Source organism: Pelecanus crispus, chromosome 1 (genome assembly GCF_030463565.1).
Source record: "Pelecanus crispus isolate bPelCri1 chromosome 1, bPelCri1.pri, whole genome shotgun sequence".
NCBI lineage: Eukaryota > Metazoa > Chordata > Aves > Pelecaniformes > Pelecanidae > Pelecanus > Pelecanus crispus.
Genome location: NC_134643.1, coordinates 154,282,374 through 154,395,033, shown reverse-complemented (window position 1 = coordinate 154,395,033; position 112,660 = coordinate 154,282,374). Strand labels below are relative to the sequence as shown.

The 112,660-nt window shown below is 44.8% G+C and overlaps 1 protein-coding gene across 1 annotated transcript; it reads right to left on the bottom strand.

Annotated features, from left to right (window-relative positions):
* Positions 1 to 3,183: 3,183 nt before the first annotated feature.
* Positions 3,184 to 109,067, bottom strand: NPAS2 (neuronal PAS domain protein 2). Its single transcript, XM_075711943.1, has 21 exons — positions 108,733 to 109,067; positions 57,231 to 57,284; positions 51,800 to 51,948; positions 48,083 to 48,174; positions 44,707 to 44,796; positions 38,757 to 38,877; positions 37,637 to 37,750; positions 28,507 to 28,625; positions 26,016 to 26,098; positions 24,451 to 24,557; positions 23,101 to 23,248; positions 22,255 to 22,336; positions 21,427 to 21,568; positions 20,586 to 20,692; positions 20,313 to 20,405; positions 14,595 to 14,741; positions 8,366 to 8,560; positions 7,065 to 7,222; positions 6,397 to 6,489; positions 4,585 to 4,771; positions 3,184 to 3,375 (listed from the first exon to the last, which is right to left on the bottom strand). The coding sequence occupies exons 1-21, from the start codon at positions 109,065 to 109,067 to the stop codon at positions 3,184 to 3,186; spliced, it is 2,808 nt and encodes a 935-aa protein (XP_075568058.1).
* Positions 109,068 to 112,660: the final 3,593 nt, after the last annotated feature.

The following is a 112,660-nucleotide window of genomic DNA, read 5'->3' as shown; positions in this document are numbered from 1 at the left end:
TGTCTGGCCACCTGCCTGGAAAAATGACCCAAGCTGGGTGATAATGTTGGAACACGACAGATTTCGGCTGTAATGAACAACAGCCCAGCTCGACGAAGGGGGCTGGCATTGCATTGTGCAGGTAACAGGGAACAAGTGCGGTAATCTAAAACCAGAACAAGTGTACGGGGGAGAAATAAGACACAGCATGAAAAACTAGGTATTGACATAAATCTGTTCTTGAGAGTGTACCTTTCAAAATGATATAATAAGCCAGTTTATTGGAAGGCAACCCCACCCCATTTACAGCTTCTCTCTGTTAACAACTTACGGTACTGCTGGTTTTGGAAAGGTGTTTGCTCTGAGGCTGAGCTTGGTTTAGACATAGCCACCGGCACTCAGGAGAGATGTGGGTGTATTATAACTATCCCTGAGAGTAAAACATATTCTTAAAGGAATTTTCTCTTCCTGTGACTTCCATCATAGTAGTTGAGATCCATCAAGCACTGCTTCCACCGGTATTTCCTCTGAGGTGTTCACGTTCCTTCATTACCTCTTTCCTGCATGAACTTTTTGGCCTACAAAGAGACAAATTTCCCCTCCCCTTTCCCAGAATAAGCCCTTACAGGAGTGGGTGGCATTTATGAAGGTAGCCTCTAACTTAGCCAACTGGCCTTCGCTAAGGTTTGTCTATAGCTAATGGCAAGAGGTTCCTTCAGACATCACGTGAAAACACCTTAGGGCGTAGCTCTTTCATCTTCATCTGGTGGGGTCACCCTTGCTTCACTGAAGGCAAGAATTTAAAGACATGAGCAGGCTAACTCAGACTGGTACCTAAAGTTAGCGGTAAAAACACCTTAGAGACCAGCTCTGATCTCCAAACACTTTTTAGAGACCGGATACTTGATTCCCTCATTTTCCTTCAATGAAGCAAAACCAAAGGATTGTATGGACTGAAATACACAATCAGTCCTACCAGCCAGTCTTGCTGTGGAAGCAGCAGGGTCATTTTGCCAGTGGGTTTTCTCCAGCAGATTTTTAGCTTTTTTTTAGAAGGTTCTTCAGAACTCGGGGCAAATGAATCTTTTTTTTATTTTTCTGAAGGTTTACTTTTAGCCTTTCCACCTCTCAGCCCAATTATCTCCATTGTTCCTCCGTGGCATAGAAACCAGAGCTGAACACGTGGGCCCTGGTGACATGATCCCTGGTACTAAAGGGCGGGAAGGGCAGCATGGTCTGCGCTCTCTTAAAGCTAACGCTGGCTTGGGCGGCTGCAAGCTGCCCTGAGGGCCATCCCCTTTCAATCTTGCCGCGGTGAATGAAAACATCACTATGCTCAGTTATCCACCTCGTTCTCTGTTGGAGGTTGCTGCTTCTGCAGCAGAGTCAGCAGAGGGAAAGCAGACCTGTACCTTGGCTGCTCCATCCTGTAGCCAGTTTGAATTTAATGTGAAAAAGAGCCTGCACAAGGATGCCAAAGTGGAAACTAGACTGTCTACAGCGTGAGCATGGTAGCAATTCCGGGAGAGATGTGTCACAAAACTCGGGACAATGATGTCTGAAGCTGGACATGGGTCAAAGCCCTGGTATGTGCTGGGTCAAACCATTCTTTAAACCATCTGTTTTGTCCTAATCTAGAACTGTTTGGTTGGAAGTACAGAGCTGCCTGAGGTCTTTAAAGTTTCAACGGAGTTTAAAATGAGCCGTCTTGGCTAGCAGCTAATATAACTTCCTGAGCTATCTTTCTCATCTATGCCATGACAAAGATTCCATAGGATAAAACTTGGTTTTGCTACCTAGGTGCCAAACACCCCAACACCTTGCCAGGCTACGGCTAATATTAACAATCTCAAGTGAATCACATAGTTGAACAGCCACAGGAAAATGTGTGCAAGTCCTGCAATAAAGCCTTTTGGCTATTTTATTTTATTCTACAAATAAAGACAATTGTCCATCATTAAATGGAAAAAAATAATAGTTTGAGTTGTATATAGCATGAAACAGTAGTTCCCTTCACAAAAACATTTCTAATTCATTAGTTTATTACAAAATATCCACTCACAAAAAAGCACAAGCACAATCTTTATACTTGTGAAATGAGTTGATATTTCATATACAAAATAATTTCCACATAATTCCATATAATTTTATTTTATATAGAAATAGGTCATTATTACAACAGCTGTACAATACACTACTTTTTATTTAATAATTACATAAAATCTTTCTTAGAAACATATCAACAGAAAACATACAAAAAAAGCGAAAAGTGCATTTCTTTTTTTCCCCCCAAAGGAAAATTCAATCCTAAATGTTATAATGAAAGAGATATGTAATAGTCTGCAGCATCCCGAGCCAGTGGGCCAAAACACAGTGCATATTTCTCAGAGACTCGCAGTGGGTGAGTTATTTAGGTTGAAGAAGGATCCATGTTGTACTGTTGGAGAGTTGCATGATTGTGCTTACAATTTGAGTTCTCCTTTGCAATCACAATTCATATAGAAAACAGTCCAGTGTGGGTTGTGGCGGGTTTTTTGTTTGCTTTTTAGTAATGAAGAACAGTTAGGGTAAGCTGCATAATACTTTTCTGACTCTAAATCAAGGGTTATGAGCTGTAGACCATCTTCACCAATGACTGGGCTTTCTCCTCCATTGGATGTGCTAATTTGGCCACAAGAATAAGGAAACAAACTTCTCTTTACAGAAAGTGCCTAGGTTTTGTCCTCTGTGCAGTTGTGCAAAATAATAACAATAATCATAATAAAAATAATCTCTTGTTCTCTCCTCAATAGACCTTTGACGCAGTGCTTTTCATACACAAAAGAAGAACTGAAACAGTGAAGGCCAAGTACCTCATGAGTCTGTCGACAGTCTTTTGGAATTATCAGATAGCTTTCAGAGCAACACGCCAAGATTGAACGCCGCCTCCTGTGCACCCACTGATGATGGAGGCTGCACAGGATAGTGTTCCTTTTTATTTTGCTCTGTCAGTACATACTGTGCTCACAAGACAGCGCAAACTGAATCCGGCATGCCATAAATGCACTGTCTGTGGCAGTCCGCACTCTGTGGCGTACTTCTGTCATAGAGCTTTGAAAGAAATGCTTGTGCAAAAGCCAAAACAGTAAGTACAAAGTCATTCTCTTCTGCCCCATGTGCCCATTGGTTAAAGCTAATCGTGCATTGATTGTGCTGGTGGGACTCTTATCGCAGTGGCTGTGGTAAATTTGATGGTTCTGATAAGCTATTGCTTCTTCTTGAAGTTAGCTGTTGCTGCTGCTGCTGCTGCTGCTGCTGTTGTGTCTGATGATACCCCATATTTCCTTGCTGTGGCGAGTAAGGTGGCAGGAGCAAAGAATCGGGTTGCTCATTGTGCAAAGAACTTGGTGTTTGCACCTACAGATAAAATAAAATTCATCGTGGTGTTCGATTCTTTCACATGTTAAAGCTCTTCGTCCTCAACGTACAGGGTGCTTAAAAATACTACTAGTTTGCTGGCTTTTATTTCTGGGGCTGCTTGGCATGGGGTTAGCTTACCTAATGCTAGAAGGAATGGACATAAATTGCAACAAAGAACATTAGAATTAGGCATTGAGAAAGGTTTTCTAGTAGGAATGCACTGCCTAGGATTTGCAGGTTATCTTCAAAACCCTGTTCAGGAACAGGGTGGGCAAATGTGTCAGAAATTACACAGATGTATGATAGAAATGAAACAGAAATGAAACAGGGGATCCTAGTGTACCTCATGCTGTCTCTTCTAGCCCTTCCTTTTTGTGAGTTTGCAGTAGAGTGTGACCTTGCAGTGGTGAAATCGATGTGAATTTTGCAGCTGCTTTTATTGGGAACAGTATCTGCCATAGTTTTTTCATTAATTCCTAGCTATGATAAGGATTTCATTTCAATAACAAGAGTTTAATCATTTGAGGTTGGTGCTACTCTTTCAATGATGCCAGTGGATATGTGATCAGGTTTTATAGACTCAGTTCAGCTCCTTTTGAGTTAATACAGAGACACCTCATTTCCCCCCTTCCCGTTTACTTTAGTGTGTGTTGAATTAGGTCAAAAAAATAAGTATTTTTACATCTTCAGATCACCCGGTTCTTCCAGGCAATGTGCTCCAGTTTAGATTTTCTGCCTTGTGGAGTTGAGAAAATATGTTAATTTACTGAAGGGATCCAGATATCTGATCCAGATCTCATTTTATATTGATGCTGGTAATTAAAAATCATCTTTTGACTTGTAAACTAAGTAAATTTTATACTGAATAAAGAGGACAGAAACAGAATAAATCCTAAGGCAGCAATTTTCTCCATCTAGAAATACACTTTAAATATATCCAGGATAATCTGATTATGTTTCCAATGTACAGAATCAGTAATTTCCTTTTAAATATTCTGACTGTTCTCACTGCTCCCTCACTATACTGGAAGGGTACACGACACTGTATCAGTGTCTTGCACATTTCAGTATCTCTATCTCTAAAATGGCCATTTCTGCCATGTTCAGGCTCCCGCTGAAACCCGGGGCCCCGTTTGCACAGCCCCTTCGCCTTATTACTCCGCGTGTACATTTTATACATCGTGCTCTTTGTCCAACCCTACCAACCTGCAGGTAGCGTTGTTGCTGATGCTGTTGGTGCTGGAGTTGCATAGGTGGCAGAGAGGATGGCTGGGAAGGAGGTGTAGTGGCGAACCCTTGGTTTAACACTGCTTGTCCCATCAGAACGATTGGAGAGCTGCTGCTGGAAGTCTGCACTTCCAAACTTTGAAACATTTGTTGGGTTTGAGAATACCTGTGGAAGAAAGAAGCAAAACAATCAAGAACAAACTGTTGGAAGCAAAGGTCTTCTCCTAGGATAGGGATGGAAGTCCCTAGTCTTCATAAATAATTCCTAATAAAGGATCCCAGTGCACGGGACCTGCTAGTATGAACGATGGCACTGTTAGCAGCACTGTCTTGCCTTACTCTGTGCATGAGCTGGACTTGGAGGGCAGAATACATCTCACCTCAAAATCCAGACCACGTTTTAGATTCATTAAAGATTCAGGTTTATGCATGTCTTCTCTTCAGCCACAGCATTCACATCCCAGGCTCATTAAACCAAACGGCCTGTTTCTGCATTAATATGCTGATCTCTGAACTGCAGCGAGAGAGAAGTAAATACTCCTCCCATTCTGCTGCCTGTGCTCCCCTGCGACTGCCTGTGGGGTGGTAATCTCTTGCAAAAGACGGCTAGGGTTGATTACTTCTTAAGCTGCTCATACACATATTGCCAAGTATGGTCAGCAGTTCTCATCGCTGTGAGATACATTGTAGGAACAGAAGGCGGCTCCAGAAGTCCTCCAGAGCGAGAGATGGGACAGAAACAAAATACTCGGCTCCTCTTGCCAGTTTGCTTTTGCATAGCAAAACTTGAATATGTGTTGTTTTGCGGAAGGCTGTGGGCAAAACCACAATGGAGCAATTGCCAAGCCAGCCTAATTCTGTTTATCCTGTAATGGGTGATGAGATCATGGTGTGGTCTGTGTTCACTCAACAGCTGTTCAACATTAGGGGTTAGTCAGAAATGCTACGGTTTGGGTACTTGGACTAGGATGTGAGCTCCTAAAAAAGGGTCCCATGAGTCAGGAAGTCTACATGAACTGGGCAATGTATCTTTACAAATCAGGCCTCTTTTATTTAGATGCTTAAAAGCAGATCTAAAATGCTGTATATTTAAAGTTGACAAATTTAACTCAACGTAATCTTAAACAGCAATAGTGATGTTTAAAAAAAGAAGTACTGAATACCTGCATTCTTGAGGTAGCATACAGAATTACTTTTAATGTGCAAACAGTTGCTTATTATTTTAGCAGTCCACAATTAAATACAGTGACAAAAAACAGCTAAGAAAAAAAAAAGGCATATTCTGACTGATGTTTTCTGCTTCCTTCATCCAAGTTTTGAGGAGACAAAACAACTGAGCTGGTTTGTTCAGCAGCTTTTTGAAGAGCGCTCAGGTGCAGGGCCCTGTTGGTTCTTTCAGTTCTGCTGGTGTAGATTAGGCGTAGCTCCACCAGCATCTCACTGCCCAGAGAGCAGGGTCTTTCTTGGCGCCGGCCATTTCAACTGGGCCAGCACCGGCTTTCTCTCTCACATTTACCTTGGTGGGTCAGAATTTCCAGCAGTGAAGCAAGCATCACGTGAGGGAGAAAAATTCCCCCAGCCTTGGCTTGTTAAAACGCCACTGGCACATTGTGTTTCTCTCTGTCATCCTTCCTGATGTGACCAGGCAGGGTAAGGCTGAGCCTGGCACTGGAAGGCAGGCTCAGCACGGTAACACGTTCCCCATATTTCTAACTACTTCGTCCTCTGCCTAAAGAAGGCTACTTCCCCTGAAAAGCAACTTTGATGTTTTGTATTTGACAAGTCACATACTTAGCCTGGGATCCCGCCATGCTGAGGTCTGAAGGGTGTCTTGCATTACAGGACCCAGGCATCATGGGCTGAATAGGCTGGCTGAGCAACAGTCTGGCGCGTGGAAAAAAAGAAAAAGGTGACATTGCTGCAACAGAAGGGCCAGGCAAACCCCGCGTTTTGAAACCAGAAACGGGGCGCTTTCCTAGGCAGGGCAGAAGGCCGAGTGCCGGGGGAGCCGGCCCCAGCTCCTGGCTGTGGCGGGCGCACCCTGGGCGCTGCCAGGCGGAGGCCGGGGGCAGCGCGGCCTCGCTGAGGGGCTGGGGCGCCAGCATTTCGGGAGGGTGAAATTGCTTTTGCTCCTGCTGCTGGGAGCGGCTTGTGTTTCCGCTTTCTGACTACCAGAATGTCATTTTTTGCGGTTCACACGCCTAGCGGGATGCCAAGCTCCTGGCCCTCTTCCACCGCCCGCCCAGGGCAGCCTGAGGCGGGAGACATGCCACCACCCCGGGGGCCGGGAGGCCAGAGGGGGCCGCTCACGCTGAACGCGAACCCGAGCGCAGCTGGGTTCCTCATGCGCGGCGAAAGCCCGGGCCCGGCGGGCGGGCAGGCCTGGCTCCGCTCCGCTCCGCACCGCGCCGGGCCGTACCGCACCGCACCGCGCCGGGCCGGGCCGGGCCGGGCCGTACCTGAGCTGCTGGTCGTGGCTGCAGCCGGGGGCGGGCGGGCCGGCAGGGGGCGCCGCGGTGCCGCCGCCGGCGGGGGCTGCGGCGAAGGGCGGGGGCGCGGCGCGGGGGGAGCGGCCGCCGCCCGCCGCCAGCTCCGCGCTCCTCGCCGCCTTCGGGCCCTGCAAGAGAGGGAGGGAGAGAAGCCGAGCTGCAGCACGGCCGCCGCCCGCTGCGTGGAGGCAGCCTAGGGACGCGGGCCGTGGGCAGCGCGGCGGGGGCGCAGCCGCCGGTAACACCTGGCGGGGCCTCCAGCCGGCTGCTGGCGGGGGCGCCGGAAAGGACAGCGCGGCCCTGGCCGGCCGTGCCTTCCCGTACCGGCCGGCAAAGCCCCGGGGAGCCGGGCGCTGTGAAAGCAAAGCCGGCCCGGCCGTGCCGTCGAGCAGTTGAGGCGGCCGGCGACGCCCCACGAAGAGGCGAGCGAAGTTAGGTGTGACCAGCGCTGCCGTAAAAGCCCAAACGATGGGAATAAATCTTACTAAAGAACTAGGTGGAGGGTTTTTTTTGGGTTTTTTTTTTTTTTTCTATTTATTTCTATTTATAACACGGAGAGACTTTTTGGTTTAATAGCATCATTATAATACAGGTGTGTAGGAGGTTAAAAGCTGCCGCCGAGGGGTCTGAAGATAACGACGCAGCTATGTTTGCCGCACGCTCGGGTAGCAGAAATAGGAGCTGAGTTTTCTGCGAAGGTTGGTACAACAGGTGGGCGGAAGAGCAAAAACTGAAAATGCCGCTAAACCGGCAATAAGACAAAAAAAAAAACCCCTGTTTCAAACCTCCTAGCTTTTACAGATCTCAGTGACTACTAACTGAGGCTGAACTTGATTGCCCCGTGCAGGAATCTGTTACGCTCGCAACCTGGGGGTCTCGCGCCAATCTCAACGTATTCCAGCTGTGTGCCCCCCACAGCAGACGGGCTTTGTGCAGAAACTAGTGCAAGTTCCCAGTGTTGCCGGTCAGGTTTCTTTCAGCATCGGCTGAAGGACAGTAAATCATCCCCAGCTTTTGCATGCCTCCCCTGCTCAGTTTTCAAGCTGAAGCAGCTGGTCAAGTAACCCTCCTGGCTGAGATCTTAAAAAAGCGATTTAAGGTAAAGCAACTGCTACAGGGAGACACTTTACGTGGGCTGCCCTTACGCAGGAGAACAGGGAAGGAAAAGCAAAGGCCCGCTTACAGGACTGACATGATTTTACTTGCTTGTTTAGTAACAGCTCAGTGTCTTCTTTCCATAGAAACGCTTCTCTATTCAAAGAAGTGATTACCTGGCTCGATATCACACTTGCTTCTCTCAGTGCCTGCTGGTTTGCTGTTTGCGAAGATGCAATTTGCCCTTGAAGTTGAGGACTGGGGACAAGCTGCTGCTGAGAAATGGCCCCTGACCTCTGCTGTAGCTGTTGTGGCTCCGGCTGCGGAGTATTGCCAAAGCTCAGGGACACCGTCGGCTGCTGTAGGAACATCTGGAAAAGAAGGGGGAGACTTTATTTACAGAGCCCAGCTGTATTGGATAATGAAGGTGACAGAATTAAATCCAAAGATACATTCTAAAATAAAGTCATCACGTTTCTGGATTCAGTATGCCTTTACTGTTACTTGGAAATCACCTCTCTTTCCTACATTAACAGTTCCGCTCTTTCTAGTTTCTTGATTTCTTGTTCTGCAAGTGCACTCGCGAAATGCGTCCTGAGGGTACAAGTCCTCTCTCCATGGAGCAGGCACAGTCCTCGTCAGAGCAGTTCCCTGTGCATCACCATGTTCTGGGGCATCCTGACCAGAGACAAGAGAGTAACTCCGTGTCTTTTCAGCCTTTTCGTTTCCCCTTTCAACAAAACCGGCCTGCCTTTCAGACAGGGCTGCTTTTGAATTTGTCCCTGGAAATTCAACACCTTACATACAGTTGGGTTGTCGAATGTTTTTAATGAGGCCACAGTCAGGCCAGAGCTGTCCGTGTTGAATGGCCGTGTGGTTATCATTGAGAAGATGTGTAAACAGACAGTCGCTGTCATTTATCTGATTCCCCATCAGGTAATTGTCACCCGGCGTTCTTCCTAACCGTGCCAGACCTTTGACTTGTGCCAAAGAGCTAGCAGCTCCTCTGTCAGTGTTTCTGAAACCGATATACTCTCCATGCCTGCATTGCAAGATGAGGCTTTTGTCTTTAAAAGTTGTAGGGCTTGGGAATTTTTGCTTTTTTAGGGGCTATTTCTTTTATTATAGCTGTACAGAGGGAAAAGGCATCTTTTAAAACTATGAATTATTAATGCTACAAGCTATCTTTGCAATATTTCAACCCTAGCCTCTCGCCACCAAGGACTGTATGGAGGTACGCATCCCAGGTAGTTGAAGGCTTTTTTGGATCTGATTCTGATTGCACACCACTGCTACACGTGTGGAACTCCATTAATGTAAGTGGAGCTACTTAGGGTTTAAATGAAATCAGAATCACAATTATTCTCTTCATTATTCATCCATCAGTCTCATGCCTAGCAGCACATCTGAGGTACGCCCAGTAATTAGTACACCTTTCTGCAGCTTATTGCTATATTAACAATTCCCTAAACTATCATGTCCCCTCTAATTTTTCTTGGAAAAAACCCATACCTTTCTCCAAAGGACTAGAAAAATGCATTGCTTTTCTTTGCAGAAGTATGGGTTGATCCATCATATTTGTACTTATTTATGTAGCTTTTAAAACATAGTTTTTATTTAAATATGATAAATTTTTAATGAATTTCCGTGTGCCAAGATTTTACTCAGAAAAAAAGTACAGACAAAGCTTACATTAATCAGCTGAGAGAGGGGGGCAATTAATGAAAATGTTAATGAACCTAAAGCAACGGCTTGTTTCAGGTGCTGTAGGCTAACCACATCTCAAAGACGTCTGATAGAAATAAATGGGTCAAGTAACAGAGCTGGGCCTGCTCACAGCAGGTCTGAAACTAGCTCTGAGTGTTTTCTTTTAAAAACACTGCTCACTGAGTTTGGAGCCATTACATATCAGAAAGACAGATGGTCTTGCAACTTCTGCCAAGTAAATAGGTCTTATTATGAATAAATCAATACAGAAATTATGAAAATTCATTTTCTTGTTTATTTTCTGTATATAGAAGCTAAGCTTTGGACATGTTTGGTAAATTAACTCACTTGATTAGCTCTAGCAGTGAAACTGGTCGCCATTGATATAAAATTCGGTATAAAACATTTGATAAGAAATTCAGAACAGGTAAGGCAAGTGCTGTGTTTCAAAAATGTGATGGGGAGTGTAAGCCCACCGGTACTGGCCAGATCACCACAAATTAACACCTTTAGGAGGATTATTTTAAGCGTCCTCCCTGTACGTGGCGCACAGTGCCGGAGAAATCCTAAGTTCATCCAATGCAAAGCCAACATCTGTCGATGCGAATGTCAGGCAGGGTGTGAACTTGCTGCAGATGACTTACTATGCTGCCTGTGTGCATGCCTTACTTCCAGATGAAGGCCAGGGAGTTTATCCTTAGAAGAAAGCAGAGTAACCTACTTTGCAGTTACCAGAGTGTGCCACTGGGTAGGAACGTGCACGGTTAATGGTTGGCAGCTAACACGCTATAAATTTACAACCAGGTTTATCCCACTAAACCAGTTTTGTTTGTTCACGTGTTTGTACCCTGAGAGGGCTCTGAATGTTTCATACCTAGGGACCCTCTCTTGCATTATAATGGCAAAAGCAGCATTATTACCATCTGAACATAAATGTCCCGGAAAAAACAAGCTCAGGGCAGGAAGCGATAGTGCCATTTAACCCGTGTCCCCGCAGAACTGGAAGACTCAAGATGCCTCATCAAAACAAGAGTTGACCTGAGAGAAGATCGAAGCGTGGCCTTTCTACCTGCTAGTTAAGCCTAAAAGCAAGAACATGCTTCATTTGTACAAAACTTACTGGTGTTTTTTCATAATGTGCCTCTTTTGTGATAGTCCTGCCTGAATTCCCCTGAAACACTGAAATATGGCAGCTTTAAATAACAACAGAAAGCCCGTAATAAAGACTGAAATCTGTCCCAGTCTGAGCAAATCATAGTAGATAAATTAGCAGCCCCCTAACTGCACTGCTGCTAATGACATGTCTCGTGGCTGATTTTGCGGACTGCAAGGTCAGTGAAGCATCTTACAAATATTTTTTAATTGGCCAGCTTGTTAACATACACAGCAAAGCAGTGAGGGAGGGGAGGGACCCTCTGACACCGCTGCCCCCGCATTCCGAGATGGATGGTCCCTACAGCTAATGGATGAATCACATTGGCAAGACGTCGTGAGGAAAATGGCTCTTTGACTCTACCTGTCCTTTGGATAATCAGGGGATTATAGCCTTTGGGCTCATCATTACAGACATCAAGACTCTTTCTTTATGTAAAATACAGAAAGATGAGAAGCACAGCACTGGGAAGCTGAGATTCACTGACTTCGAAGGGAGCCTGGTTTGCAAATGATGGGTGGCTGTGGACGGTCTCGTTTGTAGTTCTTGCAGGCTGATCGGGCTGAGCCCTTCTGCCTTCCTCCCCATCCGCAATTCATTAGTTAGACTTCTCAAATCTGGAGCAGACACAGCATCCTTCAGACTTCTGAGGTTACTCTTGCTGCTCCTGTCCTTCATACTTTTCGTTTGTCAGGAAAAGCAGTAACAGGAATTTAAAGGAGTTTTGAACACTTTTGTTCAGGGCCCACAACCCTCTTTCTAGTTTCAGCTTTCATCGCACAACGCTCTTGGAAATAGTTTCTAATGCAAGACTACCGTGCTCAACATCTGTCCAGTTGGGAAAGCATTTCTTGGTGGATTGCCGTACTGCAGTTTTGAAGATCTCTGAAGGAAGCGGAAGGAAGGAAGATCTCTAAAGGAGGCTTAATTCTCCGCAGAGCTACCTGTACACTTCTGTGTGGAATGGAGTGAACCAGTGGGGAAGATATGCTAATAAATCAGCTAACGAGGGAAAACCGGAGAACACTTCCCCCTTTTCAGACAGCCTACAGCACTCCCCCATGCTTACAGCTCTTCTACGCAGAATATTAAAGAGACCAGAAATGTGCTTGATAGTAATGCTTGCCTGTTTGCTACCATGCTTTGTAGCTCTGATAATAGACACAGATCGATGTCTGCAGACACCCAGCTCTCTGAATGATGAAATCTGTGCAGCAAAGCACGTGGTTGGATTTCTGATTTAACAGTTTACTCCTCACTGCTTGCGAGTTACAGAAGTGCTGGATGCAAAAATGTGAGGCTTTCTTTTAAATTGCCCCTAGCCAAACAAGACAAAGCTAATTCCTGGTCTCACTCTATCCCTATAACAGCACAGTAATTTCTTTGGGGTTTTTTAACTTGGAGAAAGTGGGAATAGGAAAAGGCCCTGGCTATGAGTCAGTGTGACCGCTCACATCTCATCGCATTGTTAGATTGCTCTGAGGAGACTGAAAGGCACCCGAACTACAGAGGATGACCCTCCCCGTCCAGCATTGCCCCTTCAGGCAGATACGCAGCCCCTGCATTTCTGAGCTGCCCTCCAGTCCCCCCGCCTCTCAGTTCTGCATCTGCAGTAAGCTGGGAAATGGTCAGCACTAACATCAGAGAACTTGTACTGGTCTGAAAATATATTTCTCTTGGTCCAGCCTGGTACAGTCTTTGTGGGGGAGAGGATCACCCAAATGGTATAACTCAGAGCTGCAAACTGGTATGGGGTGGGCAGTACAGAACCACCCACCATTTACCCACTGGGCCTCCTCTTCTCTCTGCTTGAGCTCCCTATGAGCACATCTGAGAATCTGTCCCACGGTCTTTGGGTTATTAAATGCACCATAGTGCATATGGGAGACAGCTATGTAAAAATAAAATCCATTTCCTGCCTATAAGAATGTGCTCTGATCTTCTATTTTTGCCTGAATTATGCAAAAAAAAAAAAAAAAAAAAAGGATGAGTGTATGTAACTATTGAAGACTTCACCAGGAGGGAGTAATGGTTTTCACCCAATTAAAAAGAGAGGAAGTGAGAATATCACATCTCTTGATATTCATAATAACAATAATAGCTTTCAGACATACGACGTGATTCTGAACTGAAGGCCAGTTAATTGCAGAGAGATTTTCCCTTCCTGTTAATCAAAGTCAGTGCAGAACCAAGAGAAGAAATGCACTGAAGTTAAACCTGGTCTACCTATATGCTTATATTGCACCAGGAACAGAGGTTCCTGGTTTTGGGACCCACCATTGCTCTGCTGTCTTACAGCTGCACACATGCAGCAACTTAGGTGGCAAAGTTTCTGATTTGGCTTCACTGGTCCCTTAATTGCCTAAACATACAATGCCAGTTTGTTTTAATATGTGAAACTGCATTTCACAGATGCTGATGAAGGGTGAGAGTCTATTTCTGTGGAAGTTGGGAGCAAAATTCCTGCTGACTTCAGCAGGTCCCAGGTTTTCATCCTGTGCTTTGAGACATTTGTTTCTGTGACAGAGCTTGTCTTCTAAAAAAATCTTATTACTACAATACTCACAGTGGGTCCCCAATGCAACATTTCTAGAAAGGGCCACTTAACCTGGCATTTATAGTTAAATTATGAGGAACATAGCAGTAGTCACCCTGTGTTCAGAAAACTTCCATGAAACTGGATGATTTGTCAATTTGTCATTAAGTGAAACCTGCAATGTACTGAGCTGCACTTGCTGTTATTTCTGAGGTTTGGTAGACATAAGGCATGGTACAAAGCAGATACTGTACTTGATGAATTAAAAGCAGATACTGTACTTGGTAAATTAAAAGCAGATACTGTACTTAGTGAATTCTAGCTTTGTGTAGGAGGTATCAAAAGCAGAAGAAGAGTAGGCTCCCTCAGCTTCACCTTAAAGGCTTAAGCTGGTCCAGTGAGGAACAAATTCAGACACCTCCCAGGTGTGAACAAATGAACTTCAGCAGAGGTTTGGGTTTTTTTAATGTGACAAGGAAATTAATCTCTTGTGCTCTGTATCCAGGCTGGGGTAGGGTCAGGAAAATAGGGAGCGAATGAAAGAGATGGGCACTGCCTGAAGGAGGGCTCTGGGCTAAGGAAGAGCTGGACGGACAAGACACTGAGCACGAGTGGTGCCCACATGAAGCAAGCAGTGACTGGATGGAAGCTAACGCACTGGAGAGACATAATCATTGCCAAGTCTGAACTTGAACACTTTTCTATTACAGCTGCTCAGTCTGAAGACTCAGTAGATAAAGTTTAAAAATGCTACTGTAAATGACCCAAATTCTTCTCCTTCTCCCCCTAAGGTTGAGATATTTCTTCCTTCTTTTCTTCCAGAGAGCTCTTAAATCTTTCTTGACATAGGTTACTCAAGAGGCTTTCAGAGGGCAACATCTTCATTCAGATGAGCTGGTTTCCACATGTCCAGATTTCCTGGACCCTGGAGCTAATTTTAAGTTGCCAGCCCTATCAACGACCGCGCGAGAGAGGATGCTCTGCTCTGCCCCTGCCAGGAGTAATGCACCTGTACGCTGGAGTCCTGGACCAGGCAGAGCTGCTCCTGTATCTTCTGGAGCTCCTCCTGCTGCCACCGGATGTTGGCCTGCAGGATCCGGGTGCGCTGCTCTAGCTGGTCCTTGATGGTCTGGAACATGCTGAACTGTGCCGAGAACTGAAAAAAACGGGGAAAATCAGTCATTATCATACAAACAGGCCTCAATAGAACATTGTTCTGTAAGAAGGTATTGTTTTCTTGATTGTAAAGCACAGCCACAGGAATAAAAGACGTGTTTGTAATATAGTAACATCTAGGCAGAGATAAATCTTGTCTGTTTTCAATTTTGCACACATATATTAAATTGCCTCGGTTAGAGCGATCTGCTTACAACTGACCCTGTTCTGTTAGGGAATTATCAGAAGGACTGTTTTTGAGAGTATGCTACTTCAGAGTATCAAGAGCATCTTAACTGGATGGCAAATGAGTGCATTATTTTTATTAGCCTGTAGTCTGGAGCCCTTAGTGTGGCATAACTGTATATTCTGGGCATGGTTTACTAATGCTTTCCTTTTTCCGCACAGAAATAGCAGTGCTTCAATGGTTTATTCTGCTGATGACTTACTATAGCATCATGCAACAGCTGACCACAATAAACATTTTCTAGATTTCTACAGCTCAGTAGTAGTCAAGCTACAAGAAATACTCATTAAGTTATTTTTTTACATGACTAGCTCGGCTCAGTGGGAGAAAGGCTATTCTAAATAATAATATAAAATGGAGATCACTACTCAGGGTCAAGAAGTGCAACCTCCAGTAGCAGCAATACTTGGCACAAAGTGGAATCATTCAAGAGGCACGGAGGCGACCAACACAGCAATATATCCCTAGTTTTATTTGGTGTTTTCAGGTATGATTCAAAGTCCACCAAAGTTAATTATTACTTTAATAGGTTTTGGAATAGTTACTTTACATGAGCTCATATTCCAAAAGTTAAAAACAGTCTTTGGAAAAAAAAAACACTTCAGATTTGTATCAGCTAACTGCTTTGCCTTAAACCAGCTAAATATGTGAAATGCCTTCACATTCCCTCCAGCAAAGCTGAAATCTCCAAGTAAATGGCCTTTAGGTGAGAAAGGACAAGAACTTCAGAGGGTTTATTTCTATTTACCAGGCGGAGGGCGGCTTTCCCACACAATCTGGGAGGTCACTGCTCAAAGAGTGGTGGCAATGTGGAGGGGAGTTTCATGGCCAGCCCTGCTTGGGGGGAAGGAGGGCTGCTAAGGTGGCCCATGCAGTTGCTGCTGGCAGAGACCCTCAGAGCCCGCTTTGGTGGCAGAGGCATCTGCGAGTGCTTGCAGCTTGCACCGCCTGACCAAGGAGATAATGTGAGCACTTGGCCTCCGGCGCCGTGATCCACGGCGCTTTTCCCTTCAAACAGCAGCACTATCATCTGCAACCCGGTCCTCCCCCCGAGCAGAAGAATGGTGTCGAAGCTCCCAAAGGGAAGTTTGTGTTACCTCTAATTGGCATTAAAGGGGAGAAGTCAGAGCAGGGTCTCTCTTTTTTCCTAGTCCACGTATAAAGTATTAACCCAAGGAATGGACGAGTGGAAACCTCTGATGTTTGGGAACAAGGACAAGCGACAAAAAGGGGCGTCCGGTGCTGCTTATTCTAGTCTGAATGGGGACCTGAAGAGTCCCAGGTACCCTGATTTTAGGAGCGGAATGATGCTATGTAGCAACAGCTTGCCTAGATGAGATGCAGCTAATTCCTGCTTTAATTCCTTCTGTCTGTACAGAAGGATTTTTTAAAAAGCCAAGTCTCGCAACCTAATTCTCTCTATAAGATCTCTGTTAGTGAGGACTACTCTTAAGTCTTTCAAAGGATCCTCATGAGAAAGGAATTAAAAACAATTTTAGCCAAAAGCTTCATTTTAACTGCCTGGCTGGCTGATGGCAGACTTTCCATTAACGTGCAAACTCCTTGAAGACACTTTGGGAAAGGAACCTGATTTTCTTCAATTAATGAATGTAAGGAATTTTATAACAGATAATTTTATAATCATTTTATACTTCAACAAGAAACAAAAATCCATTTCCAGGCCTTAGTTTTGATTTTGAATTTGCTTTGCAAAGTTGCACACAAAAAATATATTGCTGTTGATTTTAAATTATTATTCCTTAATTTTTTTCCAGCGCCTTCTTATATTTAGCATATTCATCTAGTATTGTCTTTTTGTTCTCTTTTTCACGTGCTTTTTGTATTAATACACTTAACAACAACAATTAGCTGGTCTGCTAGAGTAAGAGCCATTACGGAAGAAGACAAGGAACTTTCTCTTTGGTTTTTTTCCCCTTTCCCACTCTAACCCCCAAATTTGTTGATAACTCTAGCCATGACCCCTGTGATTACAGAGCTTCTGTTGTTTTTGTACAATGAGACACTAACAGCAATTGACCTGCACCAGAGAGTATTCATGTCAAGATCATTAACCGCTCTACTAATTAGGGGAGAAATCAGTAATTGTATAATAAATTAAAAGAGCTTAACTCAAAATGTTACACAGAAAACACTGCACAGCTTTAACTCTGCCATTTGCATCAGATGAAGTTGCTGTTTGTCTCACTTGGGTATTTACAAACTTCCGTAAGAGCCTCAGAAAAGTGCATGTTCTATGCAGAAAAGTGCCAGCTTTCCACATACAGTCAAACATGGAAGACTAAACCTGTGAGATATCTACACTTGCAGAGGATCACCAGTTTAATTAAGGTTTGTTAACGCAGAAAAAAATCCCACAGCAATAATTTTAGTCTGGTATCTTAAAAAAAAAAAAAAAAAAAAAAAAAAAGGCTTTTGGGATTGTGTCAGCAGGCATTCAGGTAGGGATGGGCACAATCCACCAGGCTTGATGCACTGACGCTGACGGTCCAGGCAGGCTGTACAGCCCAGGGAGAGGGACCGGCACTTCTGGGCTGTGACTCTTCTCCGCCAGCATGGGCATCTGAAAGAGGCCAGCAGCTGGACCGTGCCCGAGGAAGGGTGTTTCTCTCCACCGGGTGCCAGTGCAGGGTGCCAGGGCTACTCCCTCTCTCTAGGTGCTGCAGGGCTGCATCCAAGGGAGGGAACCTACGGCCTCTGTGTCTGTTGGGATGGTCCCCCATTTCAGATGTGATGAACAAGAAGATGGACACCTCAGAGGCGTTCTGCTCCTACAGGTTTCATGACAATAGGTAGCTGGGTAAAGAAAAGAGACCCTCTTTGGTTTTTAAGCTCAGTTTCCTTTGGATCTTTCTCTTCTTCCTACCTTTCAACTTTCAATCCTTCTGGTCAACACTAGAGACATGCAATAGGGTTGTGAGACTCTCAAAAAATACCAGGTTGTTGTAATTTCATGAAAGATATAGCTGAGCAAAGGAGAGAGGGACCTGCTTGTTGCCCTCCTGCAGGGAAGGCTGGGTCCGTGCCTTGCAAGGCGCAGCCCCTGGGAAACCGTTTTGCAGCTCACCGAACAACTTGTTCGTTCTTTCTGTCTTCTGAATAACACCTGCGCAATCCCAAACGGATTATTAGTGCTAATTATTATTCAGTCATCAACATCCGCTGTGTTGTAGGGGATTTTAATTTATTACAATGAGGAAGGCAAACAAACAAATATTCTAATAGGGAGCACTTGGTTTAAACTAAACCATTTACATTCAGGCGACATCTAGTACTGTGCTGTCTGTTCATTCAGACAAGCAAGGCAGAAGCTAAAACCGCATTTCAGCGGAGACAAAACCATCGCAGCCTTTGTTTGAAATAAAACTAATCAAAGTTCAAGCAGATGGCGCCTGAGGCGGGAGCTAGCTCCTCACTGCAGATGCCGTCGTGGCTGCTTAAAACGTCCTTCGCCCCTGGCTGCTGCCCCGTAGCCAAATGTTAGCCGCAAGGACGCCCATCAGCGCCGGGGCCCTGGGTGGCCAGGCTCGGTGAACGGCCTTTCGGCTCCTGCCATCGGTCACCTTCAGCTGAGGGCGAGCGGCAGAAAGGCAGTGGGGAGCAACCTGTGCAGCTCCTTCTCATCGGCTGGCAGCGGGGCGCCCAGCCATGCTGTTTCTGAAAGTGATGAGCTTGTGTTCTGCCCCCAGACTGCTGCGAAATGGTCAACTAGGAAACAGAGGGAATGCTTGTGGGAAGCACGCGTACCTGGGTTTCATCCTCGCTCGCTTAGCGCTGCGGGCCCCTTGTCTTTTCAATAATGGATTATCTTGCTGCAGGCTGCCGTGTTTATTATTTTAAGGTGGGAAGTACAGAATAGTTTCATAATTTTCATAATTGTTTATGAAAATCGCCCAACTCTCTGAATATTTGCTACACTTCCCAGGAGTATATCGCTACGGGGTGTGAGCCTCGGCAACCTGAGCTGCAGCATCCCGGTGCTATTTCCCAGCTCCACATCAAGGGAAGCTCCATCTTGAGCTTCGCCAGGCGCATTGCTGTGACTTTGCTGCCAGTCGAGAAGGGGGCTGCCAGAGGGCTGCCTGTGTAGACAGACTTGAGTCAGCCCTCTTCCTTTCACCGAGATTTAGCCAGCCCAAAGAGGCTGAACCAGTGGCCGTGCGACTGGACGGCGCTCCGATTTGGCGGAGAAGAAATGGAGCTGGCGTGCCAGTAAGAGCACTGGGAAGGGTGAGGCAGCGGGGCTCTCAGTAAAGGACCAGAAAGCATCTTTTTGCAAAGAGCTTCGATGGAGAAGAAAGGGAGGTAGAAAAAAGTCAAACAAAACACACATGGGTTTATAATAAATAAACTAATTGATGTTTGGAAGTGCATTAATGAATAACGGAGAGAAATATCTGTAAAAGAAAATGAATGCTTGGAGCAGATAATTGATATGCTGTTTCTTCGCTGCATGCTGGTGTGGAGTCGTGAAAAGAATATTAAACATAGAAGATAAATGAGAATTTGTTATTTTAAAGCAGGGTTCCTCAGGACTTTATATGTTTTATATGCTACAGGAAGAAACTCTGGGATCTTGTGAGGGAGTACAGGGTAGCCATAGTAGAAGCAGCCTAGGTCCAGGACTACTCTGTCATTTCTAAAATCGGAGGATGATGGGGTGTATCATCACTGAACGACCACAGGAGAGAAACAGTGTGATGGGGTCACGGTACTCAAATTTACTCCTTCAAAATCCACTGTAGATGAAACACCGAGGTGGCTTTTTGGGCCGCCACCTGCTTTTGAGTTATGGGTTAATAGATTTCCCTGGAGGAATTTGTCTCCAGTGGCATCCTCACCATTACTGGCACACTCACAAAATGGATTTTGTTGAACTTGCATGTCCTGTACTTCTGGTTAGTTCTGCATCAGCACAGCCAAACAGGTGTTTTCAGGAGGACTGGGTGTCTTTGTTAGTTTTTTGGGTTTAATTCTCATTGTGACTTTGATTTTGATGGGACCTGATTCTGTAGAAGCAAAGCTGAAAACTCTTTTTCCATCTGTTTTTTGTTCTCCTGTGAAATAGATGTGTGTGCGCCCCTGAACCTACATGCACCTGGGCTTCTGCTCTGTATGTCTGTATGCAGATGTATGTTCAAACACACAAGTGTACAATTCAGATTACTTTCCCACAATATTTTAAGCGTTCGAGAGCTGGTGGGTTTGGGGATTTTAGCTACTAAAGAGGTAACCTAAAAGCCCCCAAAGAAGAAAATATCAGGAGATAGGAAAGTGACCTGTTCCACTTCCAAATTCCCAACTAACCTGTGCCAGAGGTGCAGGCTGATTTTGCAGAGTTGCTTGAGGAAGCAGCTGCTGTGGGAGAAGCTCACATGAAGGCTGAGAAGGCAGAGAAACCTGGGTTAAAAACAAAACAAAACAAAACAAAACTTTATGTATTGGTTTATATGGCTCCTTTAAATTTTAGGTTTCTTCTAATGCCATGGCTTCTGTGTAAGTAATTTTTAATGGCTAAGCTGCATATGTGGCACATGCTTTATACTGTCTGCCTATTTTGATGACTCTTTGTGAAGTTACCTGAAGAGCAGTAGGTTGACTGAGTCTATGCACGGATAAATCCTGCTGCGTGCTCGGTGTTCTTGGCAAGGGAGTGTTAGACTCTGCAATCAGCTTTGTTGGTGTAGCTGCAAGAAAAGTACTGGTGAGTTCTCACATGCTGGAAATCATCCCTGTTTGAAGTGGGAATTACAATGAGACCTGGCTAGAAATGATTATGGCCTGGCTAAATTCCAGCGGGAATCAAGGCTGTTCTTGTTGACTTCAGTAGCAGTAAAATTAAACTGATAAGGAGGGCCTGGGCAAAGATAAAAGTAAATGAGACAGATTATGATTCTGTGCTCCAATGAATGGAGCAAAAGGACCCAAGAGCTGTTCTAAAAGAGCTGGAACTCCCCTCATATGGGCCGAATAACTATAAAATTAGGTTAGTTCATTGGCTTTTCTTCCAGACCAGGGAGCAGAAGGCATGTATAAGGTGTTCCCAAGTCTTGGCTGGAGCATCCTGAATCCAGAAGAGAATCACCCACAGGCTGTTATTACTGATGTAAGTCTAGAGGTGCCTTGTATTGCTTATACTGATGCCATCAAATCTGGAGAGAGAAGTCCTCATTTTTGTAACAGATCGAAACAGCAGGCCTCATGGCTAGTCCCGCTACCCATTTTCCAGTGTATGGATGGTTGCACTAGAACCTTCCCTCTTGTACGTTACCATTTCAGATTATGTACTTCATTGTCAGTGACAAACACGTATCATCAGCACCTCATAAATAACTGTTAAGTTAGCAGCTGTGGTATATAGGCACACATTCTGTAACTTGGCTAAATTAAAAATAATGCAAAACCCAGGAATGCCACTCACATGCTGGGTCTGACTTGGGTGTGTGGGAAGATTTTGGTGAGCTCCTGGATGATACTGAGGGTGTCCGACTAGCGCTGAGGATTGAGGCACCAATATCAAGTGCATTAAAGTGCTGTTCAGGATCCAAGCTGGTGCCACTGTCCTAAAACAAACAAAAAAAAGGGAATAGCTATTGCATCTGTCAGGGTGAAAACAATTTGAAATGCATCTAGTAACGGTTGCACACCCAGTTCTTTGGCTGGCCTAACATGACCTGAGCAGAACTAATCCCCAGCAGGCTAGCAGAAGACCTGGGCACAGGTGTCAATATCCCTTCCAAACAGCAGCTAACTACTGCATTTTACAAAGAGCTATCACTGAGTTGGAAATAAATAGCAAGCTACTGCCATAGTAATTTTGTGCCTTCAGATGTTTTTCTGAATCTTTCTTTTGCATTCACTTAGATGTGACAGCAACTTCAACCTCTCTGAGACACTCTGCCGTGCACCAAGGAGGAGCTTTTCTTTCTTCCCTCAGCAGATCACTGAGATGTAGCCAAGAAGGCTGATTGCCAGAACATGTCCAAATGAATCTTTAAACTGTAGTACTTCACCAAGGAAAGGTGCCCCTGCCCATGTTCCACTTAATTTGTGGCTGTTACTGATCTCCAGGTTTATCCTTTCATGAGCTTACCCAATTTACTTTAAAATTATTCAAGTGAGCAATGAATTCTGAAGTTGTGGGCATCCACCCAGAAAGACAATGCTGGAGTCTTCACTGATGTCTTCACTGATAGGAACAAGCTGTGATTACTGCATATATTCATGAAAAAAGCTTTTCTCATTGTACCTTTAGTGCTGAGGACACAACCTCTGAGGACACTTCTTCCAAGCCCATCTCCTGTCTCCTCTCCACCCGAACATCTGCATAACTGAATGGAAAATATAATTCTGTGTATCAACATGGTATTGTTATATTTCATAAAATGTGCTGTAAGCAAGTGGAGGAACAAATTATTGTAACATCTTACAGGTTGAATGAACAGCTGAAAAATCATTTCAGTGAAATGCTATTGAATAACATTTGAGAGACTGTTTTCATTTTAAGGTTTTGCTCTGTTCCTGTCTTCTTGAAGTCAAAAAGTATGTTAAAGAAGTGTATATATAAGGGTCACGTTCACATCCTACAACTACTTTATAACTTCATTGGAAAGCTCCCACACATCTCTTTAAAGGCAACCTAAGGATTAGAGGAAGTGAATAGTTAAGGGATCTGTCTATTCCCCGTTTTTGCACAAAATGGAAAAATGCAACAGTTAATCTGCCCCTAAACTCCTGATTGACAAATCAAGCTTAGCATAAATCATAGAATCATAGAATGCTTTGGGTTGGAAGGGACCTTTAGAGGTCATCCAGCCCAACCCCCCTGCAGCGAGCAGGGACAGCTTTAACCAGATCAGGGTGCTCAGAGCCCCGTCCAACCTGGCCTTGAATGTCTCCAGGGGTGGGGCCCCCACCACCTCTCTGGGCTAGTCTGATCATTTTTTTATAATGAACGTATTTCCTTCAGAGAGTTCAGGCTTCATTTTTGTTACATAAAAGACATCATGTTTCTAAAAGAAAATGTTGACAGTCATGAGGACGTCCTTATCGTACTGTCCTTTATGTCCCCAACGGTTGATAGGAGTTTCCATACCTTACCACCATGTGTGTGCACACAATGAACTCTGGCTTGGAGTTCCACTGGTGGTAGGTGATATAGTAATGGGTCTGGAGCCAGATCCACTGCTGTCCTTTGGTCAGAAACCGGTAGCAGCACGACTTCCCCTTGCCAAACTGCATCACTGTCAGCAGAAAATACACACAGCTTGTAGCACAATTTCCGATGTGAAAATGACATGAAATGTGAAAAGAGTGACAAAAATATCTATGGCCCCATCGATTCCCAAGAGAGACAGGAATACAAGCACCTTTTGAGTGAGTGGTCCTGTCAGTTGTGTGATAGGGCAAATATTAAGATCGGTAGCTATCTTCTTCTGATGCTTTGAACTGTACATTCCTAGACAGTACAATTAACCTTAACTTTGGACACTAATGCATTAATGTCTGCTACAACTTAAACATAGATCTTACCCTGCTTTATGTGCTGATCACACACTGCTTAATTAGGCATCTGGGATTAATTTCTAAGAGTGATCATCTTAAGTTCTATAGCAGAAAAGTACAGGATAAAAATGCTTGAAAAGACGAGTATTCTCTGCAGAATAAAGTGAGTATAGGAGATAACATTGTGCAAAGACAAAAATAATTTGAAACTGAAAGAAAATTCCCAGACTGACAAGAATTCAAAGTGCAGTAAACTGGAGTGTGTTAAAGGTTTTCAAGATTCACCAACAAAATTAATCTCTGCTTTTTTCCCCCAGTGATTTCAAGGGGTTCCCAAATATGCACAGATTTAGCCTTTCTGTATTTCAATGTCAACATACAAAAACTAATGTTGATGGGATATTTTCAGGACACCCAGAGGTAGTAAGCTGAGATGTTCCAGCCAATTCTGTAAACAAATATTTGAAAAGCATTGCCTCATTTTCTTTACTTAGTGAAAGAGTTTTTCAATTAAATCTTAATAGACTATACTTAAATAATCACAGGTAATCCCAAATACACGGTGAACAACATTAGAGTAAATAATCCACCAGAATTTTAGAAAACAGGGTCTCCTCTGAGATTGCTTGAACTATTCCTGTATATTCTTTACTAGTAGAGCAGGTGTCTAATCTGGTGTATTTTATCCATTCAGTGAGTCTTGCTGACGGCTTCTGGGGATACAGAAGGTAAAATTGTATTTTTCAGAGCTTGATAAGTCTGGCCAGACACCGATCAGCTGCGGTGCCCCCAATCTGCTATAACTCTGCTAAGACATACAGGCGTGAGGCAAGGGTCAAATCTCACCTTCCAAGTTTAAACCAATTTTAACTGAAACTACATTTCACTGAAAAAAGGTGTCCCCGTGACTCCACAGGAGCCTGGGCTATGCGATACTTACAGTGTTCGTGGCACCTTGCTAGCAGCTCTAGGTCATCTATATGGTAATAGTCGTAGCCAGAAGTACCCAGCACTTCAAAAGGCAAGTATCCTATAATCGGCGGTGCTCTGCAGTTAGGCACAATATGAGTGAATTCATAAACCATGAAAGAAACAGCAGTTCTGCATGTTGACACGGATATGTAAAAAAGCCCAGATCTGCTCTCGCTCATCAGTGTACAGTCATCCAACCCAGGACTGGATGCTGACTTTCCCCCGCCTTGTGCCTGGGATGCCCGGCTGGGCACAGCACCTTCCCCCCAGGACAAGGCCATGACAACCCCATCTTCCCGGGGAAAATGTGGTTGTGGAAAGCAACTGTCCTGGTTTCGGCTGGGATAGAGTTAATTTTCTTCCTAGTAGCAGGCACAGTGCTGTGTTTTGGATTTAATAGGAGAAGAATGTTGATAACACGCTGATGTTTTAGTTGTTGCTGAGTACTGCTTATGCTAGTCAAGGACTTGTCAGCTTCCCATGCTCTGCCAGGTGCACAAGAAACTGGGAGGGGGCACAGCCAGAATAGTTGATCCAAACTGACCAAAGGGCTATTCCATACCATATGACGTCATGCTCAGTATATAAACTGGGGGGAGTTGGCCGGGGAGCAGCGATCGCTGCTCGGGAACTGTCTGGGTATCGGTCGGCAGGTGGTGAGCAATTGCATTGTGCATCACTGGCTTTGTATATTATTACTACTATTATTATTATATTGTTATTATTATTATTTTACTTTATTTTATTTCAATTATTAAACTGTTCTTATCTCAACCCAGGAGTGTTTCTCACTCTTACTCCTCCGATTCTCTCCCCCATCCCATCAGGGTAGGGGGAGTGAGCGAGCGGCTGCGTGGTGCTTAGCTGCTGGCTGGGGCTAAACCACGACAGCAACTCAGCTTCTTGGGGACCTTCACGCAAGAACCTGCTGTGAGGGAGCCATTGCCTGGCTGTTCCTTGGTCAGGGGCTCTGCTGTGGCTCCCACGGTCCCTGCATGGGGAAGAACACATGGCGAGGTGGTAGGAAGCCATTGTCTGCCAGGACTAGGGGTGTAGGAGGGGAGATCATTTGTGCCGCTTCCCTCTGGGTGTCTGCAGAGCTCGTCCATGGCGTGCTGAGGCAGTTGTTTTGTACCTTTGCCAGCACAGTTGCCTCAGGCCAGCACAGACTTTCTCTCCGTAACTCGGTGGGAATTGCACGCACACAATCAATTGCTGGATTTGGAAAGAATGATTTCCACAGCTGTATAATAATTAGATTATTTTGCCATGTGACAGACTTTGGTCCATTGATATTTTTAAAGCAAACAAGAACAAGCTAATCACAAATTTGGCCTGAGAAACAAAGTAGTTTTGTTTTAAAAGACTGATAAAAATAAATGGTAAAATAGTAAATATCATCTTTTGTAGGAATGTCAATGGTTGCCCTCCTGTTTAGATGTGAAATGTAACACTATTTGAGAGAATTGCACTTATGAAAATAGCAGTAGATAAGCACCGAACACAACCAGGAGTGCTTTTCTTGTCACCAACCTGTGATCCAGGAATAAAAATTTCCACTCCAGACTGTGTCTTGAGGTGAATTCCTCTAGAGGTTCTTCCACGATGCACATCTCCTGTATGGTGAAGAAAACCGACTTACTGAGAGTTGCGGCTTCAACCCCCTGCTTCATCTAGCTTTTTTTAGCTATAAATGCATGGTGCATAAGAGTAGAAAACAGAGGATTCATGTGTTTTCTGGAAATTTGAGAGAACAGTCTATTATATTTATCAATGCCAACATTTTTGCAGGAGTTGCGGTGAAGAACTTGTGATGCACATGGACTTGAGAACCGTGACTGTTCCTTGGGGTGCCAAAGTTTTTATGGCTTTGAAGCAGTGCCTGGGGTGTGAGAGCTGTGCTCCCCATGGCCCTGAGGAGCAATGCCCCTTCCCAACATCCAGCCTGTGCTTGGTCCCAGCTGGGTTTGCCACATCTTTCCTCACTCTCTTTGTGTTACTTAAGATACCCACTGCCCTTGCCTGGCTCTTTTGGATGCCTGTGCTCTGGGCACTCTGTGAGAAAGGGGGACACTCTCCTTCCTACTCAATATCTGGGGGCACTACGTGCTGCGGAGGGGGAAATGCTAATTCAGGCAGGCAGCCTGCTCGGGGCCCATCAGGCGGGTGAAAGGCAGTGGTTTTGCCTTGCGCTTCACTCCCATGGCAGCACCCTTGGCACCCCAGTGCCAGGTGGGAAGAAGCTGGCCCTTAAGACTCACAGCAGCCCTTGGCGCTCATGAGAATGATAATTAATAAGTGAATTACAGGAGGCAGGGCACAGGGCTGTCTGTGAGGTGGGACTTCCTTGGCCCAGAGGCATGGCGATCGGGACGTAGTTGGTGGTGACTTCTTGTTGGGAGGAGGTGGGAAGGGAAGGAAGGATGGCATGGCGGCGCATGTCCATGCGTGGGCTGGGGCTGGCTGCGTGCCCCATGGCCGGCTCCCAGCCTGCTCACAGCTCCCCTCCGCCGACCTCTCCGCTCCCAATGGCGGTTTTCAGGGGCAACTCCAGCTCCACGAGCTGTCAGCCTGGAGACCCCTGGATGGGACTTGCCAGCGTCAGCACTCAGGATTTGGTGGCATCCAGGGTTACCGTGTCTCCCATGTCTCTCCTGCAGGTGGGTCTCCATTGTCACTGGTAAGGACAGCCTGACTGCTGGCCCCCAATGCTGCTGTCCCCCTGCTCCCTGGTGCCACATCCCCCTGTGCAAGTGACACCCTCTTATCATCTCCTTTTCTCTCTCTGCTGTGACTCTCAGGGAGAGAAATCTTTCAGGCCGCCAATGTTTTAAAACCTCTTGGGACCAAAGGACAAGCTGAGGAGCACTGCCATCAAGCATTTCTTTGATACATATCAATACTCACAAATTTGATTAAAGTTGCTGACTGTACAGCAGCAGAAGGCTTCACGCATACCTTAAATTTCTCTCTCCCCTCCTCCAGTTTACACTAAAATCCATGCTGATGCCAAGAACATACCCTACAATTCAAGGTGCAACATGCAAACATTGCTGGGTGCAACAAAAATGCTGATTCTGCCTTGCTTAGCCAGTCAGATAAATATTTTTGCCTTCATTTTAGAGGAGAAAGTCAAGACTGGGGGTTAAATGAGTCACCCAGGTGAACCGAAGAGATCGGTGGTCAGGGTTTCCTGGCAGCTAACACCTTCTCTCCCCCAGCACTGGGCAGCTCATTGCCATGTGCAACCCATTTTGTTTCCCTGTTTATTTTGAGATGTTAGCTACCCAGAGACAAGGGAATTTGCTTTCAGGGTTCCCAGAAAACCTTAACTCCAGCCTCTACCGCTAATATGATTACTGTGGTTAAGATTTATGGGAAGCGTCCTCACTCACTTACCCAGAAGGGACTCTACTTGCCTGCTGGGGCTGTGAATTGGTCAAGAGTGCCCTGCAGGTCCCTGGGCAGTAATGGAGCCAGGCCAAGGGAGCAGTGATTTCACATGGGCTAGGTCTCAATTAGGCTTTTTAATCTCTTAACCTCTGAGGACGGGACGCCTGATGCAGTAGCTCGCATTTGTTAATTAGGGAGCCACAGTGCCACACACAAGGTTGAGTGGTCTACCCTTATTTCCAGAAGCAACTATCTTACTACCAGGATTTGGGAGGAGGAAAACTAGCAGCAGTCACCCGAAGACACCAATCAGCACAAATGAAAGCATTGGTGGCCATTTGTACACTGTCCCATTGCAGAAACAGAAAGCAGCAAGGAAGGACCCAATTTCAAAGTGACTTTGCAATTCCTAATGCAATGAGGGTTTCCATTTCCCATGCAAGAGGGGCAGAAGTCACACCACTTCCGCAGATCCCGGCTCACCCTGATAATCCTCTTCACTGGAATTTTACGCATGAAATGTGATATCTGTAATCCATTCAATTAGCAAAATTAAGAACTTTGTGTGTCACCTCATCTGAAAGTGTTTCGAGAAGTTCTGAGATGAATGGGATCCAGCGTACCCACTTACCTTTAAAAACTGAGGCGTTGCCAAACGAACAGTCGCAACAAAGCAGACCTGCTTTCCCGGGGATGTTCTGTAAGCCCTTGGGACAGCCTCATCAAAGCCATTGCAAGTGGAGTTAGGCACTAGGTAGGGAAAAAACAGGGACCCAGAGTCATGCCTCATACAAGATTTGCACACTTGAAGCATACTAATACTAATTTTATTCAGAGAGGTGCTCTAAAAGCTTTTAAAGCTGATATGCATATATTTAAATCCAAGTCAGTCATGTTAGGCAGAAGAAGATCAGAGCTTAACTTCAAGTATGAATCTTATAGGTTAATCCTGATAAAAATAAGGCCAAACGTTATTACGGAGCATAAACCATAAAACCCCACGCATCCAATTGCTCTTTTTCACCCCTCACAAGAAAAAAATATACGCTGCAGCATGCCTAGCGTGCTAACTTCCATGAGGCAGTGAAAAAAAGCATTGGCAAGGGAGGTAGCTGAAGAGAGTTCGTCAAGTGGCAAAACACCGGGGCCCACAGCCAGCAAGGCTTCATCGAGCTAGCAAGAGGCTGCTTGTGATTCGGGGCTGCTGAAGTGTGCCTTCCCCTTCTGCATCTAAGGAGAACCATCCCCAGCGTGCTCAAGTTCTCCTTGTTTTAAAGAAGAGCAAAGAGGACCCCGTGTACGGCACCGGCTTCCAGAGCTGGGCATTTCTGATGAGTCTGCAGATGGCCTGCTGTCTCCTGAAACACTGGGCAGAAGGAAAAACTGGATGCGATGTGGCTACAGATTTTGCGTACGGCTTTTTATCTGTGTCTTTCATGATTGCACGGCTCTTGTGTTGCTTTGAGGGCCCACTAGCACCTCCTGCCACAGAGATGCATTGCCAAAAGAACGTGTTGCCTTAAGCTAGGCCACAGTCCCATGTAGAATGACATAATGCAAATTTTTCATCCAAATTCGAGCTGTTTAGAGATGGTAATTCTGTTCCCACAGCAGTGAAAGAAAACTCTGTGCTAAGCTGTAGTGGGAACTGGGCTGGCTTCATGGGCTTTTGCCCTGCCCAGCCAACTGTCTCCCATGGGGGCAGAGAAGGTCCCATCTAGCAGCCAGAGTTCCCCAATATGAGTTAATCTAATGCTAATAGGCATTAATGCTAATAAGAAACTATCTTTTCTTACTATTAGGCCCGTATATCCAACTTTATAAAGTTTCCTATGGTTTGTCTCTTCTGCATAGGACAAAGCAAGGATAACCATGTCCATTCCTGTGAAAATGAAGAGTTTGGCATCTATCCGGGGAGGATATAACTAGCAATTTTTATTCATGGATGCTTCTGCTCTGGGCTTTAGATCACTAGCATAAACTGTAGAGATGGAAGAAGTCTCAACTTATCACATGTGCTTTTGGAACCCAGTTCAACCTATTAAAAGCTGTAGAATAACGACACATAGCTGATAACAAGGATAACAGGATATGAGACAGAAAAATAAGTACGGTGAGGAGAATTCACACCTGTGATTAACTGGCTTAGGCCACTGTGTGCATACTATATATGGTGCCAAAAAGAAGAAGAAAGATTCCTCATCTGAGAAGGCAACACAGATGTGAACATCCACATAGATTACAGCCCTCTCTTGCAGTTAAGTCTGGAGGGCATGGCTGGCTGGATATTAAGATAAAAAATATGGGCAGAATTCTCCTCCTTTCACCAGCAAAGCACACTTGCTCTGGGGACTTCCTAGGAATATGTATTCCTGTTCTGCTCCTGGGGTTATGTGCATATACGAGGGCTTCTATGGGATTATTAATACCAGAGGTGGAAAAAAAAGAAGAGTGAGTTAGGAGCTACAGGAAACAGGAGAAGCCTGAGTAAAGAGTTATTGGTTCTTCTGTGATATGATTATTTTGTGCAAGTCTGTCAATTTGTGTAGTCAGTCCTGCTTAAAAATTAATGGTATCGCTATAAACCCACATTAAGGGCATTGTAAAAAGTTACTTCCAAGCTTATTACGTAATATGTTGTCACATTTGAAGTCAATGGTCCCATTTCTCTCTGTAATAGCCAAGTTCAGTAGCAAATGTTTGCAGACTGGGCTCTAAGACATGAAAATAAGACAAGCACATTCTGAAGCACAGGTATAAGTTAACCTAGTTAGTGAACCCATTGGCTTGCAAATGACACCAGTTGCAGAAGAAAGTGGAGACCGAGTTGCACCAAAGAGAGCGGATGGCTTTTTTATGTCAGCTGTTTGATGTAAACAGCCATGAGCCTGAGACGTATTCCCAGAAGAGAGCAGAACACATCCCTGAATGTGGCATTTACAAAGTAGGATTATATTTCCAAGAGGTAAGTGCAATACTAAAAGGGTAATAATTATTGTATAGGACAGCTGTGTAGTAAATTTGGGATTTCATCACAATATTTGGGAATGCTGAACTTGGCAGCAGTGAATGAATAAGTCCAAGGAGATGGGATAGGGCTGGCCTGGCTGAAAGTCATCCAGTCTTTGAACAGCTACTGTGCCATCTCCACGCTCAGCTGCCCTTCACAAAGGCCAAAGCACTCGATGCAGGCAGGTAGCCACCACCTTGAAATGTACATCTTGATCTGAAAATAACGACGACAAGAACTGAAAGAAAAAAATCCCACATTTGTTTCTGAATTACTTTCCTGCCTGACTTACTTTGTTGGTATCTGTTCTTTCCACAGCTCTATCTGCACGGCCTGTTTTGCTCTGCTCTTGCAGCTGGTCAGCAGATTTCAACTTTTTTTGTTGATAAATTTTGAAGTGTAGTTAAAAAAAAAGATCATTACATGAATTAAAAAAAAAAAATCCTGGTATAATCCTTTTAAGCATGCCTTCTGAAAAATCATACTTTATAATTCCCCAAGTCTCTTTAAAAGAAACACACGACACGCTGAAGTAGCAAAGTTCAGTAGCGAACTTTCTGAGACCACCACAGAAAAACAGTGGAATGGAAAATACAGCATGAAGTCTGAGGCTATGATGATATTAACATTTAAAAGTCAAATACAGGTCTGGAAGCGCTTTTGTCAGAAGGCGCCTGATGAAAATGTTAAGCTGGCTATAAACAGGTGGGCTCGGCTAAATGAGGGCATGTGTGCTTCACAATTAAATGATCTAGACAAAATATCCTGGGAATTAGAAGGTCGTGGGACAAAGCTAAATACACAAGCAGAAAGGTGAAACAGTTGTCTCATATATATCAGTTAGCTGATGCTCCTTAGCGTGAATTTTAATAGTTTTTGCGGTTACCCATGATCAGACCTGCTGCTCCTAGAGCTACTACAAAATTATTTTGTAGAAGTAATAAATTACCTGCAAATATCGTATAAGAAGATAGAAAGAAACTGATTTGCCTATATAGTTTTTGTTGTTGTTGTTTTGTTCTGTTTTTTTAAAAAAAGACCAGGACACTAAGGACAAGATGTTAAAAATAAGTGATATGCATAAGGAAACAAGGCCTTAACTACCATAGACAAAAAGATTTTTATCCTTAGGGATACAAATCATGCCACATGAAATGAATGAAAATATGTTTAAAAAAACCCAGATGCCACATTGTTCAGTTAATAATAGTACAGCAGTCAGTTACTCGGTCATTTTAACTTAGATTGTTTAAAACATATTCTTCCTATAACAGCAAACCTCTCATTTATGCCATTTGAAAGAAGAAATCCCTCCTGCCTATTTTGTCAGTAGATGTTAATGTTTAAAGAACCAGTCTTAGTGACTGTCAAACAAACCGAACAGTGATTTCAAAAAATACAAGCCAAACAGACCAGAATAAAATCAAGATTGTTTCATACAAATAAGTTCAGACCACAGATAAACAGAATACTCAGCAATTAATATATATAATGAAGAAATCTAAAGTGCTAGTGGCAAGCTGGACTGTGCTCAGTAGCTTTGGATGAGTAACAGTGACGGTGTCCACACATCACTTATCTACTTCGATCTCCTCTCTCCTCTTTCCTCCTCCTGTTTCTCCCCTTGCCATCCTCTGCTCATATGAATCCCAAGTAAATTCTTTAGGACAGGAATGGTGCCTTTTTTCTTAACCGCCCATAGAGAGCCCGGCATAAGTGCTGCACATTGCTAGCTGCAGCTTCTACGATATTGTTAATAGTAAATAATAATATGCGGCTGTCGGTTCTGATCAAAATATTCATTTCAGTTTGAGTTATTCTTGTTATCTGATGTTTCTGCATATGCCTATGGAGGCTCAAGATCAATGTATCTTCTGTATAAATCTGTTTATTTCTTTTGAAAAGGAATTCAGATTGAATTAATTGTTCTGGGAGTGAAAAGATTTTTTTTTTCTCCCCAGTGTAATAATTTTCTTGATGGTTATTCTTATCTCTAAGAGATGTACCAGCTAACAGTAGAGTATCTGCTATTATTAGCATCCAGTAACCAGATACTTCCTGACTTTCCATGTAATTGGGAACAGAAATGCATAATTTTGAATTCCACTATAATATTTATTTTTATTACTTGATCAGGAACTCTTGTCACATAACGTAAGGAGGTTATCTCCTCCTTTAAGAGGAAAACTTCAGGCATTTTGGATGAAAGGATGGGTCTGCCACTTTAAAGATGCTGGTAGTCCTTTTTTATATTGGTGAACACTTTGAAAGGCAGGACTCTGGCTTTGTCCCTTTCAGGAGTTTTTAAGCAAGTATGTCACCTCAGAAAGAGGATACCAAAGCTAATATTTGGTTATATAATTATAAGAGATCTTTTTCTGTTTACAAATGTACAAACAATTTTCACAGGAGGGATAAATCCAGCCCGCCTTATCTTTTCTTATCAGAGTGAGCTGTTAAGCAGCTTTGTAAAATAATTTATTCTCACTTAATTTGACATTTTATACCAGGAGCTAAGCATTTCCTTGGATTTTTTTGAGGGTTATCTTTATTACTTGCCTCCCGCATCAGCCCTCAGGCAAAACTGGACGGGAGCGACTGCATTATTCATTGGTGATGCTGACATGACTCTGCCCCTTATCAGGCACTACTGGTCAACAGGCACAGTGATGGCACTCGGCTCCCTCAGATGTTTGCATATGTTCATCTCTCGTGTTAAAATCTGGACTACAGGACCAGAACCTGAAATATATAAAATATTGGAAAGTGTTCCTATTTGCAAATTGAAAAAAAGCCCACCTTTTGCTCTGAGAGCAAGTAGGCATTTCTCATCGATGCGAAGAGGGAACTCCACCTTCCTCTTCCGAGTGGCCCACGGGCCGCCTCCCCTCCTCTCAAGGGACTGCTGAGCCTTTACGTCAGGTTACAGTCCTGCTTTTCTCATTGAAGCTTAATTAATGATGATTATATAATCCTCCCAAATGGAAAATCAAATCTCTTGTATTTGATTTAGCGCAGGCAGTGACTCATGCAGTCACTCCGCACAGCTCACATTGCTGTTCCGCTGGTCGGCCGCTCTCGCTTGGGCACAGCTAATTCGAGGGCGGTTCGCTCGTGTGCAGGCGACTCGTGTCACATCCCTGGTGTAGATACAACTTCAGAAATGTCCTTGCAGTGGGGATTACAGAGTATGGCCTCCCGCACACCATCCCCAGGATCAGCCCAAGCGTGGACCCTCCTGCTAACCCTGGCACTGGGCTGTGCAGCTCCTCTAGCCTCCAGCTATAGCTGAGCCCAGGAGCTCTAGGGACGGTGATCTTCTGAAAGACTGAACACACGCCGTGAGCTATGTGAACTTTCCCGGGCAATATCTGGGACTTGCACATGCATCTCCCTGCCCCTTCATGGATGGGGGGAAAGGTGCCAGTGACTGCTCCTCTGGGAGAGTAGCATGGGTTCAATGTAGGCTGTGTGCAATCTGGTTCCCTAATGGCAATCCTGGTGACAAGTCACCTTGGTAGATATCAGGTATTTGTTCTGCTTTAGCAGAAAAAAATTCTTTTTGGCATCTCAGTACAATGGCCTTTAAAGCCCCAGAGCTCCCACTAAAGTTAGGGAGAGCAGCTAAGCCCCTCACTGGCTTTCTAAGCCTCAGTCCTTCAAATTAATCCATTCAAACCCATCCCTATATGATGTTCTCAGCCATAAGTCACAATGTGATTAACGGAGAAGGTACAAGGGAGGAGGGAGGGGTCAAGGTCATTGGGACCCCAGTATGCATGACCCCCTTCCCCTAAGCACCACCATTATATGAGCAGTGAGCAAGGTTAAGTGAGAAGGAAAGGTGAAAGATTCGTTAGGACTGTCACTGCCACGACCCTGCATTAATGAGAATGGAATAGTTAAGTATTCTGATGGGATCCTGATGGGATACTGGCTGCCCAGGGACAAAAAAGCCTCCCCAGCCACAGAGGCTCTGGCATCCCTGCGGCAGGTATGTGCAGGCAGGGCAGACTCAGAGCACGCTCAGCAAACCTTTGGAAACAAAGTTAGGATTTGGTATCGGGCGGCTAAAAAGGAACGACAGAGATTTGTATTTAGAGAAGAACATCCTGTATCAGTCTCCCATGTGTAAAAACATGCTCACACTTCCACTGCTGTGAAAAGCTATAGAGAAAAGCATTCTTGAATACATTCATAAGGAACGTCTCCTGCTAATTAAGCTTAATTTGCAATTTCTGTCTTTCTCCCCCCACAGTATGCTCAGCTAACTTTTTTCTTATCTTTAGCTTAGCCTCCTTCCTCCACAAACACCTCCAAAAAGCAGGATTTGGGGCCAGCTGATCCTACGCACGTAGGATGAGCGCTGCTCTGAGTGATACGGTTCTCCCCCACCACCCTTCCCACCGCTGTCTTTCTCCCCACTTGGCCTCATACCTGGAGAGGGGCTGGCTGAAGAACGGGTATTTATTTAATGGGAGGAAGAAGAGAGCAATTGCCGGCAGGGCCGGCAGGTGACAGCCCCAGGGTGCGTGGGCTGGGGGGACGGTGCCCAATAACAGGGCGCTCTGGGGCGTGGGGGGCCACGCAGAGGCAGGAATCTGGCCCACCCCTGCACCCATCAGATGCTCAAAGGCGTCCGTGCCACAAGTCCCTGTGCCAAAGCACAGCTGCTTGCCCCCAGCCCCGGGGCTGGAATGCTGCGTTCGTACGGTGCTTGCTGGAGCTGACGTCCCCCGTGCCTTGCTCAGGGTGCAGCCGGCTGACGCAAGAAGCCCGGTGGAGCTAACGACAGCCGCTTCGGAGGTTTGCACCCTCCTCCGGCTGCTCGCTCTGTCCTTGGCCCAAGGTTGTCAGCTCCCAAGCAAACCGTTTGCTGCTGCTACATCGCGAGTCCGGTGCACTTGCTTCCACCTTGGCTGGGGGGTGGTTTTGTGGCTGGATTAGGAGCCAGGCTGGGTGAGGAGGGGGGGGGGGCAGGCAGAGGGGGACGGCAGGGTTACCCCCAGCCAAGGGGGAGCAGTGCTGGGGACGCTTGCATCTTGCACTGGTGAAGCAAGTATTTCCACCAGGCTCTGCACTGAACCGGGGAAACTGGGCAAGATGGGCAAGCTGCCATCCTGCGATGGGGAGAGGGGAAGGGGGCCAGGAGGCACCATCTCACAGAGTGGGGGCGAGGGCCGTCCCTCCCTATCCACCGGAGGGTCAGACTGCAGCAGAGACGGGAAGAAATTGGAAGAGACAAAATAAAGTGGAAGATTTAGAAAAAGGTGGCACAAAACCCCCAAATATTGAAGCAGAAAGCACACGTCCTATTTGAAAACTATAATCTGGGGTCTTTGGAAAATGATTTGGTGTCTTTTGAAATCAGTATGTTCCCACTTAGTTTATATGCATTAAGGTAGGGAAGATATCTGTAATGCAAGTTTTTTATCTTTCTTCTGAGAAATAGCCACTGATACAAATGCTGGGCTATGAAATCCTAATGGGTAAGAGGGCACTGTTAAAGTCATGCTAAAATAAAAGGCTGAAAATCCTTGAAGAAAATGGATCAGAAATTCCCCTGGTAGAAATGTATCCTTATGAGTCAGCACCTGAAATCCGGTTTCTGCTCTAGAAAACAGAACAGCTTGGTGCGCGCGTCTGTCAGGCAGCCGCATTTCGCTTCATTCAAACTAGAAAGCATACAGGCGGTTACATTTTTTTATACAAATAAAGCCTCAAATCAGATGGCACCAAACAAGAAATACGTATCTCCATCCTGCCTGTAGGTTTCTATTCTAGTCATGTGGAGCAAGAGCAGAAAGTTAAATGGGGACAGGGACATTTTTTTTCGCAGTGTGGCGTGCGGTTTTTGGAAAGCACGGTGGGGAATTTTTTGCTGAGCATGACCTATTTGGAACAATACCAGCAACTTTGGAAATGCCACTCTGGAGTTCAATCAGGCAAGTAACTAAAGCAAACTTGGGCAGGCAGGAGAAAGGAAAGTAATAAAAGAGTATTTCATTTCTGACACTAATGGCCATGCAGCAATCTGTTTGTTAGGGAACGGGCGAGGTGGAAATCTGCTCTTCATCCCTTGAAAGATGGTTTCCCTAGACTGACTGTGGTGCATTAGCGACTACACTGACTGTATTTCTTTCCTTTTTTTTTGGAGAGGATTGGGTTCTGCAGTGCTGGAGAGGAACGTAAAATGGCAGCTGGAGAGGGAGGCGGGTGGAAGTGTCCTCAGCCACTCCGATGGCAGCAGCAGGGGACTCCGCACCGCAGCGTGGGGCGGTGGGTGCAGGCACTTGAGTACGTGGCGCTGCCGCCTTTCCCCCAGATTTTCCGGAAAATGGTGAGAGGGCAGATTTGGCAGATTATCCGTTCGGGCACAGAATTTGTGTTTAATGTAAGCCAGCAGATAAGGTAGCAAGCTTATTATTCAGCTAATAGGTACAGTCTTAGCACGCAGTATTAGTGAGCACAAACAAGCCCTCCTCCGAACCTGTCATTTGCAAACTTACCCAGAGTCCAGGATCACTGCTAACAAGTGAAGGGCAGTAACAAAAGCAACTAACACAATTTCATTCTCCATGGGTATTCGTCCAGCCTTTGCAAATCAGCTGCGAGATCCACGTGAAGCAAAATTTACCCCATAATGTTAAAAATAGTCCTTTCAGTTAAAAGCCCATCTTGTTCAATGGAGCAATACTTATATTTTATTTTACACAGCTAAAGTAACATTTATACAACAATTAAAGCTTACCATTGCTGTAAGACCGAAAATTTCCTACAAATTTTATGTATTCATACGTTGGAAATTCCTTTGGGTTCAAACTTCCTCTCAGAAGATGACAATAAAACTCTAGTTCATTGTCAGCTGGATTGTTAAAAGAAGAAGAAGAAGAAATAAATAGACTATTTAAGCTAAACACAACCAACGCTGTCTTCCGACCCCAATCTTGCAACCGGCAGCCCGAGAGCAGCTTGTCACCGCTCAGAGTCCTACACACCGATGTGCTATAGCTTGCAGGATGAGAGCCTCTGCAAGGAAGCGCCTTGCAGGGGTGCAGCCCGCTCAGCGCTGTGCACAGGTCTGCCTGCAGCTCAGGGACAGCCTTCGAGAGTAACTCGCTCTTCTCTTACACCACCTTCATCACAGGAGTTAACGCTGCCATAACATCGGTGCAGCGAAGGCGAGAATTGCATCCTTTGTTTATAGCTTTTTTTTTTTTTTCCTATTTAGGCTTTTCACGACTCACAGCTGTTCTACATCTTGTGTTGGAAAACTATGCCTAATTACCTCAAAATATCTATTAAATTAACTTTGGCGTATTAGCTATCAGCTGCAGGTTTTGTATATACAGTAGATTAAGCAGCTGTACGTCTTACATTTGTGTTTTCTGGTTTCCTATACCTTACTTCCTAGACTGAGGCAAGTAAAAGGGTTTTTACGGAAAACAAAATTCCATTTGAAAAAGAATTACAATGATTTTACAGATACTTTTCAGCTATAATGCAAACCAAAGGTGTGCAACATTAACATATCTCTGAACAGCATCTTACTTGAACAGGCTGAAATATCAATTAAGATGTGATTTGTCTCAGGCGAACTCTCAGTTTCCATCGGCTAACCTATTTTCCTTAGCTGTCTCAAAAGATATGATATTTAATAATTAACATAAGTAGTCTTAGCCTAGTAAAATAAAGGCAATGAGTTTCATTTAAAAATAGTACCAAAGGGTCATTCCAGGTGGCAAGATCTTTTTAAAAGGCTATGAACCTAAGTTTTATATTGCACATCACATAAAAACACTCTTTATGAGAGAAAATTTTTATCCTGCCCATGCTTTTTCATTTACTGGGAAAGATAAAATAAAACTTACTTTTTAGGTAATCCGATGAGGCAGAATCTGTCATAAGCATACAAGAAGATAACATCTTATAAATTTCTGAATGTTCTTGTTCTGGGAGGAAATTTAACAAGTTCTGATCCAAGACATCACACTGCAAAGAAAAAGAACCTTTGAGAAAAATAGAAATATCACGACGAGCAACGCTTGCAGAGATGTGCGGCAATACAGATACAAAGCCTGCGGCGGTCGACAGGAGTTTTCCCACTGATTTCCAGGGACTCCCAACAAAGCCGGAACCAGGGGGAACTGCTGGGCAAACTGAGTAGCCACTTCTCCATGGGCCAATTCTCAACTTAATTCTCAGCACTCAGCGATGGTCCTGTAATGTTTCTCAGAGACTGTCAGATGCATTGGGTATGCCCATACAATTAAATGATGGGACCTGTGAGTGAGCTGGAAAATGGGCGCCTGGCTCCCCATACTGCTCGCCAGCTCCGTGCACGGGGCTGTTGTGGATCATTGCAGCTTGCTCTCTCCTTGGCAAACCCCAGCTAGCGGGAGCAGTGGGGCTGGGAGTCACCCTGAGCCACCAAACCCAAAAGCCGGGTCAGTCCTGGACCCAGCCCCTCCCTGGAGGGACCCCCTCAGCTCCTGGGAGGTGCCCTCAGGGCAGCAGCCATTGGTCCCCCCTTCCTGCATCCTGGCAGGTGGGAGCAAGGAGAAAGGGATGCCCCAGCCTGGACATCGCTTTTCAGCAGCAGGAATTAGTCTCCAGGGAGCGGGACTTCATGGTGCCACCGGCACAAAGCCTCTGGCCAGCCATGGGCTGAATGCCTGGGTGTCTCCAGCCCCATGGTCAGCCGGAACGAACCTGAAATCCATCTGAAATCTAGGTACTGAGATTTGGGAACGGAAAGAGAGGATGGATTTGTGCAAAAGGCCATGACTGGGCCAGGGTGGAGAAGACAAGAAGAGTCTGTCGCAGGGTTGCCAAGAGGAAGGTGTCGCTGTGTTCAGCGTGGTGACCAACCTAACGCTAGAAGAGCGTATCCGAGAGGAAGTCGTGAGGTGAAGTGACCCTCTAATGGCATTGACTTACATCCATCCCACTTGAGACTACCTCGGGCTGAGCTGGCACGCTGACACAGCTCCGTGTGTCGTCAGAGCAGCTGCTATCAGGCTGTACAGTCGTGTTGAAAATGTGTTAGCCCTGTATGAGACTGGCAAGTTATTAATCATCATCATTTATTTATGTATTTACTTAAGATTATGCTTTGATTTCCCTCTGCTTTCCACCCATGCCTGCTGTTCTGTGTGGAATTCCTTTTTAGAGTAGTGAAACGCATTGAGTATACTTTGAAAATCAGAGTGCTATGCTTTATACACTTACCTTGATGCGATAATATATTACTTTAGATTATTTGATTATAAGTATTACATGTGCTTATTACTTGAATATTCCTTTTGTGACGAATACTTGGAAATTATTTTTGTGACTTTAGTATATACCTTATTAATATGCATCCTACTGATACTGCGTGTAATTCAGTTTTTATAGATATATGTATATAAACATTATATTTATATTTACACAAAATATAGTACATTGTTCATGTAATTTTGGGCATATGAAGAAAGAGCACCTGACAGGAAACTGCAGTGGTACGGTTTCTTTTCAAGGCTTGTGGTACAATCTCAGAAAAGTAATTTTTCCTTCTCATTCCTTTTCTACCTGTAAATGTTAGATAATGATACTTATCCACCAGTTTCACATAAGTCTCATGGGGGTTAATTAATCTCCCATCCACTCAGCAGTAGCTGCAGGAGGACTAGATGTGAGCTGTCACCGCTCCTCAAACACATTACTGCTTCTTCAGTGACCTGAGGATGTACCGTACCACCTTTTGTCTCCATATTGTGACCAAGCTCTGCTTCAAAACCTATTATCAGTTTTGCAGCATCGTTTCCATTTAAGGGGATAGCTGCAGACGCCTGCGACTCTGTGTATGGTAGGAGTTGCAAGCCTTTTGTCCCACACACCCCTCAGAGCAACCTCCTGCCCTGAGCACCAGCTATTCATTGATTTGCAAGTCCTGGCATTCATAGTTTTTGCCGCCATCATGTACCATATCCAGAATTCAATGTTTGGTTTGCATCTTTTCTGTTAGGGAATGTCAATTTTTTTTAAATGAGTATGAAAAAAATAATAAGGTATCTACTTCTTACTGTGTTCCACAACTCTTGCCTCCTGCAGAGGTTAGGCACACCTGCAAAGCAGCACACGGAACACAGTTTCTGTATCTTGTACATATCAAGACTCCAGCAATGTTCTTGAATCAATATGTCAATCAAGAATATATTGACAGGTCAAATAGAGAGAAGGAAGCAAATATTCCACGGTCTCGCTGGAGCTGTAGGAAGTACCAGGCAAGCTATTCAGAGATAATTCTGCACCAGACCCAAAGAGCAGACATCTGGTGCCATGGGAAAAAGGTAACCAGAGAGATGGACAAAATTTGATCACCGCAGACAAAAATGTATCGGTTGGAGGGGAACATTTGCAGCTTTGTCTAATTATTCTAATTATTCTACAGCGGGCAGTTCTGCCCCGCTGGCAGACACAGCCACAAAGCATCACTGAATGAAACAGGCAAAGTGGATAAAAGATAAATTACAGTGACTGTGGGTAGAGTGGTTAGATGAACTACGTTAATGCATATTTATGCTGCTGAGCTTGGAATCTACTCTGCACCTTGGAATCTGTGGATCTCGCTAACAGAAACTTCTGAGTATTTACCCTGATAGCTGTGGCAGGAAAAGAAGGAACAGCTTTGCATACATGGATCCCAGTCTGTTCTAAAAACAATGCGCAGAAAATTCACCCCAAGTTCTGCAATCATGTGATGTATAGCTTAAATATCTTGTGCAGTTTCAACAAAACAGCTATACTCCAAAATGGAGCTCCTTCCTCGCCTTTTCATTGCTTTTTAGGGGAGCGAGGAGGAAATATCATGAGCTATCGCTGCTGCAGGGAAAAAAAGCAGTGGAATGAGCAACATGGTCAGTACAGGAATGGGAAGGCGAAGGGCTGCAAATGAGAGAGGCTTCTTTTGCAGTAACCAAAAAAAAAAAAATATCAAGGTAGCTCTGCTCTTGTGCGCTGGGATTTGGGCCCTATATCAGTCTGTATATCCTGCGGTGATGCCCATTGCTACCCTGTAACAGCAACACAGCATGCAAAACTTTTGTATGCTATACGGTGCTACGTGCTGGATTTTTCCACCCTGACATTTAACTAAAGCACCCAACGCAGCAGAGCAGCTGCCTGAGCTTCACCTGGGAGTCCCCGGGGAGAAAGACCCCCTGCCAGGAGAAGCTCAGCCCTGCCAGGGGCCCCCTGCCTTTGCACAGCCCCCTCCCCGCTGCCCCTCAAGGAGCCTCGCGTGGGCAGGCACCGAGCGCAGACCCCTCAGCTACGGGACTAAAGCTGGGCGAGATGGACATGTTCATCAGTTCTCATGAACCCTCCCCATCCATGAGCAGGTGCAGCACCTTCTGCCTGAGCCCGTGGGCACGCCACATCCGTGAGGAAGCTGCATCTCCTCCCGTAGGTTGGAAATAATCACCCTGCCACTTGCGTTTAACTGCTTCATTCGGCAACGCAGGCAAGAAGGGACAGGGAGGACCCTCCTCCAGAGACCTGCGTAGTCTTGGGGTTGTAGCGTACCATCTGACTGGCAAATGCCAGGAGTTGTGACCAGACTTCCAGGAGTTCGCTTCAACTATAGTCAGTCTTACCGTGTGAGCTAAACCTCGCTTTACATCAGCTGACCCTAGGAGTAGCCTCCAGATCTTGTAATAACAAACAATTTAGAATTACAACAGAGGGAGTTTGTGTTTGAAAATGCTCCGTGGAACTTAGGGAAGCTGTATTAAAGAGAATTGGATATATTTGTTCTCAGCACCAGAGTCTTTCATGATTTTAATGAAAGAAAATACATCAGATTTCTTGATAGGGGCCCTCAGAGAGCCCTGCTCTGCATTCTGCCCAGTTTTGCTTCCCTTTCAGTGCTCAAAGCAGATTTGCAGAGTCCTTTTTTTCCCTGCAACCACAGAGGAGAAAGAATTGGTATTTTGTCCTTCAAACAGTGACTGAATTTAGCTTACAAACAGATCCCGGAGGTAAACAAAATAAACCACATAGATTTTCCAGATAGCACTCTGATCAGTTTTAAAATTTAAAAAGACATATGGCAGCATGGGACTAAAATGCCCAGTGTGCACCTAACTGCACACTCAGCTGGGCCCCTGCCTATGGCTGTAGCGATTTGCCGACCTCGGGCAGGCAGAAGTCTTTATTGCTTGCTCAGTTGCAGTCTCTGGGATGCACCCAGTCACTCTGCACGCGTGGGACAGTTGTTAACCATTATTGCTCCATCAGCTCTGAGAAGGTCTGCGGGAACTCCTGCACCACCTCCAGCCCTGGCAGGTTGGTCCCTGGCTTTGGCTGCTACGTGCTGCTTCTGGGCGAATAAAAAATAATGGCCATCCTTGTCCTTCTTTTGGGCAAAGATTATCACACAAGGCATGACTTTGGGAGGGAAAATCAATTTAGTCTCCGGTGATCCAACTGAGGAATTATGAACCTGAACCCATCCACGTTCAGCCAGGGCTTAAGGTTTTAGGCACCAGGTCTGAAATATGTCTTCCTGAAGAGCAATGCTTTCCCACAGCAGATCTACTGCTTCCACTAAGAATCAGTATTTGGAAGGGATAGCAATAAAACCCCCAAACCATGAAAGACAAAAGAAATTCCATGGAAATCAGTAAGTGTATGAAGACCCAGCAGATTGCATGCAGGACAGGGCTTTCTCTGCCTTTGAAGTGAAGGCAAATGTCAGAAAATAGTCAACTGCTGGTTTTCTCAACTGTTGAGGATTAAAGAAAGCTGAAATAGATAGATTCAGTTCAATCTTTTGTTGCATAGCAATATTCTTGCATTTACCAGGAGCTGCCGCCTTTCATCAAGTTTCTTTCGTCTCAGAAGAAAATAATTTTCGTTCATATTACAGCAAAGTAGTGTGTGTGAAATACATTTGTCTGGGTGGAAAACATAACGTATTTGGCGAAAAAGTAAACGAGAGAAAAAGAATTGTAATTTTCCTAAGAACATGGAGGGGGGGGGGGGGGTGGTACAATACTGATTTGGCAGCTGTTTTTTTCTCCTGGGCATGTATTTATTTGCGACCAAGCTACTAAAAATGAGCGTGAGGATTAATCCTTAATTATTGTGCCATTTCTCCTAGAGCAGCCTTAGCAACAGGAGCAGGGTTTGGGCAGTCCCTCTCCCCTGCTCCTCCAGCCCAAGCCAGCACACGCAGGAGCATCTCCCACAGCAAGACCCAGCAGCCCGCAGATAAAACAAGCCCTGTGTGTCGGACCCGCGCGCCGAGCATCGCCTCCACCAGCACCTCCCGGGAGCGGGGTGCGCTCCCCTTGGGAAAGCACAGCTTGAGCTGCGGGGACTGCTCGGCAGCAGCCCCCGGCTAACTCTGAATTCAATGGGGGTTTTGTCCTTTACCTCCCTGGGAGCAGAATAAGACCCTTAACAAGCTCCTCGTCAGGCTGCCAGTGGCAATGGTGCTATTCTCCGCTAGCTTAGAAATCAGAGATGGAAAAGATCAGGCAGGTCACCCTGTCCCTCCCCTGGCCAGTGTACTCCCGCAGAGCTTTTTCCATTCAAGCCCAAGTACCTCATAGCAACAAAACCCTGAAGGGTATGAATCAGACGGAGAGAGAGCAGAGCTGATCAACAGCAGCGGCCAGCATAATGCAGGGACAAAACCCCTCACTGCATTTTCAGGAAAACACCCCCTCCACCTCCCCCCCACCCCCTCACCCTCTCCCAGCTTTTATGTCTGCTTCTGAAAATGCAGATCCTACGACGCATAGTAGAAAAGCCAATGCCAGGATTACTTACCGGTAAATGCCCTAGAAGAGGTGTAATGCTGTCAGACACGTAGATGATGCTTCCACCTGTGGTTACTGCTATAATGAAGCCATCTAATGCCTAAGGAAAACGGAGAAGTGGAGAGCGCTTTAATAGGAACGAGGGGTGTAAACAGGGCGTCTCATCGCGTGTTGATCAAAACAGTTTGACTTCAGCACCATATTGTTATCGAGTTGTAGGAACGTTATCTCAAGTTGCAGAACAGCAATTCTCTGATTTTACAGTCTGATTTAGCTTTTACAACACTCTTTGTAGTCTAGTAAAACCTACTGTTGAAGCAACAAGGGGCTCACAGGAACATTTCATGTCTCAGTTTTTAAATTAATCACACGTTTTAATAATGCAAAATGACTAAGACTGGATCCCTTGGAAGTTATTAAAATGAGTGTCTGAGCTCTGTGTAAATATCAAAGGACGATGAAAGGATGCAGTCCTATCTCAAAATGGTACTTCTCCGCAAACCCCATAAATCTCAGTTTGTATTAATGTAACGTTGTATATTACTGGGCTTTCATGTAAGTAAAAGCAATGCAAATGATCAAATAATCCTTAGTCTGAGATTTAATTGAGTGATTTATTTTAAAGGTCATGGTATTAGATTACTCATTCCAAGAGAAATTCACCCTTCTGCAGTGTTTCTTCCTCACTTCGGTCCCACCTTGCGGTAAGCCCCTTCACTCCTAGGACTGAAGGGGAATGTCAGCCTTATCCCCATCCTCTGCACAAGAGCAATTTCACCTTCAAAATTAGTTTCTTCTTTAGTCTGAGCTGCAAAGTTTTGAGCTAAATCTTGTTCAAAGTTAAATCTAGGTAGCTTTCCAGATCTGAAGCAACATTTCACCTACTCTGAGCAGAACCCCTCCAAAAATTAAGTCAACAGCAGGTGCTCAGGGACCGGATTAAAACCTTCCTGTTGTAACAGAGGAGTCACTGGTAAAGCTCCCCACGCCTTCAAGTGGAGCAGGTCTGGGTCCCTCCTGTCAGTTCACTGGTGATCGGGAGTCGGTGTTGCCTGCAGTGTTTGAGCAGTACGGGCACTGCAAGCGTGACTGAATCCGAGCTGAGTTTGACTATACACCAGGGGCGATACCTGGTCAGGAGACAGGTGCACTGCAAACAGCCTGATCATGGTGACACGGCGTTACAAAACCTTGCTGCAAACCCAGGCATGCCTCCAAGCCAGACTAGCAGTTGATCCTGTAAGCCCCAGCACATCCTTCCCCCCCTGCTGACTTCAATAAGGGAAAGAATTCTGAGAACACTGGAAAATGCTAATTGTTTTTCAAAAAAAAAAAGGAAAACACAAAGCCTTGAATAAAGACACAAACATATGTTCCTTTTTCCAGAGAATGCTGAGCACCCACAACTATTTAAGTCAATGGGAATCTGCTGGTGCTACAGTCCTTTGAAAAGCAGGTCAATAACTTATACCCCAGTAGAAGAGGGTGTGTTTAGCATCTCTGAAAACCCTCCAGCTGCTATAGTTAGCTTAATTTTGTTAATCTAAGTGCAGAGAATATGTTTTTCTTTAGCGTGGTACATTCAAGCTGTTTTCTAAAAAGCGTGATAGCTGTTAACCCGTAGAAGAGAGCAGTGGTTTTACAAGGCAGCTGGATTGTGCATGTTACTATGGTGAAGGTTGTTGTTTTTTTTTTTAAATCAAGTCTTTATTTCATATCCAATGCAAATTATACAAAGTGACTCACATCAGAATTTTGTGGTAAAATCAAGTTAATGTATGCATACATAATTCTATTTTTATTTACTCACAATTGGTCCTTCCAACATTAAGAGGGCATACCCCTCTTCAAAGATTTCACTACTGCAGTGGTCCTAGATGGACAAACAGAGCCTAATACCCACTCCTATGTAATTCGATGACAGCCTTTTCAATGGGGTAAGAAAAGGTTGTTTTCAGGAAAGCTGATGTATTACCGCAGTCAATTATGCTCTGATTCTTTTGAATCAGTGCTCGAAAAAACCCTTCCCATCTTTTAATAAGAGGACGGGAAAAACTTCAAGCGGTCTTGTCCAAATGTTAATAAAATAAGATTAGTAGAAAGGCAAAAAAGAAGAGAATGATGAGCAGCTGGCTCAACAGGACATCCCAATACCCAATGTTATCTTGAAGGGCATGGAAAATCACAGTAGCAAGAAGGTGATTTATAAGCTGGGAAACTAAAAGCAATTGTTTTAATCTAAAATTGTGTGGCATACAAGTGGAATCAACAAAGGCCCAGCCAGTCAAGACAACTGCCAATTTATTGCTATCCGAGGAAAATATTTCAGTGCAGATGGAAGGAGTTATGTACGTTAAGTTCCCGCACGCTGAGGTGGGAACCGGGGGTTGTGAGTGCAACGTGAGCAAAGCGTCTCTTCACGCTGAACCAGGGGAGTCTCATCACAAGGAACTGCAATGGCCGAGGGACCGCCAGCCCCTGGGGGCCAGCAACGTGCTGCAGCTTCGTGCCACCCCTTGGTGGGTCAGGCTGCTCCCCAGCATCCCTCCCTGCCTGTGGCCAGAGCCTGGATCACACCCCATGTTCACGTCATTTGCGGGAGAAGGAAAAGCTTGTTCGCAAAGGACACTTGCGGGGCCATGCAACCTCCACGTGTTTAGTACGGTAGAAGATCCTTGCTAAAGAAGGTTCTAGCTGTTACTGAGAGAGAAAAATACATTTTAGCAGCTCATTTGCATTTCATCTCGAACCTACATAAATGCCATTGAGTCACCTCCCTTCAAATCCCAGCTAGCATTAAAAGCACCTATGGTATAATTTAAAGGTAATTTAAAAACTATTATTGCAAAATAACCCTGCTCCTGCTAGAATAAAAAGTGTTTGATAAAGGCCTTGAAAATCATTAGAGTGGAAGTATTAACTGTATCAAACCAAGAGGAGCTGTCAGGTTTTATCTGCTTGTGCAGCACCTAGCACTAGCGGGACACGACACTGTTGCTTTTTTAGGTGCTAGTCTTGCATAAATATTAAGTAATAATAACGCCTTCCAAGAACAGGAGAAAAACTGCCACGTGCCCTTTTCCTCACCTCTGTTTGTAAAAATAAAATGTAACCTGTGATTTGAATCTCTCCCCTGGATTGCATTCCTTGGGAGTCCCTGCGCAGCTTTGCAGGCTGCGGCAGCACGGTGCAACGGCACCGTCGAGAGTGAAAGGCAACATGCGGGGACTCTAGTCCCTTATCCCAGTGACAGCTCTGCTTGACAGTCAAACACAGCAGTGCCTGAAACCTCCTCTTTTGGAACTGCAGATGACATTTTATTCTAGGCGCATGGGCATTTCTGCGACTGCTAGACAAAATCAGGAAAAGTATACATGCATGCTCACCTCCAACATCAGCTGGGTGAATTCTTCGTTGCTGAGAAATGAAGGCTTCCAGTCCTGCTGAATTTCAGAAATCTCTGTCTGTGCCGAGACTTCTAGACAAATAAAACATTTCATTTTTTTAAATTCAAAAAAACTTGTATCTTTGCAAGCCTGTATGTGAGTTGCTATGAAAATACAGAAATCACCTTTATATTCAAAAATTGCAGTTTTCAAGCACGGGTTTTGCATACAGTGACAACAAAGCCTATCTAATCTGGGCCTGATCCTGCAATGTTTTCCTCATTTTTTACTCAGCTCAGCTTGAATTGACTTCAGTGGGAGCCTGTATTCACATAGCCATTGGCCTCAATCAGCCTTACTTAGGTATCGATCAAAAGATAAAACCACTTTGCATGAAATTAAAATCAAGGCAAGGATTAGCGTGTGTCAAATTGATATTTATAATTTACAGCTTCAAAATCAGGATGCCAGAGAGCTAGGCTTCAGCCTACAGCTTCTGTGCCAAATAGGGAGCAGCAAGAAAATCCCTTCATAGAATCATAGAATCATAGAATCATCTAGGTTGGAAAAGACCTTTAAGATCATCCAGTCCAACCATTAACCTACACTACCAAGCCCACTCTAGACTAATCAAGGGTAGACCAGACTAAACCATATCCCGAAGTGCCACATCTACCCGTTTTTTTAAACGCCTCCAGGGATGGTGACTCCACCACCTCTCTGGGCAGCCTGTTCCAATGCTTGACCACCCTTTCCGTAAAGAAATTTTTCCTAATTTCCAGTCTAAACCTCCCCTGGCGCAGCTTGAGCCCATTTCCTCTCGTCCTATCGCTAGCTACTTGGGAGAAGAGACCAACACCCACCTCACTACAACCTCCTTTCAGGTAGTTGTAGAGAGCGATAAGGTCTCCCCTCAGCCTCCTCTTTTCCAGGCTAAACAACCCCAGTTCCCTCAGCCGCTCCTCATAAGACTTGTTCTCCAGACCCTTCACCAGCTTCGTTGCCCGCCTCTGAACACGCTCCAGCACCCCAAACAGCAAGAGGTATTGCTCTGTTCTCCAAAATGCGAACCATGAGTGTTTGCACCAGCCTTGCGCTGGAGCACTGGCGTCCTATCCCAAATCCTGTCTGGAGGGGAGGGTCTCCTGCGCTGTCAGCCCATGAGACGCCAGGTGGGTTTTGCCCCAGTGTTGCCCAGCAGCAGCCTGAGGACTCTTGCTCCCCAACAGCTTTCCATGGAGGGGTGCAGGCACGCCGGGGTAACAAGTCACAGCTTTGCAGTGAAACCGGGCACCGTACCAGGGGTAGCTGGATGCACCGTGGTGAGCTGTCCCCTTCCAAAAACAGCCACCCATGTTAGCTCTACCCTAGTAATGCGTTAATAAACTTGTCAGACAGTGTTATAGGGGTCAGATCTTATAATTTAGAGAGACTTGTGCCGGTTTTGTTCACGGCTCGCTCTGCTTGTCTAAAAGTGCTCCCTCATTCAGCACTAGTAGTGAGGGGATGCTGAGCGCAGCCTGTCTTCTCCTTTTGGCGCTGCCCGATAATTAATCCTATTGATTAACACTTCCAGAGCTGCCTATTCGGAGCACACAGGCAAACTGGGCAGTGAAATGCAAATGGCTAAATGATATTAAAGACAGGAAATTTATACCAGTGCCTGTGCACGTTGTCACCTAGAAAGAAATCAAAGCCTCCGTTCAGGCTTTATTAGTGGAGATGCAGTCGTCTGCTCCTACCAGCTCGTTCGACTCGCTGTCTGCACTGCTGGGGGCTGTCGCTGGTAGCATGGCAGCTCTCCGTGGCCCCCATGGTCTTAGAGAGATTTCAAAAACGCAGTAAGGAAAAAGAGAGATCATCCCCAATCAGATTTTTATTATATAATCTCAGAATATAGGATACTTTCGGCAGATCCCTAGCTTGGAAAAGCTGAGACACACAAAACAGCGACTGTTTGAAGAATTACTTGAGATTTGGGAGATTCTCTGGATTATGAAGGCGGTGGCTGTTTATGAAGCAAAAAAAGCTGAAAAATGACCTCCTCCTCCATTATAACAAAAATCTTGGTTTAGCCTACTAAATGGAAGGGAAATACAACTGAATAAACCAGATTCAAAGTATGCTGAAGATAATCAACATTTTTAAATGCTGATGCTTTGTATTATATTGTGTGACTACTAATCTAGTTTAAAAATAGATAACATTCGCTTTTTTTAGCAAGTGCACAAAACCCAGTCACAGTTTGACCCAACTGCTGTGGAATGATTTGGGACTGTTAGCTTTCTTTCACCTAGTTGTTCTTCCAGAAATGAAGTGCCTTTTGGAGTAAATTATTTGGGCTATCAGCTACACTTGTCTACACTTATTTAAATCCCATGTGATTGTTCTTTGCTTGGTTTTATAATTGAGCATATTCACATCCTCCTTTACTCTGCCTTGGGCAGCTAAAAAAAAAAAAAAAAGATATGTTATTACTGTCATTTTTAATAGGTATATACAATTATTAAACTTTGAGATGTCCTAGTCATGCCCTCCTGTATGAAATCATCTTGTCTGCAGCAAAAATTCATTTAAGGAGAAACTGCGCTCTAACAACAGAACCACTATAATTATTTCCTCAGTAAGTTTGACATTTGCGATTCCATTATGTTGGGAGTCATGATATAAGAGTTTTTACAGTCTTTTCCGTTTCACCCAGAGCTCTCCAGGGAGCAAGGACAGGAGGTGCTGGATGAGCGAAGGCGAGCCTGGTGATGCGGTGCATCAGCTCAGTAGAGCCCCTTCTGCTTTGTGGGACCAGGGACGTTCCCCAGAGTCACCCACTGAAGCCTATTCCTCACAGGGGCAGAGCAGGAGAGCCCCATTTTAAACCAGTGCCCTGATTTATAAGGGAGAAACATTTCAACTGTCCGCTGCTGGCCCATGTCCATGCATCAGGGAACCCTCAGTCCATGTTCCTTTCATCGACTGGGAACTAGACCAACCAGACTAGATCAGGAGGGTCAGAAATCTCCTCTGCCCTCTGTGAGGGCACATGTCTGAGAGACTTAACTGTCACTGCTGCGTGCATTTTAAAAAACAAACTGCTGGCTTTCCAAGGCCAAACTTCACTATTGCACCAGCATGCTGTGGAAACGTGACGTAGCTTCTGCTTGTGCAAACTGGGTGAATCACGTCAGCTATCTGTGGATGCAATTTGCTGAAATCGACTTCAAAAACTGGGGCCTTTTCTGGTCTGAGTTTTCTGCTCACTGTGGAAAATTGAGTTCTACACAGTCCACTGAGGAGCAGGGGGGCTGAACAGATTGCTTCCCAGCATTTTTCTGCAGAGAAGCTGGGGTGAATGCTTTGTTCTTCTGCTCAGAACACTGCAAATTTCAAGGAAGGGAATCTTCCCTCTGGCCCCAGATCTCTCTTGTTCAAAGCATCCATCTTCTTCACATGTGCTGCAGGGCACTGCTGCCTGCCTTCCCTTGGTTCCTGACATTTGCCCCCTTCTCTAGCAGGTTGAGAGTCACCCTCAACTAAAGAGCAGCCAAGGAGGTAGATTTGGGCAGCACAGTGCCTGCAAATGATTGTTTTTTATGAGATAGAAAAAAAAATACTTTATGTTGGCACTTTTAGGCCCCTGGAGCCATTCTGATAATCGCTGAAGGAAACAGGATATTGTAGTAACTATCTGGCAAGTGTATGAAGAGCTGCAGTAAGTCTTACCATTGTGTTTCTGCAGAAAGCCAATGACTTTTTCCAGCACAGTAGTTTTGTCCATTTTGCGAGTGTTGCCTGGAAGCATGGAGCTGAGCTCTTTGATGAGAACATTGAACTGATCGCGCCTCTTCTTCTCAGACTTGTTACGTGAAGCCCTGTAGACAGGGGAAAAAAAAAAAAGGATGAGCAGACCAAGAGGGAAAAATCATCATGTACCTCCTCTTTGGAGTGTATACACATGGAAATTAGCTTGCTGTGTGCCTCAGAATGTGCAGATTGACACTGGCCTCCAACAAAGCTGCAGAGACAAGTAGGATGTGACTGTTCCTACCTCCTCCTCTTGTCTTTGTGCCCTCTTTAGAGTCCAGCGGGGAGGTGGAGGCTCTGCTCACCCTTCTGTGCTGCCTCTGGACACTCTGGTTGAGCCTATCAGGTCGGCATTAAGCCTGTAGATGAAGGAGCTCTGTCCATCTCCTAGGCATGCACAGGATGTTGAAAGTTCATGCAGCCTCTGAGGAGGCACTCAGAGCAAGAAGAAATAGAAATACTGTGACAACAGTAAAACCATCCATAAAGGAGAGAAGAGTGGGGACTGGTAAAACTATGGGTCATGCCCATCTGTTCAGTCTTAACAGCAGAGAGGGACCCTGGTCCTGCAGCTTGGCCATTGCACTGCAGCTGGGTTGACCTAGAGGGACCTGCCTGCTTTGGTCATAGGCCCTCTGGCTACCTCCAAGCTGGCTTACAGAGAGGAATCGGGATGTTGTCTTCCAGTCATTAAGATCAGGGACCTGAGCAGTGGTTGCTGCAGCTCCTACCTAGTTCATACGCCACTTAGTTCAGTCTCCCTTCCAAGGTGACAAGGGCAAGCAGGAGGGAGGGCATCAGCACGTCTCATCCCAGCATGGACCGGGTCTGAGGCTGGGATGTGTTCCCAGGCCTGGGGGCTCAGAAGTGCTAGCAGGGGTCCCCTGCTTGCCCCTAATCTCTGCGAGCCACTGGGCAAAACGCTTAAGGTCACTGTGCCCCGACTCTTTAGGTCTAAAATGGGGACTCTGCAGCTTTCTTTGCCAGTCTTGTCTGTTTAGCTTGCAGACTCCTCAGAGAGCTTCTGGTTCTGCTGCTGTGTTTGAAGAGCTCACAGGAAGAAAGGACCTGATTTCATTTGGGGTGCTTTGGCACCATCATAATACTGTCATTAAGGCTGTTGATAACCTTTTCAGCATGTGCACTTTATTTATTTTTTTAAATTATATGTCAACCTATACATGAGCAAGTGTTTTCTGAATTGTTCCCATGAATACGACAATCATTCTACTTGGAGGGTACCACCCAGATTTCTGTAGCCATGTGAAAATAGAAATAAATATAACCCAGAAGGTTTGTCAGTTCTTCTGAAAGGTCCTCAAGCAGAAAGATTTGCCTTGTTTAATTACGTAAAGATCTAAAAATCTCGTTACATGTAGACAGGAAAAAAAAGCCAAGAGGCCGGTTCTCACTCTGAGTTTCTCAGTCCCAGCTAACTGCTGTACCTCATAAGCAGCTCTGGATGCACACTGCTGAAAATCAGAGCAAAATTTAGCCCAGCATCTACATCCCCCACCAGGGACCAGGATGGCAATAAACATTTTCAGCAGAGAAATCACTGCAGAGGCTTCTGGGTGTTACTACTGACAGAGGGGTAATTTTTGTTTGTCTTGTTCTCAACCCTGAACGCACTTGGAGATACACTGGATAGAAGCCAACACTTGATTATTTTACAGCTTTGAACACAAGAGATTGGGTGGATACTGCCTGACTGATTTCAGCCTGTTCTTATTACAGTGCAAAAGGCTGTCAGAACAAGATGTGAAAAGCTCCAGCCTTATCCTATTTCTGTACAGTTCAAGAGGACGTTAAGAACATCAACATTTTACTTCCTCATAATTCAATCCTCACTTCATTTTAAGCTTAAAGGGTCTTGATCTCCCTGAAAATAAAATAAAACACCAACCATCTATAGGGAAAGTGTTGCTTTTTCAAAAAAAAATAAAGATGCCTTGACAGAAATATAAAGTATCTATTTTTAACACTTGACATTTTATTCACAAAGGAAACATAAAAAGTCCTCTAGTGGAAATAACTCTACCAAGATCTGAATTGATGATCACAGTAAAATCTTAAAAAGGAAAAAAATCCCACAATTAGGTAACCTAAACTATCCCTGCACAGTTGTAAATGCTTTGTTCAGTCCAGTTGTAAATGTCTTAATGAAGTATTCATCACTTCCCTTGGAAGATTATTCCCTAGCCTTGCTTACTTCACTGCTAGGGCATATCATTTACAGTAAGCCAAAACAGTCTCTGTCTTAATTCCATACTATTCCTCCCAGTTCTCCTCCCTCCTCACTACTCCAAAAAAATTACAGCATATCCAAGGGGAAGAAGACGACACAGTATGAATAAAATCTGGATTTTTAGTGAATACAGCTAAAGGCAATACAGGACAGCTTGACTTCAGAATGATCAAAATCACCCATTTAAAATGTGTTCTAAATAGCCATTTTTATTCTCTTACATATTTGTTGCTTGTTGTCTTAAAGACAGATTGATACTTGCTGACTAGTAACCATTACACCATGCTGATTGACAATGAAATGTGGCTTTACACTAAGTTTCATATTTCTTTTTGCTGTCCAGCTAAGATATGTTATATATGCATCAAAGCGAGTAACCATACCACATACCTCCATTCAGATTCTTAAATTTACTTTTTATTGGAGTAGAAAATGGCAGGTGATATTCCTTATTTATTAAGGACTTACTTATGGTTCACTTCAAGCTGGTTTTGACTGGAATTTGGAATTCAATTGAATTGAAAAAAAATTATTTTAAAATAATTTACTATTAAAGAAAACTAAAAGAAAAGCAGATAGAGAAACAAGTGCACAAAGCGCACTTTTTGTTTAAAATCAATAAATCTATAAACCAAAGTAAGCCTCATCTAGCATCAAAGAAGTGAAAATGAAATGATGGTTCCTGATCTCCAGAAGATCAGTAGACCTCAAAGAGGTCTTCGCTGCTCCCAAGTGTGGTGCCATCATATCCACATTTTAGTCCTCAGGTCTTTGTAGTGAAGTAGTGCCTTAGGGATTCAGAGGATGCAGAATGGGGCTCAAAATGACCAGTGTTGTGAAGGAAGAGCCACGCATCTTGGCCAAATACTAACCACTTGGCCCAGAGGTGGGAGTGCAAGCGCTTCTCCTTGGGAGAGGATGGACCCTCTTCTCAGCATGGGTGGGATGTCCATAATACAACCTGTACGTGCCTAATAAATTGCAGCAGAGAGTAAATGGTGTGTGTGTGTGTTAGTCACACTTCCGACTTGAGAAACGCAGCTCCTGGCTTGGGTCCATCCCCAAAGATTTAGATCCAGAAAGTTCCAGTCTCACCTACTTTTTACTCAGAAAATGAAAGAAGAGAACAATTTTCTTGCCTTTTTCACGCCCTCTCGTGTTTCTCAGCACTGAAGGACCCAGTCCTTATACCAAATTGAAGAAAACAAAGAAAGCATTTTCCCTGTGGCACGGGACAGCTGAGAGTCCTCAGTTTTCAACACACAACAGCGAAACGTTCAGCCAATGGCTTCTCCCAAGTTTGACTCTCTTTAAAGTTTTGGAAAAAAACCTGTAGCTTTAAATGAATCTGGATGGGTTTAGGATACTGTAGTAACTTTAGACCTTCATGAAGCCTCTTGTGATTTCAAACTTAATTTCAAATCTGGATAATTTAGATTTATTTCTAAAAAGTACATTTCTAAATGTACTGAAATTACAATTTAAAGAAGCAATTTCCTTTTTTAATCTTCAAAGTTATCATTTTTTTATCCACCTTGATAGAGGCCTGCCCCAGGGTATGACAAAATTTCCCTCCAGGAACAAATGGCATGAAAACCATACCAGATGGTGATGACAATCGATGATAGTGAGGATATGTGTTATCCTATTTTTGTCTTATATGGACTCATTTAAAGCATTTTTTTAAAAACAATTAGGACACAAATATATTGAAGATAATCAGGCCGGAAGCGTGTGAAGCAGCAACGCAAGGTGGGCTCCCTTCCCCTGCTCCCCGCTTCCCTGATCCCGGGGCTCTAGGGGAGCGCGACACCCCCCGCTGCGCTACACCCTCTCCGAAGAGGCATCTCTTTGCAATGTGGCGTGGTGGCAGCAGGCAACCCTTCCCCAAATCCACCTCCTCCCCCGGTCCCAGGTGCCTGCCTGGTTGGCAGATGGTTGGGCAGAGCCGCACGCAGAGCCGTACCCCGTCTTGGCCCTCTCCCGGGCATGAAGCCCCCCATGAAGAGCAGCAGCAGCACGGCTCCGGGGGCTGGCGGGCCCCTGGCCTCAGCGGATCCCCCCTCGCAGGCCTAAGGGGAGGTAGCTAGGTCAACGCTTTGCTCCCGGTATCAAAGGCAGGTCTTCTGCAGCCTGAGCATGCAGACGTTAAGAGGAGGGAGCAAAGGGGAACGGCTGCGCTCCGTTGCAGCCTGCGCTGACCTATATTGGTGAGAAAAAGCTGCGGGGAGCAAAGAAGCGGAGAAGGAATCAAAAGAGATGAAACTGGATCAACTAGTTGTGCCTGGACTGGAAATACTCTCATTAGAGGGAACCAAGGGGAAAAATGCGGGCAACCCATGGCTCCCGCTAAAGCAATAAAACTGCGGGCTGTGGTATTGACAACGCATCCAGAAAAAAAACCCCTCAGATGCTTCCAAACAGCTTTTCTGCAGATGCCAGTCAGATCTGACAGTCTTTATGAATTTTATTGCCATGGGTCTTTGGCCTTGAAACACACCCTTCCCCTCCCCACAGAGCGTTCACAACAATTTCCCACCAGCCGGGACTTGACGATGGAGTGCAGAATGTATGTGAATAAAGGTTTGTGCCAGTTTGGGGTTGACACAGCACTTTTCGTGGTCTTTCTCTGCTCTGAAGGTAACTTCTGGGTGTTTTCATTACTGTGAGATAGGCATTGCGGAATAAATGATCATCATAATAGGGAAAACCCCCACTTTTTTAGTTCTACTTTCGCAAAGTGTTTTTTGTAAAAACCCCAGATTTTTATACACTCAGGAAGCTCGGATGATGTATTATAGTGGCAGAAGTACATTGTTGGTTCTTCAGTTCTCGTGTTCTGCAGTTATGTGAAGAAAACGATCAATGTCTTTGCTTTTGTGACATTTTCCACAGGAAACATTGCTACGTTATTTTCTTCTTACAGGATAGCCAAGAATAGGAATCTGTGAGATGGCAGGTTTTCAAGTTGTGCTTGGCTGTATTTTACTCTCTCTCTCTCTCTCTGATTAATTGATTATGGATAAAACAGCTTCTACAGCAACAAACAGTGTCGAGCTCATCACAGGTTAAACAGAGGGTTATAAAAGAAAAAGTGCTCACCTCTTTGCCCTGTCTTTCTCATCTTCATCCATTAGATTGTCTAAGCAGTTTTTTCTGTTGAAGGAATGCAAGAATCATTATGAAATGTCATTTTGTTAGCTCTACTAGCAGGTTAATCTCAGAGTCGCTCTATTTCATTTTAATAACAGAGTGATGATATCCAGGTCAGATAAATGTGTCGGCAGTGCTTTATGCCACAGTCTTTGATTTTAGGAAACATCCAATGTGGATAATGTTATTTCTGAGTGCCACGCTAGCCTTAGGGGCTCCAGCCAGGGATCAAGGCTCTCAGGCACAACATGGTGCACCAGCACAGTACAAAATGAGACACTCCTTGGGGGATTCTTCGGTGTGGAGGTTTCTCTCTGCAAACTTGCAGGCTTGATGAACCCTGGGGTCTGCCCAAGTTGAAAAGGTGTTTTCTGTGCTCCCACGTTCCCCCCAAAACCATGCCCAGTGCAAGAGCTGGCATCACTGATGCCCCTGACTCCTCAGGTCGAGCTTCCTACTGGGAGGCTCTTAGTCCTCCTCTGTGGGTCCTGACCTGAAACCCAAAGAGATGGTCGTAAATATACTGAATTACACCCCAAATTCAAAGTGTCCTCATAAATCCCACCGCCTAAGCCGCACTGTGAAAAAACCCTCTTGTAGCCAGCAATGGCTGACAGACCGCCTGCCTGCCGGTGCCAGCACTGAGTGTGGGGACCGTGCCGTCCCTGTCACTCTTTTGGCTAATCTTCACCAAAACGTTGTGACCTGCCGTCAGCTTTATAGTCCAATTGCTGTGGCAGTTTGAGCTGTAAGGAGAAAGTACTCTGAGCACAAGATGCGTTCATAAAGCCACAGAGTAAAAGGGGGTAAATTGGGTAAATTAAGTCAATTTGTGCAGGCAAGGCAAAGGGAAAAATACCAGAGGAGCCCAGCTGAGGGCTGAGATCCTCAGAAACACTTGTCACCAGCTCGCTGCCCACCCTCCTTTGCTCCATGGCCTTATAAGAAAGCGATGCTTGAGCCATAACCGCTTCAGCCCGAGGAGGAAACCCTGTGCTGCTGCAGCCTCTCACGGCACCTCGTGCCCATGTCAGGCACAAAAGCCACGTGCTGCTGCATCCCACACAAATATTTTCCGAACCGGCAGCACAGTGCCGCTACAAACCCTGCATATTGTCAAAGCGTCATTTTCAAAGCGGCAGTGTAATGACAGGTAATGATAACACTCGTTTTCAAAATCAATGTTTCTCATTTAATGAGTCCTCAACATGTAAGACGTGAATGAAATTGGAGCAGGAGAGGAGGGAAGTTAATTGCTATCCATTATTTAAGCCTATGGTATTTTCCACACGTAAATCACACAGGAATTTGCCTGTTTAAAGAACATTTTATGAAAAAACAGGAGTGGAAACTTGTTGATAGTTAAGAACAGTGGATAAATTCCCTCCTTCTGCTACTAGTTCTCTTACAGCAACATTCCACTCAACAGTTAGCTAAGAACATGAAACTACCCTGTAATTTTTTATCAAATATAAGAGTAATGAGGAATTAAAGCCACGGGTTACTGATTGGAGGGTAAAGATTCTGCTTCATGGCATTCAGCTCACCGATGGAGGAGCATAAATAGGAAATATGAAGGCTGAGGAACTGGCTTTTTTGCTTGCAAAACAGCCAAGTCAGCCATATCGCAATCCATATTTTAGACTAGGAAAAATTTATAGAGCCAGTTAAATTTTATTTATCAGTATTTTACAAATACTTTAGGTGGTTATTCACCCAGTCCCAGAATCAGGCTGTTAGCTGTGTTTTCAAATAATTCAGGCTAAAATCTAGTGAGAAAATTCAGTGCTTTTATTGTTATTTGCTCACATCACAACTGAAATGTTCAACTATGTCATCTGAGAATAAAGAAGGCATCAGTAATATGGCAAGGGTTAGCATTTCAGATTTTGCTGTCTTTCTTTTCTAGACCTTTGCTCAAAACGCTCTGTTGCATGCACCTTTGTTGAATCTAGGATAGGACAAGCGAAATGAGGCAGTGTCAGCAGAAGAAGTCGCTTTCACTGAATCCCTGAAGATCTTCCTCTGCTGCACTAAGGCTTCCTCTGGCTGTAACAGATTCCCAGTAGAAAGCAGAAATATGGGGATGAAAGCTCTGAGTAGCTCTGAGGAAGGATGGGGGTGGACGGGGCAGTCAGCATCAGTGCTGCTCAGTCCCAGCTGTTTTTGAGAGGCAGAACGTACCTAATGGAAAGGGGCTTCCTACAGCTGTACTCTATAAACCATCAAGGAATTACACTGCCGGGAAGCCTCTACCCATATGAGAGAGCAACAGGTCTAACTGGTCTGTTCTGCCAAGGATTTGGCTAGATCTGTAAAGCAATTCATGGCCAGCTTCCAGTAAAAAACAACGTTTCTCACTGACTGACATGAAATTCTGGACCTGCTGTGCTGTTGCTAGTGTTAGACAATATCTAATTGTCATTTTGCTTCTGTTTGCTCACACGGCAAAATCTCAAGAGCATCGTAAGCATTGCTAACAGTGTTTGCCAGTACATACGTACCACATGAAATTAAAACTGTTCTCAATAAGATAGATACAGCAGGGTATACAACTGCTGCGAACCGGTACTGCCATCACTCTCCTGAGCCACACCAGATGCTGCCTTACACCTGGAGGAGAAACCCATGGCATGGAGCTTAGGTATGTGCTTAGTGCAACCTGTTTGCTTTACGTTACCCTCCCAGTCCTTCAGCTGGGAGAGTCCCAAATAGCAAACTGGAAATCTACTCTTTCATCCCCATCAGTGCCTGGTTTAAGAGGCAATTCTGGCTCATTGCAATGACAGAGGCAGACAGTAATTGCCATGGCTCTGTGCCATGGTTCCCCTGCAAAGAGATGACATAAAAAACAACTAGCACAAGGATTTCTCAAAATTTGAACAATCCTTTCATGCTAACAAAGAGAATTTGGAAACCTATGGGTAACAACAACGTGATGTAACTCCTGCCAATGGAGTATTTAACACTGACAGTTACATTCAGAGCTTCATTAATATCATCATTATCAATAAGGACTGAAGAAGCTACCACTCAAAAAGATGGGAACACCTGGAATGAGGAGGAGAAAGCTCACATACTCCCATCACAATGGCACTCAGACAGACACACAGAAAGATGCAGACCCACAAGCAGGGAAGAGTGGCATTTTGGAAACAAAAGACTGGCTAAAACTGTTAACTGTGTACCCCCAGCTTAGTTATCAGATGGAGAATTATAGCACAAACATCCCCCCACATTCATTCATACAATGAATAGTTGCTTGGGAAAGAAGTAATTCAGGCAGAGTGCCAGCTTGCTCCAGGGACTCTCCAGAAGAAAGGTTGCACATGTTTATTTTGATACAGTCTATTCCCAGTGGACACAGAGCTTGCACTACAAAATTCATCTGGCACTGATCACCTTATCCTGCACTGGAAACATGGGTTTTAGTGCATTAAGCTACTACTCTTCTGTGTGGGTAAGGCTGGTTTCTCTCCGTCCTGCCCTACGGCTCATAAGAATACATGATAAGATGACTGATACTCAAATGTAAGTACTCAGCTGTTGATTTCCCACTAAGTTGCCACGTGGCCAGCTAATCTCAGTTCCTACAAATCAGCCTGACATTTAACAAGAATTTTTAATCATATTTGTTTAACTCAGCTGAATTAAATCAGAGACGTAAATCACTGTTAGAGGTCCTGGGATGTGCCTGGAGAAGCCTGGTGAGAAATCCTCTGGCTCTGTGTTGGGCAGCAGGGGGGAAAGGCTGGGCTTTTCCTCCCCTTCCCTCTCCAGCATGGTGGGGTGTCTGCCTCTACCACCCCACGGGCCTACTTGGGGTATTCAGCCACTTGTCCTGTATAGGGCATGCCCAGCCCTGGGGAGAGGGGTGCTGCCCACCGTACCCTGGTGTTGATTCCCACCCACCCACTACAGATATACCTGAGCCCTCCCTCGCACCTTCCCCTCAGACCACTTAGGATGCTGGTACAATGCCACCATCCTAAGTAAATATTATGATATTGCACTTGGAGAACAATTCTCTCACGGACAGGGGATGGGCAAGGGTTGTATGGAAAATTGGGACACTGGGAAGAAACAGCTTGAACTACCTTCTGGCCTCTGGGCAGGCCCTCCCCAACAACTGTTAACTTTGTGAGGAGGGAAGAAAAAGAGCAATAGGGTGGAGGGTAGACATGCCCCCGTGCCTTCCAGACACATCACTCAGCTTCCAGTGCCCATCTCTGCTGAGCGTTACTTCTGCAAGACACTGAGCACTGCCTCAACAGGGAGTTACTCTCCGGTTCCCCCTTCAAAGGGGAGGAAAGAGGCTGTTAGTGAAGAGCTCAGGGTTATAAAGGAGGCATGCGGGTATGTTTGGTAGTTTAGGATTTAAAGGCCGGATCCACCCATGCATGGCATCCCGTGCATAGTGAGCAGGATCCAAGACATAGGAAGAAGGCACCGAAGGGGACTACAGGCTCTGGGCGTGAGCCCGCAGGGGACAGTTTCTGGCCACTCACTGGCACAGGGACAGTGTGGCTGGGTTGCTGTGCTGGCACCGCTGCCAGGTCCCCTGGCCGGGGACAATGGACAAGGTCTGATGGGCGCTGTGGTCAGGCAATGGTGTTATCCCATGGGTGCTCCACAGTGTGGGTTAGATGGGCACTTGTCCACACCGGGGATCACCACTGTGGCTTGGCGCTAGCAGCTGTACCCCCTTCTTCTCAGCTAAATTAAGTAAACCACACTAACAAGTAAAGTATTTCCCTTCCAAGCCTTGCTGGGGGACAAAGAGAAAGATCAGCATATGAGAAGTGGCAGGAAAGGTCACAGGGTGACGGGCAAGAAGTGACCATCTGACCATGTTAAACTCCTTGTTGCATGTTTCTCTGACATGGATGAAGGACTCGGATATCCCACCATGAGGGCTATGGCATGAACACACGCAGGACGGATTTATATAAACACAAATCAGAATAAATCAACAGATTCATAGACATATCAAAATGAACTGCACCCCTCCATCCTTATTTTTCAGATGTAAACCTATGAACTCTTACAAGAACATGCTGGAGTCCATAACTAAATACAGCACAATCCCACCCGTAGCAATCAAAATTGATTTATCAAAATGTAAACAGAGTAGCCTTAAGAAAACTTAAGAAAGGATAGTAAAAAATGACTTTCCTGATGATATACGTTGTTATTTGAGAAGGGACTGTGACTTTTCAGTGGGAGAATGGCAGTCTGCAGTTACCACGGGTCATGTAATGCCGCGATCGTTATGGGAATTACTGTTTTTATGAGCAAAGGAAAAATCCAGTAGCATGTTAAGTGTCCAGCTTTAGAGTTCCAACTATTTTTGCCTGACAGGGTGCAGCTTAGTCTTCCTTCATTCAGGAGATTACTACATTTTGTTTACACTAGAGAAGAGGTTGTTTAGAGGTTTCCAAAAAAGAAAAGAAGAAAACTGTTTGAGAAAAATATTGGACTTTATGAACCTCATGGGCTTCTCCATGTTTCATATATATGTGTACAATGAATCTTTAGGTGGTAACGGGCTTAAAGCAAAACAGACATTAAAAAATAATCCAAATGCAGACAATGAAAATGATGGAATTTGACATAAATTAATGCTCCATTCTTCTGAACTGGGGATGGCAGGGAGATGCTCACAGGTAATGCAGCTGGGTATCATGAGAGTATGATGAAGAGAAGTAAAGGCTCAGTGCCTATTCTGGTTTTATTCTTTACAGGATTCCCATTTAGTGGGAAGAGGTGTTCTTTTCCACATGTCAGAAATCTGGCACCTATTTCTGTGTACTATTAGACAGCTTCATCCCTCTGCCCTGATGCCGGTTGAATTTTAGGGTGTGCAGCCTGCAAACCCTCTGTAGATGTGGTATAATTCGCATCAGTTTAAGTCAGGAGTGAGATGGTTAACGTCAGCAGCTCTGTGCTGGAGCGTGGCCAGGGTAAGTGAGAGGCGTAGTTTATCTCTAGCTTGTGAACAACACATGAAGTTTGTGCAGCGCTTGGGATGTCTGATGAAGATCAGTACATACATGCTTGTTATCTTCATTATTATTATTATTATTATTATTATTGTTATTGTTATTACTGAATGACTAAAGCCATTCAGACTTCAGTGAACAGGCTAAGTGAATCCCCGGGTTCAACTGCTGCTCTGCTCAACCCTCGCACGGCTGGAAACAGAAAGGCAAACAAATTAAACTAACATTAATCAGCAAAGACTGCCATCTGTATAACTCGGAGCACTTCTCCGCGTGCCCGTCCCCTTCCAGCAATGCTAAACAGGATTAGCCTTCCGTGGGTGGATGGGGAAAGTAGGTCAGTTTGGTAACATCGCTACGTGCGATGAACGGAGGAGGATGTGACTGCAACAGGCTGCTGGCAGCCCTCTCGCCTTCTGAATGAGCCACAGAGATGAAGCACCTGGGCTTGCCATGGGGTGCACGAGGTGGCTCAGACCCCCGTGTCCCTGCAGGACGACACCTGTCATTGGTAGAAGCAAGGGTTTTGCAAAGCATGGCTGGTGCATTGTAGTTAATGGGTGCATTTCAACAAGGAAACTGAGGCACAGGGCAGCTAAAGGCTTAGTTACTACTAGTTTGTACACAGCCAAACATTTGTCAAAGCTTATTATGCATGTGCAAAGTCGCAAGGGATGGTAAGGCAGCCGGTGGAGGTATTGTCTTTCTCTGTTGACTGTACTGGGTATGTAGGGATGGTGGCAGGAAAGCCAAAGCTCACCTAGAGTTGATACTTGCAGGGCATGTCAAGGGTAGCAAGAAGAGCTTCTGCTGCTACATCAGTAGTAAATGTTTGAGCAAGGGAAGTGTGAGACTGCTGCAGTATTGGAGGTGGGTGGGGAGGTGAATTAGTGACAGCAAACACAGGTAAGGCTGAGGTACTGATGCCTTCTTTGCTGCAGTCTTCACCAGCAAGGTCTCCCAGGCCTCTGTGCTGGAGGCAGGGTCAGGGAGGAGCAGAAGGACCAGAAGCGGGTGAGGGTCAACTCTGGGAGCTTGATGGAGCTTGAGGGAGGTTGACCCATACAAGTCAATGGGGCCCAACCACCTGTTTCCATGGGTGCTGGGAGAGTTGGTGGTGTCCTTGCTAGGCTGATCTCTCTCATCTTTGAGAGGTTGTGGAGATGGGGGAGGTCCCTGATGGCTGGAGAAAGGGAAGAGCTGCCTTCAAAAAAGGCCAAAAGGGTGATCCAGGGAGCAACAGGCCAGTCAGCCTCACTTCAGTCCCTGGGAAAACATGGAGCGAGTCGTCTTGGAGCACATCTCTGGACACATGAAGGAGAAGGTGATTACAAACAGTCAGCATGGATTTACCATGGATCTACCTGACTGCCTGCTATGGCGAAATGGCAGGATCTGTGGATGGGGAGAGAGCAGTTGATGTTATTTATGTAAGCTTCATGCTCAAAGGCAGGGCTGTCGTCATGGTGGGGAACCCAGAGAGGCTGGAGGAAAGGGCTGACAGGAACCTCATGAAATTCAATGGAGACGACTGCCAAGTCCTGCACCTGGGAATGAAGAGCCTTGGGCTCTGATACAGGCTGGGGATGGACTGACCAGGGAGCAGCTCTGCAGGAAATGCCCTGGGATTCCTGACAAGCAGCAGGCAGCATGCTGTGCATGGGCCGGTGGTATGCCTTGGTGACGGGGACAGCCCTGGGCATCATGAACTGCACCGCCTGATCAAGGAAAGGGATTATCCCACTTGACTCAGCACTTGTTAGACCACGTCTAGGGTAGTGTGTCTGGTTTTGGTCTCCCCAGCACAGAAAAGAGATACATTAACTGGAGAGAGCTCAGCAGAGACCCCTGGCAAAGCAGTGAGGGCTGGAGCACTTGCCCCAAGACGAGGTGCTGGGGGAGCTGGGCTGGTTTGGTCTGGACCGGAGACAGCTTTGGGGCACCCTACAGCCTCCCAGTGCCTACAAGGAATCAATGAGGAGCTAGAGCTGGGCTCCTTATGGTGGTGCAGGATGAGAGAGTGAGAAATAATGGGCATAAGTAGAAAGAAGAGAGGAGAACCTTTTCTCCATGAGGACAGCCAGGCAGTGGAGCAGGCTGCCCAGAGAGGCTGTGCCATCCCCATTCTTGGAGGTTTTCAAGACTTGACTGGACAAAGACCTGAGCAGCCTGGTCTGACCTCAAAGCTGGCCCTGCTTTGAGCAGGAGGTTGGACTGGAGACCTCCTGAGGTCCCTTCCAACCTGAATTGTCCTCTGATTCTGGATCTACTGAGCTAGCTACCACTGGGAACATCCTAAGCATATCAGTCCCCCTGAATTAGTTCCTATATTATATATGTTCCTGAAATCTACTTTATTATTCTTTTGCTCTTCTGTGCTGCAAATAGCTTGTGCACCGTCTCCCCTGCACTGACATCCCTCCTGCTTTATAAACCTGCCATCTAGGAGGAAAGAATGCGAGATACACATCTTAGCACTCTATGTCTCTATGTCATGTGTCTGTCATGTCACTTTTAGATGATGATTTAAAAAAATATTCACTTTATGATAGAATTAGCAAAAAAAGAAGAAAAATGCCCCTGGTGAGAATGGCCCTTAACTGCTATTCTTCTCTCTCTACTTCTCATGTTCTTAATCTGTTTTAGGTATTTATAAAACTTTAATCCTCGTAGTATCAGAAGTCCCGAATGCACAAAGACTTTACCATGTGCTTAACTCTATACTGCTATAAGAAGTCCTGCATGTATGTGTATCTTTGCAAAATCCAGGCCTAAATGTGGAGGTAGAGCTGCACAGATTATTTTGTAATTACTAGCTCTGAAATCTTCCCTTGAAAATGGTCTCAGTTATAAAGTATTCTCAGTTAAAAAAATCTGTTAAAGTTTATTTGCTTCTGCAAATATTTAAATAAGTAGAATAATATAACATCTGACCTATGATCTTCTCATGGTCAAATGCTCAGCCAGTACAGGCAAACTGGCAGAGTATGCGAGTATAACACTGTAAAGATTTATTTGTCAAAAACTCAAGGATTGTTGTTTTGTTTGGCACAAACTACCTGGGAAACACCAATACAAGCAGAAAACCAGCCTTTTTTGATGGGACTGTTGTCAAAGTCGTGCTCTCTTTTTTCTGGCAGCAATAGCCTTGACAAGATCCTCTTAATCCTTTCCATCCAATTAAACAGGCTACAGTGGTACTGGGGTATCAAGCAAGATGCCCAGGACCCGACATAGGTTGGTCTCATTCCCCCCACTCTTTTGTTTATTTGTTTGTTAACCATTTATGGATGGCTCTCAAAGTACCTAATTATTCTTTTAAAAGCTTTGGGCCTGGGATTAATTTCACTAACAGCAGAGAAATTTACTCCAGAAGGGAATTCTGAATTTTTGACAGTGCTGTCAAATTAACTGTCATGATTTACACCAGCTGCGATGGTGTCCCCTCCATACATAGGATGCTGAAGTAAGAGGCCACACATTTCTGTGGATTTCAGCAGGAAAGCAGAAACTAAACATGAAGCCCAATTTCCTTGTAGTTTTAGGCACCTAACCTGATGTAGCAGCTCCCTCTCCATTGCGCAGGACCTGGGGTGAAGGATTGTCCTCTCTCAGTGTCCTTGCCTTCTCCCTGCCCCAGTGGGACCTCGCTTGCTTCTTCAACCAGCATGAACTGGGGGGCCCAGCTCCAAGCAGTGGACCAGGACTTGAGCTAAGCAGTGAGTGTTTTGCTTGGCCTTCCCCATCCTCATGGGCATCCCAGCATGGTGACACCCATGGGGACTCAGCTGCTCTGCTACTGATGGAGGCCAGAAGCAGGAGGTGTGGGGGGAACGCGACCGCTCCTGCACGGAGCCTGCAAGAAGCAACAACTTCACCACCCTGTGCAAGAGACAAAGCTGTGGCCTAAATCTGCTGCTGTACCGGGGAAATAAATCCCTATACAATATAAAGAAATAAATACAGATATCAACACCAATAATCCCATCACTTTTGTGTTAACAGCTTGATAACATATCTGCTTATAACTTACACACTGCACTAAATTTTCTGCTCTATAGTAACTATCATATCCCTGTCAGCAGAACTAAATATTTAATCATCTGGGGAGATGAATCATGAAAAGCTGTTTGGGGGAGATATTTTTAAATGGACAATTTGTTGTCATTTAATTTTCAGAACTTGCTGTCTCTCTCTTCTCAGGAGGGACCCTGCAAGCCTGTGGCCATACAGACTATTGCTCTGTACAGCTTGCTGTCTACCTTGCAGGTGAACCACGTACCATACGGGGTTTTAAGGTCATTTCTGACAAGACCAAGGCAGGAGGGTGCAATCAGCTCAGGTTTTGGCTGGGCACCACTAAGCCTAAAGATATAGGGAGGCCAGAGACTTGCAACCTGCCCAGTTGCATGGCACTTTGTGGACAAATGCTCTCCGGTTGCAGTCCCCCAAATTTGTGTCTGAGTCCATAAACCTGCTGAGAGTTCAGACACAGCATCAGACCAAGGTTGCATGTGTATTTTGCACCATCTCGAACATTTATGCCTTTGAGTCCCTCCTATCTCACACTCCAGGTGGGCTGCTGGCACGTTCCCACTAATGTGTGAAGTGCCGCTGTTCTCAGCCTCTTCATGCTACCAGTGGTTCCCATTTTAACAATGATGAAGTTTCTCCAGCGTGATGTAAAATTCAAATCAGGTTTTACAAAATGAATCTCTAAGGAAAAAGGATAATTATTAAAGAGCTTCATTAGTGCTTTGCAATCTTAATTATGATAATTATATTTTTGTAGCTAATATAACTGAACTCCTGCTTTTAAATCCCATTAATGAGCATTTTTAATCCTTCTCCTACTGGGCCAACAGAACCATAATGTTGAACTTTATATTTACATAGGGCACTGTTTTTAATAAAAGTGATGTACTGTTTACTTAGGATTTCCATTCCCTTTTATCTGCACTTTGAAGGTGCACCTTCTCCCAGGATGCAAGAAATGAAGAAGAGCAAAGATGAATTCAGCAGCTTGGGCTCTGTTTCCCTTCCTGGCAACAAGAGGGCACAGTCCCTGCACCAGGATGGGAGCTGCCTGTGGATATTGGCTGCCATCAGGAAAGCCTGTGACACCGCTGCTCCCTTGGAAGCACAGATTTAAAGCCCTTTTCCTGAAGACCCCAAGGGCTGAGCTTCACCCTCTCTGGGTCCCCATGTGGACTTCAACAAGACCGTGCGCACCATGCGAACAGGCAGAGGATGTGACCCACTGCATGGAAGAGAGTCTTGCCGCGGGGAGGAGGTCAGGTAGTTGCTACGGGACTGCACTGCCGTACCAGAGCGGTCCCACGGGCGAGCGGGAGACCGAGGGGTCGCAGGAGCCATGCTGCGGTGGCCAACAGTAGTCGATGGCCAGGGCCAGAGGAAAAGGCGGCAGCTGGGGGGAAAGGCCAACAGAAATCTCCATAAACAAGAACTGCCTGAGTTCACAAACTATTCCTCCGGTGCGTGAAGAGGAAAAGGCACCACCCCAACCAGCTACTGGAAATCTTGGAAAGTGCCAGCAAGTGACACCAGTATAAACAGTCGTTTCTGAGTACAGTTTATAATCCCTGATAGAGTAGAATTTGCTGCTGTGTCCTACATTATAAACCACCCACCACCATCCAGATGCAATAGACTAGTGGAATTTTTTTATGAGACTCTTTGCAGCCAAATATTTTACAGTTACTAACACAGTGAGAGAGTAAAAGATCAAAGAGGGAAGAGCATACAAATTCAGATATCTCAATAAAGAAATGAAAACAATAAAGCATATATTGAATATTATCTGCCCATTAATCTCTGGAGTAAATTCAGAAAACTAATTAAAAGGTTCTACACAGATAAATGATAAGCTGCTTTATTCAATGAGCTCAACATATGAACAAACAGAGGTTTGTGTTGATATCATCGTTATTAGCAATTGCATTAAAGCAAATGATTTTTGCTGTGCTACTGGGAATACAGTGATTTGAAAAACAAAATGTTAAGAAATGAAAAATTCAAACCTTTACTGTACCGAGCATATTGCATTTCCTGTTCTTCTTTTGTTTATTTCAGGAAATGATAATTCTTATGGGTCAGCACAACAAAAGAAGACGACATGAAGAAGAGAAAACAAAACCAAAGCCTATACAGAAGCAGGAAAAATCTCTGCATAATCATTCTCCAGTGGAAGTCCAGCTTTAAAAGGTGCTATCGCCTTCCCGCATGGGAATTTCTCTAATTCATCAGTGCTTTACTGCACCTTGTGTCCCTTTTTCTGCTACTGGCTTCAACACTCACAGGGGATTTTGTCTGAATTTTTTAGGGAGGTTTTGTCTCCTCAACCGTAACTGATAGATGTTCTATTTTTGCGGTGCAACACCGCTGCCTCGCATGACGTGGCGTGGCGGTGCTGCATGGGGAGCTTGCAAGGCAGCCAGCCTTGCTCTCCCTTGGTGCTCCAGGAATAGCCCCTGTCCCAAGCATCCCTTTAGACGGGTGCGACTTGAAAAGGTGGATCCTGAAGAACACTTAAGACAACGGATTTTACAGCTTAAGCTGTGCGTTCAATTTAAATGCAGAGCCAGAAATAAGTAATTTCAATATATAGTTGGCCCTGAATCTGATTATTTAAGATCAATTAAAACTGATCTGGCTCCAGAATTCAGATATCCTCCTAGGGATCCTACACAAGGAAATAACTTGAAAAACTTGGGTTTTTTATCCATAGTGCATTCCAGTGACCCAGGGCTGCTTAGCATAAAAACAGCTTTAAACTGATGAAATGGGGGAATGAGAGAGAACTATAACTGCTTTTGTTTATATTTTTTATTCATACACCAGCACCTTCCTACTTCATACTGTACATTAAACTATTGACCAAAATGAAACAGAGATTTCAAAAAGTCTCAGGCTAATGTCCTCTTGAACACAGGCTAAATGCAGGATATAGTCCACAGAGTGTAAAGTGCACTTAAATTTTAGCATATTCACTCAACTGCGGTGTTTCAGAAACAGAGAAGTCATTAAAAGCCCCGTAGCGAGATATCAAATTATGCCTCTGCCAGGTATTAACTTGGAACAGAAAGAATAGAGACACTCTGAAAACCACAGTAAAATACTGATGTGCTGATTCACCTCGCACTTATGTACTGTGTGAGTTAGAACTGCAAAATAATGTATCTCTTCTGTGCCAAATGATATTGGTAGGAAAGCATCTTTTGGCTATGATGGGTGCTGCTTTCCATTCTCAATGTGCTTTTTCCCTTTCCACTTGCAAGAAATTTGCTGTCAGAATGTCAAACTGACTTGCTATTTTATTTGCCATCTGTGTCAAATATTCATACAGACACACTAAGTATGTGTCTATGTCCCAAACGGCTTGAGTTGTTGCACACTGTTATCTATCTTTCATAATTACCAGGGTAAGAACTAGGAGGGGGAAAAAACCTGACATAATTTTAGATCTCAATTCATGCTGAATCACATTTTATTTCAGAGTGCCTTGGCCATTACTGGAGCACCACATGTGGAAAAATAGGACTTGAACCCTCAATGCACCATGAATTTTGCAGGTAATCTAAAAAAATCAGGATTAACTATCCTGCAGAAAGTAAGCTACTTTACATCCCATCTATTCTGTAGCCAGTACTGTGACTGCAGCTCTTGTAGGCATATCTGATCTAGCTTTAAACAAGGAGCGAAGCATCAATGCAGCTCACTGTAGGTCTGCTAGTTTACATATTTACCCAGTGTGACTAAAAAAAAGGTTGTTTAGGGCAGCTCGATTTAGGGGGGAAAAAAGGAAAAAGAGAAAGACAAGGAAAGAAAGAGAAGTAGTTGGCAGGGAGCTGAGGTTGGGGTCAGGTCGGGTCCTCTGGCTCATAGCCTCGTGTGAAGTAGCCGGGAGAGGTAAATCGGAGGGCTATGGCTTGAGATGGGGAGAAAAGGGAAAGCCCCGTGTCCTGTTTCTAAAATCCACACAAAAAAGAGGGATCCTGAAGGCAGTTTTGGAGACCTCAGGAAAAAGCTGCTGTCACAGGATGGATGAGGATGTTTGATTCCAAGATGCTATTGCTGCTCCTTGTCTGGTGGGTTTAAAGCAGTCTCAAGGGTGGCTATAGAAACTGTAGAAATTTTAGTGTCTGCCGAAAAGACATTAATTTATAGAAACTGTGCCAAAGGTAGTATAAAATTTGATATCACAGCATTTCACTTTAAACAACTTATAGTTCATCCTACTGCCACACTATTTTGGGGGTATTTGGGTCTGGGGATTTTTGCTTTTAAACAGAAAAATATTTGGTTCCCTGTGGGTGCTTTTCCCCCCTCATCCTCCTTCCTTTAGATACTTCAAAAGGCAAGCTCCTAAGAAAACTTTTCTGCTGGTTCCTATTGTTTCCTACTTCAAGTGAAAAAAGTACATGATGTTAAATCTGAACACCAAGACTTTGTGAATGTGTAAACTTCAGAACTCTAAACCTTTCAGCCTGTGCCAATGTAAACCACCTAAAGTGCAGAGAATTAAGTACACTTTATCCTCTCTGACCGTGATTGAACATGTTCCAGTCCTCCTAAAATCTGCGGCAGGGAGCCTCTCAAATCCCCAAAAGCAGAGCAGGGCTTTTTCAAATGGGCATGAGAAAAAGAGGGAGATCCTCATCCAAATCTCAGTCACAGCCCTTTAGCTTTCTCCTTTGAAATTCTCACCTTGCTGTTTCTAACCACCTCACTCTCAAGGACATGAGGCAGTAAAAACTAAAACCTACATTTGCTAAGTGAAATGCTCCATATTCCCTAAATTCCTAGGAAAATTGCATAGAAATTTTAACAAGCACTTTTGCGGTGCACACTGGGGTCTGTCTATGTCACCCACCCTTTTCGATGTTGCTCCATGAATGTCTAACTGACGTGTTTTCCAGAAAAACAGGTAGCTTGGTCCAACCCCTGGCAGCCGAAAGGGCTAAGATGTGCGTTTTGGGAACCCAGTTATGGGCTTTCTGTCTCTCAGGCAGCAACAGCCTCTCCCTGCCCCTGCCTCCCCTGTTGCCCATGGCACCCTGGGCCAGCACCCTCTCCCCTCAAGAGAAACCATGCCTGGGGGCCATGGCACCCCACCGCCTTCCTCCCGCACAAGCACACACCATCCCCGCTCCCCTTGGTTGTACTGGATCCAGTGCCTGGGTCAGAGGCTCTCCATTTCCTCAAATAACGACACGTGTGTTGGAGCTGGATATCTGGGAGCGCTGCTACACCAGCCATAGCCCAATGTGCGCATTGGCCATGAGGGACTGGCATTTGGCTGCCACTGCATGAGTGGCCAAAAGGGTTTCAGCTGATGTTGGTCAAGGGCAGCTGGAACACAAAGCCATTAAAAGGCTGGCATTCCTTAGATTTGCTCTTATCTCTTTATCACTCGGAAATATTTTACTGGAATGATCCGCAACGCAGTTGCAGCTGTGCTTCAGTTGGTCCGCTGTCTAGTTCTAGGCTATTTTAAAACTGACATTATCCTGAGAAATAATGAGGAGTCTTAAACTATACTGTGAAGCACACAGTAAATTTTTAGTCGGCTAAAGAGCAAGGAGTGAAAAGTGAGAGAATGTTTTTCCTGATATATTTTCTCTCTCTCTCTCTCTCTCTCTCTCTTTTTTTTTCATGGAAATATTGATGTGAAGGATAGTAATACTGTTACTGAATTCTGACCCGCGTGGCTATAAAGATACATTACTTGCATCAGTCCAGGAGACAGTTCTCTCAATCTTGCTTCCTCTGCAAATGCAGTTATCTTGCTCTGGCACTTTGCAAAATCCTCTAAATTACTATTAAATTAAATACTTTTAATTTATGGAGGATTTCAGCTGAACTCATATTTCTGTGCCATTAATTATCAAGTATTTTACTGACTCTGGGAAAAACATTAATAAATCAATCTAAATGAACTCCCACCTTCCCCCCTGAACTGGGGATGGGTGTCATCAGTCACACTCTAACCTGAGAAGGTTATATTTCCCTTGGATTCATCATTAATCTCATTTCAAATCGTGTATTTCTGAGTGGGCTCAGGGCAACATTTTCAAACATGGGGTTTTTAAGCTAGTGATGGCAGTATATTTAGCTGCCAGAATATGTGGATGGATTTTCAGAGGTCTTCTGTGATTTGAAACAATTCCCCTTTTGCAATGTTAAGGTTGGTTTGTTTTGTTGTTGGTTTGGGTTTTTTTTTTTCCAGAAACAGTAATTACACTGGTTATCTTTTAGATAAAATATGATTTCCAGTGTATCCTTAGACACAGTGGAGCTCTGGGGAAGTATCAGTGGAAGCACAGGTAGTGATAAATCACTGGAATTGAAGGACGTGTGGATGCTTGGAAGGGTAGTTAGTCAGATGCATAAATATGGATTTAAGTGCTGACCTCTTGACATCCAAAATTGAAAATATTGGCCTTGATATGCAGTGCTGGTCTTTAGTGTGCCTTCACATGGCAAAAAGATCTGCAGGAGTCCAATACGGGTAAGTCATGTCTCCAAACACAGTCTAAGGAGGACTGTAGTAGCAGAGCAGGCAGGTGAGATATTTCAGATGCTGACAACACTACCAGGGGCATTCTTATTACCGCCTCAAAACAGTGTTATCCCAGAGGGAAAAAACCAAGTGTGTTATTTCACAGACCAGTCAACAAAAGTAGATTTTCCCATTTCATCAGTGTTTCATCCTCCATTTGCCAAACCGAACACAAGTCTTGGCAAAGGAAGGTATTCCATGAAGTTATGTGGACTGACTTAATGTATTAATCTTCACAGGGACACAGATTATTAGAAACTCAATGATATGTGGAATGTTTTATGATGTGCTTTCACACTGATAAATAGCTAATCACCATATATTTGTGACAACAGAGCATTACAAGGAGCAGTGATATGTGTTCTGAAAAACACCATTGGTCCTTTTACGCCCTCTGCATAATGCCCTATCATCTGCAGTGCTTAACTTTGTAGTCTTGCTTTCAAAAACACCAAAAAAACTCCATTATGAGAATCCTAACATTTGTCAAAGCCTCCTTTCTGGTCTTTTGTGCTGTTGTTTTTTTCAGTAAAAGTGCATTACATGCCATTTGACAGCTGGTAATTGTATGTGTATTGAATTAAAGCATTGATTTTAATTTTCAAAGTCAACCTCTCTCTCTTTTAGCTGAATGAATGACTTTTTTCATGAGAAAAAACATTGGTACTGGACTTCAGAGCTTAGGAAGCCTGGCCTCAGGGGTATTTGCTGCTGCTCTCTTTTTTTTTTTAAATCTCGAAAGGTTCTAACTTGCGCATTACACAGAAACAAAAAGATAATAAATCTCCGAATGGCTAGCACAGCTCCTAAATTCATAGCTAGCTGTCAGCTATTTTGTGTTGCATTCCAGTTCCCTGGCTGCTAGGATGATTTTCAATCGTACAGATAAGCAATAACAGGCTGGGCAAAGCTTGGATAAGAAACCTTGAAAGAAAATCCAGGTGCTGCTAGGAATTACACTGATTATGCCACGGATTGCAACCTATCTTTGAGTCAATGGTGAGGTACATTAAGAAGGCTCCCTGGGAAACAGAGGCTCTCTGACCCCTTCCCCTGTATTATCCTTTCACAGATGCAGGAACTTTTCCTTCTGTAGCCTACTCCTGAGGAACTAAACTGCTAAACTGCAGATTGAAGGAGTCACTCTCATAGGAAGAAAAAAAAAAAAAAAGAAAAAAAAAGAAGGAGAAGGATCATAGGTTGTCATCCCAAAGAGATGCTCAAGAAAAGACTGAAGCCCTGTGCCAAGTTTCAGAAGACGGTCTTCTCCTTCGCTCTCAAACCCTAATCACCACAAGCCAAGTCTCTGACCTGTTGCTCTTATCATGCATTCAAAGACATCTGCTGTTTCCTTATTCTTAAACTAGCAAACCAATTATCTTGGGCTCTATCTGAATTTTGTCCCTCTCTGGAGCACATGAAGATATTCAACATGCCCTCCCGGCTGCTCACGTCCCTGGTGAGAGCCACCTCCTCCCGTGGCATTGCCCCATCCAGGTGTGGTACAGGGGAAATACCATTTGCCTACCGGCACCCTCCAGCCCTTCAGCTGGGATGGAGAAATGAGTCTCTGTTCTCACTCACATTGGTGAGGAACAACAGTAAGTCCTTTGAAATGAGTGGAGCTAAAGCTCTGTAAAACTGACCTGGAACGGCAACCTAACACTATACACTGAGCCGCTAAAGTGGAGCTGGAACGAGTGAGCGCAGCAGCTGCTCCCCTTTCATAAAAAAGTTTTACTGCTAATGTGGAGTCATGGTTTGGATGAGGAGTCTGCCCACTCAGCACAGCTCCAGCCATGCTGCATGCTGTAGGTGTGACAGAGTCAGAGTTTGGCTGAAGATTTTTTTTTTTTTGGTCATACTTTGTCGTATTTGTTGCATAGTAGCCTGAACGAAGAAACTCTCTGCAGAGTTTAAGAATTTATTTTAATACTGTGTTTTGATTCCTCCACACTTCAAGGTTCTGTAGACATGCCATAGCTTTCCCTTGTTTGTTTATCTAGCAATTCAGTCCTTCCAAACAGGCATTATTACATAATCCAGCACTAGGACTTAATTAAATTCAAATTTACCACTGCAGAAAAAAATATACTCAGAAAGATGTGGCTGATGTCCCATCTCATGCGTTTTCGCAATTCTACCAGTTTACATGACGGAAAATGCTAGTCCACATCGGTTACTGTGTGTCTTTTTTTCTCTAAGACCTGTGGTTCTTTTTGCAGCTCTGTGCATTAAAATGGGTTTTCTCTGAGGCATAATAAAAATATCACAGTAGAGACATATATCATCTTTTGGACGCCATGTTAAGTGATGAAATTTTTCATGGTACACTTAGTTTGCATTTGTCCCAAGTAACTGAAAGTGAGAATGCGCACTGACCTGCTCCAACGCAATCGTATTAGTCACCAAAAATGCAGAAGATCACATGCGTCAATTTGACTCTGTGCAGCACAGTGTTTATTATTTCTGCAATAAACTGTAGAAGAAAATAAAGTGTGAGAGCATTTCATTCATGTCTGGTCACCCTATTGCTATGGCATTACTTAACAGGAGAAGTAAATATAGGGATATATGCACAGGGCTTTCCTCTGTCTGGCCATGATGTCTATATTACTGACCACTTTCTGGTTTTGATTCTTATTTTAGTCAAACTATCTACAGCCTTTACAAGTGGAGTATGTTGACTTCTTGCTACTTCTTCCAGGCATAGACTAGCTACTGTTACAGTGCTTCCATTTCAATGTGATAAAGTGAGATACTGGTTCAGGAGCTTGATGCATATTTGAGGGGTATCTGCTTTTCTACAAAGGAAGGGAGCAATTGATGCAGTATCTTTGCTGTATAGCTTTTGTTCATTAATAAATTTATTCCTGTAAAAACTGAGGGTAGATGGAGGAAAAAGGATCATGCACATATTTATATATTCCTTGATACCAGAATTTCGGAACCTGATACTAATTAGAGCCATGGCTTTAATCAGGATTTTCCAAGAAGCGGACACTCCTTGTAATCAAAGGTGAACCTTACAGCAAAGCTTAGGATTGTTATTATACTAGAAATAATAGGATGATGGCAGATCTTCATGCAGGGTTGAAAGAATCATGATAATTACTGGCCTCCATCCAAGGATAATCATGAAGAATTTGGAGAATTAGCACCCTCTTCAAGGAAAAAGTCACTGGCTGCCCTGGGATGATGTGGATTTTATATACAGTTCTTTTGTTCCTAAGATTACACAAGCTTTCCAGCCTTGTCTTTGCAAAAACATTAAAAGATTTTAAATGGGCTTTACCCTAGAGAGACAGAATCCAAAATGCTGTTACACAAATAAAGTGATGAATGGGTTGCCTATATATCATTTATTTCCTCTTGGAATTGGTGACCTTCCATCAGTCAGTAGTTTCCTTCACACTCCCTCACTTGTGAATTGTAAGTTAATCAAGAGTACAATGGAAACAATGCATCCATAGCCCACTCGCTGCATTCATCTCTCTCCTCAGGGTGGATTACGGATGTTAAAGTTGTAATGAGCTTTCTTTTAGTCCAGTTTTGACCTCAATTCTGACTTTACCAGCAAAAATTTCTCATGTGAGTTTACGCAAGACATATTTGGAAAATACACTGGGATCTGGAAAAGGAGGTTGTGAAGCAGCAGCAGTCTAAAAAAGTAAGAGTATCTCCTTGCTTTTAACTGCTCTATTTTACAGGAGTGGGGTGCATGGAAAATAATTTAGACTGAAAATCTTTAGATTTTTTTTTTTTTACTTGGCCTCAAAGGGATCAATGTCTAACTACTTCTGAAAGGTTAGTTATTTCTAGAGATCCTCAATCCCAGAATTTACAAACCCAATATGATGGCCACGTGTGGCTGATGCGATGAGAGGAACAGCTATGGGAAAGAGGGGTCTCTTGCAGTGTGCCGACATGCTGCCTCCCTAAAGTCTGGTCCTGGTGTTGCCACACTGAATGATTTTGATGCGATTTCACACTTACCAGTGCAGAGGAATGAGTATTTTAGCATACCGCTCTGTTTTATAGAGCCTGAGCCTAGTCTGTGGGACTTCCCCTTGAAGGGGATGCAATGCATCCATTGGAAGTATTTATTTTCAAAACATACAGATGCACAATAGCAGTGAATGGAACACCAGGAAAAATTATTCTCTCACAGCTGATAATACTAGTGGTAACAATGAAGGAATTATTCTCATTATAAAGAAGAGTTGATCTGAAAGGTAAAGAGAGGTGGTAATTAATTTCCTTTAATAGTCACACTGGGATCTCCTGTAGTGTGCGGTCTGATGTTAATAATATATTTTCCCCCCTATAATTAATGTTCATGTTCTGTTCCTGGGGGAGTCTTCTCCACTATCCTCAGCATTGTCATTACTTAAGCATGCACAAGCAACTTTAGCACCTTGGTCGCTGCAAAAACTAATCCAAGCACTGCTTCCATTGCCCAGATCTTCTCTCCTGCCTGCCAGGTGGGTGGCAAATGCCATCACTGGAACATGCAATCTCAGGAGAGCTGGGAAATTCTAAGGTATTTTGTCCCATTTTGGAGGAATGCAAAGTTTTAAAGAAAAAAGTAAGATGGCACAGGGAGCGAGCGAGCCTCCTCCGCCTGTCCTGCTTCCTGAGGCTTGCGAATCGGGGATGGGGAGGTGGAGACTGACTCCTCGGGGACCTTATGAAGGTGTCGGACCTACTTGCCAGCACAAGGCTGTGCCACAGCCGAGCGAGCAGGGAAGCCCTTGGTTTGCAGAGCAGCCTGCGGCTCTCGCGCCATCCACTGAGGGCATGAGCAGAGAACGAAGGCAGGGCAGAAACACCGTGGCCTGGGCTCCTTCTGGCTGGCAGTCTCTGGTGCAAATCAAAGCCTGTTTGAAATAGCTGTCCTATGCACCAGAGATGAATCAACATCTGAATTACTCTAAGATCCTCTGACTAAGCCAAGCTGGATGCTCCTTAGCTACAAATACAGATGTGACTCTTCTCCGAAAGAAACAAATCTGAGAGATGACTTGTTCCTTAATAAAAAGAACAGAAGAGCAAAAAGCTCAAGAAGGACTAGGAAACGAAGTGCTCTGATGTTGTACCACTTCCCTCTGGAGTTTTATACTTTTTTTTAACTTAGGGCTCCTGCAGGACAAAGGTGCCACAGAAGCAATTCTTTTCCCTTTACCCCTACATTTCCTTTAGCCTGCAATGCAATGTTGATGTGCATTCATCACGCTTTAGAAGATTAGGGAGAATGACTCTCAACAGACAAGTCAGAAAAGAGGGAACATAACAAAGAGCTCAAATACATACGTTCTGTTTCTGTAGGATAGCAGAGATACACGCCTAGGAGAACACAGTATTGCATTAAGACCTAACTCAAGTCACACAAATGTAAATGTCTTTTTTTTTTTTTAGGTATGTTGTCTTGAACAATTGGGCAAAAAGGTCCCAAGCCGAAATATTTCCAGAAGAGCTTCATTTCCCTCTGCTCTACCCTCCATGGCTGCCCGCCACTGCCCAGTCCAAATGAGCACTCCCACCCCAGCACGCCCAGCCTTCCAGCTCTTCACATGCACACGAACAGGTTGGCCTTTGTTCTGATTTGGAAACTTTCGTTTTGGCATTACTAAAAAGGGACAGTTGCATCACGGCAGCAACAGCACGCACCTATGACAGCACCTTTCAGGGCTGAGAAATGAGGTTGGGTGACTGGCAGTCTGGCTCTTTGCTTTAGTGTGTGCTCTTTGGATTGCAAAGGCTTTTTCTGGAGCAGCAGAGAAAACTAAAGAAACCTGAGACTGAGACTCACTTTCTCTATCTCCTCCCTCTGACCTTCCCTACACTCTTTTTTTGGTTCTTGGCACAAGGAAGAGTGAACAAGTGAAAGACAGAAGCAACACTATGTTCACAAACTTTCCTCCCTAATTCCACACTTATTTTACACCGGTCCTCAGTCAGGGATATTTCACTATCTGACTCCTATTAAAAAACTGTAGCCTAACGAGAGATTTAAATTTTCTGCAAATGTCTGTACATATAAAACTTAACAGTTTTTTTCTGGCATTTCTCCCCTTTAAGGGAAAACTGAAATATCCGCAGTTTTCTCTTTAGAACTAATTTTTACTTACTTCTTTATGAATAAGAACTCTAATTTTGTTAGTGCATATAGACTTCTGCCAGATATATCTCTGAGAAAAAGGAAAAAATTCCTGGCTTTTGAACACCATCAGAAATGCCCAATATTAAAGACAGAGCTGTAATGCACACAAAGTACTTCTTGACATTTCTTGCTAGTTGACATATCTCTCAAGCAGTAAAATGACTAAGTAAATTATCAGAAAGATGGAAATAGAGAGTACCACCATTACTGACCCATTAACAGAGGGTTCCATAAGATTCAGAGATAGTAACTAAGTAAGTAGACTTAAGGCCATAATGCACAAAGCCATACAGCACAAAGCCATATTCCTAGAAGAAATGTTTGGAAAATAAACATCCAAATGCATGATACAGCTAACACAGCATAGTGACTTCATAGTAACCTAACTGGAAATACTTTATTGTATGGAAAATATTTTGAAGGGTGAAATTTCAGCATTTATTTTAAACATTGCACATTTTTTGCTCATTCTGACAAAAGGTATTTCTCAAATACATTCAATTCAAGTTTTCTCAAGTTTTCCAATCTTGTATTTCCTACTTTTCATTGGAAAAAAAAAAAAAAAAGAGGAGGGAAAGGAGAGTAGAGATTAATTTTTTAATTGAAAGTTTCAGTACATCTTTCCAAATCCTCTCATCTCTAGGCTTTGTACATTTAAGCAAAGGTTAATGTGAAATGTTATTTATGAAATATGAATTAAGGAGAGGACAGCCAAACAGGTGATAGCGTTTTCTACGTGAAAAATGCTATGTTTTGATTAAAAAAAACACCACCAGAGATACTTTGTGTATCTTTCAAAGAAATCTTTGGGACACTGGTTTTATGGAAAACTGGAATACATCTTCTCTTCACTGGAATAATTCAGATTTTCTGACTTTTTCAGTAGAAAGAAACTACCGGGAAGATATATAAATATTGCAGAATTTCACATTAGAAGTGTCTTATTTGCACATAACTCACAAGCTACTTGTAGGCAGTGTCCACTGGTGTAGGTGTTTCCCAGAATAAAAACTCTTAAATGACCTGTCACTTCTTCCCCGACATTGGGTAATCATCTCCATGAGACTTTGATCCAGGAGGTGATGTGGGTGCAAAGTGAACTGCCCACGCAGGTTTCCAGTTCTGGGAGACCTGCAAGGGATGGTGGTCCTCTAAGAGGTGGCACACGCCTTTCAATTAGAAAGCTTCTGTGGGCCTTCTCCCCCATAGTGGTAGGAGATGCTGAGGTGCCAACCACACCCATAATTTCCAGTAAAAGAGCCATGGTAAAGCCATATAAGGGTGCTGCTTCACACCTGACCTCCCTGACGTGACTGGAAACCTGCAGTACTGTGTCTGTGGGTGCCTGAGACCAGGTTTCAAGCAAGGAAATGGTCCTGCTGAGTGAGAGCAGCCAGGCAGCTCTGAATACTGCTCCTAAACAAACTGAGGAAAAGAATACCTTAACATTTCCACTTACATTGAGAATGCATCCCTTTGTCTAAAAAAAAGTGATGTCATGGTGCTATTTAAAATACATAGTGGCAGCATGGCATGCAGCTGCGTAGCAATGTGGTTCTCCCATCCACAGGGGAGCCCATGTCTTGAGATAGACACACTCTGCTCTTATCAAAGGTTTTTTTTCTAATTAGGGAGTAACTGAAGCCCCTTTTAACACCTGTATTGTATGGATTTAATATTCTAATGTGTAAAGCTGTCTCAAATATCTAATCCTAAAAATGTTTTACTTTCTTTTTTGGTAGTCTTAAGTAGTTAGTCCTGCTAATTTAACTCCATCAGGCTGAAAGGCATTAAATGAAATGTCTGGAAGGAATTAATTTAAGTACTTATCAAAGACTGGTAATATCAGTTTCCACTGGTAAGTAAAATGAATGTTTGTGAACTGAAATCAGATACATTGATTCAGCTCTGTTGTGAAAACATAGCTTGGAGATAAATAGTACTACAATTATTCGCCCAGGAAAATGTGCATCATCCCAGTGGAACTGCTGTAATGACCTTGGCTAAACTACCTGCACTCCTGCTTTCTCAAAAGCAGTGTCAAAATACCAACAATAGCATGATGTATATGTCTGTTTTCTGAGGTGTCCGTTTTACAATGAGGCATTGAGAAAAACAGTCTTTATCCACAAACATTTCTTCAGTTGTATGTGCAGTTACTGCTGTACTTCTGCATAAAGAAAACTAGAAAATAACACAGGACAATGTTGAGGGCGTACTCTTGCGCTACAGTTAAAAGGCAAACTAAAAGGCACCTTGCCCATGCTCTACTGGCATTTTCAAAGGACAAGCTTAATACTGTAAACAAATCATAGAATCATAGAGTCATTTAGGTTTGAAAAGACCTTTAAGATCATCCAGTCCAACCATTAACCTACACTACCAAGTCCACACTAAAACAATCAAGGGTAGACTAGACTAAACCATGTCCCGAAGTGCCACATCTACCCATTTCTTGAACACCTCCAGGGACGGTGACTCCACCACCTCTCTGGGCAGCCTGTTCCAATGCTTGACTACCCTTTCCGTGAAGAAATTTCTCCTAATTTCCAACCTAAACCTCCCCTGGCGCAGCTTGAGCCCATTTCCTCTCGTCCTATCGCTAACTACTTGGGATTTATGTATTTCATGTCTGCTGCTGAGCTGCTTCCCAGAGCATCATTCTGTGTTAGGGGTTCATGGCTCAAAGACAGCACAGGCTGTCCAGCATAGCCACTAACACAAGTTTAGGAATGGCATCGGCTGGTATCTGGCTTCAGAAAAGCTGAAGCTGAAGAGTTCTGGCTGGCTCCTCCAGACCGCAGGGCTGTGATTTGGTCTAGGTTGATATTTATTAATTCTGGAGACTTGAGTTGCTCAGGTCTGTTAATGGTACGGCTGGAGCTGATGTTGGGCTAAGGACTGATGGGGATGAAAAGCAAGTGTTATTGCTGGGAAGAACAAAGCTTATAAAGCTGCAAAGAGCGTAAGTGCAGTAAAGCATGGCCAGCTGTAGGGCTAGATGGGAATCATGTGCTTTAGGTTATGTTACTCTGGGGTTTAATGGCTAGAACTAGAGTTTGGACCCAAAGAGCTGAGTTAATTACTGGATCTCACAGGACTTAAATGATATTCCAGTCACAGACAACGGGAAAACCTTGCCGCAGGCCTCCTTGTGCAAACACAAGACTGTGCCTTAGCCTGGGCCAACATGTAGGCTTCCTCGTCACTCATCCTTGTGCAGCATAAACTCTTAAATTCAATTTTCAGCTGTGGGGAGTCTTTTTGCTGATACATAGAATTTTTCAAGGGCTATTATTAACTTACTGAAATGAAACTGCTGTTGATATGAAAAGCTTCGATACAAAACCAGAACAAAGTGACCTGAAAACAAGCACGGCTTCACTGTCTTGCCAAATATACACATCCTGGCAAGGCCTATCATGCACTGGCTGTGTGCATGTAGACGCTAATGAGGATTCGCATGCAGGTAGCTTAGAAATAATACTATTAAAGGCAGTAGACCCACATTAAGAAAGCAGAAAGAGGAACCATTTCCTGACATCATGTCTCTGCTGCTGAAGAGAACAGTGTCTGGTCAGTGACTTGTTCCCTCTGAGTGAATGAGCAAGCGGGAGCATCAATCACTGATGTGAGGAGTCAAGCAACTTAACAGCTTTCTATTTTGTTATATTTGTATGTGACACATGCTCATTAGCAAAGATTTTTAGGGTTCTTGCCTCTATCTTCTGCCATTGTCTCAATCCCATAAAACAACAGGTCTGGCTGGAACATCACAGATGCTGGGACAAACCCCTTCTTGTCTTGGGTCCTGCACAAATGTCCATGTTGCAGGGGGAATGACTATTAGCAATGTTAGAAAGCCTTGTAGGTTCACTAAGCTGGATTGAGCACAAATGCCAGCAGAGCAAATGGCTTGTGAATAACCCTGGAGTAGATACAGGCTGCTGGAGTATAGAGAGGATGAGGGTTAGCATTAGAGGTAGGGTTAAAGGATGGGGCAGTGGGAGCAGTGGCTGCAGGAGTGTTAACTGGTGGACCCTGCAAGTTCAGCAGGGCTGGATGATGGCAACTGTTGTTGGAGCTGAAGAACAGATAGTTATTTGTACTGTGAGGAAGGGCATGTGAACTTCTTTTGATGTGCAAGTTAGATTTAGAGATACGACTGAGATCAGTCTCATATCTGACTGGATCTCTAGGGTTGGGACCAGGTCTGGGGAAGAACGGGCCAATGACTGAGGATTAATTGTGGCTGTAAATCTGGGGTAGAGTCCCCCCTAAACCTCAAATGAAAATTAATCTTCTCTAAGTGCCTTGGGGGAACCTGCTACCATTCTACCACCCTGGACCTTACACAATCAAAAAATGAATTAAATTCTTCAGATCTTCTTTCCCCTAACCCCATTCAAAAGCCATTAAAACTCAGTAAAAAAGCCACCCACCTCAGTAGAGGTCACTAGCCCTCACTGTAGCCCAACAGGCCCTGCTGGCTCTACCAGCAGACTGCACACCTCAGGCCTGCCTGTTTTAAACCCCAAACACCTTCTTAAGCCTAATCCTGTCTTTATCACCTGAAGACTCCTACCAGTTAAAAAAAGCAAGTCTGAACTGTTTGACTCTTGCTTCATCTGCCTCTCCCCCTACAGATGTTGTAGGATCCAACAGCAAACTGCACTGCCCTTGCCTGTAATTCTTACCACTCAGCCCCTCTCCACATGTACCCCCAGCCTTCCTTACCTGTCCTTCAGCAACCCTCACAGGGCCAAAATTTAGCTTAGAGCGTGAATATCAGCTCTCCCTTCATACCAGCCTTCTGGCCTCGTGCAATCCAGCAATATTTCTCCTTGTTCAATATTTCCACATCTAAAATTTAACCTTATATCTTATCACAAACACTGTGTAGAAGTTGCCCAATATCTCCTCCTTTCCCCCACAGCTGGCTGTCAGCCTCTGCACCCACAGCTCAAAGAGCTGGGCTTCAGTCGGCAATAAACCTAGGTTTTCCTCTCATCATCTAGTATTAAAGTATATCCCAGTGATCTCTTGTAGCAATAAACTGAATTCTCCTGCCCCTGTGATTGCTAGCAATAACCTGAATGTTAACCCTAGTTTTAATTTTCTCTACCCCAAGGCCAAGCAGAACTTGGTCTATGTGGAGTAAAGGGCTGAGAGTAGCTTTGAGCGTGGTATGCCTTATTGACTTGGGCCCATCTTACCATTAGCGTCTGGGTCCAGAGGGTTATGTTCACTGATGGGTGCTATAAGACGTGCACGGTGAGGGTATTACAGTCTCATCTGTAGCTGTATAGCTATGGGTAGGCCTGTGGTCAGGGTTAGGAAGAGCAGAGACTGAAGAGCTAAATTTACTACTATGTCCTGCAAGTTCTTCTGACCCAGGATGATATGGTGTTGCCTGGCTATGGCTATGCTTAGAATATAAAAGATATTTTCAACTTTTTTTATACAGCCCCTTTCTCTTCCTTCTCGACAAAAATATCAAATAAATATCACTCAGTTTTTGACTCGTCGGAGAATTTCTTTGAAAATGCCCTGGCTCATATCTTTCATGGCGGGGTGGCTGCCTTGTGCTGTCTGACTGCACTGCTATAAAGCAGTACTGCTCTGCTTCAGGAGGCTCCTATGGAGGTTCACTGTAGATCTGACGCTGACATTCCCCCGCTACCCTCCAGCCTCCCTAAAGATAAAGTAGGTGTTACAGCCAAAGTCTGAGGGTCTGAATAGCCGCCTTTATGTCTTGCTTGAGCCCTGTCTGCTACATGAACTAGCTTCCTGGCAGTGGGCTGGGTACTTTTAGAAGCGTAGAGATGGGAAAATGCAAAGACACACTTTCTGCTTTGAGGCTGTGCAGGAATTCCCCATCCGGGATGTCCCACGCAGAGAGCAGCCTGCCCACGGGTCAGTGAAACAGTCACTGTTTTAACTGCGGTATTGCACATTTGACTAAAATTTTTGGTTCTAAAGAAGCTGTATTTTTCTGGCACGTTTCTAGGAAAGTAGATTCTCAGTTTGCTGCCAGGTAGGAATGAAGAGTTGAGTTTTTAAGAGCACTGAGTGGCATATTAGCAAGTGTAAATGCTTCCAAAAAATGAAAGAGGACTATATTTCTGCTTCCAATTCACTGTTCTGTGCCAGATAACACTTTCTCAGTCACCTTTTCTTCCTCAAAGAGAACAGGTTGCAACAGATTGAAGTCTTCTCCCCTGCTATGTCAGGAGCCTTTATGTGACAATTACAACATCATTTTTGTTTTATGATCAGCTGAAGTCAGTTCAAAACAGCACGTCACCTCACACATGAAATAGCATGGCTTTATGTGACGGGGACTGGAATTTGGCAGGAGCATTTCCTCATTTGCAGTCTGCTTTTTTCTGTCTCACTGTTTTACACTCGATGCAGAGTAACTTGAGTTTTGAAGTCAGTCAGGCTTATCTGGAGGAGTGACTCATCTAGGGCAAGCAGAGTAGCCAGCTCCTGCTTGCTCTGAGGGGAACCAAAATGTTAAGCAGTGGAGGAGGAGAAAAATTACAAATCCGTGACGGGGAAGACCTCAGACCTTCCAGGTAAAACCTGTGATACTTATCGATGGCTCTGTGAACAGCAAGCTTGGTGCTCAGCAGGCAGGTTCTTTACCTCCTCACTGTCCATGGTGATTGCCTTTCTCTCCTGTTGCACCCAGCTCACGTGCCACTGGCAAGGCTGGCCTCAGAATATTCGAAGAGAAGCCAGCTGGCTGCATGTAAGTCCCCAGATCAGTGGATCCTACTGATGTAATCAACAGCACCACGTTTCTAGCTTTTTTTTTTGGTATGTCTCTAGAATGGCAATTAGCCAAGAGCAGGTCTAAATGCTGCAGTGTTCCTAGTGATTTTGGCTTTCCCTGAGTATCCTTTTTCACATCATCTATTAGACCTATGAAAATAATACAGCATTTCCCATTAGTAATCCCTTCCACTGGTGATTTCTTTTTTTGTGGCCAGAGGAGATGAAGTGTGCAGTCACTGCATGAAAACCTCTCCCGACCAACCACTACTACAATACTTCATCTGCCAAAACTGCTACCGCCATGAATTCAAGAAACCTGGCCCTAAGCCCATCCACCTTTCCCAATTTCTGAATGGTTCCTATTTCTCTTCTTTCCTGGTTGCTGACGACTTCTTTTTAAAATGTTTATCTTTTAAAACCAAATGCACAAAACCATGGTGTTCCTAGGCATGACAGGACCCATCATGTCAAGGACAGCTGTAGACAGAGGCTGGCAGCTGCGGCTGGCCATAAGGAAGCACTAGCAGCAAGCAGCTCCATGTCAACTTACTCCTAAATCCTTAATCCTCCACCAAATCCAGATCTGAGAGGAACCATTTGCAGATAATAAATGAAGTTTTGTGAGCAGTGAAACCAATACCAGTCGATGTCCTACTGGTTTCTGTCACAAAGGTCTTGTGTAGGTTCTCTGGTGTCTACAAGGACGGGTATCTATTGTCACAAACCTTGAAGAAACTCAGTAGTTTCGAGATCTTTACCTTTCTCTCAAACTTAACAAATCGGCCAGCAGGTTCAAAAGACAGACAGGCAGGCACACACAGAACCACACACGCACAATATGACCAAATAATCCTTATTTCCCCCAAAAAATAATTGTTGCTATCTCAATACCTAAACCAGGCGGGTTGCAAGGACTGGATCCTGTAAGGATTAACAAACAAGTAAGTTAGAGGTTACATTGTCTTTTAATAAACTGGGTTATGGCTCATCTCACCTAACTTCAGGTCTTTACAGTACGAATGCTGACAGCAGCAGTAACTGTCAGAACTGCCTTTGTAGTCAACGGAGAGAAACAGGAATTCTTAGGGTATGAGTAATCCAATTTTAAGAGAGTTATCAAAACCGATCAAATACTTCATGCTTGAAAAGTGCCAGCTAATAGTAAAGGACCAGGCTCAGGCTAACCCCCTTCTCCCTCTCTCCAGTTCCCAGTACTTCAGGAAACCCCATTACTTCCTTTTCACGTGCACGCTTCCTCGCCTTCCTAAACAAATAGAACTCTTCTTCTTTCCTCTTTCAGGCCTCAGCCTCTTCACCTAGGCTGGCAAGTCTTCTTTTCTCCTCCAAAAAATGTACAAGGACAATCACCTGAAGGAAAAGAAAGAAATCTTTGTCTTTTTAAAAAGGCCCTTTGTTTATATGATGACCCTTTATTTTATTATTCCTTCATACATGTGGCCTGGCATTTAGCTTGCCCTCTGCTTGCTTGGGCCTATAAAAAACAGAGAGAAAAATAATGTATTAAATGCTCAGAAGCAGAATTGCAAAAGCACAAAATGGGGATGCAGGAGTAAGGGGGGGTCTCTGAAATCACTTCGAGTTCATTTTTAAAAACATATCAGGCTGTCAGACTGAGCATGTCCCTTTGACTTCAGTTATTTCTCGAGTTTTGAAAACCTAACCAAAGAGCATTAACATTCTGCTGCTGTATTTTTACAGGATAAATTACAAATGAGAACAGTGAGTGCATCTCTGAAGTGATGGTCTTTCCTTTGGATGCCTGATATTCTATACAGCTAAGTGCTGCTTTAAGACTGATGAAAGCTTCTGTACGCTTGATTTACAGTCTATTTGGAGGTAAAAAAGTGCATTTAATACTTTCATTTCCTTGTTCCCTTTTAATTATTTTTGTGCATATCCAGGCTGCAGTCCAGGAAAAATGCAAGTTTTGCGGATACGTTTATCGACCTTTGCGTTGTGATTTAGTAATATACATCATCTGGTACTTGCTTGTACATCCTAAAAACCCAGTAAGGGAAGATGTTGAGCACATGTTCTAAAATAGGTATATGCTTTAAACATGCTATTAAATTGTAGTACTTGTTTTTCTTCATTTTCTAGATTTTTCCATTTCCTTTCCTGGAGTTTTAATTCCTCTGGGGCATATCATAAATTCCTTACTCAGACAAAACTACTTTTCTATTTACTTTGTTTAGGTTGAAAATTGCATGAGGCAGTAATATCCTCAAGACAAGTACTCTCTTATCATTTAGGTCTGCAAAGTTAAATTGTTTTTTGACACAGTAACTATTGAATAAAATAATATTAAGGTTACCAGTCCTTTTCTAGCAGGGATTTTCTTAAAATGCCAGGGAGGGCTCTAGAGTACTAGTCACGGTGTTTATACGGGTCTTATGCATGATGGCTCACATGCACTCAAAAAAATGCCAATGTTTAAAAAATAAGCAGTCTTAATCCTGCATGGAGACCACCCTTGTGGTTTCAAGAGTCATCAATTCTATTCAGACAATCAAACACTTCGGAAGTTAAATTCCCCTTCATTACTTTCCTTTTTGCTTTTGCACTTTTTCCTTTGAATTTTCTCTCATGTTTGCCTTTCCCTCCATATTTATGCCTTTATCTCAGGCTGTTGGGCAATGGGCTGTGGGCCTACTCCAGTGTCCAGGAAATAAGTTAGGAGAGTACTCAGCATTTTATCATCACCATGTCATGTGACATTTCACATCTTTTTTGTCATTGTAATTTCAATGGTCCCTTCAATACTGATGAAATTTATAACATGCCAGGAGGGCTGTCTCAGATTAAGCTGTTTTCTTGTGTATTAAAGGGCTTTCATGGAACATTAACCATGAGACATCAACTAAATGGAATGAGACTTTAACACAAGGTTGATGACCTATAGCTGGAATTCGGTACCCTTTCTCCCAGGAGAGCTACTTTATTACTCTGCAAGTAGTTTCAGTTCATTCATTGGGACTACTTGTAAGTTGCAGTCACTGTGATTAAGGAGGCCAGAATCTGTCCCTGTTGACAAAAGATTATTTTAACACTTAAGATTTCCTTTGTGCAGCTTTTGCTTTGACTAGTGAGCACTTCATCAGGTGAGTCATCCCCTTTCAGTGGGACTAAAGCTTGCACAGCTTGATCCATCAAGATTTATGGGCATGCATGTGTATACCCCATTAAGCTACACCATTGAAGTGAAGGACACAGCTTTGGAATAATGAGATATTCACTGTGAGCAAGTAATATTAGACTGGGGCTAGAAATACATCGTGAGCATGTTGGCAAAGGAGGCGATTCCTCCGAAAAGGGATCTAAGCCAGGTAATAACCTGTGCAGCCAGGCCTAATGTTCAAGCAGCTTTTTCTGGAGTGGAAATCAGAAGCTTGAACATGGTGTCCCATCTAATATAACAGGGAAAGCAGGCCACCCTGGGGTAGGATTCAGAACCCAGAGGGAAAAATTTGTTGCCTAAATGCAGAAAGGATTGGGCCTTTGTATTCCTATCTTACAGCTGGCCCTAACCACAGCCCTTAGTAAGGCACTGAACTAGCAGCGTAAGGTAGGGTTTCAGGGCACCCTTCTACTCTGCACCTCCTCAGGAACATGCATTTCACCTGCCTGGTGAGCAAGCAGTTCAGGCCCATGAGTCTCGAACGCTCAAGGCCACAAACAGTGGGCCAGCCAAATGGCTCATGGCCACCAAACAGAGGAGGTCCTCCTCCCCTCCTGCTCTGCTCATCCTTACTGCTGGTCCCTGCTCCTTCTGTGAGCTGGTTCAGTTCCATAATTTGGCAAAAAAAGTAGCCATCTTTTCCTTTTTTTCTTTTATTTTCTGAAGTAGAGAGCCGAAGGGACTTCTGCAGAAGACTCGCTATGTCGGATAGCAGAAGGCAACTGGCAGAAGTGCACAGCTAGGAGTGGGGGACAGGGGCTGGCAAGCTGGCGTTTGGCAGACTAGGGGTGCAAAGGGGACCGGCCCTCCACCATTTAAGTGCACTTGGTGGTAGAGTGGGCTTAGATAAGCTGTAGTCCGTTGTGAAGCCTCACCTTTTATCCCTCAGTAGATCTGCCTGTGAATCCTCCCAGTTGCTCACAGCGACTTCCCTGCACAGCCTCGCAAGGGGCCAAATTGAATCAATTGGGTCAATTTTCCCCCCAAAAATTAGAAACTGATTTTGGGAAAAAAATCACCTTTCCCAGGCAACACTGACAGCATTATTCTGAGTACTAACAATATCAGAACAACTACACAAAATCACATAATTAAATCAAAATTGTTTCACTTTAAAATTCATAACATCTTTCTGGAAGGTTGCAAAATCAACTTAAACTAAATGCTTATCAATTCTATTTTATTTCTTGTCAAGCCTTCCTTTCATCTCACACTATGAACCATAGAAATGCTGGAGTTTTTCCCTCAGACTTTGATCATTGCATTACCATGACAACAATGTATTTACTGTAGCTATAATAGATGGACTTCAGATGTTAACTGGATCCCTCGAAAGTCCACGGGGGAGCTTTTGGTCTCCATATACCAGGATAAATGAAAGAATGACTCCCTCCTGAAGAGCTATCTAACAGGTAACTTGTCTTTGCTTTCAATTTCTGCCTGCTCTTTTAGCAGAGTCCACTGCCTTCCATCAGTTTTAAAGCTACTGACTATTTTAATTATATGGAAAACCAGGTCAAACTTTTATTTACCAGCTTGCTTTGCTTTTTGCTGACTGAAGCCCATAATCCGGCAAGTTAATGCATCAATCTGACAGGATGTGACGTATGGACACCACAAAGGTTTTTATTCTTACTGTTTACATTATTCTACTTTTCAGAGCTTTCCAGCCTTGCACAGCAGAAGAAAAATGCGTAAAGCTTTGTTCTTTAACAGCTCACAACTAAAGGATGATATTTTGCATACATATAGGCTTGGAGCGTAAAAATGTATGATAGAAACAAGAGCTATTACTCTCCTGAAGACATTGATGCATGAGAGTAATCAAGTCACTTCAACAATAAAAATAACTTCAAACTTAAGCACAAGTTTTAATACCTTGTTGAATTACAGATATAATACGAAACAGCACATGCAGCTCCAGTTCAGCAAGCAAGAAGCGACGTTATTATAGCAAGATTCTTAAAGTTTGTATTTCCTTAGCTTAAGGAGTATATGAATAGACAGTAAAATTCCTTTTGCACAAGGTTTTGTAGAGAGTAAATTATAAATATACATTAAAAGTTTCATTAATGCCTGTCAATCTGCTTCTAAAAGATGTAATTAGAAGATCAGAAAACGAATTAGAAAGTCTGTTTGATCTCAAGAGTTTGGTTACATACTGACAGTCTTGAAATAATTCATATCAGAAAGAAGAACCGTTGAAGTTTTATATAGTTCTGAACATGAACTACCGCTATTTTCTAAGATATAAAAAAATGCATAGTTCTTTAAAATGAAAATTATATCACTAAGGTAGTCATAAAAATGACTTTAGCTAGTAGTAAGAAAAATCCTTTATTAGTCTATTTAAACCAGTTAGAATTTTTAACTTAAAATCTTGAAAGGATGATTTAACCATACTAAAACAGACATTATAGCAGCAGAAACACCTGAAAACAAACAAGAAAGTAACACTGTGGGCTCAATATTTATTATTTCTCAATTATGTACATTTCAAGATACAAATTACAAATTCTATGTCAAATTTAATCTTTTAAACTAGCTTTTTAGCTGTATAACTTACTAGAAACAAAGTTTCCAGGGAAATACTTTGCAATTAAACAAAATGCATTTTTTTCCCCTTTGACCTACCTCAAGCTTGCTGAACCACAAAGATCCCCTCTTTAAAAGAGGCCAAAAAATGATGCATGTTGAGTCAAAGTAGCAGAAAGCGGTGAAGAGAACAGGGCGCATCAGGAAACAGCATCTAATGGCCTCAGCGCAGCCCCAAGCCTCTGGGTCGTAAAGGCAAAATTTTGGTCACGCTGAAGTTCAAAGGAGTCAGAATCTCATTCTGAATGTGCTTGTCACTGCTTGCCTGGTGCAAAGTAGATCTGAACCCAGTAGCCAGTCGTTGGAAATGCCCCAGCTTGGAAAGCTCAGCCAGCCACCATGAGCGCTCTCTCCTGCCTGCTGTGGCACAGGGGGATATAAGGGAACTCGCCATGACCCAGAAACATCTTTGTGTTGTGCTCATCTTGTTCTTCCAAATTATCTTTTGGGCCTGTTAGCAGCTAAAATAATTGAACTAGGCAGTGCTGTTAGTGGTGGCAGCCATTGATCGTGTCCACTCCCTACCTGGCACTGCCCTTCATGATTTGGCTGTGTTGTGTATAAAATACCACTTCTTAGCCCTGTTTTTGTACATGACCACTTGCAGCCAGTAGAGCTACAAATGAGCTTCATTCTTCCATTTTTCCTCTGGCCCAAAGTTATAGAAACAACAATTTTAACAGAAAAAGGAGGAGCTCCTCTAAGAAAAGCTTTGCTCAGTAAACGCTCAGCTTTGCAGAATGATCAAAGAGAAAGTCTGAAGTCTTCAGGGTTTTATTAAGACTCATGTATTTGGCTGCAGGAAATATGAATTTTATTCAGGGCTAGCCTCATCGGACCCCCCTCAGCTCTTGCCTTTTCCAGGGACCAGTCTGCGGACATCACCTGCCAGGAAGCCTTGCCTGGTTCTTCCAGTTATGAGAACCTTTCTTGGTTACACACAACACTTCCATCGTCAAACAACTTGGGTTGAAAGTTTGCGGTCTGGTATCTGCCTCAGAATTATAATTATTCCTGATATCAGCCAAAAGAGTTAGGAATTAGAGATGATATGTTCTTGGAAAAAGTTAGTCCTTGTTTTGCAGGTGTGTGGGCTCTTTGCAACAAGGATATCCCCATTTAAAAATCTGCCTGGATTTGCCAACATTTAATAAAACTGAAGTCTTTACCCTACTACATGGAGATTAATGTTGTCATTTCAGAATTGGCTTGGGCCAGGCTAAGCTCACATTGCTGGCACAAAAGCAGTCACCTCCTTCCCTTGTCCCCCCAGCTTACGCCAGTAGTTGTGCAGTGACTCAGTGAACTGACTGGGAACTGCCAGTGAATTAACCTGACTCAAAATGACCGGCAGCAACAAGACAAAAAAATTATTGATCATAGTGTGATCATTAAATCATAAGTACTGAATCATAATGAATATGCAGGAAGTGAATAAATTAAAATTACACAGGCAGACTTAATTATACTATTTCCTAATTTTTGAGTTCTCGACTTTGCATCCATAGCGGTTAGCATTTAATACAGTTTCTGTGAGTATGTGACTTCACTAGGTCTTTCAAAAAATGGAAAACCTCATTACTTGGCATTGCTGTGACATTTCCAAAATATCAGCAGCCTTCCAGTCACTTCAGCTAACAAGCTGTGGCAGCTGGAGTGGTCATAGGGTCCTGCTGTAGGTAGGGACAAGGGGGAGCAGTGAGAGGCAGGGACGAGATGCTCTCCCCCTGGGCTTTGAGGCAGCAGATGAGTACCAAGTTTGCCAGCACTGGGCTCCCCTCTCAGGTGCCCGTGTGAGTGAGCAGCCCCTGCCTGTCCCCCCGACCTGCAGCCTGACAGCTCCTTCTGTACCTCAGATTCCTCACTCCAGCCCCACACTTTAGGATGAGCATGTGCTCATCTTTATTTCTGGCTTTCCAAGTCCCAGGTGCTTCCCAAGCAACTCTGAGCATCACCCCTTGCTTTCCAACCCCACTTTCAGACTTTGCTCAGCCCAAAGACCTCCTTGGCTTCTCCTCCAACCTCTTTCTCCCTATTGCGCTGCACCCATGTTGCCACCCTGATCTCCCTCTCCCAGGCTCAGCTCCATGCTTGCTCCCTTCCTTTTTTCAGTTGTCCACAGCACCCTCAGCTTGGGTAACCAAACTTGTACTAGGGCCTCTTTCTCCATTCCTCCTCTCTTCTCCCCACTGCCATGGATTGCAGCTCAAATTTCTTTGTCTCCCTTGCTCCTCATCCACTGTCCGTGTTCCTCCTCCTGCTGGTCCATTTTTCTGCCATCCAGTCTCCGTGTTCCTCCTCCTGCTGGTCCATTTTTCTCCCCAGCTCACTATCTCCTTGCCTGACCTGTACAACTCCCCTCAGTCAGTCTCAGCCTTGCCTCCACTTCTTCACTCACCAGCTCCCCTCAGGACAAGCCCCAGCCCCACTTCTCCTCCAAGACACTCGCATGTCCTGCAAAATGTTCAGCGGACACTGTAAAGTGGCTTAAACCCACACCGGCTCCAAAGGAAATCCTGCTTTCCTCCTTTGACACCCCCCCACCCCTCGTTTGTGTGGCTGCACAGCGAACTGGCTTAGGAAAACACAACAGCTGAAAATTAACCCATCCCCACACCGAAAAGGTTAAATTTCAGCAAGATCAGTTTCCTGCTCTGGCCCACTGGTCCAGGACAAGGGAAATAACAGAAATGAGTGTCCAGAATTGGGAGTAAGACAGGATCATCCTTTGCAGTAGCAAGAGAGACTTACATGGATTAAAGCAGTCTTGCAACTATGGCTTTAGCAAAAATGGGTAAGATTTGATAAAGCAATGGAAAACCAGTCTTAAATGGAAGAATGCGCTATGGGGGCAATGCTGCCTGAGTTCATGCCAGAAATGTCTCACGACTCCCCAGTTATTGCTTCTTTAAGACAATTGTCTTGCAAGAGGTGTCGTGCCCTGGCAGAGTGAGAGGAGTTTCACATCAAACAAACTTCTCCAAAAGAAACATGTAGACTATCTGGGAAACAAGACTAGGGAGAAACATCCAAAAAGTTACTACCTCCAGATTAAAATGCAGAAAAAAAGGCTGGCCTGAAGTGAGCCACTTCCCACCTTATAATCCCCGAAAAACATGCAACCTCTACTGTAGCCATGCTCCTGGTTAAAGTGCAAGAAATGAAACAATTAAGGCTATTTATCAGATGAGGTTTTGGAACTTATTATCCATGTTCTATTTAGGGGTAGTCTGTATTTCAAGTTTTGGGTGGCATTGTCAGTGAGGAATGTGGAAAAATCTTCAATGAATCCTATGTTGGAAACATCTTTGTGCTGACTCTACTCCACTCCCCCCAAACCACTTTTTGCTGGAATAGCTCATTCTGCTCAGGGAAACAGTTTAGTTTTGCCAGTAAAGTAACTGCATACAATACATATCTGCTAGAGAAAGTTACCACTGTGCCCTTACATGTATTATTGTCAGCAAAGACCTTTAACAGCAGACAAAACCTGGCTGGCCAAAAAGACCTTCCTGCAGAAACATTTCTGAGCTCGCTCTGCTGTGTCTTTCTCTTTCCTTCTCTGTGTTGAAAAACATTAATCTAGATTCATAATTCAGATCCTCAAAAAAAGCAAAAAAGGTTAGATCAGTGCCTGAACCAATTTAAGTTTTGCAGGCAAAACTGTGAACCAACATTTTTCATGAATAAAGTAGCTAGAAAGAGCCAAAAGGTTTGGGTATGTGTTCACTGCTGACAAATACTTAATAATTTTCAGAAACCTTCTGTGGCTGATGCAGTCTGAGTAATCCTCGGAGGACTTAGCATACAACACCACCTTTACATACAGATTGCCCAAATATTCTGCAAACAAATGCCATCCTCTTTTTGGGGTGCTGGATGGGTAAATTTTAAAACTGCCAAACATGAGGTTGCAGAACAACCAAACAAATTTTAATTATAAACCTACTTCAGATCATCCAAGCCCTACATGGAGAAATTCACAGTGAAGAGAAATGGGAGAATGAATAGGCAGCTGAAAGTAAAAAGCCCAGGCCTGCTCCTCTTCTTGGGGCCACATCCAGATAAAAAGTTGCTTCCCAGAGGAAGAGGGCCCCTTTGTAGCGTGCTGATGTTCAGACAGTATGTCCCACTTCTCAGCTGCCATGCTACCGTGATGACTGCTCCCTTTCCATCCAACCCATCCTCGTTGCGCTATGCATGAGTCAGACCAGGGACCTACTCAGCCCTTAAATATGTGCTTAAGTCTTTCCATATTCAGGAGAGAAACTCAGATGAAATTCTGAGCAAATGTGTAACGAAAAGCGTGTGCCTAAGTGTTTACCTGAACAAAGCTGCTTTACTGAATCTGTGCTAAAATGTCAAGTGCACGTCAGGCGAGCTCAGGATCTTCCACGACACTCTCGCTCGAAGAGCCCCTGCCACGAAAAATGCTGCGTCCCCAAGGGGGAAAAGTTTTTCCTGGAGAGCAGTCCAGAATGAAAGGAGCCATCAGATCAAAGACAAGTCTTACCTCCCCCACTACACCCCTCACTTCCCCAAACAGCAGATCAAGGTGGAGGAGGTCTAGAAAAAAGGAAAAAAAAAGATTTTTTTTCTAACAGAGAAATGAGAGGTTCCCCAATCTCCCACTTGGTTTCTCCAAGCAACACAGCTAGGAGCAGTCTGTTGCTTGCTTGGAAGCTCCTAGACCGTGAGATGGGAAGTCACGGAGTGCAAGAGTCAACTTATTTATTGACAACTCCCGCCTCCAAGCCGCTTCACAGCTTGGCAGCGCGCAGGAGGGTTTTCAGACTGACCACAGCATGCTGACCTTTCCTCCTCCGCAGACAGAATGGTCTCCAGCCCCCGCGATTCAGGAAGCCATGGATACTTTTGTTCGTTGGCCATTATTCTTTAGATTTGGGAGACCGAGCTGTTTAAGCTGAAACTTCTCAGGGTGAGGAAAAAAATGTTGCACATTTTACATTATCTCTTGCAAATATGAAAGCTTGCTGCAATCTTCAGATACAATATTTATGAATTGGTCTTTCAGCCAAATCCACTTTTGCATAAGGATACACAGCTGCTGGTACCCAAAAGTATGATACTTCCCAAATATAACTTTGCCGTTTTTAAAATCATTCTAGAGGCTTGAAAATAATATTTCTTTCATTGTAAGTGAAATTTCTAGTTCTGATGTTTCAAAGACAGTCTGAAATTAGCTGTGTTTTGTTTGTGTTTGTTTGTTTGTGCACAAGAATAATTGATTAAATCAGCACAAGCGTAACTGATTATACACTCTAAGAAAAGTACGGAGGAATTCAGCTGCAAAACTAGCAGCATTGTGAAGAGCCATACCCAATTTTTATGCTTACATCTACATGGAATCCCCTCTTAATTATACAGTACCAAATTTGAAATGTGTCATCACCTCCCACCACTGGATATCTAGATTTTGAATGAATGTAACCTGCATTTTTCAACACTTCTAAGGAAATTTTTTTAAGATGTCTCTCTACACTTTTTTTCATGAAAAGGCAAAATTTGCATAGAAGAATATTTACATACTCACGACTTACAAAGAATGTCAGCCCTCTTTCATTAACCAGCATAATGACCCTCTAGTAGTTTCACACTGAGAAAAAAATCTGCAGAGAAATATGCCAAGCCTAATGCCAATTAGGACTTTGAAAATATATATATTATAGACTGGGCAAACGAAATGTGAAATTCAAAGTTAAAAATTGAACTTATATCCTTCAGTCCTCTGAAAAATAATCTATTTTTAATGGAAATCGAAAAGCTATCTTTATCAAATTTCTCACTCGGTTGACAACAATAAATCTATTGTTCAGATGTGGTTTAAATTGTTCTTTGGAAGAAGAGGGTTTTGAGAAAATCAGATAGAAATTGCATTAAAGAAGAAGGAATGCCTTTTTAACTGGAATTACTTTATATATATAGCCTGCAGTTTTTGATACATTTTAGGTTTGCCAGAGTAACAGGCAGTTGGACACCATGAAAAATTATTTGTAACCATTACAATAAGAGAAAATGTGTTTGCTTATTTAAGGGAGAATAAGCAAGTTTAGCGTTATGCCTTTTACTTTAAGAAGTATGTCTGCGGGGATCCAGATGCTAAGAAAGAGTAAGCTGATGACATTAGTTTGAAATGCTACGCTATACATTAAGAAGGCATACACCTACTGTTTATTTCAGCAGCATGAATTAGGTCTTCTGGAAAAGAACTTGAATTTCAGTCAAACTTGCAAGTAAATAACAATACTTGGCACTTTCAAAATGCTTTCCATCTGAAAAATGCAAATAATTAAGAGGTGGCAGGGGGGACCCGAGACATTGTGCAGGTAACCAACGGAGCCAGGACATCCAGGGAAAGCTCCAACGCCGTCAGGTGTTGCACAGCTGGAAGCACAATGCCTGTGGTGACAAGGTACTGCCTGACGTATGCTAACCACCGAGATGGATCAACGCCCCAAAAAGCCTTCGCCACGGCTCCTCTTTCTGCCAATGATATATTTAGCACCCCAGCGCCCCCTGCTTAGTGCCCCCCTCAAATACCTGGCTATGAATGGCACCCAGAATTGATCATAGCCTACAACACTCTGTAAAGCTGCCTTAGTTTACGGATCAGAGAAGTGATGCACAAAGGCATTGTATGTGTGGTCTAAGCTCGTAACATTGCACAGTAGAAGAATTATGAATAAAACCCATTTCTCTGGAGATTTCCAGTTCTGTCGCCCTTAACAAAACCCCTTTTTACACAGACTTCAAAATCCGTAAGTATTTTTTTCTGACTGCAATACTATGCCAAATATTTATTTTATCAGTCCAAAACTCAATTTACTGCTGAAACCCTGCATGAATACTTCAGAGGAACTTCTAAGATCCTGCCCAGAAGAGGAGGAAAGATTACAGAGATGAAAATTGTGCAAATAAATCTCTGCCTAAATCACCTATCTTACAAACTGCTGCTTCGCCCTAAGGCAAGTACGTGAATATAGGCACCTGTACGTAGAAGGGGTCTAAAGAAGCTAAATTAAATTCCTGGATACATGCATGATGTATATCAACTTTTTACAGTGCCTTAGTCAGTGAAGGTGAGGATAACAAAAGGATAACTGAAAGAGAGAGAGAGACAGTAAGAGGAAGGAAAGGAGGAGAGGGCAAGGTGGGAAGTAGAAGGTCCTACAGCCTGACTGAAGTGAGAATAAAAAAGATCCTAGTGAAGGAAGGTAAAGATTCAAAAATATAAATATAAAAAAGGAGAGGGAACAAAACCCCCAGAAAACCCTCAATACCAAAAAGTAACAGAGAAAGTTTAGACCTTTCAGAAGCTCAAGTCAGTAATTCTTTCTCAGCCAAACTCTCCTTGATTTCAGTGGGAGTTTTGCCTTAATGAGGACAGCAGGATAGGCACCAAAAGCAGCTTTATTCCTTATACTTGAATAACAGCAAGATATAGCAAGATACTCTGTTGTTGAAAAAGACGATGCATTTTTGAAGAAATATGGATATTAGGGGCCAGGCAGTATAAATGTAATTGCTACGACCAGCTGAGTTACATCAGTGTGCATCAGCTGCCAATAAGGTCCTTTGTGCTGGAAAGAAAGAAAGAAGATGAAAAAACTGACTCGTGCCACTTTGCAAACAATCAAATTAAAGGTCCAGAATTATTCCAGCAAAGTTTGCATTGACTTCAGTGGCAGCCCAGAAAACAAGCAAGGTTCTTCACTCCTTCTTACAAAAAAATATAAATACAAGAGTGAATATTAGTGACCTATTTATTTTTTATCAGTATTGCTCTTGCTGAAATTGTTGGAAATGCACCCATCTGGTTCACAGAACTATTGTTTGATTAGGCTGTTTTTGTGAAAGTATCTTTCCTAAATATTGTATTAATATATTCAAAATGAAGCATAAGACAAGTAGATTGGAGAATAAAATACTCTTCTCAGCTTGGTAACCAAAGATAAAGCAAATTAAAAAAAACCTCAATACTCATCTGACAAATAGGATGAAGATTCTGCCTAAGTAAGTAGTGGCCTTAATGGTCCATGTAGAAATCATACAGCTGTTTTCCCCTTTATAAATCATAAATTAAAGGAACTCTCACTGGAAGCCTAATTGGAATGTGGGTATGTCTAATGCAAAGCCTCCAATTTAAAACCTTTTACTGTTTTAGATGTCAAAACCAGGAACAGACAAAATACCACAAGTAAAATCTGTAGAATTACCAATAAAAACACCAAGGCAGATATTTTGCATGAGAACTAGGAACAGTCGAAGAATATCCTGTCTCCAGCTGATCATGTTGTACGCAGTAATACATTTATTATCGACAAGATTTTGCAAGCATACCATTCTTACCCGTAATACGGGAAATATCATGTCAATTCTCCATGACATATTAACGAGAGGCGGCCCACCCAAACCAATAAGCCTAGGACACAATCAAAGTTGGATTCATTCAGCCCCTGACTCAATCAGATAACCAGTAATTCTCAAGTTTTGCACGGTTACATCTACCTGTTGATTTAGAGATTACAAATGGGAGCTGCCTTATTAAAATTGCTCTCCAGCTTAAAATTTGACCACCTAACAGAGGGAATCAAGAGAAAAACAGTCTGGTCTGCTCATCAGTGACAAAATGATAATAAATAATCAAATTCAATTATTATTGTTGTTTGCAGGGCTAAAATTATGCTTAAAGAAATTCATTGCCATCTGTAAGCTTGTTAAAGTTGATTACGATTTTCTCATGCTGGTTTTCTTCCCAATGATTGAACAGTATTGTCTATTTTTAAAGGAAAAAAAAAAAAATAAAGCTGCTTGAATAATAAATTGTTTATCCCAAGATAGGACAAACCATAGCGATGAACTTTAAGAATGGTTACTAAGTTAGAACTGAGAATGAAAAACAAGTATTTTCCTGTTCAAGGTTTTGTTTTTAATGTGTTTTTATTTTTAGCTGGACTGAGTGCTGATTACAGAAAATTCAAGGCTACCCAGACATCAGACTGCTCAATTGACTGAAAAGTTTGATGACTTCTCTAAAAAGCAAGGTCTGTGCATGAAATTAAATCAGTATCGCTGCTCCAAGATAACATGGGGGGCGGGGGGGAGAGGTTAATATTGCTTATTAAATAATGTTAAATGAGATCAAACAAGACGTGCAGGATTCAGGAGGGCTCTTGGAGCTCCGGTTGTTTCCCCGGGCTGCTTATGCAACCTCGCTTGCGCAGGCAGTGTAAGGGCCTGCCATTTTATTACATAAGGTAGCCCGAAAATACAGCTAGGCAGTTGTGAGCTCCATTAAGTGCTGTGTTGGAGTTTCTGTACCAGTTAGCATCTAGAAATTTTAGGAAACGATCAGAAGGGCTTAGACATTGCTGAGTTTGGGATTGTTGCTGTTGTTTTAATAGCAATAGATCTCATCTAAAAGCTAGCAAATATCAGTATGAGCTACCTTTGAACACCTTGTGCTTTGACCATTGCTTAAGTGAACAACAATACACAGTCTTTGGTTTAGCACAGCTGTGGTAAGCACAATCCAGGGCTTCAAAATCTGCCTTTCAGATGATTAAGCAAATTGTCTGGTTTAGTAAACAGCAGTCAACGCAACGTTATTCTAAATTCTAATTCTAAATTATTGTCTTAAGCACCACTTAAGTGCAGTGGATAGATGAAGAAAATGGATTTCCAACGCATCCTCACATTCTCAGCTCAGAATTTCAAAGCCTGGTCTCGTACAGACAGATAAAACTGTAACTACAGCAACACCAGGTCAGGGAAGATGACTACCTTGCCCCGAATCCTCTCCCTGACACCAAGCAGCAGCAAAGGCTCGGGAAGCCTGTGCGAGCAGAGCAGGCGTGTAGCAATATTACAGTCTCCCAGCGGACACTTCTTCAGCCAGGCATTGTATCTTGGTATTCAGTGCCTCTTGGTGGGATTGCTTCCGTGAATATAATTGCTTTCTGAACCTACTTGAACCCAAGAAGATAAGGCAGTCTATCCTTGCCATGCCTGCACAGCTCAATAATATGACACCAGGGAGCAAGCTTGAGCACTCTACCCTGCTTTCTGCAGCACTGCTACGTTTTAGCTCACACCCTGGCTCTGCTTTGGAGCACTTCAACTAGTTTCTTCCAACTAGCTCTTTCCACAACAGTTGTGCTATAACGGGGCCAGCCCAGAGCACTGAAGGTGCAAGCCACCAAGAGCCCCCTTGGCCTTGGGAGCCTAGGGGGGCCGGAGACTGATCCACTTCATTTCGCTGAGCAGACATGGCTAGGGGAACCACCTGGCTCGGCACCCCGTCTCGGCCATGGCCAGACATGTGTGCTGAGGGGCAAGTCCAAGAACAAGGCAAACCAATGGTGATGCTTCCTCAGGATACTCACCAAGCTTCCAAGAATTTGCAGCTCAAAACCTCCTAAGCCAGAGGCAGTGGTTTTGTATTTAATAGCCCTTGATGGATTCCTCTTCCATGAACTCATCCAGTCACCTCATTAGCTGATGTAACCTCTCAGCATCCACATCCTGTGGTGAGGAGCTCGGCAGCCTGACCACGCCGCGTGAAGAAGCCACCTCCTTTTGTTTCCATCCCCACAACTGCCTGCTTCACCCGATGCCCTCCACTGCTGTTGCTGTGAACAGTCTTTCCCAGTTTGCCTTCTCCATGCTTCGCATAATTTTACAGATTTCTGTTGCATCACTTCATCAGCGTTGTCACTCCTCAGGCAGGAGCTGCTCTGTTCCTCTGAACCCCTTTGCTGCCTATCTCTGAATCTCCTCCCTCGCCGTTACAGACCTTTGAGGTGGGGGATTGACAACACACGATACTGAAGATGTGGGCACACCATAGCTTATATGGTGCAATGATGGGATTCTTTTTTATTATTTTTCACTCATTTTTTAGTAATCCCCAATGTTCTATTTGCCTTTTTTTTTTTTTTTAACTCACATCTGAGCATTGCAATGATTTTTTTCTGAGTTGTCTATGGAAGATTTTATCTAAGCTTCTGCATCTTCAGCGACCCATAGCAATGAATTTCTATGATTTTGTTTCAGCTAACATATACTTTCTTCTATAAACTTTCAACCTCAAATGCATATTCCATTCATCTGACATGAAACTACTCAAAGAGAAAAGGAGGTTGAAATGTCCCAGCAGATGATGCTCTGTCATGCTGGCACTTCTTGTATGTTTTGAAATGACAAAGAGGTTTCATACCTGAACTTCCAAATTTCCATTCTGATCTCAAATACACATACACATTGTTTAGATTTTTTTTTCCAACATCATAATTTCACTTGGCTAGAAATCCTCTGTTTTGTGCACAGATCCCTAAGAACAGTGGTAAAACAGCTGAAAAACACCTTCTGTCATAATCAGGCCAGCAAAACCCCAGCTGTTTTACACAGACTTGTGCACAAGCAGGAGAAGGTGAGATAACCGCCACGTTCCCACCATTTACATGGGCATTTTTGGAGTATCTTGGAGCCCTGGGCATCCTGCCTGCTGCACAGGCACAGAAGAAAGAGATGGCATTGCCTCAAAGAGCTTGCGGGCAAAGGAGAGGACAAGGAACAGCAGGCAGGTACTTACTAAGTACGGGGCAAAGCATGTGGCAATACTATTTCCTAGCGGCAAAGGTCCAAGCTCACCAGTGACCTAACTTCTGTGAGAGTTTTATTTTTCTGAAGCCACAGGTGAATTTTCAGACTGAAGCAGGATTAAAACTAGCGTTGGGGGTGCATAAGGCTATTCCTCCCAAAGGTCGCAGGCAGCATGCAAGAAACACTGATCTCTGCCATGGTCCTTGGATAAAGGAACAGAAATGTCTTTACCAAAGTATAATTAAATACTACATTTTGGTTGGACTGAGTTGTGCTTCATGGTTTGCCTTCAGGGGGAAGAGACACAGGAAGAGAAGCATAAAAACCAGTACTTACCCCGCTGCCCCCAAAATGTACGTCAAATTGATGTGTACAAGGCCAAGAAAGCTGTGCCCCAAAATCCCTCAGCCTAATCCCTGACATCCCTGAGTCACCGCCAGATAAATGCAAGCAGCAGAGAGTGAACCATGTCTGCAGTTTCTCAGTTGCTTACTCAGAGCATGAGCCTACAGGACGACATCCCTTCTCACCCCCTTGCCTTTCCTGCCCTGCAACTCTTGTATTTCTGAGTTCAGCTGGCGATATATGTCCTGTGTGGCCCACAGCTGGTCATAACGAAATGTAATGGCTTCAGTCCCTCCCCCCAAAAAAGTGAAATACCAAAAGCGCCACTACATAAACAACTCCACCACCATCTATTCATTCTGCTTACATACTATTAATACATGGTGTTTCCTTTTCAAACTTCAGTAATCAGTCTCATAAAGAAAAAGTCAGTCTATTAGCTGATGCTGATTTCTGAATTAAATTAGCTAAAATACAAATATTTGCACGGCCTCAGCCTCGTTTTTCAAAAACAAGTTTTAATAAGATCAAGGATCAACAGAAAGCTAAGCCAAATCTAAGAAAATGACTGGTTTTTATACAGATCCCCTACAAAATCTGCAACTCGAGTGCATCTGCCCTGAGAGTCTGAAAGCAAAGCTATAAACACAAATGAAAGTTACTTAAATTCTATACTGTCCAGCTTAGAAAGAAAAGCAACGTAGTGCACATAAAGTACATATTTGTAATTTTCAACTGTATGATATTTACAACCATCAATTGTATAGTGATGTCAGCAATCTGATTGCTCAAAACTTACGGTTGAACACAGGCAATGATTATTTAAATCATTACATTTGCTGTGCAAAACGTCCTATCCTTAAAGAATTCTAGAGCTACAAATCAAAACCATCAGTTGATCTTAATTTTCCTACCGTATACGAATGTATTACAATGCAACATCAGTTACATGATTACATACTATTTTTTTCCACAGGGCTTCACTATTTTGATGTATTGTTAATATACTGAGCTATAAATTCTTCCTCCAGTTTAAAAAATGGAAAACCCACCCCAGCCTACCGCAGCAGTCACTGACTGGGCTGAATCCTTTAGGTCCACAGCATAAAAAACTAGTGTGAGCCTTAACTGGCCATACGAAGTCACTATATCCTGTCCGTGGCAAACCCAGTGCTTGAAAAAGGTGGGCAGACACCGCGGTGGTGGCCTGAGACTGGCCCTGGTGCCAGGTCCTGCTCCTCAGGGTGCTACCTGATGGTGGGGTACGGGGTAAGGAGGAGAAGAAACACATGGGCTCGGCGCAACTCTGGAGCCTGGGCTCCACAATGGAAATAGCTCCTCTCCAGGTCCGCGGTCCACAACTGCAGCAACAACAGCTGCTCCTCATGGCAAGGAGACAGCAAAACTTTTTGGTGAGGGGACGAGGGGAGGGGTAAAGAATGGGAGGCAGGGGCTGAAAACCACAGTAGGCAGTGTGAGGAGGAAGATGAGAAGGATGAAAAAGTAGTAGTACTGTGACCCGACCACTGAAAGACTGGAAACGCCTGCTTTTGCAGGCTCAGATCTCCTGTTCCTGTCCACCACAAGTCTCTCACCACCTTCTTCTGCCCGCAGTCTCTCACCCACCTTTTTCCTTCTCTTTTCCTTTCCTTCTCCTTTCCTTGTCTGGTCTGGGTTTTCCACCTCTATCTACAGTTCCAGCCCTTTCCCTGCAGCTTGTTCCCAAACCTTGTCATCTATGACCCCATCAAGTCCTCTGACTTAATTCGAAGTCCCTGCTCTTAACTTTCCCTATGCCTCCACCACCAGTGCTGCTTCTTCTCCATTCCAGTCCCACCATTTCTTGTCACCAAGCGTGTGAATAAAGCAGTTTCCTCCTCCTCCTCCACCCTGCCTCCACATCAGCAGGCACACCCTGCCACCGAAGCCACAGCTGAGACAGTCTTCATGCTCCCTCCTTATGGTGCTCACCGTAGCAGTAACATCTGGGAAGAATAACGGCAGGGGAAAGTCCACTCAGACCTTCAGACGCCAACTGGAGCACTCTCATGCTTCCCAGGAAGATGAGCAACTGCTCACACTCAGCACGTAACAATGCTGGGGCATTCAGCAAGCTCCGTGCTGAGAGCGTCTTCAGCGAGTGCGAGCAATGGTCAAGCCCTCAACATCCCTCCACCAAGAGCGTGCATCCTGAGCATTGGGACAAAATGATAACAGATAAATTCTGGAAGATTTTCATAGGCTCAATGTAAGGCACACCCCCATCACAAGCTTGATCCCAAGCCAAGTGTCTTTTTCCTGCTCCAAAACGCGAAGCCGCAAGAATTCAACAGTCTCAATGAAAGTGTTTCTCAACATAGCCAAAAAATGCAGATTCACAGAAAAGGAAAGATCAAGGTCTCCTAATGCAGGATGATCTATACCTAAACCATCTTTGTCAGATACGTGGCCAAAGAATACATTTCCCTCTACCCACGTTCTCAGAAATCGCTGAACCATTTCATCTGAAACTTCTCAAAGAGAGTCTGTCTTCAGCAAACACTCAACCCGGAAAATGTCAGCCTAGTTTTAAGCTTAGCAAATGCATAAGTGCCTGAAAGCAGAGCATCGTATTGGAAAGCCCGAGATAATTTTAACTGTGGACAACATTGCTGCCTGTGATAAAATAACAACTCCTTGAAGTGCTCTTGCATGCTCTAGGCTGGAAAATGGGGCAATAGTCGTAATTCTGCAACGTCTAGTCTGCGGGTTCAATTCTGCACACATGCAGGGCGGCACCTTTATCCGGGAGGGAAGGCAATTTTAGGCAAGCCTACTGTCTCCAGGCTTTGGAGCAGGGCACAGAAGTGCTGCCAGCTTGGGGAATCACCCTGGTGTTGGATACCTGCTTCTGGAAAACCTTCGTTTTCACATGTTCAGGGGTGACAGCGCAGAGCTTGGCAATTACGTTCTCCGAATACTCCTGCTGCAGAGTAACTCGGTCAATATTCATCTACAGAAACGCACGCAGGATTGGGCCCTCCGCCAGCCGCCAGCTCTCAGAACCGGACCCGGATCAGCCGATGAGCTGGCTAGGTCTGGGAACGGCGAACGCTAATTATTTAGTATCACCAAACAAACTAAACCCACGGTGGGATACAAATTAACATTTCACGGAGCAGCGGGGGGAAGGTAGGAGAGATCATTTTCCACTTCAGGAGGCGGCCACTTGTTGAGCTGAACGCTCAGGTTAGCCGTGCCCGTCCGAGGGAACCCTACAGCCCTTCTGGAGATTTAGCACCACGAAACGCTTGAAGTTCCTCTGCTGGCTGTAATGCCTATAACCACTAATTATTTCTGAGCCACTCGAGTGAAAGTAAACTGCCATCCTGCAGACAGTTAAGGAGTACGGAGGAAAGTTTCTGGATGAGCGTGCTCGTTAATTGACAAATCAGGCTAGTGACCATCGAGGAAAACACCGCCGCACAAGTCTTCGCGAAAGGAGCCCTCTGATGTCGCTCAGCCCTGGATTTTAACATTTCCCCCCGTTCCGCACGCTGAAGGGAAACAAGCGGGAGCCCGGCGCAGGGCTGCAGCGGCAGCAGCAGCGAGGCTCTCCCGGCGCACGACGCAACCTCTGCTCCCACCGGGAGCTTGCGCCCATTCACAAATCCCACTGGTCTTACTGGAAGTTTTCCTTGACCAAACGCCACCCGGTCGCGCCTAGCCTAAATGAACCCCCAACGTCGGGAAACACACCAAAATGGGAGTGGGGGGGGGGGGGGGGCGAGGGGGGGAGAGTGGGGAGCATTTCATTTTCCCAAAGGGAGGGGCCAGCCCTGCCGGACCCCGCCAGCCCGGCCGGGACAGACACGCCGCACACGGCCAGGTCCCCGCGGAAACTTTCCGCGGCAGAGGCGACGCCACCCCGCGCCGCCGAGCACCACCTCCGCCACCCCCGCGGTGCGTGGGAGCGCCGGGGACGGAGGGGAGCGGCCCCCGATCGCCGCCGCGATACGGGGCGGGGGTGCCGCGCGTGGGCGGGCGTCCCGCGTGGGCGCCGCGGGCGCGCGTGGGCGGCGCGGGGGGGCGGCGGGCGGGCGCCCCCTGGCGCGGGTGGCGCGGGTGGGCGCCCCGCGGGGCGGAGGGAGGGCCGGGGCCGCCGGGCCGCGCGTTACCTGGGGTGCCGGTGCTGCGGGAGCGCGGCGGGGAAGCCCCAGCCGCCGCCGCCGCCGCCGCCGCCGCCGCTGCTGCTGTCCGCGGTGGCCACCTGGGCGCGGGAGCCGCCGCCGGTGCCGGTGCCGCCGGTGCCGGCGCCTGTGCCCGCGCCGCCGGGCTGGATGCCGCCGCTTTTCCGGTGCCTGCCGGTGCCGCTGCGGCAGCGGCCGCCGCTGCTCCAGCCGCGCAGGAGGCCGGCCTCGGGAGCCGGCGAACTCTTCCTCGCCGACGAGGAGCCGGGGACGCTGCCCGCCTGCTGCCTGCCGCCGGTGCCGGTGCCGGTGCCGTGTCTCATGGTGCGCGGGGCCGCCGCATGCCGCGCTGCCGCCGCCCCGGGCGCCGCGGGACCCAGGCGCGCCGGGGCCAGGGGCTCCGCCGGCAGCGGGAGGCCGCCGGGAGCCCGGGCTGCTGCGGGGGGCGGGGGGAGAGGCCGGGGGCCGGGGGGGCTGCTGGCTGGGGCTCCCGCTGGGGCATTAAGTTGGACGCGCGGCCGGGAGAGGCAGGGCGGGCGCGGGGGCTGCGGGGCCGACAGTTCTCCGCGAAGTTGGAGCCCGGCGGGCGAGGCGGGGGCATCCTCTCCGCCGGCCCTTCATCGCCGCCCGCCGCCGCCGCCGCCGCCGCCTCCCCTCGCCTGCCCCCGCCGCCGCCGCCGCCCCGCGCCCTCAGCCGGCGGCGCTGGGGGGCCGCGCCCCGCGCCCCGCGCCCATGGGCGGCCGCGGCCCCGGCGCTGCGCGGCGGCTCGGCCCCGCCGGCTCCCTCCGCCGCTCGCTCGCCTGCCCCGGCACGGGCGGGGGGGAGCCCACAGCCGAGGCCGGTGCGCAAAATGGGTCAGGGAGGGGGAAAGGGGCGCCGGCGCTCGCCTCCCCCCCGCCGCGGCGGGCTGCGGGAGGGCCGGGCTGGGCCGGTGGCTAGCGAGAGGGCTGCGGAGGAGCTCGCCCGCCCCGGCTCCCCGCGCACAAGTGCAGGGAATGTTCCACTGACCTACATATTTTTCCAAACATACGTGACCTTTTTTTTTTTTTTTTTTTCCCTTCCCTCCCTCCCTCTCTCTCTCGTTCTGTGGGAGGAGACAGGCGAGGATCCAAGAAAAGGAGAAGCTGGAAAGAGAACGAAAGGGGAAGCGGGGGGGGGGGGGGGGGGGGAGAGAAAAGAGCCTCAACCAAAAAGCCAGCCCCGCATCAAGGATGGTTTCACAACGCCTCGAGCAAAACCCAGCGTGCCCGCGTTTACATATGTCTGTAGCGACATCCCCGCGCTGCACCGGCGGCCGCCCCTATAGCCGGAGCCCGGGAGCCCCCGCCGCGCCACGGTGCCGCCGTCCCCGCCGCGGCCCCAGGTGCCCAGCCGCCGGCTCCCGGGGAGCCCCGGCGGGGCCCCGGCTCGGCTCGGCTGGGCTCGGCGGGCTGCGGACGCCCCCCCCGCTCGGCCCCCGGCCCGGGGGGTGCCCCTGCCCCGGCGGCGGCGGGAGCCGAGGCGGAGCGGGGCACGGCACCGCGCTGACCCGGGGCGGGTTCCCGGCCTCCCCGGGCACGGGCAGGAGCTCCCGGTTTGGTTATGCAACGCCGCACCGGCAATTAGAGCAAAACCTTGACAGAGAGCTCTTTTTTCTTTTCTTTTCTTTTTTTTTTTTTCTTGTTGCAAAGTAGGTCATTCTTTTTATTCCCCACTTTGCATTTTTTTTTTTTTTTCCTTGCCTAATACTCCTCCTGCAAAGTGGCCAGTGAGAGATAAGGAAGTGTGCTGGAGCCTGGGAGGAGCTGTTGATTCGGAGGCTTGCTTTCGCCTCGCCGGGCATTCCTGCCGACTTCTGGCGGCGGCAGCCGGCGGGGCCTGGGGTTGCCCTTCTCCCCCAAGGCGGGCAGAAGCGGCCGGGGAGCGGGGGCACGGCTGGGGCGCGGCCCGCTCCTACCCCCGCCGCCTCCCACATCCCTCTCGCCCCGCCGGCTATGGACCCCCTGCCCGCTGTCGCCCTCGCCTCGGCACCCGGGGCTTGCTGGCACTGCTGTGCCCACCCGGCCAACCCCCCCAACTGCTGTGCCAAAGAAACACCTGGAGGAGGCACCTCTTCCACCCGCAGAAGGGGTCTCCCCCTGGGATACAGTATTTGCTGCTTAGGATCGTTGCATTTTTTTGTTCAGAGAAGGGATTTCCTGGGGGGGGAGAAGCCCCTAAAGGGTGCAAGCTCTGTCCCCACCCAGAAGGGCCTGGCTGCCTTGCCGTACCTGTGCCACCAGAGTTTGCGTGGTGGACTGGGGGCTGTCTCCCCATCTCCCCCGGTCCATTCTGCCTCCCTTTTAAAGACACGTTAATCCTTGCAAAATACCAGCCAGCAGAGACCTCCATGCCCACGCAGGGCGTGCGTGTGTGGGCGCAGCGTGGGGGCTGGAGGTTGCTGCAGCTACCTGGCTCCAGCGAGGAGCTGTGCTGCTGCTCCCACCACCCCACGGCCCAGCTCATCCCGTCACCCCGCCGTGATGCCCGGCTCCCCGCCGACCGCCACATCCAGCCTGTTATTCTATCCGATGCAATCCCGAATGCGAATGTTAATAATTACAAAGTATGGAAAAACATTGCGCTCTTTCGCTGAGCACTTTTACACCGTACTTTATACAACAGGCATGACTAATGTTGAAAGGGTAAAGTTGTTTACTTTTAACCAAGATTAAATACAAAACTTTGAAAAACTCCTCCCTTCCTTTGGATGAAACCCAGCATTTTTTCCCATTTGGAAATTGTCAAACAGTGGTTAAACAATCCTTTGGCAAACAAGTAGTGCCTGAGGGAATAAAGCATCAGATACATGGGGAGAGGAATAAAAGACATTTCTGTTGCTGAGGTATTTTTTCTTGTGTTGCACAATGAAGTATAACATAAAATCTTCAAGCCTTGTAAGGTTACGGAAAAGGAACTTCCCATGATTATATATACCACATGATTTGATATTCCAGTCTTTTTGAAAACTTACCGAAACCCTGCCCCAAAAACAACCCTATCCTTTCAAAAGCTGGGAAACCGAGTACCTTGAGGAAAGTACCACGCTGAGAAAGGCAATCAGTGAGACACCGGGGCGTACGTACAAAATTACATCTCTACCGTGTTTTAACAATTTCCTTGTGAATTTCTGAGGACTCCATTGCACAAGTGAAGAAGTGAGACTGCTTAAGGTTTGTTTCTTGATTCATTCCCTAGGTTACCGGTGTAAACTTCATTTAGGGCAACAAACAGCAGATTGGCTGAGGGTGAGGCAGGCTTTTCCCAGCGCATACCTGAGCCCCGTTGTGAAATACCAGCCACTCAAAACGTGCAGCCTTTCTCTCGGCCCGGTGACACATGGAGAAAAACCCAGTACTGTCAATACTGAGTTTGGTTTGGAAATTAGCCAAAGGGTTATGCTAGATGCCACATGTGAGAACGTTCAATTTAGGAAAAACTAAATCATTTTATAATCATGAAATATCAGTAAGTAACTTTTCAGACACCAGGAGCCTGTGATCCAAAGCCGCAATCCCTTTTGTTTCGACTAGAATAGGCTGGCCAACCTTCGCGGCCCAGAAATGACGCAGCAGGATTTTCAATGGGCCGAGAACCACAAGCTAGGTGCCTCCCAGGGTGGAGGGCCAAGGGGAAGAGCGGGAGAGGACAGCGGCTCTCCTGGGACCCCACTGCTCCATTGTGGCAAGCCCGTGGGAGGTATGTGGGGTTGGGTGAGAGTTCAGCCCGGACGTACCGGGTTTAACTCCGCTGGCTTGCTTTCTCTCACTGCCAGGGATTCGGATCATGCGGTGCCGCCACCGCCGTATGATGTACCCTCAGGGAAGGAGCTACACTGGGCATCGCTTGGCTCCAGAGCCAGAGCCTGGCCACCACAGCCTAGAAGCATAGGCGTTG

Coding starts and splice junctions, on each gene's coding strand:
- NPAS2 (XM_075711943.1), bottom strand. CDS start 109,067: ATGAGACACGGCACCGGCACCGGCACCGGCGGCAGGCAGCAGGCGGGC. Junction 44,797..48,082: donor TCACCCAGCTGATGTTGGAG/GTGAGCATGCAT, acceptor CGTTTTCCTTAG/GCATTAGATGGCTTCATTAT. Junction 28,626..37,636: donor TTTTCGGTCTTACAGCAATG/GTAAGCTTTAAT, acceptor TTCCCTACCTAG/TGCCTAACTCCACTTGCAAT.